Source organism: Rattus norvegicus, chromosome 2 (assembly GCF_021556685.1).
Source record: "Rattus norvegicus strain SHRSP/BbbUtx chromosome 2, alternate assembly SHRSP_T2T, whole genome shotgun sequence".
Taxonomy (NCBI): Eukaryota; Metazoa; Chordata; class Mammalia; order Rodentia; family Muridae; genus Rattus; species Rattus norvegicus.
In genome coordinates, this window is record NC_141535.1 from 169,066,971 (window position 1) to 169,189,720 (window position 122,750).

General features: G+C 39.6%; 3 protein-coding genes, 1 non-coding gene and 1 pseudogene across 6 annotated transcripts in view; 3 read left to right on the forward strand and 2 right to left on the reverse strand.

Moving 5' to 3' along the window:
* The window catches only part of Tdo2 (tryptophan 2,3-dioxygenase), a 17,983-nt gene extending 314 nt beyond the window's left edge, over window positions 1-17,669 (reverse strand). Inside the window, 12 exon segments of the mRNA NM_022403.2 lie at window positions 1-267; window positions 2,741-2,831; window positions 4,261-4,340; window positions 5,573-5,630; window positions 6,738-6,849; window positions 9,517-9,624; window positions 10,615-10,801; window positions 12,000-12,127; window positions 13,803-13,873; window positions 16,281-16,371; window positions 17,265-17,370; window positions 17,596-17,669. The exon segment at window positions 1-267 is cut by the window's left edge and continues 314 nt beyond it. Coding sequence (NP_071798.1) covers window positions 114-267; window positions 2,741-2,831; window positions 4,261-4,340; window positions 5,573-5,630; window positions 6,738-6,849; window positions 9,517-9,624; window positions 10,615-10,801; window positions 12,000-12,127; window positions 13,803-13,873; window positions 16,281-16,371; window positions 17,265-17,370; window positions 17,596-17,630 — 1,221 coding nt within the window. The 5' untranslated portion in view covers window positions 17,631-17,669 and the 3' untranslated portion in view covers window positions 1-113.
* On the forward strand, window positions 3,496-3,602 carry Rnu6-492 (RNA, U6 small nuclear 492). The gene has a single exon (XR_015678485.1). It is a non-coding gene; the product is annotated as a U6 spliceosomal RNA (small nuclear RNA).
* Window positions 3,913-3,993, forward strand: LOC120101232 (small nucleolar RNA SNORD113/SNORD114 family; annotated as a pseudogene).
* A 20,517-nt stretch (window positions 17,670-38,186) lies between the features above and the next one.
* Asic5 (acid sensing ion channel subunit family member 5) lies at window positions 38,187-65,873 on the forward strand. Its single transcript, NM_022227.2, is given in 11 exon segments — window positions 38,187-38,199; window positions 39,475-39,586; window positions 41,967-42,273; window positions 47,957-48,194; window positions 50,005-50,130; window positions 51,982-52,131; window positions 53,018-53,165; window positions 56,423-56,479; window positions 58,745-58,913; window positions 64,243-64,334; window positions 65,401-65,873. Coding segments are annotated over 10 exon segments (1,488 nt in total). The 5' UTR covers window positions 38,187-38,199; window positions 39,475-39,546; the 3' UTR covers window positions 65,562-65,873.
* A 12,065-nt stretch (window positions 65,874-77,938) lies between these two features.
* Gucy1b1 (guanylate cyclase 1 soluble subunit beta 1) lies at window positions 77,939-121,192 on the reverse strand. Of its 3 annotated transcripts, XM_087616309.1 has the most exons (15): window positions 121,098-121,192; window positions 120,543-120,616; window positions 119,196-119,268; window positions 108,046-108,146; window positions 105,187-105,305; window positions 93,290-93,487; window positions 92,123-92,353; window positions 90,969-91,085; window positions 90,061-90,194; window positions 86,001-86,198; window positions 83,480-83,717; window positions 81,267-81,407; window positions 80,705-80,859; window positions 80,232-80,358; window positions 77,939-79,204 (listed from the first exon to the last, which is right to left on the reverse strand). In XM_087616309.1, exons 5-15 carry the CDS (start codon window positions 105,277-105,279, stop codon window positions 79,181-79,183), a joined length of 1,656 nt encoding a protein of 551 aa, XP_087472435.1. In that variant the 5' UTR covers window positions 105,280-105,305; window positions 108,046-108,146; window positions 119,196-119,268; window positions 120,543-120,616; window positions 121,098-121,192; the 3' UTR covers window positions 77,939-79,180.
* Window positions 121,193-122,750: the final 1,558 nt, after the last annotated feature.

Sequence of the window (122,750 nt, forward strand, 5' to 3'; positions counted from 1 at the left end):
TCACGTCTCTGAACTACAAATATAAATATGTTACACCAATCACATATTTGTAAAAATTTATAAAATAAAAGTCGACTGGGAATCCTGTAGCCTGGACTGATGTTCAGAAAAACTCAATCTGATTCATCGCTGCTGAAGTAGGAGCTGTCGCTGTACTCAGCTGTGTAAAGGAACTTGTGAATGATTGGATTCATCTTTGGTATCCAGTGTCGGGGAACCAGGTACGATGAGAGGTTAAATAAATCCACGAACACCTTGTACCTGTCGCTAGAAACATATACACGCAGACATGTTAGATTGTTGATATAAAAAGTGTCTTGCTTCACATTTCTCTTCAAAATTATATCACACAAATAGCTAATATTCAACATTATATCTTATAGTCATATATATTGTATACAGGTTGGTTTCTAGGTAGCATTGGTAAATATTATGCATATTTTAATCACATCCAAGATTAATGTTTATAGATAGTAACGTGCTTGATTCAGACCAGAGTGATATAATTATTGGGCTATTTTATTCGTGTAGATGAGGCTGTGTCCTTATTTCCTATTTGTTCAAAGATTTGTTTTTATTAATTAAAAATATATTTATGTTTATATGTATATGCATGTGCTTGTAGGTACTGGTGAAGTCAGAGGTGTCAGGTATCAAATCGCCCTGGACCTGAAATTACAGGTGGTTGCAAACTGACTTACATGTGTGTTAGGAATCAAACTCTAAAGGAGCAGTAAATATTTCTAATTGTTGAGGCATAACTCTATGCCTCTCACTATTCACTGTAAAAGGGTGGTATATAAAATTATACATTTAAAATAGAGAGTTCTTAGTTACTCATTAAAAAATATTTCCTAACTGTAAAGTAACTATCATATAACTTCTACGAAGGATTGATAAATCTAAAGATCATCTTGGCTTCATTATACATATGTATAGACTGCTTTTCATATGAAAATTGTTTTTCTGTTTGTTAGCCATCTACTTGAATGGATAGTTTTAAAGTAGCAAACCCTGGTAAAGCTTTATAGCAGAAGAGCCCTTGCCTTTGAAGTCAACTAAACCTGGACTGGAATCCTTCTTCGGTCACTTATACACAACATAGGGGACCATTCATATGAAGCTAATGAGGGGAACTCTCTAAAGTAAAGCCTACAATGCTTCCTATGGCCAGGACTTTGTGAAGATTAAATGAGATAAGGCTACACTAGAAACACTGTCCACATTCATTATGTCTGTGACAGTGTTGTACTATGTGCTCCTTTTGTAAAGAAACCATTGACTATTTTTTTTGCATATAGAATTCATTTCCAAGGGAAAATCAACATGTATAACAGTGATGAGAGTTTCAACTTGCATATTGTATTCATTATATATTCTGGTAGCGAAGTATTGTAAATATTAATATTACACAAAAACAGAGCATGAACATGAATTTCCCAGAAACTCTGCTACCATGATTTAAATCCTTATTTACACTGACCTTTTCATTATAGACATTAGACAAAAGTCAATCTGTGGGTAGCTGAAATTACTTTTAATATAAAACAGGTATATGAAGAAACAAATTATTTTACTTGTGTAATTTATCTGGCAAAGACATTAGGTGAATTAATGATGACATTTTTCGTCTAATTGAAATTTGACCTATAATCAAACATAGACACTTATACTTGCCCGCCCCCAAAAATACCCTGAAAAGCTTTAGAGAATATTTCAGATGAAAGGACAGAAAGAAAATAAGAACCAGAAGATAAGTGGGGGAAAGACCATGGAATGGTATTTTCTGGGAATGGTTCAGCCACTCAATTCATGAACCTGATGCAACTATGCTTGCTTGCATCAAAATTGCATGAAAATTGGTCTGTGAGCAGATAACAGATGATGGACAGGGATTCCAGAGGCTTGTCAGCCTCTTCTCCCACTGAACTAATGGTTACTGATACACTAGAGGTATTGGAGAATCACCAACAGCAGCAGAGTAACCACTGTTAAAACCACCAGGCTCCAATGGAGAGTTCCAAACCCAGGGTCAAACAGGTGCCCTTGGGTAAATGGACAGGATCTCAAAACAAATAAAGTCCATAAATAAGAAAATGGTACTTGTAGGGAAGAGAGTAGGTTTATACAATAGAAAGGGAGGGAAAGAAAGGAGGATAAGGCATAAGAATAATCAGAATACATGTATGAAAATGCAAAGAATACATTTGGTTAAGAAACAAAAATTTGAGCTGGAATTAATTGAAGATGTTTCTTCCCGGATATAACAACTACTGATTCCTCCATTCCGGTGGTGTTCAACCTTCCCAATACTGTAATTCTTTAGTATAGTTCCTCATGTTTTGGTGACCTCCAACCATAAAATAATTTTTGTTGTTATTTCATATCTCTAATTTTGCTACTGTTACAAATTGTAAGAAAATAACTTTTCTTGGATGATGACCCCTGAGAAAGAGTCATTGGGTCATGACCCACAGGTTGAGAATCATTGCTCTATACCATTGCTGATTCAGCAGCCACTGATACCAGACCACTTTTCCACACAGGAGGAAAATGGAAAAGTTCTGTGACTGAGGTTTTTATATTATTACCTTTAGTTTCCACAGGAATATTGCCATCTAACTAGAATGTGCTGTTAACAGTTCAGATAGAAGCAAATGTAACTTTTCCAAAATGATATTCATAGACTTGTAGATGCCAAAATTTGCAGATTTCTGCTGTGATGAGAAGTCTGACTTACCTCACAGTTGAGCGCAGATAATAATAGCCTGAGGATCCCCCAGTGCCAGCCTTGCTGCCTAGCATCCTGTGCACCATGCACACATGATTATCTAGGCAAACAGACAAATTACTGCATGAGTATTTTTCTGCCATTAGTTTTACAGTGCTCTAAAACCAAAGGGTTGGTAATGATTATTGCTTCAGCAAAGACTGACACCTTATCACTTAGCCAGATGGAAAGGTCAACTATGAGTGCCAGATGAGACCATCAGGTTACCTAGCACCCCTGTGGCTTAGGCTATGCACATTTTAATTCACTCTTCATTGCTTATGGCCAGTGAGCCCAGTAACTGAGAGGAAGAGACTCAGAGTGGCTTTCATTTTTCCTCTGTGGGATCCTTCTTCCAGGAAAAAAATAAAAATTAAAAAAAAATCAGTAGAAGTTGTACACTAGAAGGTTATCATGTTAACTTATACAAGGCAAGACCCAGGACAGATTGGGAAACTAGGGATAGAGAGCATCCTGAGGCGTGAGATAGAAAATATTGTATGCCTTTTATCATTTGGGCCATGTTTTAGTAACATATGCATGAACATACAAAGGGAGAAGGAAGGGAGAATGTGCAAGGAAGAAGGCACCTGATAGAGAGGGAATGAAAGAGAAGTTGATGGTACAATGACAGCTGAGTATGTAAATGTCCTAATGAAACCCATTATTTTAAGCACCAACCAAGTATTAACTAAAGGCTAAATTTTGTTTTGAAAGGCATTAGAGTGCTCGCTTCGGCAGCACATATACTAAAATTGGAACGATACAGAGAAGATTAGCATGGCCCCTGCGCAAGGATGACATGCAAATTCGTGAAGCGTTCCATATTTTTTACTCCGTTGGGACTGCAGAATTGAGACAATGAAATTTTATCTAATATAGTAAGAAGTTATCTTGATAGAGCAACAGTAGCCAGTGGTTTATTGTGACATGTATTGAAATATAATGTTCACTGAAATTATTCCAAATTAAGAGTGTAAAATGACAGAGATAGTGATCACTACAAAATATTCTGTGAAGTTTAAAGTTCACTCAAGGACCTCAAAGGAAGGTTTTTATGTTTTAAATGAAATCTTCTTAGCAGTACTAGTGATCAGCTGCTCAATAAACGCAGCACAATTTAGAGACTGGGGGGATGATGTTGGATCATTGATGACCATAAAAGATGTAGGAGTTGTCTGAGACATGCATGATGACCACAATATTGCCAGTCTGAGATCCACATCATAAAAAAAAGAAAGGCATTAGAATAGGATTGAGATATTATATATTAAAACTGACAGAACGGGGTTGGGGATTTAGCTCAGTGGTAGAGCGCTTGCCTAGCAAGCGAAAGGCCCTGGGTTCGGTCCCCAGCTCTGAAAAAAAAAATGACAGAACAATAATTTTCTTTTCATTCTAGAATAAATTAAATCATCTTTTCAATCCCTGAAATGTCTTATGGTAAAGGCACAGGGTACATGTGAAGGACTTGACAGACAAGGACTTACATCTCCATTTGGTCATGAGTGTGTCAATGTCCATAAGTGAGGTCAGCAACTGGAAAGGGACCTGGAATCGAGGCTCCTCCCTACAAGAAACAACAGTAGAAAGTCTCTGATTAAGAAAATCCAGTGCATCAAGACAAACCAGAGTGTCTGTATGTTAGTGTCTGTGATACTTAAGAGCTGTACTATCTTAGGATTGCCATTCAGTCACTATTCAATACCCAGTATTTGTGTGAAGTCTAGAAAGTTCCATGTAACTTATACATAATTTATATGAGGTAACCAGCCAAAATTCCTGCCTAATATGGTCTTATTGAAAGAGATATATGTTACAGTAACTTATATAGAATGCTGACAGCTATCAAATGCTTCTTAGCAGATAATAAACTGTGCAAACAAAGATGATTTCTATGTCCCCTAGTGTATTGAAATTTCTTTTTTCATTGAAGCCATAAACATTCTTGATACATATTGTACTTAGGGCAACTATTTATTTTGAGAGGAGGAACAAAAACTAAAAGATTTTGTTTCTGCTGATCCTGAAGAAACAGATCCAAAAGAATTTGCAAAATTAAACTATATATATATATATATATATATATATATATATATATATATATATATATATAAAATCCAGTGCATTAGTCTCCAAGGAGAAGATGAACACTCAGCAGAACCTGAAAACATTTTAGACATTAAAGGTGATTTTATATAAAACCACTGACCAAGCAGACTATTCTTTGTAAGACATTTTCCTTGACATACTTTTTTAATTTTAGTTTTCGTTATATTTTTCTTATGCAGAGCATGTGCATTCTGTGACTGGAGAACCTTTGGATGGGAGACAACTGGAGGGAGTCAGCTCTCTCTTACCTTGTATGTTCTAGGAATTAACTCTGGTTGTCCAGCTAGGTGGCAAGTGCCCTTACCCACCCACTGATCTAACTGGCTTCAAATTTTCATTTTATAATATAGAGAAATCTATGACACTATCTTCTAATAAAATAATAATTTTGCAATTGGGCTTCTAAGAAAAGACTAGCTTTGATCTTTTGGGGCACTTAATAACTGACACACAATGTTTTCTATAAGTAAAATACATTGCATATTTGTCTACTCATGCATAGAAATGGCCTAATGCATGAGTAAAGACAGACTTGTTATTTAAAGTAATGATTTTCAGTGTTTTCCCCAAAAACTAAATGACTAAAAAAACTAAATTAAATTTTGATTGCAACATATAGACTGTATCCTTGACATCTCCATATCCACTCTTCAATTTTACTTCCACTTTTTGTTATAATTTTCTTTTTACCTGTAAAAATATATCATCAGTGCTCCCTGGAGTGCACGGTATGACAGTCGTCGTTCACCTGTAGGAAAAGCAGGAATTTTTCAACATTAACGTTTTTTCTTGGTGCTGGGGATGGAGTCCAAGGCCCTAGCATGCCTAAGCTAAGGACTTTTAGCACTGATCTGGAGTGCAAAGCAAGTTACAACTCAATATGTAGTAAGACAATCATTTTAATTTGAATTATCATATTAGCTAAATCTAATGTGTGTTTTCAGAGAAAGGAGCCAATATTAATTTAAATTTTTATTCAGTAGCTTGTACTTGTACTGTAATCTATAGTTTTGAAAATAAAATTAGTGTATTATCTATATTTTAATACTATACATATATTTTATTTTAGATTCTCAAATATGTTAAGTGCTATCTTAGGAAAACATGATAAAAAGAATATGTAACTCCCATTATACATGTATTTTCCAGTCACTCTTCAAAAAGTAACCAAGATTCACTTCATTCCCTATTTGAAAGTGATTTGTTGTTTGTCTATGTTTGATTCATTTGTTTGTTTTAGATGTGGTGGTAAACATCTGTAATCCCAATACTCAAAAGTTGAGGCAGGAGGATCATGGATTTAAAGCCAAACTGGAGGCACCTAATAAAATCCTATTTGAAAACGAACCAAAAATTGTTGTTTTGGTTTTGCGTTTGTTTGTTCTAATTTATATAAAATTAGTTTTCTAGGCTGCGGCCTGTAAGCTAAAAAAAGTGTTCTGCCCTCCATGGTGAGAATAAAAGGTTAGCCATACTTCACTGAGACTGTAGATAACGGAGGCTAGCGACTGATGCTGACGTCATGCCGCTGCTACACTCCGTGCTGAATGATAAAAATCTGTCTGTTTTGAATAATCCTAAAAGCTTTCTGAAGTGCTTTACAATTGCAGTTTACCGAGGTACTCTGTCTGCATATAGGATGGAAATGTTTGCTAGTGTCCTGTAACTCCACTGAGCAATCAAGATGGTGAATATAGGGCTGTCAGGCACAGTGCTAACCATTTCTCACTTCTCTGAGTAGATAAACAATTTTACCTCCTTTCTCCCAAGTTAGTCATGATAGACAGACTTGTGGCCTATCTTTGTCTGCATGCATATGCCCTTGAGGTCTAAGACCCTCAGTCAGCACATTTACCTTTACTCAGAAGGTAGTCATGACGCTTCTCATCGAACAAGCAGAGCAGCACCTCTTTCTGCTTCCGGAACTCTGCCATCTGTTCCTCTTTTTCTTCAGAGTCCTTTTTCGCCTTATGGGAAAATATTGTTTTAATCTTCCCCACCAGGGCTCAGATCGCTGTTTTAGACTGCTTCTTTCAGAAGAAATAGACTCTCAGCTTATAATAAGTGTGTACCTCAAGTGTTAATCTTAACACGCAATAGTGCAATACCGAAGATGCATCTAACAAGTAGGACCCTTCCACGTACTTACTGATCTCTCATGTTCTTTGTGTTTAAATAATTAATAATGCCAAATACTCTTGAGAAAATCTAAAATGAATAATGAGTGCTATGTACTAATTTTATTTTAAATAATTAATAATGCCAAATACTCTTGAGAAAATCTAAAATGAATAATAAGTGTTATGTACTAATTTTATTTTAAATAATTAATAATGCCAAATACTCTTGAGAAAATCTAAAATGAATAATGAGTGCTATGTACTAATTTTATTTTAAATAATAATAATTTATCATAGAGATAATGCCAGTCTTAGAAAATATTACTTCTTAATCGGAACAAATATTAATGCTATTTAAATTCTTTAAAATGCTTTGATTGGTTGAAGAAATTCTGCTTTATCTGCCCACCCTCCAGTTCCACTTGCAGTTGGTTATCTGGATGGTGGCAGAGCAAACACCCCAATTCTCCTCAGTTCATCAGAGCAAGTGCATCGGGGGTGAGAGCCTGAGTGAGTTACTATTACCAATGATTATTCATTTATTAAGTAAATGCTCACAGAAAAGTAACAGGCATAAAAATTGTGAGCAAAAACTGAGTCGTCTCACCTCAAAAATATTCCCTTATAGGAACAGGATGGAAGGCACTTTGTCACGCAAGCACAGCGTTTAAACTATAAACAACACTACACAAAAATAGAAAAATCATCCCAGGGAGTGAGGGCAGCCAGAAGGCTGGCAGAGATGGAGCACTGTGCCTGCCGAGAAACATTTTGAACTGAGAGGATTCAGAGCACTGAGCTAGCTCAGCTAGTGGGAGCAGCACAGTGAGGTTAGCCCATGTGATAAATGAAAGCTTTAGGTTTGTGCTATGGGGATCTATCCTTGTCTTGAAAAAAAAAGAGCAATGGAACACAAGATGTTTTAGGCAAGAGGGAGAGATCATCAGATTTGCATTTTGGAAAGACAATTATGACTGCAGCAGAGAGAATAAACTGGAAGGCCTACGGTGGGGAAGGGATGGCAGTCAAGGGACTTTCACTTTGGTCTTGGTGATAGGTATTACAAAAAATGAGAGAGCTATTGGAAGATAAAAAGCTGATTCAGCCACTCCTCAGAAACATTTTTGAGGGACTGGAGAGAAGCTAAGGGACATGGTTAAGAATAGTTGTTGTTACCCATGATTCCGTTCCTAACACCCATATACATGTTCACTCACAACTCTCTGAACATTGAGGCCCAGGGATCCAACACTCTCATTTGAACTTTATGGGCACCATGTGGGGCACACGTGTATATGCAGACAAAATACTCATACATATAAAAATGAAGTAAGTAAATCTTTAAAGTTTAAAAAGAAATCATTGTAGAAAAAGAGTTGGAACAAGGACCACACCTAGGTGACTTACTTGACAGTTGAAGGCTCTTGGGAGGAAAACATACTTAACTCAGGGAAGACTGGGTCAAGGTGAGTACTCATAGGAGGGAAATTTTCTACTTGATTTTCTTTTCTTATTTTAAGAGGATCAGGAGAACATACCAAGTAGAACATTAAATGTATGATCTGAAATCTAAGGGGACACTCAAACTTAAGTGTTTGAGAATCACTGGTGAATACCTAGAGTTGAAGGAGAAGGTAAGGTGAGAAGTAAAGAGCTAGGGAGAGAAGACCTAGAGAATTGGTTGTGGGCATGATGCATGTCTCTGGGCAGTTGCTATGGTTGAGAAGACTTCTTGGACATATGTATGTGAACGCCATTTGTGAATGAGAAAGTACCAAACCAGGGCGATGAAAGCTTCATGGGGAACAACGCTGTAATCCAACATTATCAAAATGCTTTAAAACATGAATACATAAACATAATCCTTGGGAAGACATCCTTACTTTACATTTTGCCTGAAGGAAAAATTATGCAAGAAGTATTTTTTTGCCACAGAGGCCTACCGTTTAAATAAAAGTTGAACCTATATCACATGCCTTTGTAGTACAGGGTTTAAGAAGCCATTCTCAAGGTGGCAAAGCTGAGTGGTTACAGAAGTTGCATCACAAAGACAGGGTGCAAGACCTGTATTCTAAAGAAAATTTGGAGACAATCTCATTTAAAAAGTAACTATCAAATTGATATTGTCTGTAGCCAATGGAGAGGACCTAGCAAAAACAATAGCAAAGGAATCCATATGGGGTTAAATATATTTGCCTAGTTGCTCTCTTCTGTGACTCTTGGTCCTTGAATTGATCAAAATATACAATTTTCAATTATGATAAAATATATCAATACCATGTAAACAATGTCCATTTACAACAGGTTAAAAAAAACTCTCTTTGTAAATGAAGGTCTTAGTTTGGCATTATTTTTACACTTGTGGAGAAAGTTAAATCAATCATGTAATACACAGTCCAAGAAGATATATTTATAAAAGGAAAATTATAAAGAAAATTATGAAAATGACAGATAATTTATGGGTTAAATTTCTAATTCTTTCTTAGTAAGTTTATGGCATGAATTCATAGTTACCTGAATCTTTAGGAACTCCTCTTCCAGACCCTTCAAGATATTTTTTTCAAACTTTCCCCAGAAATTGAATCCATGTGGCTCTAAGCCAGGTGTGCGTTCCAGCCATGCCTTAGGTAAATAATTATTTAGGTGAATGCCTAGGAAATTTAAACTTTTAACATCTTCATAATTTTAAGAAACATGTTAGCTTACTTGTAAACCTTTTTCTCCTTCATTGTGTTAATTTAGAAAAACACAAATATACTTTGTCTACTATTTTACTGTTTTACTAAATTATTAACCATGGGAAGATGTAAGTTCTTTTAACCACTTAGCCATCTCTGGACCCCTTCCTACAATCATTCTAACATTGCAAATGACCTTGAAGCATAGAAATCAAACTGACTTTATACACACCTATTGTTTGTTTCTTAACATGCATATAGTTTTGAAATCAGCTTTTTATTCATTTTTTTCTCCATCTTAATAAGTTCTTTTATAGTATGTAGACAATAGTAGCCTAAATTCACACAACACTCAGGAGATTAAAGGAATGCTAATTCACTCGAGAGAAATTTTAATTTCTAAGAGTAAAGTTTAGTGATAAAAATCAAGACAATTCTTGTATTATACGATCATAAAAAATCAAATTAACCATCCATAAACACTTTATAAATTCCCAGAAAATTTGAATAAGAAGGGAATTATCATGACAAGAACATTCCGGTGGTTTAATTAATGAAAATTCTCAGTACAATTTTTCAATTATGTTATATTTCAGAGAACCAAAGTTGATTGAATAATCAAACATAATCAAGGCAAGGAATCAGCTAATTGTATATTTCTCAATAGGAATATTTGATAGAATAATTTAATGAGATGATGTAGTTCTTAGATAATGAAATACAATTATATAAATCTTGCTGAATTTCTCAGTAAGATTCTTAATATTTTAAATGTTTCAGTAAGCTCAATTACAAGTCTAGTAGGTTTTTTATCTGTCTTTGTTTATCATGAAAGCAACACCATTTTGATAAGAGTGTTAGACTTCTAATACAACAAACACTATCCTACAAGTAGGTTGGAGTGCTACTTGAGAGGCTGCTCATGTGCTCTTACCTCCACCAGCTGCAATAGCGTCTGCTCCTGCTCCGATTTCAGCAGCAGCTCATTGTAGTCTCCTTCAAAGTTATCACGATAGTGTTTCCTGTTGTAAGGGACTCTCAAGCTCTGAAGAACACCTATCTTATTTTCTAGCAGCCGGAACTGAAGACTCTGGAAGCCTGATGCTGGAGACAGGTACTCTCTGAGAAGGGAAGAAAAAAGCAAGTTTGAAAAGATGAGATTTTTTTTTTAATCATTGTAATGGTTTCTTCTAAAAAAAATGGTTTGTCAGAATATCTGTCAGGGGCAGACAGGCAACTGGACTCTACATGAGAAACTTCTTATATAAATAAGAAAAATGAATTATTTAAACATCATTGTCACTGTGGACCAATTTGAAGTTGGTTAGAACTTTCAATAGTTATGAAATGTCATATATTTTAATATATAATATATTGTAGAATGTATTGATTTATAGACATAATATATAACTTCCCACTAGAAAACATTGATTAAATATACACATAAATAATAGTATGCATTTATGTATCACTTTTTCTTCCTAAGAAAAAGACTGGTGAATATTAGGAAATTGTGTTTTCCACAGTGTCAAATGATTTTATACAGATATTTTTTAATCCTACCTACCCATTCTAATCATGAATGTCATCATTTAACCTCCTACCTAGATGGGTGTCAGTGAGATAAAACAACTACAAACACTGAAATACTGCCAGACCCAGTCAACATGACCAGAGATGTTACTAAACCATCAAAACTCTTATATCTTCTAAATCCCCTAAGTGATGTTGAGATTTTAATTTCTTAGCCACTACCACAAATAATTCAACTTCATTTTTTTACTATGAATCTTATTTGAAGTTTTGCCTATTATACAGTATGATAGATTCCTTTTAAATTAATTTTAAATTGAGAAATTTTCTTATTTAACTTTAGAAAAAAATTCTTGCATGTGTGCATTTTAAAGATGTAAGACCATATTCAGATGTACATATGAACACACAGACATATACAGGTGGCTTTGTGTGCTTAGGAGGTTAAAGCTAAAATTGACAGCATATAATGAATACTGATATTTTAGTTGTCATTTTTATTTATATATTACTGATATTTCTCATATTTTTATATCATAAGCTTATTTAAGCCATTTCACATCTAATAACCTTTGCTATGAAAAACAGGACACATGATGATAAACTGAAATTAGTTGTTCAACTAGTTTTGAATCTAAAAATAAGTCATGGAATGTTTTTAACCACTTCTGAAGTATTTGTGATCAATGCTCCAAGTTTCCCTCAGATGCTAATAGAAAGGACTTCTTTCATCCCACACATGTTCTTCTTTTACAGAACCAGGATGAGATACTGAGAAGCACACACCTGAAGTCATTGAAGTCCAAGGCAGTCATTGTTTCCAGAACCGAGAACTGCTGTACCAGGAGCTTGAAGATGACCACCACACGGTGCATCCGAGTCATCACCTTGAGCATGTTCCTCTCATCCCTGACCTGATTTTGGGATGGTGGAGGATGAAATACTGAGTAGTCAGTTGGATTTAGAGAAGATATAGATTGGGAGTAACGATGTATTGCTATCAGTCTTGTGTAAACACTAACAAAGACATTTGGAACTGAATTTTGCCATAAATATTTTAAGATAAAAGCAATTTTGAGTTACATGCAAGAGATTACTACAAACTGGATTTTTTAAAAAATGAAAGTAGAAAATTAAACAGACACAGCTAGAAGGTGTACAGGATGTTATGATATTAAGGTCCTGTTCCCCAATTTGTTCTTGATCTGTCTGTAAAGAAGCCATGGACCAATTGCTGGGTGGGACTTCTGGTTCCCTGGAGGCAAGCAGATAGGGAGAGTTTATCATGCTTCTGATAGAGAAAAGGAAACCAGCCATGTGAGACCTTGTGTGGAGTGACCAAAGAGGTTGCTCCTACAAGCAGGCAGTCAGGGGTGTTTAGCAGGGACCAGATATAACTGAACACCTAAAGTTTAGGGCAGGTAGAGTGGTGTGGTAGAGTGTTGTGGAGCTAAAAATATTGATAAGGACACACCTTTCAAGGAGGGAGATAGTAGCACCCAGCAATTGTGTCAAAAGGCAAGTTGAATTTGAATAAATTGAATTCTCTCTCTCTCTCTCTCTCTCTCTCTCTCTCTCTCTGTGGGTGTGTGTGTGTTTGTGTGTGTGTGTGTGTGTGTGTGTGTGTGTGTGTGTGTGTGCCTTTTATCTGTAGATTCGAGGGGTGGGGGCTGGTAGTGAGGTCCATTCTTGGAGCTTTGGCAGGGTAGCAAAAGCTACATGCAACAAGAAGCTATCCAGGAAAACAGCGTTCACTAATTTCAAAGCATGTTTCTGCTAGTTTTGTTTCAGAGAAGAAAGTGAAGGAAACTCTTTCTTTTAGGAGAGGATTAGATACATATATAAATCACTTCATCTATTCTTCAGAAAAGCCTAGGTTGTCACTGACAAGTCAAGGTCTTGTAGTCACATGAGAGGAAAGGAGAAAGTGGAAAAGAGAGATAGAGGGAAAGAAAGAGGGGGAGGCAGGGAGAGAGAGAGAGAGAGAGAGAGAGAGAGAGAGAGAGAGAGAGAGAGAGAGGGAGGGAGGGAGGGAGGAGAGAGAGAGAGAGAGAGAGAGAGAGAGAGAGAGAGAGAGAGAGAGAGAGAGAACCACAGCTCATGGACCAGAAACTCAGATATGGGATGTATGTTTTGAGCTCAGGATAAAAAGGAGATGGGAGTGGGTATCTCAGCTGCACTTCTGACCCCTGGGGGGCTGTTTGGGCTTCTCTCATCTTTTGTCTTCCCACTCTTTCCTCCCTCTTTCAACTCTTTCTCTTCCATGTCCCTCATCCAGCCTATCTTGCCTTCTCTTCACCTATCTTGCCTTAAGTAATACTGACTAGAAATAGAGTTCAGTTACTTGTTATAGGATTATCACTATTTGGGCTTGCAATCTACCCTGTTTATAGTAACTTAAAGAGAAAAGTGAGTCTTTTAAAGGGATTTGAAGATTTGAAATATATTGATACTTCTCAGAAAAAAAAAATCTCCAAAACTCTTGAGTCACTTAATTATTTAAATATATATTAAAATGCTAGCTTCATACCTTGTAAATGCTTTTAGGAGATATACAAAATCAATCAGCTTAATAACATTGGAACTTACATGGCCATTTTGAAAAATCTCACGAACAGAATCAAGTTCCCAGAGAATTTGTTTAAACCAAAGTTCATAAGCTGTAATTTTAAAAAAGTCAGTTAGAAAGTTACAAGTACCCTTTCAATATAATTATAGGGCAGATACATATAACAAATAAAAACAAAACAACTTTAAAACTAATAAATGTGAGCATGAACTCACGTTAGAAATAAACATTTAATTTTTATTATCTCTAATTTTTGAATTTCTAATATACTGGGTGTTTTACTTTAACTGGTACATCCATTATTATGAGTGACCCCTCCTTATAAACAGAGTTCTTTGCGTCTTTTAGAATAACACATACAACCCATTCTCACTTCCTGCCTGGATACCTGCTCCTCAGTGTTACCCCTCCACAGAGTTGAACAATTTTTAACCTCGATGAAAACCGTAAGGTCTTACATTTTAAACGAGTGCTTTGTTGTTGCTGGTTGCTTGCTTGCTTGGGATTTGCTGAATTTGACTGTTCTTTATTTGAACAATTCTAGGGGGCCGTGGGTGGTCTCAAAGCAGAAGAGGAAGCAGACAGTTCCAGGATCAAACAGTAACTGTGAAGCCTCATGCTAATCACATTGTGAGTTCCGGAGGCTCCTGCCTTTAAGTGAGTCAGCAGCTCTGAGAATTCCTGCTTCAGCTCAAAGCCACTTTGAGCCTGAATTCTATCACAGCATTTCTTCTGTGGAACATAAGTGGGACTTGTCCCTGAGAATTGGCTTTTCCATTCTATGGAGTCACCAAGCAATACAACTGATATTGAAAAGTGCTACAACCTAACCAAGAAGAAAATGTATATTAAGGGTCAAAATATCTGGTTACTAAAAATGTCATTTGGGATAAAGAACTGACTGGATCTTCTTTAATACCTGCTATTTAATCCCTGTCTACAGTCACCAAACAGTTATCTTTCTTTAAGTAGGAGCTAGTGTTTCATATTCTTACAATTTATAGGAACAGTTCTATTCACTGTGTTTCCAGACTAGTAATAGCAAGTGAAATGATTCTTTCTTGTTAGATTGTCCTTCATATAAGTATATAAACCCCGTAACATTTTTTTTCATCTTAGTTGTCTATTTTTCTTTCAGTAATCAGCACAACGCTTGGCACTAGCTGTTTACTTAATGAATTAGTGAATAATGTCATCAGTGTAGTAAGTAGATGATCACAAGTGCTAACAATCTGATATCCCTGGTGCACACCATGTGGTACCATTCAATGGATAAAGGCTATATCTGTGATAATTAGGAAAGTAAGCTCAACTATAATTTTCCAGCTATGCTTAAGAATTGGGGAGGTCTAATTTTTATATTTGGGTAATGAGCAAATCAAATGCTTGTTGATCAGTTTGCATATCTCTTTCCAGGTCAAACTTTGTGTGGGTAGCTCTGTGAGCCACTCCCAACATGCTGTAACCAAAGTGCAAAAGACTATAAAACCATGATGGCCATAGTCTGTTATAAGCTTACTGCATGTTAGACTCCAAGTGGTTACTGAGCATTATTTCATCTTGTTGGCATAGAAACAAATAGGAATGCAGAGTAACTCCTCATTTGGTGTAGGAGGTCTTAATCTGACTAAGATTGTGTAATTTGCACCAGTAGAGAGGAGACTCAAATGTATCTTTGCGTTCCATTTATGCTGATCAGCTAGGATTCCTTTCTTGCTGATTTCTGCTTTAGCACAACCCAATGAAAATGCAAGATAAAACAAACAAATGGAAGACAGACATAATGCAATGTGCCAACTCTTTCCAATCATTAATTTCTTCACTAAAAGGGGTTTCTGATGTTAGTAACCAAGGGTAGTAAGAACTCATTTGGACAAAGGACAAGAACTCATCAGAAGAGAAAAGTATCAGAATGTGTAGAATAGATGAGAGTTCCTGAACAGACACACAAAATCACATGGAACTGACAACCATACAGCAAGCATTCTTAACATGCGTGAAACTGTTCATGACATCTTGGAGAACCAGGCCCTTCTGAGAACACAGACGCTTTACCTGAATACCACTACCCAGAAATAAGAAATCTGAAAAATATTACCAAATATAAAACTATATGTTATTGCTTGATATTCAATTTTTATAAAACTACATGAATTTGTAAAAAAAATATTAAAAAATTATGGAAAGCCAGGTTTTCAGTGCTCCATGAAAAAAAAAAAAGACATCTTAGCTTGTAAATCCTTTGTGAAAATTTGAGAGCCAAAAGGTCTCTCTTGAATGAAGGACGAAACGAGGAGATTAGTACAACTACCGGGCAGGGAAAGGAAGAAAGATGAGAACGAAAGCCCAGAGAGACTCCTGGGAGGTATCATAGGACGAAATATCCTCATGCGTATCTAACGGCAACTCCTCAGTCTGTTATGACCCTACAGAGCAGACAACATTTTCACTCTTGGTGACAAGTTATTGCAAAGTTGTTCCTTACCCTTGCGGCTTACCTTGGTGAGTTATAATAAAGAGGTGCTCGTCGTGGATTTTATTCCCTTTGATTTCACTTTGAAGTTCTTGTGCATTCAAAATCTTCTCCAACTTTAAATAAGAAAATAAGGAGATTGATTTTAAGATTTCATCTCTTGGGTTGTGGACACAGACATTAACACGAAGCAGACTGCAGTTCCGGAAAAAGTACCTCAAAGTCCAAAACTCTCAAACTGCAATCTGTTTTGTTTTTCTCTTAAATAGTAAATGAGTTTCATCAAAAAAGAGTAGCCTAAACTTGTGATCTCAAGAATAATCATAGTTACATTCTTCTCCAAAATATCCCATGCGACAGTACTGTCCTCTCAAATGCCCCTGTTCTACAGTGAGTGTGGTGGGAAGCTAACCGTTTGCTTGCCCAGCTTCAAGTCTGCCACACTTTCCTTTCCTTCCCCTAAAAGTCTTCTGGTAGGGTTTACCTTCTTTCTTGATTCATCCTTACAAAACAACCAAAAAAGGATATGAGAACTTTAACCATTTTCTACCTTAAATTTATACTCTGAAGACTGACCATAATCACCTCCAAATTCCTGGTGGAAAACTGTATTTTATTTACTAAGGATTTTGACAAAGTTCTGGGAACCTTTAACATTCCTACTTGGTAATGTGGAATTTGCAGACTTCCTATAGTGATTTGGGCTTCTGACCACATCTTTTTTACATGTGCTGAGCAGAGCCTGTCTGCTATCTACATGGTGTTTTATCTTTCACAATCTTCTATCCAGATACAGAACTTTCTGCTCTGGCCGCACCTCTTCTAGGAAGGTAGATTTCACCCGTTAACTTGCTAAAGCAAGTTTGAAAAGGCACAGATATGAATAGAAGGGTCTTAAGTTTCAGAAAACTATTGATGATTGAAGAAAGATAGGCAAGTGAAAGACCAAGGAGCCAATTTAGTGACTTACAACAGCAGCTTACTCCAGTGAGGTCATGCCACCACCTACCTGCAAGTAGTCCCCATAGATAAGTCCTCCTTTGCTGGCTCTGTTTACACCAGTTTGAGCTCCGTCTTCTTCATTGTCTTCCATAGATAAGTTTTTCAAAGTATATCTGCAGTTTGAGCGAATGACATACAAAACAAAACAAACAAACAAAAACAAAGCACAGTGACCATAAAATAAGAAAGCACAATTCTGTTACTAATTCTGTTTAGTTTATTAATAAGTGAATAGAATAATAAGAGGCAAGGAGTTGACTTTTAAGTCCAGAAACTTAACTGTTTATAGGCTAAGGCTAAAGAAAGTCCCTTCCATTTAAACAGAGATAAACACTCACCCTACACTGTTTCCTGAAAATGGGCACCCACTCATGGTAGTGATGCGTCCCAGGAGCACACAGGTTTGCTAGGACACAAACAGTATCAACCTTCCCAGATATTTTCGTGCTTGCCTTTTATGTATCCTGATTACCAGACACAGCCAATCAGCACCCAGCTTACACTCTTAGCCAGGATCTCATCCGTACTGGTTCAGAACTGAACCTCGGTAACTCAAGGGTGGATCTGTGTTGGGCACAGCTTGTTTGCTGGCAGGGTGAGCCAAATCGAATCCTCTAACTTGCCAAGTTGAGCTTTTATATCTAACATAGAAGACATCAGATAAATCAATAGAGGCCAAGTCCATAGACATTTACATTTAACTACTTAATTCCAACAAAGCTTTTCTATCAGCATAAGAATCCTTAAAGAACATGACATCATAGACAAAAGTTTGATTTCTCCCGGTGCGGTAGTCTTCCAACTTCTGAGAAATAAGAATTGGCATGTCCTTGGCAAATGAAACTCACTAGAACTCGCTGTGCATATGAGAGCCACACCCAGCCTGTATTAGAATTCATCTGGCTTAGCTTTTTCCTCATAACCAACAGCATCACCCTGTACCAATCTTAAGCATTTATGCTCAGCTGAAGCCAACGACAAGGAGTGATCTATCCATGCCGGTGACTGGTGCAAAAAAAAAAAAAAAAAACCAAAAAAAAAAAAAACCAAAAAAACAGCAGTTCCCACTTGCCTACAGTTCTGAAAGATGGCAGCCGTACAATGACCTTTCTAGAAATGTCACGGGTGCTTTGAATTCTGTTGAGCCAAGACAGAAGTTCTTTCACTCTGCCCATAGTCTATTTGCACTGCTATTAAGAACTTGACACAGACAGCGTTGCCCACTTCTCCCACCGCAGAAGAGATACTTCAGCTTTAAGTTTGTCAGAGTAATCAGAAGCCAGAATCTTTCTAGGCTTATCTCTAACTGTAATTGGATAATATGAAAAAAAAACCGATTTAAATTTTATAGTAACTTCCTCAAGAAACAAGGCTTTGAAATTTTGTAATTTGGTAGAATCCAAAGCACATTTAATTCTCTATGACTGTTTAATACATTTAAATATTTAATTGATAAATATTATAAGATAAGGAAATGCTGTGTTACTGAAGAACTTGGAAATCACCAAACTCCCCTGGTCCACCACCAGCCTTGCAAGCTTTGTGTTCTGACCTACTCATTACTTATATATGAGATAGGCCATCACATCGGGAAGGGTATGTTCACTGCTCCCTTTCATGATGTCCTGGCCCAGAGGTCTGAGTCAGAGAATGCTTGACTGATCCAATTCATTGGCGTAGATTTTAACTATGTAGGTACACAGATGAAAGCCAAATGACGTACTTCACTTTCTTTAAGGCTTTTGTGCTGCAAAGCACTTTTACATACAGATCATCATACTAATACAAAGGGAAAGAAAGGTGCTTTTACTCTATAAATTAGAGAAAATAGATATTTTTATTTTGCAATGTTTTTTTTGCTTTTTTATTGGACATTTTATATATTTACATTTCAAATGTTATTCTCCTTCCCCCATCTCCCATCCTACCTCTCCACCTCCATGCCACTATGAAGATGTTCCCACTCCTACCCACTCACTCTTACCTCAACACCCTGGCATTCCCATACACTGGGGAAACAAGCCTTCACAGGACCAAGGGCTTCTCCTCCCATTGATGCCATCCTCTGCTACATATGCTGCTGGACCCATGGCTCTCTCCATGTGTACTCTTTGGTTGATAGTTTAGTCCCTGGAAGCTCTGGGGAGGGGGTTGGGGTAGTTGGTTGGTATTGTTCTTCCAATAGGATTGCAAACCCCTTCAGCTCCTTCAGTCCTTTCTCTAACTCCTCCATTGGGGTTCCTGTGCTCAGTCTGATGGTTAGCTGCAAGCATCCTCATCTGTATCAGTAAGACTTTGTCAGAGCCTCTCAGAAGACAGCTACATCAGGCTCCTATCAGCATGCACTTCTTGGCATCTACAAAACTCTCTGGGTTTGGATGCTGCATATGGGATGGATCCCCAAGTGGGGCAGTCACTGGATGACCTTTCCTTCAGTCCCTTCTCCACCCTTTGTCCCTGCATTTCCTCCTGTGAGTATTTTGTTCCCACTTCTAAGGACTGAAGCATCCACATTTTAATCTTCCTTCCTCTTGAGCTTCAGATGGTCTGTGAATTGTTTCTTGGATATTTTGAGCTTTTGGGCTAATATTTTACTAACAAAATAATTTCCCTTTCTGTAACATTACATTCTTCACGGACCTCCTAAGAAGTGTTGATTTAGTAGTTTATTTTCCCATTTCTAGACAAAGCATCCAAATATTTAAAGCTGGTGTATCACAGAATGGGTAAACTTCTGGAGAGTAATTTGCTACCTCCACTCAGGGTGAGCAACTTTTGTTGCAGGGCCTAAATACATTAATTCTTGATAGTATTTGCTATAACAGCCAAATAAAATTTATAAGTAGTTATAGTCTGGCTAATACTCAATTCTTTTTCTATGTGGAAAAATTTATGATTTGACGTTTGCTTCAGACTGGGAATTTTTTTCTCCTTTGTTTTTATTTTTACTGTTTTTGTTTTCGCTGTTTATTTCAATATGGGGGAAGGAATGCAGTGCCTTGTGCATGTTAAGCAAATCCCTGTTACTGAGGTACACACCTAGCCCTCCTCAATATCTTATTTCAAAATTTTACGATTATTCATATGTCCTACCAATGGATCTTAGAGCTTCCCGGTCTTCCTCTGTGTTTCTCCTTCCCTCCCTTTCTACTCTCTCCTCCATTCAGTTTGAAACCTGAGTTCCCATGGACGGAACCATGGGGCTCATGCATGCTATGAAAGTTCTCTGCCTTAGGCTATACCTCAACTCTTAATATTGGGAAATTTCCACAGCTATTGAGAAAATACACTCTCCAAGAATCAGAACTAATTTAGTTATTATGACAGATCAAAAGAATACATGGGCACAATGCCCTCTGCTAATATTCTGTACTCATATTTCAAATGTATGTAACAATAGAAACATGTATATCTAAGGAACAGTCCCACAGGGAAAACGGGCCAAAGTGCGTACTTGAAAGATTCAAATTATAACTAATAGCCACCCTAAGATGGTTCACAGCTACTGGACATATGGAAGGCAAAACATTTTTCTGTCCTGATTTGGAGCAACAGAATCTCAAGAATGTGAAACAGGGATAACTTAAAAAAAAATGGATCTCTTCCTCCCTTGTCTTCATGGTGGTGTCCCTTCCTCTACCTTCCCTGCTCCCCTCCACCTCCCCACCTATCTGGATCTATTCCCTTCTGCCTCACATTAGAAAAGAAAAGGTTTCTGAGAGATAATGATAAAATTTATAGTAAAAGTCAGTGTAATAAAACAAAAACTAACACTTTGGAATTAGACAAGACAAACAGAAACCAAAGAGCTCAAGAAAAGGCCTGAAAACGGAAGCACACTTGTCCGCACACTCAGGAATCTCGTGAGAGCATCCAACTGGAATCCAAAACACATACTCAGAGGACCTGGCCCAGACCTGTGCAGGCCCTGTACATCTTGCTTCCGTCTCTGTCAGCTCCTAGGAGCTTTGCTATGAAACATGAGGAATCTTTAAGGATAATTGTTTACCTCTAAATTTCCTTTTGACATTTCTAGCAAACAGGCACGATCCTGTGAAAGTAGAGCCCAGAAGAGTAGAACAGGAAATGGTGGTGGGCTATATTAAGACAGCAAATATTACTTTTCCAGACAGGGTGGTATTCCTTTAGCAAACACTCCATCTGCTCTGTCATAGATGGATATATTTCCTTGTCTTCCATTGACTGCTTCCAACTTCCAAGCCATTGCTCACTTTTTAAAATCTAACAATGATGTCCTACAGCAGACAGGAAAGTCCTGAGCTAGTAGGAGTGCTGCCATGAAGCAATGCCCCAGTGTTCTCAACTTTGAGAGCTAATTCTGAAAGAACTTGAAATTTCTATTAAAATATTGCATAGGAATCCTTGGGTGCCCAGATCCTTCTTATGGTCTTATGATTGATTAATTCATTGGTTGGTTGGTTTATTTAATGGACTGATTCACTGACTATCTGAGGAAGGGTCTGATTATGTAATCTAAGATGTCTTAGAATGGAGACTCTAGTGCACCAGCCTGCAGAGCACTGGGATTTCCGAAATGTCTGCCATCCTTATCTAACTGCTTATCCCTTTTGTTATATGTACGTGTTTTGCAGGCATGCGTGTATGTATGTGTATCACACATATTCCCAGAGCCCATTAGGGATAGAAGAATGCTCTGGATTCCATGGAGCAGACTCTCTTGAACAGCCATGTCAGTGCTGGGAACTTAACCCACGTCTTTTTGAAAAACAATAAGTCACCTCTCCACCCCACCCCCCACCCCCACCCCCCACCCACTCCCACCCCCAATACTTATTCTTATTCTGATTTCTCCTGTTTACTTACTGACTGCATCCACACACCATTTCACTATGTTTACCTAAAAACACCAGCCAAATAGATCCCTAGGTCTAGTACAGGAGGCTGTACTTTGGAAGAAGGCAAACTTCTGTATACTTACACCCCAAGGTCTAATACATTTAGGGACTAAATAATTGCTTTCTATTAGGCGTTAATCATTTTCAGGCAAAGAAGTGTCAACCACTTAATGCAGTCGACAGGTTGAATCACTACGTTGAAGTCGATTTCTGTTGGTGGTGTTTGGTTTATGTTCATTGATGGGAGTCTAGAAGGAATAAGAATCCGTTAACTGGATTTCAACTTAAGCAGACAATTCGGAGCTTTCCAAAATCACTTTTGTTAAGCTGAAGAATAGACTTGCTTAGTGGAAATTGTGTCAGACTGAAAAAAGCAGGAAAGAAACTATCAAGGAATAACTATAGGACCTTTTCTTTATTATTTTTCATAGGAGAAAGCAAAGCATGCTGGGAAGGTGAATACAGCTGTATCTTCTCTACCAGTCCTGTAAATAAGGAAGCAATCACTTAGAACAGCATGTCAGCCACCAAGGAACCAGGACACTAGGACTCTTTCTCAGAGAACATGGTGTGTGTGCAGAAACACTTAGAAGTACACTATTACTGTACTTTTCTGTTTATTAAATGTGCATTATCAGCACTGTTACATTGAGATTTGGAATACAAGTACAGTTATTTTGACACAAACTTATTTTGAAACCTACCTTTGTTGTTCTTGATGCATTTTGTGGCAAAATTCTAATTCACATTTTTACAATAAGTTTTCCTAAGATTAGGATGATTCATTGGCCATTAAGATTTTTTTCAACAATGGCCTGAAGATTTTTGCTCATTGGTAGAGTGCTTGCCTAGACTATATCAGATCCTGGCTTTCTCTCCATATTCCATGGATGAAGAAAGGAAGAAAATAATTACTCAAACAATAGAACTCATCAAAATTAATTCTTCAGTATAAAGTTCAATGGAATTTTAAAAGTAATGTATTATCTATAATTGAGAAAATATTAAAATTAACAAATATAAATTGCATAAACCACTTTCCTAAAGATTTTATGTCATTCACAATGTACACATTTTAGAAAACTCTAAGAAGCACCATGATTACTCGCTACATTATAAGTAACAGAACGATGGAAACCTCTGTGGCTGTTACTAAGATACACAGTTTGAATCCTGAGTTTCAAACCCAGTTGTTCACTGGGTCTTACTGACTGAATGCCAATAATATCAAAGTGTTTTGCTTTTGCTATTGAAATATGAAGAAACATTAAACATTAGACATATGATAAGAAGTTTGGAGTCAGGCAAACTTGGGAAGTGCTCCAGTCGGAAAGCACCAACTTCAGAGAGCGGAAGTCCCTCCTCCCGATGCTACCTTATGAACTGTGAGGCACCCCACAGAACGGAAGACTTCACGCTCTTAACACTGGGATTTTCAGGACTCAAGGAGGGTGAGCATAGAGACTGTAGGCTTGCTGTCTCCAACCCGATGGGCCTCCTCCCCTGACGTCTTTCCTCAGGGACTCAGCCTTTAAAACATGGCCCTGACAATTTCCCAGAGGATACCAAGATGTGTCTAAGAAGAAGTGATTTCTTTCTCCTCAGTCATTTCTCCTACTAGTTTACTATTCAAATTCTTAGCCTTTCTCAAATTTGCTTGTTATCCTCTAGTTCTGTGCCGGGCTTGTTCATGAGGCTGTATTTCTAGTAGACAGGCACTGTGTGTCACTTCTTTTTATGTCTTCTGAACTCAGCATAGAACAGGGAATGTAAGGACACAGCTTGCATTTGTCAACCAAACTGAACCGTCCTTTTGCTCTTTGCTCATTGCAATCACAGATGAGTGCGGTGAAGCTCAGGAAAAGCTTACCAATATGTGGGAGCCTGGAAGGAAGAGGCGTGGGGAGCTAAGGAAAGTCAGTGAGCCAACTTAAAGCCTCAAAGCTTTATTTACATCTGATCTTTGTCTACCGGGATGTCACTAAGTCTGAACTTGCTTTTCAGTGAAAGCTATGGCTGTGGCCCAGTTATTCCTGCCTGGCTGGTTGATATTGTTGTTTTCATTATTGTTTCTTTCTTGATTGTCGTGTTGACCAAAATACCCTAGAGAATGAAAGGGGAAGACTTCATTTTAGCACAGTTGTAGTAGTTTGAATCCGTAGTCCGTTGCTGCACTGAATCCGGGCCGAAAGCAGAGCATCATGGTAACAGGAGTGTGCATGCACATGTGTGTGAACACTAGTATGTGTGTGTGTGTATGTGTGTGTGTGTGTGTGATGGAAGATACTGTTCATGTCCTTGGTACACAGAGAGCAAACAAGAACAGAATGAGGAACAAGAAATGGGTAAAACTTCCAAAGTCAAGCATTTTGTGACCTACTTCGCTGGTTTCCGGCCCTTCCTAAAATAGTACTGAGGGACAGGTACTAAAGGTTTAGCATATAAACCTGTGGAAAACATTTCCTATCCAAGCCATAACTTTTATAACCTCATGATTAATTTATCACTCTCTTATGTTTGTAAAGTTGCTTGCATAAATGATTACAAAACACTGAGGTGTAAAAATAAAACCAAAGCAAAACTGTGCGTAAAATGCATTTTTCCTATATCAGACTCTCTAGAGGGTTTAAATTAATTAATTAGCTTATTAATTAACTAGCAGTTATGTTTTGTGTTTGACTTGGAAGTGCGTTGTCTCTCCAGACTATCCTGAAAGACCCGTGAACCTCTCCCTGTCTCAGTCTCCTGAGTTTATCAATAGGGGACCTTATCTCTTCAACCAGTTTGTTCCTGCATTCTGCCCTCTGACAACTGATCTTTCCCAGGCCACACCAGCTGTTTACTGAAAGAGTCTGCGTGCAAGCCAAGCATTTGCTCATGTGATTTTTCTCTTTTGCTGACTGCCACATAATTCTTAATGATTAGACTCTGTTATATCTTTACCAATTCTCTTCTTTTAAAAGGCTGTGAGAAAATAAATCAGGGCTAAGTCAGGGAGATACAGAAAGCGAAGGCAATTGGAGAGACACATGGACAAAGGAGACACCAGCGGAAAGGCAAGGAGTGACAGGGCACAGACATGAGTGAATCTGAGACCAGACTGAGGGGGCTCATCTCCAAAAACAAACTTCATGTGACAAAATTGATTATCCAGGGTATTCAAATTCCCAACTCTTATTAATATTTTATCGGAGCCAGAGGAGCTGTGGACACTGCTAGCACAGGCCTCAGCACCCGTGGTTCTAAGCTTTGCTCGTACAAAGCCACAGGGTCACATGGCAACTCAGTTGGTTGAGTCATTTTGTGTAATCTTTTTTTGTAAGAGTGTTTTTCACAAGGACCTACTGATGACCTCCACTTTCTCCTTGGAACAAGAGGTCAGATGAACGCTTTTTCCTGTGTTTCTGTCTCCTTTATCTCAGTTACAGAAATACTGGATGATGACAGGAGTGTGAACTGAAGTCCATGCCTTACTAATGGGAGAAAGCTGGAGTTCTCCTGCCCAGCATCTCCAGAGATAGAGGTTTACGGGAAGACTCCGAATTAGTTCTGACTCGCTATTACTGACCTATGTTAGCGCTATCAGGTACAAAACAGCTAAAATTCTGATATGAAATGATGTAAATACTTGCTGCTCAGCTGGAATAAATGAACCACCTTTTACATTTTGCTTTTAATCCTTTTACATTGGTTTCAGAAAAATAGAAATTACGGAAGAATAAAGGTGTAATGTGTAGATATTTTCAGCCCTTATTTTACTTCAGGTATTAAAGTGGATTATAGTATGAATCTGTTTTAAAAGTAATTCTGATTACATAAAATTTACTATTCTACTGCCTCTAAAATAAAATAAAGTGCCACAATCTCTGAGATTCTTAACAAGATAAACAATAATTAATGCTGTCAAGTTGGCAGAAGTTAACATCACCTAGGAGACTGGTCTCAGGGTATCTCTATGGGGTATTAACTTGATTGACTTAATTGAGGTGAAAAGACTTGCCCAGTGTGTTTGGCACCTTTTCAGGTGAAAAGACTTGCCCAGTGTGTTTGGCACCTTTTCCCAAGGAAGGAGAGCAGGGACACAATAAAGGTGGAGACCCTGAGCTGAGCTGCACCAGGCTAGTACCCACTGCTCTCCCCTGACAGAAATCACAGTGTGACCTGCCGGTTTGAGCTCCTGCTGGCTTTATTTCCCCTTAAATTGCTCCCTCCACCCCGAGCATTTTAATAACAGCAAGATATTAAAACAAAGAAAAACAATAAGAAAAATGTTTAGCTATCTCTACTTGCAAAATGTCTTAGTTCAACCCTGGCTACGTCCTCACCTGTGAGAGAACCAGTATTAACAACTCTCTCTGTACTTTCTTCTCCAGCTAGCATGTGAAGTGTCCTCTGAGAAACCCTATACATTTAGAGAGGTTTTCTAGACTCAGTGAGCCTGATTAAATCTATTATTATTATTATTATTATTATTATTATTATTATTGTATTTTTGGCTTTCCAAGACAAGAGTTTGTCTATGCATCCCTGGCTGTCTTGGAATTCATTCTGTAGACCAGGCTAGTCTTGAACTCACAGAGATCCACCTGCCTCTGCCTCCCGACTGCTGGGATTAAAGGTGTGCGCTACCACTACCTGGCTGCTTATGACTCTAGGAAGTTCATTTGCAGGGATTGAGCTGCACATAAATTTCCAAGTCAAATGTATACAAAATTTCAATGAAATGTTATCTAAAAATCATTTTAAAAACAATCATTTCATTAAATTTGGAAAGGGTGTTATTTCATTTAATGGCTGTTATTTCTGGGAACCAGTGCTCTGAGATCTAGCATTTCTACAACGGTTTACTGTTTTATAGAGAATTTAATATTTTTTTGTATATTTCTTAGAAAAATTCAAAGACCTGTTTGTTTCCCTAACATCTTTTGACCTGATGTAACTTCTCATCTGAAAGTCCAACCACTGGCTTTTCAGAAGGACATTTCTTTCTAAAAGACACTGTTACGTGCTTGATATTTTTCTCTTCCTCTGCATGTTTTATTTTATTTTATTTTATTTTATTTTTTCGGAGCTAAGGACCGAACCCAGGGCCTTGCGCTTGTTAGGCAAGCGCTCTACCACTGAGCTAAATCCCCAACCCCCGCTCTGCGTGTTTTAAAAATTCTTCACTTACTTATTATTTATTTTTGCATGCATGGGTAGGTCAAAGGACATTTATAGAAGTTAGCTCTCTTCTTCTATCATGTTGGTCCCAGGAATAAAATTTAGATAGTTATCCTCTTTGACTAGTGTATTTACCCACTCATCCATCTCCATGACCGTTTGTGTGCCCTTTTAACAAGTAGTCAATAATTAATACAAAGAACAACCAAACAGGGTAAATAGTAGCAACTCCGAGTGTTCAGTGCAAACAGTGCAAACACAAGATTTCACTCTGAGATAGGAAAAAGGCTGTGGATGCACTAGCAAAGCAAGCATTTCCAGGATGAAATTCAGGAGTAGATACCTGTGAGATGATAGGAGGGCCACTTCACTGTGAACAGATGGCTCTGAAAAAATATAACACGATAGTGGAAGTATTTCAGTCACACCTTCATACTTAAAGAAATGTTTAAGCTGCCCTTGGAATTTTGAACCACACCACAGCATCTTAGGAAATGGAACTTGTTCCTTAGGGCAGTGAAAGAGATAACACCCAAAGAGCTCAAGCTCCTTCTTCTAACACCAGGGACTCCAGTGAATGTCTTTTCTCCTACTTTTCCTCTTGCCTCTTGAGAAAAATTACAACACTAAAGCAATCCAGTAGTTATCACTGTGTAGTTGAATTAGTTATTTTGTCGATGGGCTATAATAGAGTACTGTTACATGTACTTGAAGAGAAAATCTCCCAAGAGACCTGAATAAGTAAAATGGAGTTTTCATTAACTGCTGGTTGGACCAGCCCAAACAGATTAGTGGGAAACAAGCATTCTCCAGTTAGTTTGAGATTTTGAGGGCAAAATATACAATGTGATGTATACAGAAAGGCAGCTCTGGACATTTATCTGCAGAGGGCAAACGTTGTTTACAGAAGTGGAGAGATAACAGTTAAATGGTCAAGCAGTTAACCTTTAGCTCAGGGTCACGATTTATAGGAATTTAGGGCTGGTCCAGAGACCAGTTTTACCCAAGCTAGTTTAGCACTTTTAAACATTTAAGAGTGCATGAGGTGATAAATCTATAGTTCAGTACTCTCTATAGTAGTACCATGACCAAAGGCAACTTAAGGAAGAAAGTTTAATTTGGCTTACAGTTGTAGAGACCTAGGTGCCCATAATGGTGGGGAAGACATGAGGGCAGGAGCAGGAAGCTAAGCAATGACATCTCATACACAGGCAGAAAGAGGGCATAGGGAGGATGGGCATACGCACTGGAGGTGGGAGGAGCTAGTTGTTCAAAGCCTCCAGTGACTTACTTCCTTCATCAAGGTTACATGTCCTAAAAGTTCTATTTATTCTCCAAATGGGCATCAATAACTGGGAACCAGCTGTTCAAACACATAAGCCTGTGAAAGATATTTCTCATTCAAGCCAAGGCACTAGTCACAGTGTTTGTCCTTCCCATTTATTTAACCGTGTCAATTTAGAAAAATGCAAATCAACAAATGTGATGTTTCAATTCTGACTGAGCGATGGGTCGTGCTCAGTCTTTCTGGCTCAGGACTTCCCAAAGTGGGTTCCATGTACTGGTTCCCTAACAGAATTCTTGCATCGTTTCAATGAGAGTCCTTTAAATTGAAGCCTCTCCGTCTGCATAATCATGTAAGATTTGTATGTTCATTTTCCATAGCCGTATGGGCTGCAGAACTTACAGATAGACACTTCCCCTTAGAACAGGAAATGCAGAGACAAAGAAGGAAGAAATGTACCTTTAATGAACTACCTGCATGCATTCATTATCTTTAATGAGCCCACTGCCCTCCTGCACTGTTGTGAAAAACAGTAGAATGGTTATTAGCATGCTTGGAATGATGAAACCTTCAAATATCATATAAACACATTCTTATAGGATAACTAAAATTATGTTGTTTTCATTAAAGATTTCAAACTAAGGAATTCAGACTGGGAGTTACAAGCAGCTGTTGCCTGCTGAAGAAGGGGAAATAATCCTCTCCCTCTCAAGCTGCTTTTGGTCATGGTGTTTTATTATAGCTACCCCAAGATAACTTATATTCCAGCATCCGGCTTTTTATTATACATATATATATATATATATATATATATATATATATAGTCTTCTCAAACCCTCCCCTTCAAATATTGAATGGCTTAGACACCTTAAAAGTTGTCTCCCATCCCAGGGATGGTAGCAAGTACTTAGGATTCCACTGAAGAAGCCAGGTCAGGAGTTCTACAGATCTAGGCAAGACAAGGCTACATCATGATACCCTGTATTCAAAAGCAAAACCAAAAAAGAAACAGATAAACATACTCATCTTCTCTAACACTATCTCCTACTTTCCCCACGTAGCCCCTTGAACATATCATTTCCGTAAACGTAGATAAACATAAATAAGAATGCTATTATTTCTCTAGCTTGTGAAGACATTTACTGATTACATTTTCCATGCCAGGGCCATTCTTTTGCTTCATTTAGCAGTGCTGCTCCAGAGAGCAGTTTTTATGTATTAGGACCACCTTCTTGTAGTAGTTTGAATGAGAATGGCATCTATTCACTCATGTATTTGAATTCTTGGTCACTGGTGGAAGATTTAGGAAGGATAAGGAGGTGTGGCCTTGTTTGGAAGAGGTGTGTGACAGGGATGGGCTTTGAAGACTTTAAAGCCCATGCCATTCCCAGTCAGTGCTCTCTGCCTTTTACCTGTGGATAAGGATGTAAGCTCTCAGCTAGTGCTGCAGTACCATCCCTGGCTGTCTGATGCCATGTGATCCGATGATAGTCCCCGACTGACTCTGGCCTTCCGCAACTGTGAACCCCCATTTATAGATTTATTTTAGATGTTGCCCTGGCTATGTTATTTTGTCACAGCAACTGAGAAGTGATTTAAGAGTTGGTACAAGGGATTGGGCTATTGGCGTCGAAACCTTTACCATGCTGGTTTTTGGAGGAATGTTGAAGATTTGGGACATTGGACTAGGGAAGTGGTTGAATATTCTAAATGGACCTAGTGGGCCATCCTAGTAGGAAGTCGATAAACAGTAATGCTAAGAACCATAGAGGCCCAGATCAAAAGGGTCCAGAGGGGCATAATATTAGTAGCTGAGGTAAAACAAACAAATAAACAAAAAATCAAAAACTACTCTTGAGGTATTTTGGCAAAGAATGTGGCTGCTTTCTGCCCTTTTCCTAAAAATATACCTGAGACCAAACTAAAAAGCTTCTACTAATTTTATTGGCACAGGATATTTTAAGACAGCTTAATATTGACTCCGTCCCACTATTATTAGTGCTCATCTGTTTGCAAATCTACAATAAAAAAGGATCAAGCTGCGTGGAAACTCGGAGTTTGGGAAGAAAAAGACCAAAAGTAAATTTAATGTTGGAGTCAAGGCTTGCTCTGAAAGAGATAAGATGCCTAATACTGGAATAGACTAGAGAGACAGATGGCCTTAGGGCAAGTCTCCACTCTCCTAAAACTCTAAATTGTGAGAAGGAAGTGCCTGAGGGATTTTAAGCTCCCAAAAAGCAATAGCAAAGAAAAGATTGTGCAAATATAATTCAAGAAAGGGGTCAGGCTCCATCCCTAGGGCCCAGTCAAGTCTGGTGTGGCATCAGTCAAGTGGTTCTGACTTTAGAGTCATGAAGAAAGCCTAAGTAAACGAGTTGTGGATTCTCTCTGTGCAGTTTAAGAGAGCCACTAGGGCCAGGCATGTGACAGGGAGGCCCTAAGAAGACGTTTCTTGATGCTCTGAAGTGAAGCCCAGGAATGTTGAAGTCTTAGATCTGTGGAAGTCAGCTTTAGACAAGAAGTGGAAACAGATATAAGCTTATTGTACTCAGCAAAGCAGGAGGAGCAGAGCCATCTAAATCCTTTGACATCAGGCATTACATGGGTGCTGGGAAGCAAACTCTGTAAAAGCAGCAAGTACTCCTTTTTTTAAATCTTTTATTGGATATTTTATTTATTTACATTTTAAATGTTATCCCCTTTTTAGGTTTCCCCCTCCAAAAACCTCCTCTCCCCTGCTTCTGTGAGGGTGTTCCCTCACCTATCCACTCATTCCCTCCTGCCTCCCTGCTCTAGCATTTCCCTATACTAGGGCATCGAGCCTTCACAGAACCAAGGGCCTCGCAGTTGTAAACTTTAATGTGAATGCTGTGTGTTGAACTTGGCTCTCTGAAAGAGCAAAACTGCCTTTAACCACCAAACTATCTCTCAAGTGTCAGAGGTAGAATTTGAGCGTGTTCTGAGGTGGGTCTGCTTGTGTCTGGTTCACATTCACAGTTTGGCCCAAGGTCTTTTCTCAGAAGAGAGAGAGGGGTTCCAGGGAAAACAGTGTTTATAGAAGCTGCACATTGCTGAGGGACAGAGAAAGCTCGGTGGATTTTGTAAACTGGCTGAAGGGGATTTTAGATGAGGTAGCAGGAACCAACTCCTTCAAAATGATCATCGGCCAGTGTTACACAGCTGCAGGGACACAAGTCTACCTAAAGTGATCCCTTTTGGAAAGGACAGGCTGATTTCTCATAGAAATGATGTATTTACAAAGCTTTCTCTTTATGCATTCAGTTCAAAATTGACCCTTTAGAAATGACACAACCCTCTAAGATTTCTACGTCTTTCTTGACAGAACAAATTCAAAGCTCCTTCTTTGAGTACAACTTCCAGGACCTTTAGTTTGGATTCCTCTGAGATGCATTTCAGTATTAGAGTCTTATTCATGTAGTTCCAAATGAAGCTGAATGCGGAGTTCAGCATATAGTAGGGTCCTAATAAATATTTGGTGCATGAAATCACTCATGGTTTCCTTCCAGTTTTCGTAACGGCAGCATCATCTTGTGTTTCTTCATCCACATTGTTTCTGAAGTGTCTTGGAGGCTTTGATGTGGGATATGGTGGGTGTCATGCTCTAAGGTTCTCCTCCATCACAGGGGAATAAAGGCAATACTATTTGATTACTCTCTTTTATTCTCTGTTCTAGATCTTTCTCTTCATGTTAGATTTCTGTTCAGTGCATGGCCTTGCAGCTAAGCATTGGACTGAACAATGGGACGCCAATGGAGGAGTTAGAGAAAAGATTGAAGGAGATGAAGGGGTCTGCAAGCCCATAGGAAGAACAACAATATCAACCAACCATATCCTACCAGAGCTCCCAGGGGCTAAAGCACCAACCAACCAATGAGTACACATGGCAGGAGCCATGGCAGCAGGTACTCCTAACCACCAAGTCATTTTTCTAGTCTCTATTTTCAGGTTTCTTACCTTCAATGAAGTCTCTTACCTAAATAAGATATTTTCTAGCACGCATCTACCAGCTTCAAGCAGATCTTTCACTCTTTAGCCTGACAGCTCTAATCTCTGTGTCTGTTTCTATTGCCTTCCCTTCTCTTTGTCCTGGTGTTCACATTGCTTCCCACTCTATCTCTCACAAGGACACCAGTGTTTAGATTCAGGACTGTCATAGCTCCATTAAGATCTTATTACAACATCCTTGAAGAACTGTCTAGCAAAAACCCTACACAACTGAGGTCATTTTTTGAGATTTTGGAGAACCACAGATATTTTGCAAGTACTACTTGTTCCACTGTGATATGGAAAATTCACATGACGAAACTTCATTTGTAGTATATATCCCTCCCTGGTTTGGTTTTGTGTTTTTCTAACTTGTAGTTTGACATCTTTAAGCTGTCTTTGGGTTTTGCTTTGTCATATTTAGTTTTGTTTTGCTTTGTGTTACAAAAGAAACATTAAGTACATAATTTATAATCCTCATTAGAATAATGTTAAAATGTACTACAATAATAGCAAATATATGTTTTTGTTCTAGGATGTTGGAATACAGGCAACTGTTACTCAGATGTTCTATTTCACAGAACTAAAAGTTCAGAATTGAGAAAGCAGAAAGAAACATAAAATTTCTGGGTGAATATTTGGAGGAACTTTTCTCAGATAACCTTGACCAAAGTGTCGTATGCCTTATGGACACATCATTTTGCAATCTTGTTGCCTGCAAGTTAAGCATTAGTGGAATCCTTCCCCCTCTGTTGACCAATGACAGGAACATTTTTGATAACTGTGCGTGAAATACCTCCTAGTTTTTAAAGGACAAGCTGTGTCCTTCCTGGCCAAGATGTAGCTGTGTGACAAACAGAACCCTCCCACAGGCTGAGCCAATAGCAGGCCACCATAGACTAATGAATGAGAAGACTTAAAAACCCATTAGCATTCTCCCAAGTGCTGTTTGCTTTCAGAAAACTGAGCATAGTTTCTCTGGTGTGCACTTTTCAAACACACAAACAATTAGGGTATACATTTAAGTCATGTTTGTTAAAGATGATGTCACAGATACAGTATTTTTCTGTCTTCTTTGCTCCTGTGTATAAGGCAAAGAAAAGCTGTTTTTCACATTTAAAGATCTAAGTATGGGCATTTTCATCAATCAGTGCATAACAATAGAAATCAGCGATTCTGTTCAGAAAACAAGTTCAGCATCCTGTTGGCTACAATTGTAGAACAGACACATAATAAATAATAGAAATTATGTTATTCACCTTTCTATGACCCAAGAAACATAGAAGTTTTGTTTTAATACATCTGATATGAAAATGCAAAATGTATAAATGATGCATGAATAAAATCATTGAGTTATTTAAAAGGAACATCCTAAAGTTTGTTGTCCATGCATTGTCTCTCCTATCTCTTCATAAACGCTAAAATAATGAGAATTGAAATGGTTATAACTCCTTTTCTACACTTAAGGATCACGGTATCTGAGATGGCTAATCAGTGTCTTTAGCATTACAAACGATCAGAATTTTCCTTCCACAACATGTTTTCTATGAAAAATTTCTATGGAAAACTATATAGCAAACTCATTTTAATTATTTTCCCAGGAAAATTACAAATTAGGAAAGTTTTGCATTTAATAACTATCAAATATGGTATAAGGCATAAACTTATCGAATAGTCTATAAATTTACATACACGATCAATTTTTAATCAGGAAGAACAAAAATCAAATATCTTCAATGACATCATTACAAAAAGATCCCAGCCAACAAATACAGAAAGAGTGATAGAAATTGAGTACTATTATTTCGTGAACACCATAGGAGTAATTCTCACCAAAAAGAATTTTTTTTTTGTATTTCAGGAAAACCTTGGCATAAAATGATTTGGAAGGAGATATTGTTTTTCTTAAATCAGATGCGGCTGCACTTTGCTTACTCTTTTTGGAAGGGAAGAGGTCCTCACAGAACAACAACAACGACGACAACAACAACTAAACTGTGGAATATACCATCCAGTGGAAGAACTGCAGTCATCAAATACAGGAGAAACTGAGACCTTGGGTCTCTCTATATGATGCCTGTGGACCATGAATATTTGACCTGAAGCTACAAAGAAGGAGACAGGAAATCCCGCATGAAGATGTGCTGTGCGAAGCATCCAACAGGAGTTTTTGAAAATAAATACCAATGAAATAAAAAGTAAATGAATGACTTCAGGTCTCTTTGGATTAAATATTACTAAGCACACATGAAAACTGCAATCTATGCTCCTTGATTAGATCCTGGACTAGGGAGAGACTATGGAACATTTGAACATAGCCTCTTAAATAATAGGGCTGCACCGCTGTTGTTGCTGCTGCTGCTGCTGCTGCTGCTGCTGCTGCTGCTGCTGCTGCTGCTGCTGCTGCTGCTATGCATCCTGAATGAGCTTCTTATTTTCTCTTCATTCTGGGAAATTCTGGTTCTTAAGACACAAAATGCTTATACCTTAAGAATGAAGGTAAATCTAGTGGGGTGTGTGTGTGTGTGATACTCTGAGGTAAAACACACATCTGTGTACCCATTGTATACTTTCCCAGGGCCAAAGGTATATACATTTATGAACATGTCAAAGTAAGCACAGGCTGGTAGCGCCATCACCGAACATGGCCAGCGGCCAAATAAAATTAGAAGCATTGCAGCCTCCTTTCTCTACAGACCTGACAGAAAAGTGAGTTTCAGGGGTCTGGTAAATGATATTTTAGAACTCAAAGTATTTAAGGAGCAGACCATGACAATGGTTAAATCCCTTTGAGATACAGAAGAGAGAATGGCTCAGATGCCGAGACGATGTTTTTATATTGCACTATACATACCAAAGTGCAAAGTGAAGTCTTTTCAAGCAGTTTGACGGTCTGCATTTATGAAACTCACAGAAGTGACTGCAAGTGAGTCTGGCTTTCATAGGTCTGAATGCTGACCTGATAAGGGGAATTTGCAGCAGGCTAAGAAAGGGGAGGGGGAGGGTTAGGGGGATGTTGGCCCGGAAACCGGGAAGGGGAATAACAATCGAAATGAAAATAAGAAATACTCAAGTTAATAAAGAAAAAGAGAAAAAAAGAAAGAAAAAGAAAGGGGAGAAGCAACTGTGGGTTAGAAGGATAGAAAATGGGGCAGGCTCTGAGGCTTTTAACTCTTTCCAGAAGAAGTCGCTCAGCATGTCCCACTTCTCTAGCTGTTGTTCTCAGAGGTAGTGTTTCAGGCTTAGTTTCCTTTCGCTTGAATTCTGAAGCTGATGCACATAGTTTTGTCATATGTGCTTATATAAATTTGTTCCTTATTCCTGGAAGACTCTGATACAACATTCATTATAAATCAGCACAGGGTAATTGATCTTTGGTTCTAGTTTCTCCTTCATCTTTATAGATGATGCCTTAAAAGAAAACATGAGAAAGCTGGGGATTCCAAACTATGAAAAACAATATATGGGAGGCTCTTCACAATAGCCAGTGACCTATGGGGACCTTAAACCGGGACATTAGGTGAGACAGAAAGAGGACACCATAATAGGGACCTGGGTCGGGGTGTGTGAACGTTTTTTTTTTTTCTGAGACCGGTCAGCCCTAACGCCACCCTCAGGCAAGTGCTGGCATTGAGCTTCATATTTGCTGACAAGGAGCAGTTTCCTTTCTTGGGTTTTCCTCCATACCTCTTGAATGAAGGCTGCAATCCTGCTGTTATTAATTTTTGAGGTCGTTTCATTCAGAAGGACAGTGAGAGTGCTTATTGAAAGCTTGTTCAAATCTTTCTTCTTTGTCAACTAGCTGCTTTTCCCTGGTAAATGTTCCCTGTCTTGTTCGACAGGAAGAGCCTCAAACCGGATGTGTTCTAACCTGTGTGTTCCTGTATTCCACTCCTGTAAGAAGCCAGTTTACTATAACTTTCATATTTCAAACTAAAATGTTGGAAATATCACAAGAATTTTCTTCTGATATAAAAATGAAAAGAGTCCAAGGAGAACTCTTAGTCATCCATCAAGGGTTTGCAGATTGTTTCCTACTGCTATCTATTTCTCTAATGAGCATAGTAGATAGTAAACTAAACAGGGTAAACGTCCAGCCGATTAGACCTTTCATTGTCGGCCCCTGTTCCTGAGCTGCCTTCTCTGTCAAATAACCGAGGCTCGAGCCAGAACACAAGGGCTGATTTTGAATACTAAGGTCACTCTCTACAATTTCACTTCAGATATGTGAATTTGTTTTAATTAGATATTGGTATGCATATTGACTAATTTCTTATTACTTGTGTCCTATAAAAATAAAACTGAATATATACATGATGTTTCTGGCATCTAATTGTACGTGAACAAGGCCTAAGAAAGATTAAGCCAGGCCCAATCCCAATATAGATGTGGGCGGGGCTTCAGGCAGGTCACATGCTCCCCAGCTAAGAAACGCTTAGCAACCGGTGGCTCCTGGATGAGGGTCAATCAGTTCTCTTTAGGGATGCAGTCTCTGATGGACATCCCTACACCCTTGCATAGACAGACAGAGCTAAGGGGACTTGCTGGGTTTAGAAAAGTATACGTAAGTTGAATGGAAAAAATGGTGAGGGGAAGATAGGGAAATTTGGAACTGAAGAACTGGAGAATAGATCTAACCAAAAATTAGTATATGTATCTATCAAATTCCTAATCAATAAAAGAAAAATAATCAGTCTGACTGACATTTCAAGAATAGCAACTAGCATCCATATACATACACATATATATATATATATATATATATATATATATATATATATATAGAGAGAGAGAGAGAGAGAGAGAGAGAGGTAGCTAGATAGATAGATTGATTGATATATATATATATATATAAAACAAACTACTAAAATAACCTCTGTTAACAACATGAAATTTAGGCTTTTAAAAGAAAATTAATTAGTCATCTTAATTTAAAATTGTCTTTATGTAAAGAATGTTGTAACAAAAACATCACCTCTACTTCCAGTCTATAAGAACTTGCTTCTGGCAGTTTTAATTTTATTGCACTTCAGATCCAAATCGATAAATACACTATTAAATTACTTACTCTCTGAAGCATATGGTAAGCTGATAATTTATTTCCAAAGTTACTAAGAACAAACCAAACATCTATTTTAGGTAAAATAAAAAAAATACATGTTCTGAATATAAAAAGGAAAGAGGAAAGCAGGGAAAGAGTAGGACAAGGAGAGGGAGTGAGGAGAAAAAGGAGGAGGAGGAGAAGGGGAGGAAGGGAAAATAAAACATAAATTTTTACTTCAAATCAAAATTGCAAAGTAGGAGCCAAATGACTGAATGCCTGGCTTGGTAGTGGAACAAGTTTGAGCAGAAGCTTGGATCTCATCACCATGCTGATAACAAGAGAGAGTAACGGCCAAAGATTGTGCTGGCTATGCCAGCTCAACAGCACTAAACTTTTTATGAAAAAGATGTGAACATTTCAAAAGTATAGTTAAAAAATTATCCTTCAATAGCTAAAGAGCTAACGTGAATTGTATCTTTGGAATTGGGACTCAGCCAGAATAAATACAGTCCTCCAGACAGTGTTCATTGATTCCGAGGAGCGCTCCTGCCCCGAATCTAAGTGAAAGGTCAGCTGGGTTTGCTGTCTACTTTTCTGACCAGCATGTTTGATTTAATCTTTTATTGTTTGTCAGGATTAATAAGGCATTGTTTGCTGTTGGCGAAACAAGTGCAGGGAGGGAGATAATGATGGCTCGGAGTTCTCTCAGTGTCCATGGGACTGACTTTGTTGGGTGATTCTGTCGCTTTCTTTATGTTTACTGCGAAGTGGGGTGGGGCAGGTTTACAAGTCTATCTTCTGTCACATACCCTCACTCCAGCAACCATCACCATCAGAGAAGGGAAGTGTGAGCATCTGTCTTTAACTTTAATTGGGTATCTTAGAAAGTGAAAAGGCCAGGTTTACAAAAGAACAAGGCATATCTGTGAGGGGAATCCTTGGTCTTGATTCCAAACAAGAAAGTGAGGGAAAATGGAGAGGGGATCATAACTATACAAACCAATTAAAATTCAGATTTATTTCAGTCATAAGGGGGAGGGTAAGCAAGAGACTTCCTGACAAACCCAAACTATGTAAACCCAGTTTCAACTTACGGTATTGGGGTTTCCCAATAGATGTCCAATGTTGAAGGGAACAAATGCTTGCGAAATATTACCATGACAAAGCTATCAGGCTCTAGCTGAGACACATGTAATTACTGTGCTTGGTCAACAGATGGCAGCATTTATACACGCGGATGCATACCAGTGTTTATTAATAAAATTAATGCTAAGTTCTCAAAGGTGTTACTATGAAAAGGCTGGCCTTCGTGAATTGGCAAATTTATACTATTTTAATTAGCATTTCCTCTTTACTAGGTACCTTTCCTTTTGTAATTTTATTATTTTTCCTATATCCACTGGTCACTCTGTTACAGTTGTATCTCTTTTATGTAAGAAATTTCAAGAAACTTCAAAACGAAGATACTTCACTCCCTCCCCTGTGTGTGTGTGTGTGTGTGTGTGTGTGTGTGTGTCTGTATGTATGTGTGTACATACATACACAATCACAATTTGATTTGTATAAAGCTGGGTCTTAAGTAAAAATGTTAAGAGAGGGCATCCACTGGTATGATCAGAGGTCACTATTAAATAACCTTTTTTGTTCAGAAAATGGGTTTTCAACGATGCTTTCTGGGTTTTAATCTATACTGGCCTCTTGCCAATCTATAAATGCCCATAGCTGATTCTGTCAGTGTTTTTTGATTTACAGATTAAGTGCTTCATGAGGCTTAACATAGCAACACAAATATTTAAATTGCCCCCACATTTTACAACCTTAATTGCTGTATTTTATATAAAAGGCGCAAAATGGATATTGTTATTGAAAAAAAATTGGATGCACCCAGAGGACTTGGCATCACTGAGAGCAAAACATGGAACATACTGAGAAATCAAAAGGGCCCGCCGAGAAAGGTAGGAGATCCCTGAACAGCAACACCCGCCATTCCTAAAGACCAGCCTAAGCAGAGAGCACGGTAGTTTCCATCCATGGGGAGCTGGATTCCCAGTGTTATGGTCACAGTAACAACTGTGAGCTTTAAAAGGAATAATGCAGTTTTAGTAGCAAAAGAGCAACTTAAGAGGACTCAAAATGCTACAAAAATATTACTATATGTTACAATTGACTTTTGCTGTTTCTTTGTTTCCAGACAGCATGCTTGTCTGGTGCTCCTAAAATGTTTCTGTAATGACAGACTTGCATGATAAGACTTTTCTTATATTCACCAGGTGAAATATACTTTTGTGAGGGAAGTTCAAAGCCTCAGCTGTGTGGATTGGTGGGTCTGCACTGCCTGTTCTGAGCTTCCTGACAGGACTATATCACCCTGTAGGTTCTCTATTTATTTGAAATACTCATTAGAAGAAAAATGTTCCTAACAACTAGTAGGAAATGTTTTTGTAAAGTTAACACACCTGTCAATGTTTATATCTTATTAAAAGAGAGGAAATCTGAAGGTAAACCTGAAATGTATTATTTGGGTAGTGTTTGCAGCCAGCTGTATACTGTGTCTGGCCAGGGACTTGTTCCTGGATTACTCTTCTCACTCATAGCCCATGTTCCTTCAGTAGGAAAGGTGAGAGTTTCCGGGGGACTGAGCTGTTTCTTTAATCAGGGTAAAGTCTTCGCAAATGCTTCTAATCAATGATTGAGTCATAAGAATAGATCACAGTTAAGATTATTTTGATGAGTAATATTTTTCTCAGCCTTCTGATTTTATCTGAAACTTTGTCAATTGTTTAAAAAATATGTGCCAATTAACCTGATATTAAAAGAAACATTATGCAATGATGTTATAGATGACAGTACAATTCCAGACCATGAGATTGATACAAACATGACAACATAGTTTGTATTAGCTTGAACAGTGTAACATTATTTGTGAGTGCTCATGCCCATTGCATGAAGTGGGAAACTTTAGAAAATGTTGATAAACGCAATTTATATCATGTTATTCCAAACTGGAAAAAAATTAAAAACAATGTATTGGTGAGAGACTAGCAAGGTATTAAAAAGTAGCTTAATGATAAGAAAAGATTACAGCTTTTTGGAAGGATGTTAATACTACATAGTTGATAAAAATGATATTTATTGAATTGAACAAGGATTTAAAATTTTAAATAACTTTATTGTAAGAATGTATAGGTTTTTACAGTCTCACTTCTTTCTTTTGTTTCTGAGATTTTTGTTGTTTTTTTTATTAGTATTGCGTGTGTGCGTGTGTGTGTATGTGTGTGTGTGTGTGTGTGTGTGTGTGTGTGTGTGTGTGTGTGTGTGTGTGTAAGATATGTGCTGGCTGCCTAGGAGCCACTGCACATGTATGGAGCTCAGAGGACAAATCTACGTAAGTGGTTCTCTCCTTCCTCCTTTACTTTATGTTTCAAAGACATGACTCAGGACATCAAGCTTGCATAGTTATCAGCTTACCCAGTAAGAGACAGCCATCTAGCCATGTTGCTTGTCCAAGAACTCATTTTGGAAGCAGGAGCAGTAAATTATTCCTTAAATCCATGAATGTTTAAAAATTTGCTCTATCACTATAAGAAAAGTAAAAACATTTAATAATGTTCTACTGGTTTATATTACGCACTGAATTCTCTCCAAGCATTATGCTATTTAACATGACAAGCTATAAGGCAGATGCTATTGCTGTCCATTAATACAAGAAGCAGAAGGAGAGTGCAAGCGTGGCTGAAGTTGCCTAGGTTACGGGAAAGGAGACTTAGACTAGAAGTTGAAGCCTCCAATTACAGATGAATCTCATCCTGTTAACTGGACGGGGAGGCTTTGCATTTTCGATTACCGAGTCAAATGAATATTATTTTTCTTTTTTTATTAGATATATTTCTTTACTTACATTTCAAACGTTATTCCCCTTCCTGGTTTCCTGTCCATAAGCCCCCATTCCCTCCCCTCCCCCTTCCCCTCCCCTATACAGGTATTCCCCCTATACATCCCCCTTATTGCCCCCCCCCCCCGCCCATAGTCCCCTATACTGGATTAACCTAAGGGAAATCCTGCATGACTATTTTTTACATTATCAAATATATTTTAGTAAAACTCTCACTGGCCTTTACCAACCAATATCAATAATTAGCTATGGAACTGTGGAACTTGAGATTGCACTTAGGACTCTTGGGGAACAAAGCCTAACCCAATTCAAGGGGCTTTTGTAGTTCCTTGGGGAGAAAGACTTATTAAAAGCTTTTTCTAACTCATGCACTTGGTTTGATGTTGTTGTTGGTTGTTGGTTCTTGTTTTTTGTTTTTGATTTTTCTATTTTGTGGACATTAGGACTCTTAGGAAAGATAAGACGTTACCTCTCAAAGAGACCACTGCCATCTCCAACTGACCGGAAGAAGTTCGATCATGACTTTGCCATCTCCACTTCCTTTCATGGGATACATAATATTGCCCAGAACCAGAACAAGGTTCGAAAGGTGATCTGGCTGTCTGTGGTGCTGGGCTCTGTCTCGCTCTTGGTGTGGCAAATCTACAGTCGCTTGGTCAATTATTTCATGTGGCCAACGACAACATCTATAGAAGTTCAGTATGTGGAGAAAATTGAGTTCCCAGCTGTGACATTCTGTAACTTGAACAGGTATGCTCAATTTATTGCTTAAATCATGATTTTTAAAATTAATTAAAGTATAAATTTACTTGGATGGTTAACGTAAGGTTTTCTGATGAAGTATTTAAAGCGCTGGCATCCTTAATTCGAACTTAAAATGCGAAGATAAGAAAGTAGAGGAGCTTGCTAATTCTTTCATTCATCCATTCAGTTCCCTTTCCCTCCTTCCCTTGTGCAGCAATGTGCTAGGTAAGTACTAAGCTCCAGGGTTAAGTAGATATTCAATAATCTGCCTTCCTGAACTTAAGCCTGCAAATGACAAAGAGTATCCATAAGTAAGTGAATAATTATTAAACCCAGTATAGCTATAAACCCAGGCTTTCTATGTAGAATAGAGCAGATGGGGAAGAACTAAGAAGGGAGCTAATGCACAGCACATGAAGATCCGAGGTTTGGTTGTTTATGTGATGAGATGTCTGCCTAGGTAGAGGCAAACCAGCTATAGACCAAAGGCTGTGTATTATGCCCACGTGCCTTAGGGCCCTGATCTCTGAAGAACATTACACTCAGCGGAGTTCTCTCTGCTACTCTAAAGCTCTGGGCTGCAGTCCACTGTAGAAAGTTTTAGTCACTGTACCAGGCCAGCAGTGAGAAGGACATTTTCCTCCCACAAGGTCTTCACAACAAAGCCTTGATACTCTCCATCGTGAGGCTTGAAAGATCTTATGTAGGGGTTTTGCAGGATGGAGGTGCTCTTTAAGACTCATAGGTTATTATGACAGGCAGGTGGGCAGATCCCTTCATCTTGTGAATAAACACACACACACACACACACACACACACACACACAGAGCATATGTGTGTGGAGAGAAAGGCATAGCTCTATCTATCTACCTATCTATCTATCTATCTATCTATCTATCTATCTATCTATCTATTATCTATCATCTACCTATCTATCTATCCATAATATATTCATCCATTTTTATGTATTTCTTGTGAATCAGTTTAAGTAATGCAGTTTGCTTTGCTTCTAGAACTGGTATTTGACACACGTACATGTTCTAGGAAGTTTGTGTGACTCTGGTCCTTCAAAGCTTTAATTTATGCATTAACATGTCTGAAGATAATGATAAGTCAACCTTCTCACAAGAGAAAAGATCGTCAGTATTCTCTGCCTCACACTAGTCAAATGGCACGCATGCTGACAAAGGCAAGGCTTGCTTGCAGGTACACTTGACTGAAGGAGGCTGATACACGGAAGGACCATGTGAGGGGATCCACAGTCAACTCTTTCCAGGGACTCAACTGTAACTAGTGGGCAAGGATGTTTTCAGAAACTGAACACTTAAACCATTTTTCTGAAGAAAATACAGGAAGAAGATGTGATCCATCAGGAATGTTTTCATTCTGAAATGAATGTCAACAACTGTGAAGCTCCACATAACTTAGACAAGTTTCCCCCATTTTCACCCCCTTTTTTTTCGTCTCGGCATGACAAAGATTGCCCTCCTGGTAGTTTTTTGGCAAGAAAACCAAAGCTTTCTATGCCTCACCTCCAAGCCAGTGCTCCCCATGTGTCCTGGGAAATTTGGGGTGACACGGTGTTATCTACAGCAAAGTCCATGTGACAAAGGTTACGTTTTAAATGCGTGAAACTTCGAAGCTGGGGATTCCTTGAGTATCTTTGATGCCTTTGTGTCAGGTGGAAGAGAGGTGTCAGAGGCTATGCTTCCAATGCTCTTGAGTGTTAACTGCTTATCTGTAGGAGATTGACAGCTGATATGAGAAAATACTTCTCAGAGATTTATGATATCTACAAAATGTTCAAAATTTTTTATTAAGTCCTTGGGGACCAGGTATGTGTCTGTGGAGATTAGAATGCAAAACACAGGCTTTCCCTATTTTGACATAACTGACAGTTCTTTTGACTAATAACCAAGTTATAAAACAGAAAATTATGAGTGTGTAAAAATGCTGAACACAAAAAAGGAAAAAACATAAATTTAAGGAAAAAGCAGTAATACTATTATTATTATATTTTTAGAAAAGGACTACATTCTTATCAATTGCAGTATTTAATAGTAACAGTGTATTTCTATTTAAACAGTGATGCAAAGTTGTCAATGACCTCATCAACATCAGTCTCTTAGTGCATTAGTGTCTGGTATAGTCATTTTCACATTCAATATAGTTTTCATATATTAAACCTAGTAGATGCTTGCTGGAGTTGTAAATCTACTTCACTTATAAATTAGTAAAAATATCCATTAATTTAAAATTGGGAAAAGTTCCTTTACATAAAGCAGTATACGGACAGAAGAGCTAATCTCATAAAGGTATATTTGGCACAAAGTCATAAAAATTAAGTTGTCTAATAGATTCAGGAAAATGAACAATTATTCATGGAATTTTAATTTGGAGCCACATTAATAAATTATTAACAGCTCTATATAATATTAAATTCCTGCCAAATATCATCATTATAGTATTCATCACATGTTTCTATTACATTTTGCCAAAAGCATCTAGTTTTTTCCTTCTACTAATATTAGAGAAAGTGCCTTATGGATAAGAGTTCATGTGGTTAACCATTATTTCAAAACACATGGTTCAAGTTCTTTGTCTTTATAGTCATTGTGCTCATTTATGTTCCCCAAATCTGTGTAAAGGTATGTGCACATGTGTGTATATGTGTGTATGTCTATATGTGTGTGTTCATGTGTGCATGTGCATGTGTGTGTATGTGTATGTGCCTATGAGTGCATGAGTATGTTTATGTGTGCATGTGCATGTGTTTGTGTTTGCATGTATGTTCATGTGTGTATGTATGTGTAGGTTGTATGTGCATATATGACTATGTGTGTGTGCATGTGTGCATGTGTGTGCAGGTGTGTGTGTTTGCATGTGTGTTCATGTCTGCATGTGTGTGCCTGTGTATGTTTATGTGTGCATGTATGTGCATGTGTGTGCATGTGTGTGCATGTGTGTGTGAATGTGCCTATGTGTGTGTTTATAAGTTCATGTGCATGTGTGTGTGCATGTGTGTGTGCAGGTGTGTGTGTGTGTGTGTGTGTGTGTGTGCAGACTTTGGAATTTTTGATGAATTGTGTTAAAAATTTTGTCAGTTAATGAAAGGACCAGTATGATGTTACAACCTGCTCAAAGGGGAATCCAAAACTTATTCTTTTCCAGATCTCTTTTCTTTAAAATTATCTGTAAAGTACCCAATTCTTGTTAATGGTTGCTTAGATACTTTGGCAGGACTCACCTAAGACTAAACCAGGCATCAATTCAGGAATCAATTGAAAATTGTTAATTTTGCTCATATGATTTTAGGAAGTGAGTTTAGAGCCACTAGTGTGTATAAGAATATATTTAGGAATTGCTTTCTGGGTATTAGTTAGTTTATTATTGTATTCTGTTGCATTTTACTATATATAATTCATATACTAGGCTCAATAGATACTATATATGTATGACTTTGCATGGGTATGTTTCATAAAATAATTAATACAAACATTGTGGAAACAAGAAGCAAGTTTTTTGTCCTGAAGTTTAATGTTCTGAGTGTAGTTCTGTGGATGGGAGACAAGAACTCTACCTTTCTCCTATACCCCTAGTCACTAACAACTTCTTTAAAGAATAATATTTTACAGTGTGTATTAAAGTTAAAAATAAACTTGGTTCATGACATTGCATCTTAGATGAACTTTATTTCTCTATTTCTAATACTACTAGGTTTTATTTACATAATTTAATATGGTAAAATACCAGTGTAATCTCAAACTTCATTAGTGTAACAAATATAGTTTAAGAGAATATTTTAAATGGAAGGCTTCCTTAATAATTTTATTCATTGCATTTATGAGACACACAGTAAGGCTAATTTCAAATTTTGGAGGACTAATTCATTTAATTTCAAAATGACTGTAGAAGTGAGTCCTCACAGTCTTTATAGGGCATCAAAGGCTGCACAGTGCCCATTGATTCAGGGTGAAAGTTGTGCTTCTCACAAAAATCACTTACGAACTCCTGAAAAAGAGTTTCAAGAAATTCTTTTGACCAAGATAAGGGAGGCTGTGAGGCATCGTGTGATAATGAATGTCCAGAGTGTCTCAGAGTGAGAAGTCAGATGCTTGCAAAGTCAGGATGGAGCTGGCCACAAGAGGACCAGAGATGCTGGAGTAAGACATACGAGTCTACTAGATGTGGATCATGAAAACCACTGTACTTTTTGGCATGATTGGAATTGTCACATGATATTGGCTTAGGGGTTTCGCTTGTTTGTTTCACATCTGTTCCACACTCACTGGGGGAAAGATTGAATATGGCTTTTACTAGAACAATACATTTAAAACAAAAAAATAATGTATATAAAGAAAGCTGAGTGGATTTAGTAGGTTACACACACAAACACACACACAGCAGTAATAATTAAAGAATCAATTGTAAATTTGGGAGGTAGACACAGGAAGGGGAGAGGATAGAGAGGGAGTGATGCATGGAGATAGCAAATGCATGAACTTCTCAAAAGTTTACATTTAATAAATAAGTACATAAATGCAATGAAAATAGACTAAAACTTAAATGAGAATATAGCATAATTATTACGACCACCAGGATAATATCTATAGATATAAAAACTTGGAAAATATACAAAAAGTTTTAATCATGTTCAGTGGTACTTTGCGATAATCATTTCGTAAGTAACTCAACAGAAGCTACTAAGTAAATAAACAACTTCGCCTTTGAAAAGAAAAAATAAATGAAAATAAAATCTAGGTCAGGACCGCCATGAGCTATCAACTCCCTCCATGCAAAAGCCTATATGTAAAAATACAGCTCCTAACAATTACCTGTGAGACTGTGGGAGAAGGGTGAACTTTATACATTTATACATTGTTGGAAGTTAAATTCTTACAACTACGTGAAAGCAGGACTGCACTTGCTCAATAAACAAAATATAGAACTTCTCATTATCCAGAAAGCCAACTACTGGCTGCTTATTTAAATAACACGAAGTTAATGTTCACATGCAGGTATGTATATGCCAGCAATGACCACAGCACCATTTAGTGATCAACAGACAGGAATGACCCAAAAGGCCATCAGCTGATGAATGGGTGACGAAGCTGTAGTGCATGTGCACAATGTGTGTCCTTGTATATTAAACATTAAAGTTGAAAACCTTCTGTCTATACCAAGGATAGGTTTGGAGAGCATTATGCTAAACCATGCAACCCAGGTATGCTCACCTTGCATGAACACTATACACTACATTCATAACTTATTCTCCTAATGAATATCTAATTTCTGCATTTATAGATCAGTTAAAACAAATTTAATAGATTTATGAATAAATAATTGACAAAGTCTAGAATATTAGAAGATTCGAGAATGACATGCGAACTATGTACTGCATGGCATGGAACCCTACCAAGAATGGACCACTCATTCCACTCTGTGCTGCCAGTCAAAGAGAACAGAGGAAAGCTGCTCACGTTAGGGTTTATAAGATAAAAATATGAAATCATTACCGTCATTTTGAGGAATGCAACGAATAAGGCATGCAAATAAAAATCTAAAAACAATGCACAGTGGAAATTGCTTAACAAATATAACCCTTTATTGATGTAGTTTTGCCTTGTTTCTGTTTTCTAGAAAAATTACGTTTTATCAATGTAACCAATGCCTTCATCCCTACTACTAGATTTCAAACAGAAGCAGTATCCAGATTTGGCATCATTTTCTTCTTATGGGACATAGTCTCCAAAGTCCTCCGCCTTCAGGAAATCAGTGGCAACAACACTGGCTCTCCAGAGGCCTTAGATTTTGTTGCAAGTCACCGAAACTTCAGCATTACAGAGTTTGTTAAGAACAATGGTTTTTATCTCAATCATGACACTTTGGTGCACTGTGAGTTCTTTGGAAAAACATGTGATCCAAAGGTAACGGTTGAACATTTCCCCAAATATAGTCAAAACTGTAGACTATTCCTTTGTTTTGTTTTCTGCTCAAATGAAACTAATCCATTGAGAAATCAACCTAAGTTTATGTAAGTACATTTCATTAGCTCTGCGAACTCCTGCTTTGTAATATCAGAAAATGTGGCACCCATGTGAGATACATTTCTTCTTTCAATAAGTTATATACAAGGGGCTGGGGAGATGTCTGAGGGTTAAGAGCATTACTTTCTGCACAGGCCTGGTGATATGAATTCAGATCAAGCACCCTTACAAAAATATCTGGTGGTCTGTGTGCATGCCTATAACTTCATACTGTGGAGAGCAAAGACTAGAATCTTATCTAGGCTGGATTTTAACCAAGCTCCTGGGCATAAGGTAGAAAGTGACAAATCAGGGCACTAGAGTTCTTTGGCATCACATATATGTGTAAATTATACACAGTCTCACACACACACACACACACACACACACACACACACATACAGGGAGGAGGGGATGGGCAGGTTAGAAAAAAATGATAGATGACAAAGGTTTTGAAGCCTTTATTGAACCATAGTTTTTTCAAAAATAAAACAGCTTAACACTATAGCACAATAGAATACTTTGAATTTTTCCTTATCCTTCAACAGCATAACTGAGGAAAACATTTCTGTCCACCTTAAGCAGCCAGTGCACTGTATCTAAGTTAGTCCTCCTTATGAGAATGCACAGAAAATGAGCCTTCCAGCTTTCAACTAAGAATTACATGTCACATGCATGAGATGTTGAGTGAGCTTCATATGAACATGTAACATCTAAAATTCTGTTTCAATTACTGACACAACAGTCTAGGATAAAGTACAACATGCCTGAATTCTGGTTTCCTATTTCCTATATCTCCATGTCTCTGTGCTCTGAGATAGATTCAAAATTAATATCAACTTTATTCTTTAATGATATAATAACAAATATATAAAGGTAGTTCCCAAGAGAGACTTGGTAGGGATGAAAATAAGCAGCAGAAATGGCCTGGTTCCTTCTCAGTTTCTAGTCATTAATACAGGAACCCAATTCTAGTAATCTGCGAAGTAAAATATAGTAACTGGGTAATCTAAACTGGCTTTAGAAAATGTTCTACCCACGAGCCCACTTTTCATCTCCCAACTTTGCCTGTCTACTTTGGGTATGTTCTCTTCACACAGAAAGCCAAAACTTCAGCCACCAAAACTTTTCTCACAGGAACACATTAGCACTCCAGAATCCAGGTGATAATTCAGGGGAAGTCTCAGCACTGTTCTTAAGCCAGCTGCAGGGGTTGGCGGATGCAAATCATCCAAACTTACATAACAATCATATCTCTAAGAATGGAGCGGATTGTCAAAAGAGGTCAATTGGAAGCAAAATATGACTGCTCCCCAGGGAACATACAGAGGGAGCAGAGACTGCTCAAAAGGAGGGTGCGAAAGCCACTCGCCAAAGGACAACAACATGTTTCTGTGAATCATTCATAAAAATGTGAAACAAGTCATCTTATATTGGAAAAAAAAGCTTATATTGGAAAAAAAAGCTTAATCATATGTAAAAGTGTATCACTTAAAATAACATGTAAGTTGACGTAAATGATCAGTATACAAGTGAAAACTGTTGATCAAATAAATACATGCACAAATTTCCAAACTATCAAATCTTGCTGGTATAGACACCCTCATGCAAATATTTGCAAGCATAAACAAATGATAGAGTAATTAGAATTTGGGGACATTGAAGAAGTCGCTACTGATTGTGCTCTATTTCGTTTGTTTTCATATTGGAGGATTTCAAACACGTCTTTACTGAATATGGGAATTGCTTCACTTTCAACTATGGCGAGAATGTCCAAAGCAAGAACAAAGTGAGTGTGTCTGGAAGAGGCTTGAAGCTGCTGCTTGATGTCCATCAGGTATCCACATTGCTTCGTCTTAGTCTGCGTGTAAAAGCAACAAGGCAGGGCACAGGTTTCCATTTTTAAAAAGAGTATTTTGCTCTGTCAAATAACTTCAACCAGTTAAGTTTATCTTGCCCCTTGACAATTGATTCGAACGCCCCATGGATTGTGAATTACTGTTGTCTTAGATTTTCAGAAAGGAGATCATACAGGCATAAGCTCGACATTTTCAGTCTCGCTTCTATCGTAATTCCACTGTTCATGCACCAGGATAAAGAAATGGCAAGTTCTATCATGCCATGTCCATAGCTAATGACACTTTAAAAACATAATCACAGTAGGATTTTCATCCAGACATTGAAACGTTGAAGTATATTTTGGGAACAACTCTGTGTATAGTTTATTAGTCATAGAATTCTCTTCTGAAAAGAAAAAAACATACCCAGAAAGAATAGTTCATGCGTGTATTTAAGTTAAGCCTCATTGTTCAATGGTTTGCTTTTGCTTGGTGATTGCTCTTTGTAACTGGCCTAGGAAGTTACTTTTGACTTGGAATTCAGGAATCCCCACATCTAAGAATTGTGTTGCATTATTACAAAGGTCCTAGATGACTAGCTCCCACCCCTGTCCTGTGCTACCAAGGCTTTATAGATCATGACTTCTGTTATGCTGATATACTAGGTATTCTAAGACAAACAATGAATGGCAGAGAGCAATGTTCACCTCATTTTGAATCATAGCAAATTACTGTATCCCCATAAACATTAATAAAGGTGTGGCTGCTTTTAAAGAACTTCTGTTAATATATTTACAACTTCCTCCTGTGTCCCACTCAAAATAATTATATTCATGCCCAAATACAACTCTGCACTCAGCAAATATTTGACCAATATTTAAAGTATTTAGATAATGGTCCTAGTGGTAGTTTATACATTAATGATAAAATTTTATTAGGAGATAATCCAAAATAATTGTATGATACAACTGAGACCTACAGATGTAATATAATGTTCCGTAAGCAAATGGCATCTAGCTGTATCTCTAAACCAACCTTGTCAATGCCTCTTAGAGGGTTTTAAAATGTCCAGTAGAAATGGGCCTCTGAATTACAGGAATCTAACGCATACTCCTCAGGGGCGATTGCACAACTGTGGACTGATTCACTGCAGATCCTTGTGTGTTCACACCACCTTCTCCTTATAGCCTGAAACTGCTGCATCACTAGCAATTTATCTTTACTTGATATAGATTTATACACTTAAAAACAAAAGGTGTTGTTGGGATGGAGAGATGGCTCAGTGGTTAAGAGCACCAACTGCTCTCTTCCAGAGGTCCTGAGTCAATTCCCAGCAACTACGTGGTGGCTCACAGTCATCTGAAATGGGATTTGATGCCCTCTTCTGGTGTGTCTGAAGAGAGCAATAGTGTACTCAATACATAAATAATTTTTTAGATATGTTGTTAAAAAATAGTGTTGATTTTAACAATCGTTGAAGAACACATTTGAATTTTAAATAAGGTCTGGACTTTAATCAGACAGAGTCCAGTGGTTCCCTAATACACTCATAGCAAAACAGAAAACAGGCAAGTAGGAATTTCTGAAAGGCATATGGGAGATGAGAAGGACAGAGGAAGGGAGGTCATCAGAGGAAAACAATGTGTATTCAGTCAGAAACAACTGACACAAGTCGTTTGTACGCTCAGTCAGAAACAGAAATCTGTGTGATCCAACCTGAAAGGGGGCCTTTTAGAAACCGAATTTCCACATCTTCCACACATAGTAGATTTGAAGCCTAATATGAAGGGACTAACTTTAGAAATCGGGTACAGTATGGATTGGTAAAACTAAATCTCTGTTCACTTCAGGAGGAATTCACGGACAACCCAGTCCCTGGTTTTGCTGATGCCGGGGTCATCTTTGTCATTCACTCACCGAAGAAGGAGCCCCAGTTCGATGGCTTGGGTTTGTCTTCTCCTGTGGGGATGCATGCACGGGTGACCATCCGCCAACTGAAGGTAAGAACTTGGGAGATGTAGAGGCAGAGGGAATTAGCTGATGAGGAAGTGCATTAAACACACAAATAACCTTTCTTAGGAGAGACACTTATCTCCTGTGCTTTTAACCGTGGCTGGACAGGCCAACATTCCATTTCAAATCCCTTTCCTATATTTGTAGGCTCCCAGGTAGTATAAGGCAGTATATTTCTATGTGCAACCTAAGTTAGCCTATTTAAAAAAAAAACCACAGAAGCCTATTAAATCCAAGGTGACTTCAGATTTTATTAAAGACAGAATGAAAAGTAAGCTTTAGAATTGAATGCTTCCTCTGGGAAGTCAGCTAAAGAACTAAATTGGAAGAGAAGCAGCCGTGGAGACTAGCCAACCCTTGTGGCAGGCGTCCACATGACAGCCTTTTACTCAGGAAATTCACTAATTACCTTTCTGAATTTGTGTCCACTCCATATTCTCTTGGCATGCGGACTGCCTTTCTTTTCCAGAGTTAGAAAGTTTAAGTGAAGTAATGGAGAGAAGGACCTGGCTGGCTGCACGTTAAATAGGAGTTACGCAGTGAAGAACCAACTTCTGTCATATTGGTGGATGATTCATGAGTAACCTGAGTACTACATGGCATGATATTTGCATAAATGGTTGTTGTTCTTAAGTGAATTAAGTTTTCGAATGGTTGGCCTATCTGATGTTTTCATTAACATTTAACTTAAATGTTTAAAAGCTGCTGTCGATAGTGGCCTTTGGGGACTTTCAAGATAGAAAGGTGGACAAATGGGTAAATTTAGTGTATTAGAACACTAAAGGAAGAACTCTGAAGTAAGTAAAGGTGTACAGTGTATGTGGATGAACAGAGGTCAGACCCCTAACCAGAGAGCACCTGCTCTGCCTTCAGACCATCCACCAGGAGTACCCATGGGGAGAATGCAATCCTGACATCAAGTTGAGGAACTTTACCACCTACAGCACGTATGGTTGTCTGAAGGAGTGCAAAGCCAAGCACATCCAAAGGCTGTGTGGATGTTTGCCCTTTCTGCTTCCAGGTAGGCAGACACTGACATGTTCTCTCCATGCTGCTTAATTTGAAGACTGGGAAGTTAGTGTGCCCTTGTATTGTTTTCCATTCCCATATTACCTCAGTTGGCACATTTGAACAGAGCTATCCTTTTTCTTTTTTTGTAAGTTTTAGATCTATCATTGCCAAGTCTTTATTTTTTTTCCATCTTTATTAACTTAAGTATTTCTTATTTACATTTCTACTGTTATTCCCCTTCCCGGTTTCCGAGCCAACATCCCCCTAACCCCTACCCCTCCCCTTCTGTATGGGTGTTCCCCTACCCATCCTCCCCCCATTACCACCCTCCCCCCAACAATCACGTCCACTGGGGATTCAGTCTTGGCAAGGGCTTCCCCTTCCACTGGTGCTCTTACTAGGCTATTCATTGCTACCTATGAGGTCAGAGTCCAGGGTCAGTCCATGTATAGTCTTTAGGTAGTGGCTTAGTCCCTGGAAGCTCTGGTTGCTTGGCATTGTTGTTCATATGGGGTCTCAAGCCCCTTCAAGCTCTTCCAGTCCTTTCTAAGATTCCTTCAACGGGGGTCCCGTTCTCAGTTCAGTGGTTTGCTGCTGGCATTCGCCTCTGTATTTGCTGTATTCTGGCTGTGTCTCTCAGGAGAGATCTACATCCAGTTCCTGTCAGCCTGCACTTCTTTGCTTCATCCATCTTGTCTAATTGGGTGGCTGTATATGTATGGGCCACATGTGGGGCAAGCTCTGAATGGGTGTTCCTTCTGACTCTGTTCTAAACTTTGCTTCCCTATTCCCTCCCAAGGGTATTCTTGTTCCCCTTTTAAAGAAGAAGTGAAGCATTTGCATTTTGGTCATCCTTCTTGAGTTTCATGTGTTCTGTGCATTTAGGTAATTCAAGCATTTGGGATAATAGCCACTTATCAATGAATGCATACCATGTGTGTTTTTCTGTGATTGGGTTACCTCACTCAAGATGATATTTTCCAGTTCCATCCATTTGCCTATGAATTTCATAAAGTCATTGTTTTTGATAGCTGAGTAATATTCCATTGTGTAGATGTACTACATTTTCTGTATCCATTCCTCTGTTGAAGGGCATCAGGGTTCTTTCCAGCTTCTGGCTATTATAAATAAGGCTGCTATGAACATAGCGGAACATGTGTCTTTGTTATATGTTGGAGCATCTTTTGGGTATATGCTCAAGAGAGGTATAGCTGGGTCCTCAGGTAGTTCAATGTCCAATTTTCTGAGGAAGCTCCAGACTGATTTCCAGAATGGTTGTACCAGTCTGCAATCCCACCAACAATGGAGGAATGTTCCTCTTTCTCCACATCCTCACCAGCATTTGCTATCACCTGAGTTTTTGATCTTAGCCATTCTCACTAGTGTGAGGTGAAATCCCGGGGTTGTTTTGATTTGCATTTCTCTTATGACTAAAGATGTTCAACATTTCTTTAAGTGTTTCTCAGCTATTCGGCATTCCTCAGCTGTGAATTCTTTGTTTAGCTGTGAACCCCATCTTTTAATAGGGTTATTTGTCTCCCTGTGGCCTAACTTCTTGAGTTCTTTATATATTTTAGATATAAGTCCTCTGTCAGTTATAGGATTGGTAAAGATCTTTTCCCAATCTGTTGGTCGTTGTTTTGTCCTAACAACAGTGTCCTTTGCCTTGCTTTGCAGTTTTATGAGATCCCATTTGTCAATTCTTGATGTTAGAGCATAAGCCATTGGTGTTTTGTTCAGGAAATTTTTTCCAGTGTCCATGTGTTCGAGATGCTTCCCCACATTTTCTTCCTTTAGTTTGAGTGTGTCTGGTTTGATGTGGAGGTCCTTGATCCCCTTGGACTTAAGCTTTGTACAGGGTGATAAGAATGGATCGATCTGCATTCTTCTACATGCTGACCTCCAGTTGAACCAGCACCATTTGCTGAAAATGCTATCTTTTTTCCATTGGATGGTTTTGGCTCCTTTGTCAAAAATCAAGTAACCATAGGTGTGGGTTCATTTCTGGGTCTTCAATTCTATTCCACTGGTCTATCTGTCTGTCTCTGTAACAATACCATGCAGTTTTTATCACTATTGCTCTGTAATACTGCTTGAGTTCAGGGATAATGATTCCCCCTGAAGTCCTTTTAGTGTTGAGGATAGTTTTAGCTATCCTGGGCTTTTGTTATTCCAGATGAATTTGCAAATTGTTTTTTTTTTTATTAAAAAATAAATGTTAATATAGGGACAGCAGGATACAAGATAGAATACTTCAAGGCCTCTCGAACTATGTAGTCTAGGAGAAGCCACTTTGAGATTTAGTTCTTCATCTGGAAAATGATAATTCCTAAATCATAAAATTATGGACAGGATAAAATAAGACAAAAATAAGTGGTTGTAAATTTGAAATCTAGAAGCATTTAAAAACACAAAGACTTCATTTGAGGACAGAAGCAAAAAGAGTCAAAACATTGATCAAAATTTTCTCAACAAACCATTTCCTTGGATTCTGATATGTGTGTGTGTTTATATTCCAAGGAATAAATAAACATCCATATGAATGATAAATAGGAAGATATAGAAAAGAAATGTTCTTTTGATTTAGGTTGCTAATTTAATCTGAAGTCTTGGGCCCATATGTATGTCAATGGTGGGGGTGATAGTGTCAGTGCGTGTGGGGGGGGGGGGAAATGACAGTGTTATTGGTGGGGTAACTGTGCCAGTGCTGGGGGTGACTGTGTCAGTGGTGGGGGTGACTGTGTCAGTGGTGGGGTGACTATGTCAGTGCTAGGAGTGACTGTGTCAGTGGTGGGGTGACTGTGTCAGTGGTGGGGGTGACTGTGTCAGTGGTGGGGTGACTGTGTCACTGGTCGGGTGACTGTGTCAGTGGTGGGTGACTATGTCAGTGCTAGGAGTGACTGTGTCAGTGGTGGGGTGACTGTGTCAGTGGTGGGGGTGACTGTGTCACTGGTCGGGTGACTGTGTCAGTGGTGGGGTGACTGTGTCAGTGGTGGGGTGACTATGTCAGTGCTAGGAGTGACTGTGTCAGTGGTGGGGTGACTGTGTCAGTGGTGGGGTGACTGTGTCATGGTGGGGTTCTCAGTGTTGGAGATGTGCTTAGCATACCCTCAAAAATAAAAACTCCAATGAAATCAAGTAACCATGTCCAGAATCAATCCCCAAATTACCTCTCCAGATAGGTGCACATTCCAAAGCTTCATTGTCTTTAGTGGGAGAAAATTCCTCCAAGAAAATTCTTTACATGTTACACTTGCTGTTTTTAAGGAAATGGTGTAGAGTGTGACCTACTAAAATACTACAACTGTGTGTCTCCCATCCTTGGTAAGTGGCTTGAATCTTTTACTTTGAAAGCTTATTTTAAAACTATTTAGTTATAAGGCATGAAATAACATTGTACATATACAAGAATTGAAAAATAAAGCTACATAAAGAACTTGTAGAAGTCCCTTAACATTTGCTTCATAAGCATAAATAGTAAAAGAAAATCCCCTCTGACTACTGGTCCTCTCTAGGTTAGAGGCCATGATAACAGAGGACCAGCCAGAGCTCACAGGTTCATTTCCAGATCTTTACGGTGCTTTTAAACTCCGCTCTCTATACTATCAAACTGCATCACTAAAATGTTTTCACCATTAGATCAAATATTCCAAATTAGAAAAAGAATTACATAATATTCAGTAAAAGCATGTTTGAAAATCATTTATATTTTCTAAGAACCCTTCTTTTATTTAATTAAACACGCATGTCACATATACCATTTTTGAGTAAATGAACTCATAAGCACACGTGTCTTCATCATTGACAACAACTTAAGTGGATTTATTTTGCCTACATACTTTCATAGACCCCAATATTATATTCTATGCTCGACTAATTGGATCCATACACATAACTTTATATTTATGTTTTGAAGTCACTGGTTGCCCTCTTAAAATGTAATATAATACATTTTATAATATATTGTATATCTTTGTCTTACATTTGTATCTGTTGTTGGGACATAAGAACTTACCAAAACAACTCAGGGAAGAAAGGATTCACTTTAATTCCCAATCGCAGTCTACATACAGTTGATCACTGTAGGAGATCAAGATGGGGAAAGCCGATCAAGACCGCTCATCACATCGCATGTTACAGCCACAGTAGAGCAGGGAGGAGTGACCTGAAGAACACACACGTGTTCTCACTTCCTCCACTCGTGCCTTTCAAGATCTTTTAAATCAGTGGCTGTCTACCTTTCTAATGCCATGACCATTAATACAGCTCTTTCTTCATGTTCTGGTGGCCCCAAAAGTATTTATGTTGCTACTTCATAACCGTAATTTTTCTCCTGCTATGAAATGTAATGTAAGTATCTATGTTTTCTGATGGTCTTAGGTGACCCCTGTGAAAGACTCATTTAACTTTCAGAGTGGGTCGTGACTCACAGGGGATGAGAAACTATGTCTTAGATGTTTCCACCCACAGTTAGGAGCTGTTCCCACTTCAGTTAATATGAAAATAAATAATGTGCCACAGACATGGCCTCAGCTGACCTGATCTAGATAATCTCTAATTGAAACTCCCTTCCCAGATGTTTCTAGATTTTTGTTGACAAAAGTAACCCTTACACTCTTCTATGAAAGCCTTCTTTTCCAACCCATTCTAGAAGTATCTTTAAGATAGCAGCAATAGAATTAACATTTTCTTTTAAATTGCTATAAACTATTCCAAGGTCTAGCAATAAAACAGAATTTATAATGTCTTCAGTTTCCAAACCAAATGTGCAAATGTAACATTGAAAAACCAAAAGAGTCAGATTTACATCGACAAACCGATGATTTCCTACTGCTGGTGAAAGTTGCAGGGGGACAAGCCAGGAAAAAATAAGTCACAGATGACGCAATTTTAGAAACTGCTGTGGGAAAAAAGGATCACAAAGCTGTGTGTGAGTGTTGTGAGCCTATGAGTCTGTCTCACTGTGTGGATGTAAGTGTAGGGATGAGTGCATTTGTAGGGGATTAGTGGATCTGAGTGTGGGAGTGTGTCGGAGTGCATGCATTCAAGTGTCGTATGAAAATAGCGCCTGAGGTTAACACGAGTGTATCGGATCATGTGTATGTAGGTAGAGGAATGTATAGTATGAAGGTTGAAAAGTAACAGCCTGGCAGACAGAGAATTTTGGGGCCACCTGGAAAGCTAAGAGACCATAGAAACAGGGAGCCTTAAGCCAACAGAGTACATCACACCAATTCAAGATAAGTCTAAAGATAAGTATAGTTTAGAATTATATCTGTGAGGTCCTCTCAAAATGGACACTCTACTCTCCATTCTGTTCTGTCTAAATGGTTGATCTGATATGGAAATAGTTCAGGAGCTTCCTAGACCTTTTCATTCCTAATGAAGATGTGGCCCCAGTGACTCGGGGATCAAGGTTATAACTTTGATATTCTGTCTTGTTGGTTTTATCAACAGTAAAATATAACCATAGTTTGCTAAGATATTAAGCATATGTAACTACATTTTAAATACAGAGGGAGAGATCATGAATTTTATCCTCCCATTGTGGAGTCTTCTATGAGTCCACTGTTCTGGCTTCCATTTCAGACCACATCGAGCGTAAAGGGCTGTGCACAATGGGAACACACAACTCCAGCTGCCCCGTGCCATGCGAAGAAACAGAATACCCTGCTACAATTGCTTATTCGACTTTCCCAAGTCAAAGAGCAACAAAATTTCTTGCCAAGAAATTGAATCAAAGCCAAGAATATATCCGGTAATCAAGTTAGTCTTACAAATTATTCATGGTTAACATGAAGTTTTCTTTCCTGAACACTTGAGGTCTCAGGAAATGATGTGGTGGTCAATTGCAGAAGACAGTGCGGATGTCACTGAGCTAACAAATAGGAATTTAAAACCAGGTAGGATCACATCTTTCCGCCCCTTATTCTCACTTTTAAATGGAATCATATGATGCTGACTGAAGACATTTATTCTTGGTTTTTCCTTCTCCGACCTGACTGGAGAAAATATGAATGCTAGCTAATATTAGCTAATGCTTAAAGTACAACAAGCCTTTACCTGTATGCTCTATTCTTTGAGTCTCCTAATAATTATATAATATAGGTGTAGAAGAAATTATTTTTATTTTAGCACAGTGAGTTGAAGTTCACTGAGTTTTAAATAACTGCCTACCAAGGCAGTCAGTGATGTGGAAGGAACTTGGCCTCTGAGCGCCAAGTCTCAATGACGTGGGATTGTAACTCCAAAACTAAGTGCAAAGTTTTCTCTTTTCCACACCATGTTGCTCCTGGCAAATTATAAAGGCAAAATTGTAATGAAATTTAAGTGTCTTTTAGAGGAAGGAAGCCAAACATATCTCCTTTTAAAAGTCTATTTTGCCATATTTTATTAGCAAACTTATAAGATTGGCACAGACAGAGACCATGAAAAGCCCGAAATACTACTCAACTAGAAATGAATAGTGAAAAGAAGGGACCTGGAACAAAGAAGTCAAATGGTGTGTTCTCCAAAAGAATCTGTGGTAGTTTCACTTCTCATTGTTATAAAGAGAAACTGCTGAGACTTGTCCAACCCACAAATGCTGACTGGCTTTCTTCCCATGCCTTCTTCAGTTTATATTAATAACACACACACAAAGCAAAACAGACAAGTGCCAGTATCTAATTCTTGCCCAATTTTTCTTTTTGGAATAGTATACTTTGGAGTCCATGGGGTGATATCAAGCCTTCAGGATTATTGATAACAAGAAAAGAAGCCCTTTGTTTGGTTGACCATTTCCCAGCATAGTGTATTGTTAAGCAAGCTCTTTTCCCATGCATGCAGGAAGCTCAAGGGTATCTTTGAATATAACTGTTAAATTGTAGTACACAGGTTGCTATCCTTAGAAAGCCCAAGCAGGTAGGATTTTTGTCCCTCCAGGAAACAGCAGAAAAAAAAACCCAAAAAAACAAGGACAGTGCTCCACAGGTGCTGGGCTGTTCTGAGGTACTGAGCAGTATTTTAAAGAGTTTGGAAAGAGAGTTTGCAAACCATAGGTGTGATATATCTATTTTACAAATGGTCAGGCTACGAAGCCTGTAATAAGCTTTGGTCTCCATCCCAGGGAACTCCCATGACAGACTTTAGAGACAGTTATCCTGGTGTTTTACCAACAGGCACTTTGGAACCATAGCTCAGAGAGCTAAAGTGTGTGTGTGTGTGTGTGTGTGTGTGTGTGTGTGTGTGTGTGTGTGTATGTTTCAATTATGTTTATAGACTTAGGGCCTGAACCAGCAGTTCTAGTATGTTGGTATGTGTTCTTACAACTATTAAGATAAAAATACATTAACTGATTTAAAGTTCAGTGATACTTGCATGGCCACATACCTAACTGAAAGCATGTTTTGATTCACTTTACCTTAAGGTTTGTTTTAATAAAGTTTATAAATCGTTACGTAAAATCATAGACAACATCTCTACTAATCAGAAATTTTAATGAAGCACTTCAAAATGACAGGCCTTTTGAGTTATAAATCACAACACATACTAGATTAAAAATAACAGACAAAAAAATCACAGTTATATATTTTTTAAATACAGACATCTGTGTTCGTTTTAAATATGGAAAACTGTTCTGAGTGTAGACCATTTTGAAATGCCTCCTGAGTTCAGAATTATTTTATTTGTAAGATATATAGGTATGGTGCAGGAGATACACTGGTGAATTAGAATACAATCTACATAAATACACACCATTGTCTATTTCCTTTCCTAGTCCATTATTATTACTAATAATGTTCTCTTAATTAACATGGTAATGACCTTGTGTGGTTGGGATGAGTGGAAGCTATGACCAGGATGGAAAAGCAAGTAGCAGAGCAAATGTGTCTAGACACAGGGCTTGCCAGACACAGCCAGCTAGGTGTTAGAAGGATTCTACCATAGTGTCAGGAAACACATGCCAGATAGCGTCTGTGGAATTAGAATAAGATTTAAATAGAAGCAACCTCTCAACTAATCATGAATCACACTATACATCTTTCTTCCTGGAGCAGAAATGAACTGTAGGCCATGGCTATCCCAGAGCTTCGTGCAGCTATTGCTCAGCAAGGTTGTGTAGATGAAGGCAAATTTAACTGAAGAAGGCCACAGTGTAGCAGGGAGTCCATGTTCATTTGTGACAGAGTCCCATCAAATCACATTGGTTGTGAAAGCTACTGTTTTCAATTGTCCTATTAGAGAATTTTTGAAATAAAAGTTATGCAAAATGGTTTGTTTTGTGCACACCTAGGCTATTCCCTCTAATGCTGTGCTTAATGTTCAAGCCCCTAGAGGTTAGCAATATCGACAGATAATCAGCTTTCTTTCATCTCCTTGCTGTTATTAAAACTGATTTTATTTTATAGCAATGTTATTTCCCAAGAGAAGCAAGTATTCTTATACTTGATAAAATGATTTATTACTACCCTCGGTCTCGGTTGCAGAAGCCCACAAAGGTGGATGAGTCAACTAACAGCGAAAAGCTGTATAAATATCACAATATTTGTGTAGAAGTGGGATTTATTGTCTCCAGAAAACACAGACGGATAGTCTCTGTAAATAATCATTAGCATTTAGCTTGGAAAGTCAAATAATATTATCAGCCTGCATGCAAATTAAGAACCCAGTAGAGAACACACAGATGAGAATGTTACTGCAGTCTCTGAATCCCCATGACAACATTGTTACTTCTCTCCCTGTGGTAACTATTTCATCACTTGTAACTATTACAACCTCCGATGAGGATCTGTATAACTATTGTACATTTTTCTGTTACTGAGCATTAGGATTAATGGAAATTAGGTACACATATTAATGGAGCATTTTTGATTAAGTACATTAGAGTATCGATTCCCCCAGACTGCAAACAATAAGAAAAGTGGTTTATATCCATGTTTCTTAGCTATGTTAGAGAATGCTATGCTGTTTCAGGAAACATTGTTAATAGGGTTCATTCTCCATTAAAATTCTTGTTGCCATCTGAAGATCATGTAGTAATTGGTTTCAACTTCAGTTTATAGCATGGACAGGATAATATTTAGCCACAAGTTTGTTGGTTTCATCTTTAAGTTGTTGCAATTTTAACAAATATGCAATGAGCATGTTTTGTATGTTCATAATCAATGGCTCTGATAGGCGTGGGAATGCCTTGATAGATAAACAGAAAAACCATGCTTTTTGCACATATTTCTACTCTGGAGGACATGGATGACAAGTACTCGTATTAAATGGTGTCATATGCTGTAACAGAAAAGATAGATAAAAAATCATCTACAGAAGCCAGAGTGAAAAAGACTTGCCTTCAGCTGTGTAGACTGTGAGTGGAAATGACCTTGAGCAGAAGTGAGCAGAGCTCTACAAAAGAACATACAGATATTTCACTAACAGTGCCAAGGGTGTGTCATGGGAATAAGCCAGATTGTCCTGATTTAGCAGGTTGAAGAATTATTGGGGTTTTTTGGGGGCGGGGGGAGAACAGAAGGTTTTTTGCTGAGGTGAAGCATCTCAAATTGAAGCATGATCTCCAGTCAGACAACTACTACATAACTCCTAGTGGGATTATAATGTGTTAGGTAACAGTAAGAAAAGTAGGGTATAAAAGCAGTGGGTATGTGTGAGTTGGTGGTGTGAGGCCTTGGGTGTGAGGCAATGAGTGTGATGTAATGAGTGTAAGGCAAGGTGTGAGGCAATGAGTGTGAGGTAATGAGTGTAAGGCAAGGTGTGAGGCAATGAGTGTGAGGTAATGAGTGTGAGGTAATGAGTGTAAGGCAAGGTGTGAGGTAATGAGTGTGAGGTAATGAGTGTGAGGCAATGAGTGTGAGGTAATGAGTGTGAGGTAATGAGTGTGAAGTAATGAGTGTGAGGCAATGAGTGTGAGGTAATGAGTGTGAAGTAATGAGTGTGAGGCAATGGGTGTGAGGCAATGAGTGTGAAGTAATGAGCGTGAGGTAATGAGTGTGAGGTAATGAGTGTGAGGTAATGAGTGTGAAGTAATGAGTGTGAGGCAATGAGTGTGAGGTAATGAGTGTGAAGTAATGAGTGTGAGGCAATGAGTGTGGGGTAATGAGTGTGAGACAATGAGTGTGGGGTAATGAGTGTGAAGTAATGAGTGTGAGGCAATGGGTGTGAGGCAATGGGTGTGAAGTAATGAGTGTGAGGCAATGGGTGTGAGGCAATGTCATGAGGCAATTAGTGTGAGGTAATGAGTGTGAAGCAATGGGTGGGAAACAATGGGACTCTATGTAGATGTTGATGGGTCCACAAATAGCATTACCTGTTAGACTGGTTAGCAGTGACAAATAGAAATAGCAACAGTCTGACTTGGGATGTGTTGGGATGTATTAAGTTATTAGCAAGTGGAATCATCAAAAATCAATCAAATACATGATTGGAATTCAAGGTAGAAGTCTAGATAGAGAGAAGAGAGAGTTGTGGCCTCCTACTATACAAAGAGCCATGGTTTTAAGATGGTATTGAGCCACTCTGAACACATGTGAAGATCTATAGAGGACATTAAGAAGATAAAGTCTTTGCTCAAGCGTATCAGCAATAAACAAGAAATAGAGTTTATCAGTAGGACAGCTGGTTCAGATTTAATTTCTCACTAAAACCTACAAGCTCAGCTCTATTATACTAACCGTGGACAAGGAAACAACAGTACTTCCTCAGGATCATCTACGTAACTTGGAAAAGCCAAGGCTAGAATTAAAATTATAATCCAAAAGTTTGTAAACGTATTGGGCCACAGTTAGATAAGCACATTTTCTGTCTTTCTCCAGTTCTCAAAAAAGAGACATAGACACCTTATAAGGTGTAGTTTTGTTTTTGTTTTTTGCTTTGTTTTTGTTGTTGTTGTGTTGATGTGTGTGTGTGTGTGTGTGTGTGTATGTGTGTGTGTGTGTGTGTTTTCCAAGTATCACCATGACAAGATAATGCTAATGGAATTAATACTGAACTAGAAGAGGCTGGATTTAACGTAACGTTAAATGGTTCCTGAATCTAAAACGGGGATGAGAAGCAGTAGTGACACTTGTAGGCCTTGTTCATTCTGTTTTTATCCCCAGGGAGAATCTTGTGAACATTGAAATAAACTATAGCGACTTAAACTATAAGATAACACAGCAACAAAAGGCAGTGAGTGTGCCCGAGTTACTTGGTAAGTGTGTTAACTCCTTCCTCAACTCTCACTGTCTGTCAGACTACTTTTCTGTATAAGTGACAGGTTGTCAGTGGAGGAAGAAGAGTAAATTGTCCCTGTCTCCTACCAGTGTTTATCCTTCCTAGGAAACACAGGTCACTGTGACTTAGCTTTTGTTATTGCAACATGGAGTCTTTACCAAGCAATGGATTTCCTAGATGCTGTTATATGCTTGAGGAAGGCACACAGGAATCGGAGAACATTAGATCCAGTCATAAGCCTGGTCAGATCAAGCTTCTGAGAGTGGGGTAGCAAGGCAGTACCCAAATTCTTCAATGCTCCCACAGAAAACACACGTCCACAGGACATTTAACAAGCACCAGTTTCCTGAAGATGAGTCCAGGCAGACTACTAATAAAGTAATCTTTAGCAGACAGTACTTAGAACAGGGGCAGCAAAAGGGAGATGAAGGATGGAGGGGATTGGGAGGTGATTTTTTTCAATGTAGTTTTTTGGGAGAACATGGAAAGGTTTTGACGGAAAGGTCATGATGAAGACAAAAAACTGTGAGTGCCCTTAGTGCCTTCGAAGCACATACAAATGGTTCAGATGTAGATGTTGTGAGTATGGATGTAGGTTAAAAACGTGTTTTAAAATGCAGTTTTTTAAGTAGATATCAGTTTAATGAAACATTAAAATGCCTAATATAAAATACAGTGAGGAGACTAGCAGGGCCATACAGATGACGGTTCTCTTCTTGAAAAACAGCAACTTCCAGCTCTGCTCACTTCGTGAGTACAAACTACACCATAGCAAAAGTGGCCACCTAGAATTCTACTCTCCAAAGGTTACATCACTCATTGGAAACAGTTTTATACTATCTCCTTCTGGGGATGATTTTTGTGAATATTATTGGCAGGTATTACTAGTACATATTATTTTATTTATACTAAATTTTAAAATAATATAATTTATGTATCTTCACATATCAGTTGTAATCAAATTATTGCATTCAAATATTATATGTGATAATATTTACTTTTTCTTGTATAGAACGTAATTTCCTCATGAATTTTTATTACAGCAGATGTTGGAGGTCAGCTGGGACTATTTTGCGGAGCTAGTTTGATTACAATTATAGAGATTATTGAATATCTATTCACCAGTTTCTACTGGGTATTCATTTTCTTTTTGCTGAAAATACTTGAAATGATCCAGCGGACTTCTCCACCTCAGACAGTTTAGAAGAATGTGAATATTCTATTAGAATAAAAGTGTTGGTTTTCTTTTCATACTACATATAATTATAATGGCTTATTCATTGTTATGAGACTTTATGTCCTAGTTTGGAAAGTCTAATAAAAACCATTGAAGATTCCCATTTCTGTACACACACTTCTCTCTGTATTGTTTCATATATTCTGTATTGTCTTTTTTCTATTGTAGCCTCAGCACTTAAAGTAGTACCAATTGCATGGTATGCATATTTTAATCTTCTTATAATAAGTAATGGAAAATCTTTGTGTCTAAGTATGTTAATTACACTTAATGAGCTGTATATGAGTGTGATTTTTTTTTAATGTCTACACAATACAACCTAGGATCACCTGAAAATAGGAGCAGCCATTCTTTTTTTTTTTGATGTTTTTTCCCTTTATTAGATATTTTTTATTTATATTTCAAATGTCATTCTCTTTTCCAGCTTCCTGGATATAAGCCCCCATCCCATCCCCCCCTTCTTCTATAAGGGTGTTCCCCTACCCATTCACCCCCACTTCCTATCCCCCAAGATTCCCCAACACTGGGAGTTCCAGTCTTGGCAGGACCAAGGTCTTTTCCTTCCATTGGTGCCCAACAAGACCATCCTCTGCTACATATGCTCCTGGAGCCAGAGGTCAGTCCATGTACAGCCTTTGGTAGTGGTTTGGCTCCTGGAAGCTCTGGTTGGTTGGCATTGTTGTTCTTTTTCTTTTTTTTTCTTCATCTTTATTAAATTGGGTATTTTATATTTACATTTCAATTATTATTACCTTTCCTGGTTTCCAGGCCAACATCCCCCTAACCCTTTCCTCTCCCCTTCTATATGGGTGTTCCCCTCTCCATCCTCCCCCCATTACCGTCCTCCCCCCAACAATCATGATCACTGGGTGTCCAGTCTTGGCAGGACCAAGGGCTTCCCCTTCCACTGGTGCTCTTACTAGGCTATTCATTGCTCCCCATGAGGTTGGAGCCCAGCGTCAGTCCATGTGTAGTCTTTGGGTAGTGGCTTAGTCCCTGGAAGCTCTGGTTGGTTGGCATTGTTGTTCATATGGGGTCTCAAGCCCCTTGAGTAGAACAGCCATTCTTAACCTGTGGGTCACAGGCCCTTTCGTTGGGTCAAATGAGCTTTTCACAGGTGTCACCTAAGATCACTGGACAGCACAAATATTTACATTATGATCATAACAGAAGCAAAACTACAGTTATGAAGTAGCAGTGTGAATAATTTTATGGTTAGGGGTCACCACAACATGAAGAAGTGTATTAAAGAGCTATAGCATTAGAAAGGTTGAGAACCACTGGAATAGAGCCTCAGCTGAGAGTTATATCGTTAAGGTTGCCTCGTGGGTATATCTGGGTGCATTGTCTTGTTTTTCCACTGAGGTAACTCAGTGTAGACAGCACCATTTCATAGGGAGAACCCTGGACTGCATAGCAGTGAAGAAAGCTGCCTAAGTCAGCAAGTAAGCAAGCCGGGACCCAGATGCCTGCCCATCCTCTGACTGTTCCTAACTATGCAGGCAATTCCTCAAGTTCCTGCCTTGACTTCCACTTAGATGGACTGTGATCTGGAATTTTAAGTCAAACAAGCCTTTCTTCAGTTGCTTTTCATGGCGGCATTTTTACCATAGCAACAAAACCGAGCTAGCACAACAGATAATCAAGACAACATAATGCATGATTTTATGAACTTTCTCAGAATCTTTATTTTCATTAAGCTATAGTATTTTTCCTCTTTCCTCTGGATGGTTTCATTGTAACTGACTTGAGAGGGCATGAGTCAGGTAGGTTCATAAAATCACTGTAATTGAAAAATGGACTGGACCTGTGGTATAGAGCACAGCACCTCGCCATTCCCCTCCAACTACTTCTACGCACTTATTAAATCTAGACATAAATTCAACCATTCCACTGATTATGCTTTAGCCAATCAACTACCTTCAACCTCTCACATTCTTCACTTGATGCTGAGTTGCTACAAAGCCTTCTTTAATACACTGAACAATACTCAAGACAAAGAACTGGAACCCCAGTGTTGTTGGTACAGTTAGTCTGTGCTTACAGTGTCTCAGGAACTGAGTCCAGTCTCCAGCAGTCATGAAATGCATCTAACTCCCAGTTCTTTCTGTATTTTTTTTTTTGGTTACATTTCCTTCCTGACCACATGGCGCCTTCACCGTTTCTCGCTAAGGTAATGAGACATGGTCTGATAATTAACACATCTTGACATGCAAAACATTGCTTGGAATAAACACTCATTACCTACTGTTTACACTGGCGCCCTACATCCCAACAGTTCCATTGCATTTCAATGGAGGAGTGATACCTATTTGGAATTGGTGGTCAAAGAATAAAATATTTGCCCTTGAAATGAAAGTTCTAAATGTTACCTAGAGAAAAGTTGAATAACCTCCTAGAGCATTGTGAAATCTGTGGTGTGAGCAACCCTAGTGAATGATTACTGTGATGTACCACCCCCAAATGGTGTTGTTGTGACCCAGACAGAAGTGGATGTAATAACAAAATCAAGCACCAAGAACCTTACGGAATCTCTTAAGAAGGAATAGACCACGTAGTATCCTCAATCTGTAGGTTTCCTTTTTAGCAGAAGTCATGTGTGCATATAGGAAATGGGCAAAATATCTTAGTTAACCCAAGGAAGGACTTGCGTAACAGGAAAACAAGGTGAATAATAAGGACCACTGGAGGAAAAAATACTAAAACTGATGAAACTTATGAGACGGTTGGAAAAGCCTGGGAGAGTAAAAGCTGAGGAGATCACTGTGACAGATACAGTGACTTTGCAAAGGGACTCCCTTTTTAGATCCTGAGTAATCACAGCTAGAGTCCAGAACATTCCCTACCTCTCCACCCCCTGATGAGTTTTGCAACAGTGACACAAAGCAAAGTTGGGGAGGAAGGAATTAGATACAAATGCTGACTATTCTCTGCTCAGAAGTTGGTAAGGGTAAAAAAAGAAAAAAAAAAGATTGGTTTGCTGATGAAAATCTCCATAGGAAAACCTGCCATGGCTATTGCTCAAGTTCAATGGGCTAGTATATAAATAAACCAGTGAGCTCATCCCTACGGGAGCAAAGGCTACTTCCGAAAATCCAAACAGAAGGTGCAAGGTTCAGAGCTGGTATGGTTGGTTATCAGAGCTAATAACTAAGGGAACTAAGAAGCCTGAGGACAAGGATGGCAGTTATAACCAAGCCTTGTGGGACACACTAGCTGGGACACAGGACTTTACTGTCGCTGTCAAAGAAGCGCCATCATTTCTCTTTCTTCTCTTCCACCATCTTCCCAACCCATGACTTCATCCCTGGAATGATAACAATTTCTAAGGACTCTGCCCTGCTCCTTACCCAATTATATCGTGGGGAACAGTGCTGAAAAGCAATTTTAAAATTAACTCTACTTTTGTGTTATTTTTCTACTTTTAATTCAATACACTTCAGTCTTTTGATCTCTTATAAGCTAACCACATCATATCTTAAGCACTATTTTTAGCTATTTCTTAGACATAATTAAGCAGACTAGTTTGTCAGGGCAGAATACACTTCAGTGTTTCATTCATTTCTCCTATTTTTAGAGTAATTTCCTTCTTATGCTTCAATTTCCCTGACTTTTGAAGGTGTACATTCTCTGATAAATGTCCCCCATTTTATTCAGCCACAATGTAAATAGTTTGTATCTAAGTGTAAAACAGTTGAGCAATAGGAAACATTTACTCACACAAAACAATGGATCTGCAAATGCAGCTAGACACTTGGATATATTTTATGTAAGTATGAACATAGAAAACTATATGCATGTAATCTCTGCTTTCTCTTTTGAATATTAAATGTTTCTTAAAAACAGCATCTTCAAATTAAGAATGAAATGAAATGGGGTGAGAAAATGGCTCAGAGTTTAAGAACACCAGCTGCTCTTTTCAGAAGTCCTGAGTTCAATTCCCAGCAATCACGTGATAGCCCACAAGCCTCGCTAAGGAGATCTGATGCCCTCTTCTGGCTTGCAGGCATGCCTGCAGGCAGAACACTTTATACACAACAAATAAATAAATAACTTAAAAACAGGAATGAAATCAAGTGAACAGCCAAATATTCACTATTCAGTTTCAATTTAACTAGCATCATTTGGAGTATTTCCTTTATATCTGCATTCACTGAATCGTGCATTCTTATTGTTTTTAATTCAGTGTTTATACCCAGAGATTAGCGGTACTTCCAGTCTTGACCAGATGAGTCTCTTTTGCTATGGGGAACAGCTCAGAGACGCAGAGCTCTTATCAAAGTGCTATGATAACTGACAGCACAGCACTAAATGTGACATCCTTTTCAACTCCATCACTCTCTAAGGCTTAGAGGAGGTTGTAAGAAAGGACGAGACGGTGGGAGCTGGGGGATAGGAAGGAATTGAGGGAGATGCTGGTTTTAGCACATGACACGGTCATTGCTCTCATGAGCTCATCATCACTATGATGACTTGCACAACACCTACACAAGGCCAAGTCAATAAGATCAGTCAACATCGCAGCAGGCCGCACTCACCAGACTCAGTGGGTGGCTTACAACAAAATAGATTTAAAAGAGAACATGAAAGTTGGAGGGGACATGTTTGAGGGATATGGGAAGGGAGGGTGAAATAGAGGCAGATATGATTAAGAAACACTGCACGCATGTATGAGAGTGTGGATGGATAAATGAAAGATACTTAAAAGAATAAAAGCAGAAAGCTGAACAGCAACATGCTCATCTTTCTGCTTCCTGACTGTCGGTGCAAGTAAAGCCAGGGTTTTAAATTCCTGCTGCCATGATTTCATCACCATGGTGGACTATATCTCAATATGTGAGCTAAAATAAAAACCTTAACCAAAATGGAAGGAAGCAAAAGAAAGGAGGAGAAGAGGAGGAGAGGGGGTGAAGGAGGAGAGGAAGAGGTGCTAAAGAGGAGGAGAGGAAGAGGTGCTAAAGAGGAGGAGAGGAAGAGGTGCTAAAGAGGAGGAGAGAAAGAGGTGCTAAAGAGGAGAGGAAGAGGTGCTAAAGAGGAGGAGAGGAAGAGGTGCTAAAGAGGAGGAGAGGAAGAGGTGCTAAAGAGGAGGAGAGGAAGAGGTGCTAAAGAGGAGGAGAGGAAGAGGTGCTAAAGAGGAGGAGAGGAAGAGGTGCTAAAGAGGAGGAGAGGAAGAGGTGCTAAAGAGGAGGAGAAGGTAGCAGAAGAGAAAGGAATAGAAGGAAGGAAGGAAGGTATAAAGGGAAAGAGGGAAAGAGGGAGGGAAAAGGAAGGGAGGGAGGAATAGAAGGAAGGGATGGAGGGAAGGAGGGAGGAAGAAGTTGGTAAAGGCAGGGGGAGCAGCAATGGCAACTTAGTGAAAACCCACCTGCCACATTTGTTAGTAAACCTCCACTTGCCAGAGTAGAGATGCACAACCTTTATAATCATCTGATGTGGCCACATCTAGAAGGTAACTGTTGACTTCTATTCTGCTTAGTGGGGTTTTAGCACAGCAAATGGGAGCCTGAATGGGAGCCTGGGTTCCAGGTACAGACACTGGTCTTACCACTCACTTTTGTTTAGAACTTAAGTACTAACGTTCATGCACTCCAGTTCCCTCATGAATAAAATAAGGAGGTGTATAAGTGAACAGTTAAACAGACTATTACTCTGAAGTGTAAAATAACTCAAAGTCTGATGATCTGAGATTCACGCATGATCTTCATGGCTCTTCCAAAGAGTTTGGATCACTTCCCCAGCTCTGTCCTCTGTCACACACACACACACACACACACACACACACACACACACACACACACACACACACACAGCTACTCTTCTAAGCTCAGGTATGTTCCACTTTAAGGCACTGCTGTCCTTAGTGGTTATCCCATGGGATTCGCATCTCTAAAATGCTGAGGTCTTCTGCTGCAACTGGGTTGCACTGTCACCAATATTCTTCATTATGCCAAGCCTCAACTTCTCTGTATGACTCTTTCAATAATAGACCTTCAACTGCTATGAAGCTGTACACCATAGCCAATGGCCTTTCCTGGCCTCTCAGTGACAAGCTTCTGCTGCTCTCCATGACCACTTCATTCCTTCAAAACCAGAACCACTTGGTGATTCTTACATTACCAGGTTTGACTGCCAACACGAGGTGTGACCATGGCTGCCTCTAGAACACAGCTTCTGAAGCTAATAATTTGAATGTTGGAATGACAATTATGCTGGGTTTAATAAAAATTCATTATTAAATTACTTATCCTATTTTCTTTTTTCTTTTTTTGAATGATGACTAGGGATGTTTGAAATTTGAAATCCACATGCTCCAGCTACTGGTATTTGTTCCACACATTCTATTTTTCAGTAGACTTTATTTGTAGGGAATACACTTTCAGTTTTCTAATGAAGCCAATACTGTTATGTGGAGAGGAAATTATTATAGACTATATAAAGGCATGAAGTTTACTTACTTAAATCTTATCTATTCTTAAAAATGTAACAAAACCAATGAGTGCATGTTTCTTAAAATATCATTGCAAGTCAAACTCTGAAAACCTTTTTGTAACGCTCAAAAATCCTAGCTCCTCAGTAGATTGTAAAACTGATAATAATGGTGATGATTATGAGGATGAGGATGATGAACTGAAGAAACAGCCAAGTAGTTATAAGCAAATATTTGTCTTGAAACAGAGATATGTTTGCTTCGTAGCACATGCACAGGTTCACAGATATCTCTGTCTGTCTGTCTGTCTGTCTGTCTGTCTGTCTGTCTGTCTGTAACTCTAGGGGATCAGAAACCTTTTTCTGACCTCCATGGGCTCCTGACAAGAAAGGAAGTCATGCAAGTGAACATAACACACTTAGAAAGGAGTAAACTAATACCAGAAGTTTGGAGAAAGAAGGGAGCTATGTTAAGGAAGCTAGAGGGAGGGAAAGGGGGTATGTGATCAAGATACATTGTATACATATTTGAAATTTTTAAATAATAGGAAAATAAAAAGGGGACCAGTCAGGTCTCTTGTTATTTGCGGAACTCAAATTGTATTCACTCACTCAGATTTGATGTTTCTTCTGACTTTGTCCTAGAATCTAGGACACAGTCTCATTATGGACACTGGTGTATGCCCTGCCACTGCCACACTGCCAAGGGAGGAGAGGACTCAGTAGCAGGCTTGGCACACACTGAGGTGAAAATGAAAGAACTCTCAGTTCTGTGATTTGTACCCACACCCTGCACAGTGCGTCATCACAATGCCAGCTCAGGCCCTGCGGTCTTACAGAGTCTTAGGGCTGTGCTATCTTTAAGGGGATGGGCGATTCCACTAAAGTTTGTCCATGTGAGAAAAGTCACAGAGGGAAATTATTAATGAGTTTTGAGGGATAAGTTTTAAAAATTAAAATTTTCCTTTCCTATCTCTTCCCTTCAGTGACCCCAAAGTACCTGATGAGCACTTGTGATTCTTACATACCAATGGGCAAAGGTGGGTCAGTGGGTAACTGCTGCCTTTACAAGAGAGCCAACAGAAGTCTGGATTCCCAGAACCCACGTAAAAGCCAGATGTGGTAATGCACATCTGTCATCTCGGTGCTTCTTTTTTTTTCTTTTTAAAATTTTTTATTAGATATATTTCTTTACTTACATTTCAAATGTTATTCCCCTTCCCTCTTTCCTGTCCATAAGTCCCCATTCCCTCCCCTCCCCCTCCCCCATATGGGTATTCCCCTTATACATCTCCCTTATTGCCCCCCATATTCCCCTGCTCTGGGGGGTCCAACCTTGGCAGGACCAAGGGCTTCCCCTTCCACTGGTGCCCCAACAAGGCTATTCTCTGCTACATATGCAGTTGGAGCCCTGGGTCAGTCCGTGTATAGTCTTTCAGTAGTGGTTTAGTCCCTGGAAGCTCCTTCCCCGTCTCTTTCAATCCTTCCTCTAATTCCCCCCCAAGGGGGTCCTATTCTCAGTTTGGTAGTTTGATGCTAGCATTGACCTCTGGATTGGACATGCTCTGGATGTATCTCTCAGGAGAGATCTATATCCAGTCCCTTTCAGCATGCATTTTTAGCTTCATCAATCTTATCTCATTTTGGTGGCTGTATATATATGGGCTACATGTGGGGCAGGCTCTGAATGGCCTTTCCTTGAGTCACTGCTCTAAACTTTGCTTCCATATCCCCTCCTATGGATATTGTTTTTCCCCTTTTAAGAAGGAGTGGGAGCATCCGCATTTGGGCATCCTGTGGTCTGTGGATTGCATCTTGGGTAATTCAGGCTTTTTGGCTAATATCCACTTATCAATGCATCTCAGTGCTTCTCTAGAGAAATGGAACACAGAGGAAGAAGAGTCCCAGGACTTGCAGGAAAGGAGACACTAAGTTTGCCCTTAGGTTTCTTTCTTATGAGCTATTTTTCAGATCTCTCCATCTGGACTATTAAAGTTATTACAATCAAATTTTTAGATATTTTTCCTACAAGGTCCAGACCAACTTTATGCCCTGGGTACACAGGCCTTTTATCGATGCACTATTGTTGCTGTAAAGCATGGTTTAACCGTTGGTAGTATCTCAATCAGCTCCCTGATTACTGAGTAGAAACCTGGGTCCAAACAACTGAGTTGTAAAGACGGTGGAGAGAGGACCTCAGTGTAACTGGGCTCAGAATCTTTTTTCTCTATCAATGTTTTGTCCTAATTTGATCCCTCTCATGGTATTACTTCTGTTTAATATGAGAGAAATTCAAATGTAATGTAAATGAAGACTTTAAGATTACTCTTTTACATCCTCAATTTCTTTCTTCGGAGACTTGAAATTCTTTCACTTGCTTGTTTAGAGTTACATCAAGATATTTTATATTAAAAAAGATATTTTATATTATTTATGGCTATTATGTAAAGTGTTCTTTCTCTGATTTTTTCTCAGTCTTTTTATTGTTTGTATAAAGAATAGCTACTGATTTTATTTTTAGATAATTTTGCATCCAGACACTTTGCTGAAGGTGTTTATCAGCTGTAGGAGTTTTGGGTAGAGTCTTTAGGGTCACTTCTGTATCTGGAAGGGATAGGAACTCCACAGGAGTGATTGATAGAGTCAACGAAGCTGGACTGTTGGGGTCTCTCAGAGACTGAATCATTGCCCATGTCAGGGGGACTAAGCTCTCCATACATATGTAGCAGAGGCACAGTTCAGCCTTTATGTTGGTCTCCCAACAACTGGAGGGGGATGTCCCTAAATCTGTTGCCTGCCTGTGGATCCTGTTCCCCCGTCCGGGCTGCCTTGTCTGGCTTCAGTGGGAGAGGATGTGCCTAGTCCTGTAGTAACTTGATGTTCCAGGGTAGGGAGATACACAGGGACCTCCACCCTCTCAGAGGAAAAAGGTAGGGGGATGGAGGGAGGCGCTGTGTGAGAGCCGACAGCAATTGGGGTGTAAAGTGAATAAATAAATAAATTAATGGAAAAATAACTCTTTAAGCAGTATTTTCTACCTTTTCCTTGACAACTTTCAGGTAAATGAACTTTGTTTACAAGTGTACTGTGTTATAGCTTCCTTCACAGATTGCTTATTCTACTAACGTTCAACTCCCTACAAATAAACAGGAAATGCTTGGTCAGAATTTATAAACAAGGTGTCTAAGACTTGATTTACTATCTCATAATGAGTAAATGTTTTGTAGCATTCGTTTGAATCTGTGGGAGAGTAAGGAAGAATTCCAGGCTGCACAGAGCAAGTGACTGCTAGTTCTTAGCCAGGAGGGTGCAGTATCCTCCAAGAACAACTGTTTCAGTCCCTGACTGTCCACCGCCTTGATGACGGTGTTCTCTGCTGCCCTCTAGTGGTTCACAAGCCATTCATACAGAGAATACAAAGAAACCCACTTAGGTAAAGCCTGCAAAACACTATTCTCCTCTTTCAAAGACAAAACAAACAAACAAACAAAAAACAAAATAGCACATCACCTAACAAGCCAATCACAGATTTAAACAAAATGAAATCATTAGCTAGGAAATATAATACACATGTTTATTTACATGTATTCATGAAAACATTTTTATTAATCCAAACTGATAAACTGCTATCTTTTACACTTGAATTTAACTTGGGGGAGTTTTTCTTTTTCATTGCGTTTGTTTGAATATTTCAACCTTTTCTCTGTTTTGCTTGTTGACCTTACTGTTTCCTGAAGCCATGTCTTGTCCGTGGATTAGCATTCCCAATGCATTCCCAATGATTGTAAATGTGCATGCCTTTGGTTATGGTTCTATCCTCAAAATGTTGAAGCCAAGTTCTAATTCTATGATGTCCTGATTTAAAATATCAACCAACAATTTCAGCCACAGTTATGTTCTCACTTTTAACAATGGCAGAAGGAGGTCATAGCAAGATTTGGTGAATGTATCATGGTCGTGAACTTCTTATAGACGATGTGGAAACTGAAGCTATATGCACCCAACAATATTTTTACACTCACCATGTTCCATTGAGAGAATAGCCATTACTCTTGCTAACACAGCCATAGACACTCTACAACCCATATCTAATATTCTCATGACCTTTCCCCAAATTCACTCTTCCTTCTGCACCCTCTATCCTATTTAGTGCTTGTGTCATCTATCAACTAACTGGACGGGTAGCCTTCTGTTCACCTTTCTCCTCATACCCCTTGACCCATATCTTACTATACTCTTTGAGTGATGAACCTGGATGTGATGGCCTTCTGTCCTTCTATCATTTGAGTGCAGGCCCATGGAGAAGTACATCCACTCCCTTAGTCTGCCCATTGCAGCTCTCTGTTGTTACCTCAGCCAACACCAATGGCAGCAGGACTTCCCTCAAGAACCAGTTTAATGATACCTTAATAACAGTGTTTCTGTTGCCTATTCTTTTCCCCAACCTCACACATTTGCCATGCTTCCTGAAAATGTAGTCTCTACTCACTCCACAGACTGCTCCCTCTGTTCCTACAGTCAACATGGTTTATCAACTGCTTATTTTGTGGTGAGCAGGTGACAGGTTGGAAAAGAGGAAGTTTAGTAGCTATAAGAGATTTTCAGTGAACCAAAGAGATATACAAACAAACAACAAAAAAAGTGCTTCCAGACAGAGGAGGTACAGTCTTATACAGATAACAGCTAGCAGATGACATTGGCCAAGGGGACACTGTTCTCTAAGGGGTATAGACAAGGACTAGAAACAAAGTAAGTTTATATAGGAAAGAAATTTGAGTGTGGAGTGGAGAGGGAAAATGTGAGAAATGGGTCATTAAAGCAAGATTTGGCAATATTTCAGATTGGGTGGTTTATAGCTTTTTGACATATCAGAACAATCAAATTGTGAAATTCTGCAAGTAAATGCTTTACATGCAAAGAAGTTTTGCTTAGTAGCACGGTTCTTGTTAGAGCTCTCTTAATGTAACAAAGTGTGGAAGAAGACGAGGGGAAAGTTTTGACTTCAGATTGTGGTTATAGGAGTTTGGGTCCATGGTCTTTACTGCTTTTGCACCTGTGATGAGGCCACATCACAGAAGGAATGATGTTACTCACCTTCTGGCAGTGCAGAAGTCAGTGGGATAGGGGACACTGGAACTCTCAATCTGTCAAGGGTGCTACTTCCGTGACCTAACTTCCTTCCACTGGAGCCTTTTATCTGAAACTGCACCAAGATGACGAGCATGACACTTATCTACAAGTGTCTACAAGACAGGCATCTGAGGGAGACAGTCAGGTCTAAAAGATAGCATGCCCCGAACTCCTGACACATTGTAAGCCAGAAGGATCCTCAATAAATATATACTGTGCATAGGAAGATGTCAATGTAGTTGGAATTTTCTTTAACCAATTTTGACCCTTTTATTGTTATTTCTTTATATTAAACATCATTCATAGTTTTGAATATTAAACATGTTAATTATCTATGTGCAGTGACTATCTAATTAGTATATAGTATATCGCATATCACATATCGTGTATCATATATAGACAGTGAGTGAATTCTTTCCGCTGAGGTCATTTCATGGATCTCTTCTCTTTCATCTGTTAGTTTCTGTTCTGTTTCTTTGTTAGTATTAAAGTGCCACATGCATGTCATCCCAGTAGTAGCTCAGGAAGAGTGCTACCTAGGACTGGGGACAGGCTGGCTAAGAGTGAGACCAATCAAACAAAAACAAAACCAGAACTTAAGTAAGAGGAACTTTCAAAAATGCAGAGTGCAGTTGGAGAATGGGTACAGCTCACTGCTGCAGCATTTGCCCTGGTTTCTGCTCCCGGTTCTGAAAACAAATTATAGAAGTCGAAACATCAGAATTAATGGATAGCTTGCAAACAAAGTTATAAAATGCCATTAAATATAAGTTAAGAAAAATCACAAGTGGTGTCAATTTCACTTTATTAAATTAAAGTGCACTGTAGACAAGTGGTAAAAATAATTTATTGTAGATTCTTTTCCACAATTAACATGTAACATTTATACATACAATGATGTGCTGATATGAAATACTAAATGAAAGACAAACATTTTTACAGAAAAGCAGTTTCATTCTATTTTATAAAGATAGATATCAATAAATTATCGGAGACATTTAAAGAATGATAGGCCAAATATTCCAGCAGGAAGGCAGTCCATTCAGAATTAAAATGGCTTTATGAATATTCTGAATATGATATCTTGGGTAAGTTGACATTCTTCTGAGCTAATAAAGAAACTCAAGCCTGGAGTTAGGCCAAGCGGGCTCTAATAGCAATGTCCTAGCTATGTATTCCTGGCCTTGCTCTTGGACATATTTTAACCACTAACACTTGCGTAAGCAAACGTAAACATTCAGTGTGAAGCAATTCAGTCCCCATCACAACCACAATGGTCAAGAACACTCAATATCAAGGGCTTCAGTACAAATTAGGGCAACATGGATGTTAGAGAAGCTGTAATAGGGCATGAAATTTGAATGAGCAACCAATGTAATAACAGAAATATGTATCCTAGAGTTCCAGAAGGGAACTGACGTACTTCAAAATAGTCACTCTTTTTTCCTAATACAGCATATTAGTTCTTACTTCAGAAGTCTAGAAATAAATTGCCTTTTTTTCTAAAACTTAGATTCACTTGTTTATAAAATGGTTTCTAGCAGGACATGCACCAACATGATATAAACTTTGTTTTATGTTATAGTCATTTAAATATACACATACATACATACACATATACACAGAGCATAAAACAAATCTACCAAGCCATGGCATATATACGCATGGCCAGACACTATTAAGTCTCATTTCATCAGATTTAACAAACTTAAACTAGAGGGTGCCTACCGCTTTTAGATTGTCAGTCTCGGTAACGCTTGTAGCAGAATTTAAGAAACATGAAGCTCAAATCATTCACCTCAAAAACCAAACCTTAGAAGATATACTGAGACTTTAAAAGTAATCAAAAGGCAGGGCTAACACCAAATAAACCGTACTGTGAGATCTGTGTATCTAGGAGAAAGACTTGGGTCACTAAAACAGGAAGTAGAAATTGTTATCCACAGGGAAGGCGTGCTCCTGGCTTGACGCACATTAGGCTGTCACCAGAGCCCAGCTGACAGTTCTTTTTGCCCCACAAAGGCTGCCATTCAGTTTTCATCCTGGTTTGTTTCCTTAAACGGATAGAAAACATATTATTAATATTAACCATCAGTCTTAGTGAAACCTACAATGTGCCCCAAACAATTTCCCTGTCTCTGACAATAGAATTTGCATTTATATATAGCATTCCTATAAACCATCTTCACCCCATGTTGAAAAGAAATTATTCTTAGGGTCTTCTGACTAAGAAAACTGACACCAGACAATTTGGTCCTTCTGAAGGGCACCCATGAACACGCAAATCACAAGCAAATTATTTAGCAGAGTAAAGACAACTAAAAAAGTTTACTTATTTTAAAGTGGCCATTTTGTTCCCTCTAACATTCTTACAGTCTAGGAGAACAGTTTTAGGGAATGTATAAACACAGGGAAAGATATGTGTTCAAGCTATCTCACACCCTCTGAGGAGTACATGCATCACAGAGGGAACAAACAGAACTTGGGCGTTTAATTTGACCTCTGATGAAGAGGCCAGGCATGGCTTGCATAGTGCAGTCCTCATGTGGGTTGTGGCTGGAGTGGAATCTCAGCGCTCAGGAGCCTACATCTTCCCTAAGGAATTGTTTGGATTCTGAAAAATGAAAATCAGGCATCTCTTCAGGAGAAACTCAGAAGAGACCAGGTCATCGAGAGTCCCTCAAACATTCCACAGGAGTTTCTGCAGTCCTTAGGAGAATAATCAGCTTCCTGACTGATAAAACTGCCAGGCAACATGGCCGTCATGTAGACTTACTGAGATCTCAGAGGGAGCAGCAGGAGAATGCAGCACTTGAACTGCGTTTGCGCTGAACTGTGAGGAAGGAGAGCTCATCTGTCCTCTACCCAAGCCTTCCTATTCCATCACAAAACTCAAGCTGGGACCTTACAGCATCTTCTAAAGCAGAGCTCATTCTAACTCTTTCATCAATGCTACAGTGCTATACCATTTTACTAAGAGTTCCTTTCTGCAAGCAAGAACTCTTTGCATTTCTGGTGCTCATGCTTGAACTCCCCACTAGCATTCTTCTCAGGAAAAAGCAATGCTCTGATGGGCCATACCTCTGTGCCTGTGTTTTTCCTGGATAGAAACCAGACTTGCATTGGCTCCTTCTTGCCCTTCATGGACACAGGACCTCTGTGCTCCAAGTGGAACTGTGGATCCGAGTTTTCTGGGGACATGAGACACCTAAAAGTCATGAGATGGAATAGAGAGGGAACCAGATGAAGGTTGTGTAGAGAATAAAGACAGCCCAGTCCCAACACTGCAGTTTGCATAGAGAATTAAGACAGCCCGGTTCCAACACTGCAGCTGTAGTTTGAGGCAGTTAGGACTTTTAGTAATGGTGCTTTATCAGAAGCCTTCAGGGAGAGACGGAACGGTTTAGGGTGGAAAGAGCAGCACACTCTTCTCCAATGAAAAATAATTTCAATAGCAGAGGGGAGACTTGGAGGTAGCAGTAGTTTAAAGACAGCAAAAGCACACACTTCACCCACATGGCACCCTGCAAACTGCATGCCTTTCCCCTCCGCACCTGTATGTATATTCGGAAACGTTTATCTTCCCCTTTTCTCCTGTGGTTTCTGTCCTGCTTGTGAGGTTGACAGTATTTCCGAAGAGACAATACCGTGGCATCCGCTGTCCAATCACACCTGTCACCACCTCCCCAGTGTGGATCCCGATGGTTATCTGTGGAAAGCAAAGTTTTGCTTCAATAGCCTTGATGGCTAACAAACGTGTTTCACAGACTCTCTCAAACACCGTCACACAATATCTCTCTGTGAAGAGAAATAATCCTGAAGGTGAAAATGACATTGATAAGGAGTGGGCAACTTCCAGGACGAAATAACAAAACAGAAACAGTGGGAGATCTCCTCATCCCCAGCATGCTCGGTCCACAGAACCAATGGACCAGTTCATTTCCCATGTCTATGGAAGAGTAAAACGCAATCAGCTCTTTGCATTCAAAATGCCCCTCTTTGTACATGTTAACCCTTGCCTCAGAGGGAATATGAAGCAGTTATCAGCCAAGCTCTACTATTAGTGCCATTTATTTATTTATTTATTTATTTATTTATTTCCATTTATTTCCTCACCTGAACAGATTCGCCATCTACTTGAACTTGACCAGCAATTTCCATCATGTCTAAAGCCAGGTGGCAAATGGACCGTGCATGGTGGATACAAGGTTCTGGCAAACCACTCACTGTCATATACTTGTCACCAACTGTTTCCACCTAAGGTGATACAAACATTCACACATTCGATGGTTGACATAAAGCAAGGGTTTATCACGACCACCACCACCACCACAACCACCACCACCACCACCACCACCATCATCATCAAACCCCTAACAGCGTGAGCTCTAGCAGGTTGCAACCTTCTAATTATTTGGAATAATTTTGCAGGCAGCTTGGGTCTTGATCATTTCATCTGAGATCGCCTTATAACTCAGTAGAATATTTATGTGTACATGCAGATATATGTAAAAAAGTGCTCTTACATAGGCATGTCCAAGTGTGTGCATGTGTGTGGGTACTGCGCTTTCCTAAACAATATAGAGGCTACAGGTTGACAGAAGAGTGCTCGCTCGCTCTCTCTCTCTCTCCCTCTTATTTGTACTTTTCTTTTTGCATGCGTGCGTGCGTGCGTGCGTGCATGCGTGCGTGTGTGTGTGATCTTATTTTTGAGGCAGGGTCTCTTACAGAACCTAGAGCTTACTGTACTGGCTGGCCCCAAGCCCTCAGCATCCATCTGTCTCCATCTCCCCCAGCACCAAGGTTGCAGAAGTGCATGGCCACCCTGGCTTTTCCAGACTAGAGTCCTCCTGCTTGCAAGGGCCTCAGTAAAATATTCCATTATTTCTTTTCCTCCTGAAGCAGCAGTTCAATAACACAGGAGCTGTTGACTGGAGTTCATCGACTTACTCCTGGCTTCCATCCTTTTTGTAACTGTTCACTAAATTATATTTTTAACTTTTAAATGCAATGGCTTATTTTTGTGTATGTTGTCCAGGTACATGTCTCCGTGAGCAAGAAAATGAAGACTAGAGAATGACCTTGGGTATCATTCCTCAGATGCCACCCACCTTCTATTTCAAAATAAGCAAAGTAGGTTAAGACCATATTCTGTTATGATGTGCTCACCAAGTGTAGCGCTGTGCCTCGGAAAAGAACCACAAAATAAATAGTTCTTATGAAGTTATATTACCCCAGGAGCCTAGAGACAGTCAGTAACATTCTTGCCTTTATAAAGCAATATTCCACTGACTTCATTCTTCCAATATTATATTTGTTTCTACTTAAAACAAAGGGCAGAGATGTCTTGTAAATGTTTATCTTCAAGTCGATGGTATCTAAAGTAAACCTGAGGCCCAAGACCCTTCTCAAGGTCCACAGCTTCTTCACAGTGCAAAGCATTTATGTATTTTAGGAAAAAAAATCTCTTTGCCTGAGTACAAAAATGAATGCTGTGTTTATATGAAATATAATAAACCATCTGCACAGACTCGTTAACCTAAGTGCAAAGAAACTGCCGGATGCTTCGTGTCAGCCAGAGCTTGCTCCATGAAACGTCATCGCGGTCGCAGCGAAGAGTTTCCTAAGTGGTAACTACTTCATATTGAAGTTTATACCATGGACTAGTTCTGCCCTCAGGCTTGCTCAGGACAGCTTCCTTTTGCAGTGAGCAACGTACAGACTCATGGTTAGTCAGGGAGCTGGGAAAGACTATGGCTTGCCCAGCACAAAGTGAAACATCTGTGTCATCTCCAAATCCCAGTGCACATCTGTAAAGAGGGCACAGAAACAATGGAAAAGCTGGTGATGTGGAGGAAGGCCCTCAAGGTTTGCCTTCTAGGAATGACATGTCTGTTGTATTCGGGATCATAGAGCAGCTTCAGGTGCCTTCCCAGGGCGTACACAAGGCTTGAGCAAGTTGTCTGTACTTCAGGGGTTAGCCCCTACCCATGCTTGTGCAGCAGCCCTGGCTCAAACCAATGAATCATAAAACAAAAACCAGGAACTAGGACATGAAAGTGAGAGGGGCACTTGTCAGGAAGAGTGAGGTGGGAGGGAGGTAAGAGAAGACTCCTGTGAATAAGATCAAATGCATTAACCACGTGTATAAGTTATCAAGCCATACATTTCTTTACAATGAGGAAGTTACTTAAGCCAGTGGCCTGCAGTGAGTCTTAACACACTAGCGAAACAGCTATAATCTAAGTGCAGTGGCCAGGGGCTTCTGCAGAGGAGTCTTGGAAGCCCAGACCTGTACTGCACTACAGCAGGCTCCCATGATGACTTGCCTTGTAAACAAATGGGTTTTTCCGTGAATCAGTCAGTGTGTCGAATCTGGTGTAGAGGTCGTTGAGTAGATTGACAATCTTCATGGCCCCTTCTCCAGATGCATGCTTGCTACAGAAAGCGTTGAAGCCCACAATGCCACTGAAGAGGATGGTCACATTGTCGTATCTTTTGGCCGGCACTGGACGCTTGTGTCTCAGCTCATTGGCAACAGATGGAGGGAGAACAGAATATAGCAATCTATGGGGATTAGGAGAAATCTCTGTAAGATGCTGGTGAACCTTTACCCTTCCAGCTGGGCCTCTTTACTGCAGCAATGCCATTGTGGTAGTTTTTAATGAGGCATCCTTTAAAACCAGTATCAATTATTAGCTACATACAAAACAGGGAAACATACTAATCATTTGCCTGTTGTATTCATAGATATTCCCCATTCATGAATCTTTTCAAACCAACTCAAAATAAGCCAAACAAATTAATAGGTGGGAAAAATGCAGGGCCATCAATAAGACCTCACAGTTTTCACTTGTAGCACTGGCTTCTTACCCTGTTCTTATGACAGCGACAGGCTTGACATTGTTGGTGTGAGCATCTAAAATGTTGCACCACTAGTGTAATAAGAGAAATGTGTTTATGTTACAGGGATAAGATTTATCTCAAATATTGCAAAGCCACAGCAGACAAAGTAGATTTGCTTCCTGGTCTTATTTATCCTTCTATCCTTCCTGGAAGAAACTGATAAAAGCGATGAAAGCGGTCCAGATGACCAGACATTTTATTTCTCTAGGCAATGCCACTACCACGGCTTTGGGAATTGAGCTGGAGAGACTGTGGCCAACACACAGTAGGAGAGGAGCTGGTAGATTTAGAAGGAAAGCAAAAACCTCTGGGCTCAGAGCCTGGAGAAACAAGAGGAATGGAGGTCTTCTTATCTCTTCATCCTTTTAGCCAAAGGGCAAAGTTCAAATATGAAAAACAGGCCTGAGCTGTCTATTTCCTCTTTAGAGTAGTAGAATTTTGTCAGTGATTAATTTTCTACTTTATTTTTATTGTATATTTTATGTATTTACATTGCAAATGTTATCCCCTTTCCCTGTTCTCCCCTCCCATGTCCCCTCCCCCTGCTTCTATGAAGGCGCTCGTACTCCCCCCTACCCACTCCCACCTCAACACCCTGGCATCCCCTACACTGGGGAAAGGAGCCTTCACAGGACCAAGGTTTTCTCCTCCTATTGATGCCAGATAATTCCGTCTTCTGCTACATATGTGGCTAGAGCCATGGGTCCCTCCGTGTGTACTCTTCCGTTGGTGGTTTAGTCCCTGAGAGCTCTAAGGGGGTTGGTTGGTTGATATTGTTGTTCTTCCTAAGGAATTGCAAACCCCTTCAGCTCCTTCAGTCCTTTCTCTAACTCCTCCATTGGGGACCCCTGCTCAGTCTGATGGTTAGCTGTGAGCATCCACATCTGTATCAGTAGGGCTCTGGCAGAGCCTCTCAGGAGACATCCAGGCACTTCTTGGCATCCACAATAGTGACTGGGTTTGGTGGCTACATATGAAATGGATCCCCAGGTGGAGCAGTCTCAGAAGATGAAAAAAATCTCCCATGCTCATGGATTGGCAGGATTAATATAGTCAGTGATTAATTTTAGCTTGTAAAGAGGAATCATTTCACGTAACATTGAAGTTGGATCTTAATATTGAATATGAGCAGTACAACAGCTTAGTTTGAAATACAACTAGATGGTTGATAATGAAATTGTCCTAAAATGAAGTCTTTACTATAAGATTAAACCCTGATCCATAAATCTAAACATCAGTTGTGAAAGTTAAAGAAGCAGAACATCCATAAATAATGCAAATCGTTTTTGAAAATCCTTTCTATCTTGGGCAAACCAAAAACAAAGGGGCCTGTGATGGATCCTGATTTTCTAGTGCAGAAGTCAAGCTCTAGTGACAGTCATATCAACTCTGAAGGCTGGACAGCAGACTGGTGAGAGAAGTGGGCACCAAGCTAACAGCTCAGTAGTACCATGAATCAACAGCATGTTTACTACGGAATGCAGAAGATATGGATACTTTCATAATTTAAAGTCTACATCTTTGTAGTACTTGATATATGTTTACTCTTGGTATATCCTGAGACATCCCCCAAAGGCCGATGCGTTTAAAGCCTTAGTCCCCAGGCTGCGGTTCCATTGCAGATTGGTGGAAACTTTAAGAGGTAAGACCAGTGGGAGCAAATTAGCTCAGCTGGGAACACCCTTGACTGACACACAGATCACGCCTTTACCTTTAGCATCCCAGCCAGCATGACATGAGCAGACTACTTTGGCCTGCATCCCTCCTGTGATGTCTGAGCTCATCACAGCCTAAGGCAGTAACTACTATGAGAAGACTGAACCAAATAGTGTCCAGGGACCTGAGAAGTCCCAGACTCTTCCCGTGAGAGATTGAACTGTAGCATTATACAAGTGGTAAAAAATTGTGAATAAAAGCCAGCCTCTTTGGTCATCCCAGTCTTACGTGTCTGTCTTTTTCTTCTCATCCTCCAAAGCCCTCAGTGTGAGCTGCAGCCTGTCTGTGAGGATTTCCAGCTCTTGTGTCAGTTTGTACTCCTCCCGGAACTGTTCTCCCAAAAGGACCAGGTCTCGTGTAGCATCATGGAGAGGGATGTCACTCAGGTACAGGCCTCTTCTTGTTAGGTCATCCAAGTTCATCACACTGTCACAAAGAGCTTGAGTTAACATTACCATTTCTGTCTACATGGTAGGGTCAGCTCTAGACACAGTAAGAGGCCTGAGGTAGCTTTCTCTTTCTCCACCTTCACTGTTCAGATCAGGTTGAGGAAACAAGAAAAAGCCAACCTAACTTGGCTTTGCTTTTAGTGTATCTAAAACCCTACTGGCAAGCAGCAAGCTTGAAATATATTTGTTAAGTTGTACTTTCGAAGGCATCTACCTTCAATGAAAGATAATTCAGAAAGCTGCCCCACAAAAATTGCCTTAGACATTAATGCAAGACTAGTGTATTTTGAAAACTTACCTTGTTCTTCCTTCTCATAAAAACCAGTAGAAAAAGTTATCTCCATGCATGTGTCAGGAGTAATGATGTTTCTGTTGAGAAACCACTTTGATTTGCCTTATGGCTTTAAGAACCTTATCATTGCAACACCACTGTATGCAATGATTGGTTTCCTGAGGTTTAGTGAACCTCGTCAGCATGTATTTTAAAGACTCCTTGTTTAGAGACTTTACGTTGTTCTTTCTTTGGGCTTTCATTTCTCCCTCCAGTCTTTCTTCCTTTGGTTGACTTTTCTCCTTTTTAAAATGTGCTATCTTACCAGAGCTTCCAGGGACTAAGCCACTACCTAAAGACTATACATGGACTGACCCTGGACTCTGACCTCATAGGTAGCAATGAATATCCTAGTAAGATCACCAGTGGAAGGGGAAGCCCTGGGTCCTGCTAAGACTGAACCCCCAGTGAACTAGACTATGGGGGGAGGGCAGCAATGGGGGGAGGATGGGGAGGGGAACACCCATAAAGAACGGGAGGGGGAGGGATTAGGGGGATGTTTGCCCCGAAACCAGGAAAGGGAATAACACTCGAAATGTAAATAAGAAATACTCAAGTTAATAAAAAAATAAAATAAAATGTGTTATCTTACCTCGCTGAATTCTATGAATCTCTGTAACCTAAACCTTATCCTTTCTATACATTTATTATAATAATCTTGATCGATTCACTAAAATTCTGGTAAGGAAACAGTTCAGTTAAAATTTACTAATTAAACATTTAAAAATATTGGCTTGAATCAATACTTAAAGTGTCAAATTATTTCTAGTTATTCAAGATAGCATTTTTAAAATGACAAATATGGACTATAACTTTACTATGGAATTTTGGATTAAGAAAAGGTCTCAATGAACCTGTTCTCAATAGAAATTTTGATGTCAAAACAAAGAGTCCCATGTGCAAGTACAGAATACCCAAGGGTGCTGTTGACAAAAATAGCTAACCATTTTATTAAAGTGAGTATATATAGTTTAAAGACCTCTTGCAAAAACAAACCCATCTGAGAAGGTGATAGATCACTTGCCAAATGACACAAATGGAGCCAAACAAGATCTACTCATGAGCAAAGACAAAGATGAAATAACCTCAAAATTGAAATGAATATTTTAGTGCTGGGTGTAATATACCCTTTTGATCAGGGAGACCGGAGTGCCCCTTAAGACAACACAGACTCTTGTTTCTCTTCTTAGCTGTATGCTACACCTAGTTGCTAAAACCCTGCTGCTGAAGATACCATGCATCTCGGCTCTCGGGTGCAGAGAAATCAAGCTGGACTGAGCTAACAGCTTTCTTCTTGCTGGGTAGCTTTCCTAGTTCTAGAAGGTATTGTAAGGGCAGCCAGCGGAGAAAAGGCATCGATAGTCAGATCTGGCTGTGAACTCTAGATCTACAGTATTAATCTGCAATGCAAGACGTGCCCACTTATGAAGCAGTTACACAAATGTAAAGGGAATAACCAACTGCTCTCTGGATTCGCAGCCCACTCTACAAGAGGAACACATAAAGTATTTATAAATGTCACTCACAGCTTTAACCAAAGACCTCCTCAGAAAAGGTGGTGACTTCAGAGGCTCATAGCTCCTCTGAAGATGGTGAGGAGTGACAGTTGATGTTCAGGCCTACAGAGAATATCTATCCCATCCCTGAGAAGGCTCAGAAACATCCTGAAAGGTGGCAGAAAGAATGTAAGAACTGGAAAAATGTAGTACCTGAAGAAAGGCTGTGAAATACTGTGTTCTTGGCATGCCACGGCTCAGGTAGCCATGGCCTCACAGCAGCTGTGGCTGCCTGCAGTGGGACTGACTGTACAAGACAGAGCCTCACTAGTCAATCATGGACTGGGGAGTTTCAGATCCTTACCTCTCCCTGATGAACCACCCCTGCTACTGATAGCTTCTGTGGGAGAGGCAGCCACTGTCTTTGTTTGGGTACCCACTGAGGAGCCCCCCCGGGCCCTAGTGAATAGCTCCATGGATGAATAGACAACAAAGATGATCTTCATTAAACTCAGTGAGTCTCAAAAGAACCCAAGTTAAAAAAAATAACAACACTGTGAATGTAGAAAGAAACTTGTAAGGAAAAGGGGGAGGAAATAGAGGTGGGAGGGAGATTAAAGGGGCGATTACAGTAATCAGAGGAAATGAATACTAGGAAAAGATCATTTGTACTGAGATAGAAAACTGAATGAAATGATAAGGAGATTCTTCTTCTCGACGTTCTTTTTGGGGCCCCTCATGTGTCTGTTGTTAGAATGTTTGCCCCGCATGTAAGAAAGCCCCGTATTCACCCTCAAAATTATAACTGGCTGTGGTGGCTCACACTGGTTATAGAAGCCAGGAGACCCAACTTCAACTACTATGCAACTCTATATATTTAGTTTGAGGCCGGCCTGGGCTACATGACTTTCTGTCTCTTATTAATTTTGCTAAGTTTAAAATATTCACCTTTGAGTTATTCTGTAAGCAAAACCTCTTCCATCCAAATAGATTTCATGGTGATTGGTAAATATATCACTTATAAGACCTTGAATATAAACACTCCCTAAAAGAATGCCGTCATTGCAGAGAGGGAGCGCTGATGACAGGTGACATGTCCCTGGGTCCCTGGATTGCACCAGCTTTAACGATGCTTTACATATCACAGCTTCATTTCTGTTGCCAGATGTTAAATGATTCTCAGAAAATAAATCATAATTACTGTTAGCCCATCCTTCCTTCTCGTACAGTGACAGGCTTCGTTTTATCTTGTACCTGCCTTCAGCTGTATGACATCATCCTACAGTTACATAATATCATATACAAAGTATCATCTAATAATAAGCAGCTCAATTATTTTTCCTATTGCTCTATAGATGCATATTCTATACCTCCTGTACCTTTTAGTAACATGCCATCAACCCATGCTTTGCCTCTTCCGATGTTTATTACTAATAACATTTAACATAGATTTCAACCGAGCAATCCATTTTGAATAGTGCAACCCAATTAAAGTAGTTAAATATTTTTAACTCAAAGTGACTTGGATCCAAAATATATGTTAGTCTCTTTATAATTGTCACTAACTACAGAAAAGCTCTTTATTCACGTCCACATATGATTTCCAGAATTTCTCTCTTACAAGATGCTTCTTTTGAAAGTACAAAATATGGAACTGGTATATTACGTATCCCATGTCATAAGAACTCCAGAGACAGATTATGAGATCACATGAAGAAGGCAGGATTATTTTTAGAACTGTCCAATACAATCACCCCTGTTATAAAGAATTACATAATGAGGTTTTGAAAATAGAGCTTATGATTCAGCAAAGATAAGCACCATGGACCAAAATCCTGCCAGAGCAAGAGAGGGTGTATTTGGCCCACTCACTCTACATACATGAACTGAAATATCATGCTAACCCCAGTGTACACGGACAACCAGCACATATTGATCAGAGATGTTTATTGACATTTCATTGAATTTGTTTTTAACTTTATATCAATTACAGTTAAGTTAAAAGTTGTTACCTTGGTGAACAGAGGAAGAGGATGCTATCTGCTTCCGGTAAATAGATCATTTGGCCTTTGAGACGGAGGCAGCTAATCTCTGCCCCAGTCAGTTCATCCTCACATTCAAGTTTCTCAACATCCAGCAACCCTTCCTTAAACAGGAAAGACAAAACATTAGCTTCTCCCTGACAAAGCTTCAGGAAGGAGCAAACAACTGAATGTCTCCCCAGCCCTGCAGTAGGGGGTGTTGCTCCAGGATAGAAGCACAGCGGCCTGATAGCCGTCTGTGCACTCAGGATGCCATTGTAGAGCTTCCATGTTTTTCCCCTCTGGTCACAACATGCATTACTGGATGGTACCGAGCTAACCCTATATTCACAGAACAACTGAAAGCAGCAGGCAGTCTCAAGCATATAAAACATGTAGATGAGTCTTTGGAAAGTCATTGGGGAATACAAAATGTGTGGGTGCTAGGGAAATTGTGTTTGCTTACAATTACCCCAGGAGTGCAATCGAGGGGGTACGGAAACCATCTAAACTACTAACTATGCGAGGTTATGAGTTTTCAATCCTTTTTATTTCCCTAGAGAAAATATGTTATCCTGCACTATAAACAACTTACAGAAAAGTAAATCACTGGTGACATTATCAAAGACTTCTTGTTAGAGGAAAGAAGCATTGGGAACTCCAAGGGTACTGGAAGTTACAATGTTGGTTTTATTAAGTGAGACTGAGATGTTCCCAGCAGGATACTTCCTCAAACTTTCTTTCACTCATTCTCATCAGCTGACAGAAGTCCATGTCCCCAGTCAAACATTGCTCTCTTGTAAGCTGTAGTTTACTTTCTAATATTTCCATCTCATAGATTATGCTCACAGACGATGCCCCCTCTCTGTTGTTGCTGATGTGTGACATCCCTTGCTTACCTTGCTTCTCAGTACAAAGACGGTATTGATGTGTGAAAGAATCCCGTGGAAACTGATGTCAATATGAGGGCGGACCAGAGAGAAGACAGACAGAAGGCTGCACTTCCCAGGCTGGAGCTAAGATACGAAAAAAGAGCAAAGAACATGCACCCATGTGAGGTTGATTTTAGGATTAGCCATAGATCTTGAAATTAAGCCAGATGGGTTATACTTATAAATGAAAAAAAAAAGTATTGTATGGGAAATTTTCCCTGACTGAAATTTTGCTCAAATGTTGCTATATGCAACAGGGTGTTTAAGAAAATACCAAATACTTGCAGGAACAAGAAAGGATTTAGGTAATTAATGTGCAAATGTAAATACAAAGCTGATGAAAATAAAATAATCAAGAAAAAGAGGAATTTTATCTGTGGTATCTAATGCAAGGAAATCGAAAAGCCAGTAAACACTTTCCTACAATGCATACAAAGAGAGATAATACGAGCAGAAGCAATAAGACAAAGTGTCTACTTATGGGGAAGCAAGTAACTGACTAAAGAGACCTCACGTCATGTCAGGACAGAGGGACACAGACAAGGTCACACACCAAGAGGGAGAGCCCCCACAAAACACAAAAGCACTCTTCGGTTTCCAGATCTACAGTTTTACACAAAACCCGTGTATCCTAGTCCTGCATTAAGCAAAAGGTACCTTCCAGAGTGAGTACACGGAAGTTTTCAAATAATTCCTGGGAATGCGAGCTAACTGGCTACTGAATCTGAGGTCCTTCTTAGCTCTGCCACTCTTCCAATGGTCATGTCTGTTTTTCATCTTTAGTGTTTGTAAATTTCCTTCTTCCCCTTGTCAACAGCTGGTTTTGAAAACTATTTTTGGAAGGCAGCTAGGCAGTGAATATTTATTTAATAAACAAAAACCTGAGTGAAAGTTGACTGCTCTTAGCAAGTTCCCGATTTTCTCACAAAGCAAGCCTACAGTTCTCATACAACTTCCCCCTCTCCCTGTAAGTGAGGAAAGTAGAAACAAAATATGTCCTAAAGAAGATTTTCAGTCTTTTCAAATGCATTTAGGTTATGAGTGCTTGGGATAGGTCCTGCTAACAAATGGAACCTGCAACAGGAGGGTCAGACCCCAAGGGGTAGACCTGTACATTTTACCTGGGGGAGCACTCTGTAGATAGCATTTCCACACTGCGTGACTACTAGGTCCCGGTCAAATATGATGTGAAAAGGAAACGCTTTGCAGAAGGTGTACGGGCTGATACGGGAGTCCTGGGTACCGTTCTCTTCAAACCTGTCCAGATCTTCATAAAAATCCTCTTCTTTTGATTCTTTTTCTTCAATTAAAAATTGGGTATGATCACATTCTTCACTTCTTTGCTGAATAACCTAGACGTTAATGGGAGAAAGTGTGGTTAATTGCTGATGTTTTAGCTTAGTTACAATATCTGAATGTAAGGAACTGTTTATGAACATTTCCCATAATTATGAATACTTAATTACTGATTATAATTTGGTATGAATTTTCCAGAGCACATGTGACATTTTGAGTGAACTGGGAATACCCTCTTGTCCTTCTGGGGTAGGCCTCTTGAACAGGCACGTTTGTACAAGGAATCGATGGTTGAGGCTGAACGTGACAAGTAAAAAACTAGTACCTGGCAAGGAGACCTGGCAAGGAGGAGGTCAGAGAAAGAAAAATGGCAGTTTTCTTCATGCCACGGTCTCCATATTCATACCTTAAAACTGCCACTCAAAAATAACAGTGGATGTTATCAATAGCATCAGGAAAAAAATCGAAACTGGCTTGGCTAAGTTTACCAGCACAACTTCATTAAAAAGCCCCCCCCCAAAAAAAAGAAAAAAGAAAAAGAAAAAGAAAAGAAAAGAAAAAAAAAACACAATCAAAAGCTTTTGGTTGACAAAATAAAATGTTCTAGGTACATTCCAGGAAAGAGAAAAGAATTCACATCAAATAAGGGATCTGGAAAACTGGCTAATTTAATGTGCTTTACAATTCACTATCTGATAATGTGAGTGCTGAAACCTACATCTCAGTCACGTGGGCCACCTTATTTCCAGCTCACATGTATTCACTGACAGTAATTGAATTTCTTCTTGCCATAAGCAACATATAAATAGAAAGAGAATCTGTTGCTAGGGGGAACTTTGCCCCGTATAATACATTCCCAGGCCAAATAGAGAAGACTCCTGGGGTTCATACCGTTTTGGTTCACAAGTACGACCAACGTAGCTCACGAGCAGCAATGCGGTATCTTTTCAAATGTTCCAATATTCAGGAACGTCTTTGCGGGTGGACATTACCTTCATGTCTATCTCAGTGCCATGGATCTGTTGAGCTACAGTCTTGATAATCCCGATCACAATGTCCTGAAGCCCCTCTCTTTCCGAGTAGTAGTGCAGAATGAGCCCTTTGCCTTTTTCTGCATCGGTGCACCGGAAGGAAGGTGCGCGCATCCCTGGGTAGATGGTGGCGAGGTGGTCGTGCAGGGCGTCGAGGTTCTGTAGTGAAAACGGAAGCATACTGACTAGGAACGTTTATGAGATCTTAGCCACGCAAGCAGCAGAAAGAAGGTTCAAATCTGGGTTTGCTTGGCAAATCACTAAAGTAAACGTCTACAGAGGGGATCCTTCATGGCGTCCCTCAGATAGCTGCGAGGTAAGTACCACAGAGAGAATGAAAAGAGAACAGAAGAGTAGAGGCGAATATATGTGATTGTTAACGGTACGTCTCAAAAGCACACTTAAGGTGGAAAGCAGGCATCTGAGATTGGTGTTCCCGCACATTGCAGTAAACAGAAGAGAACAGTGTGTAAATCACACACATTCCTTTCTGCTTGCACTGTAATCCCCATCTGAAGTTAATAAAAGAAAATATCAAAATGTCAAGGATGGTAAAATATAATCATTTTACTTTGATAAGTTATTAAAGTAAAGGTGAATAATTCCTTGTTCATCAGTAGTTCCCAGTCCATAGCACAGCCCATCCATGCAAAGCAGCAAAATTCCCACCTCAGTCTTAGAAAATTAACCTTTCTAACTCTTGGAACCTTGTCACTTAGAACATGCTAAATGTCTCAGCATCTATTAGTTCCTAAAGTTCAAAAGTGATTTATATGCAGATTGACGTAAGAAATAAGAAAGCTGCACTTTTAAGGCGGCTTAACAGTCGGCATTCGGTTGGTAACATGTCTCATGCGGGAATGAGGGGATTCAGAAGATACACCCAGGCCCAGGGAGTCGTGAAGGCTAACACTGTTTCAGTGAGTTGGGTAAATCCCAACCCAGAGTGACATTCATTCTGGGTGCTTCAGTCTATAATGAATTCTGTTTTCTTTCCTCTAATATTCCCTGTTTAAAAAAAAAAAAAAAAAAAAATCAAGTCAAGCAAGCTTAAAAAAAAAAAAAGTTTCTTTCTGACTGCCTCTAGGGGTCGCTGTTGTAGTGTAAACCTTACCAGGCAGTCTCTTAGCCTGCTCCTAGTCATTCTGGGAACCTACCTGTCCCAGAACTTATTTCTTTCTATTGAATTGAACCTTACAACGGATTCGTTCTGTAACAAATTGTGTTTTGGAAATCCTTCCCCACGAAGAGAAGACCTGAAAGTTCCTCTGCCGGACCCTTAAGACCCCTGCAAATCTTTTGATGTAACAATCTTGAAAGAGGAAAATCTAAGATTGCTAAGAGTATTACTTTTATCTCCATTTTCCACAAAGTCACAGCTAAGCTTGTGGCTGCATGAATAGCACAATTCTCCCATAGTACAGCCCAAGTACTGGGCTGTGCTCCTTATTTGAAAGAAAGTCATCTTAAATAGGTGGATTAATACTTTTAGTACTTCATTTTTCTAAACGAAGTATTCACATATCCCCTGGTTGTTATAAGCATGTCGCTTGCTTACGATCAATTACCATTTTGGATCGTCGTGTATCATTTATACATTCATTCCCACAAGCAATCAGCATAATCACTTGGCAGTGACAAAGGTGCTACCAGTGGCCACCTTCGATGTTAAGGCACTTCTGACACTGGATGACCCAGGATGGATGAATGAGGCATCCAAGGCAGCACTCTTCCTGGAGGGGTGTCCGTTTGAAGTGGTGTGCAGGTGTGGGCACTGTCAAGCTGCGAATGTTGGAAGTACGGCCTTGCTGAGGTCACTCAAGTGCCGAGCTACAGTGCTCACGGTTCAAGCCTCTTTGTGGTAACGGACTCTCCAGAGATTTGCTTTTGTATTCAATTTGCTACTAATTAAATGGACAAGTTGAGTGCTTTGTGGGAGCATGAAAGATTTACCACTTAATGTAATATTGATTTTCTTTAGATAGTATCCCACATGAAACAGACTCTGGGGATTTCTTCCGTTACAGCTTTCCTGAAGAGGTTTTACTCTCTCAAGTTTCAGGCGATTACCACGATCTGTCTCTTCTAAGAAATGGGATTGTGATTAAATTCAAATTATTTTCACTGCACTCTATGTCGCTAATAAATGTGCCGCCTTCACATTTGAACTACCATTGTTACAATATCCTCTGGAACTGGCAAACAAGGACCCTTAGCATGGCCAAGAAAAAAGTTATTCACACGTGAGAGCCCTAACTAAACACACTTGACAATTCACTAACAGAGCAATATTGATACATTACGGGCAATAAAACTTTCATCACAAAACTAGAATTGTTTTGTTTCTAAATATACCCATATACAGGAAGAGAGAAGCTGCGGGGCCAGTTACGGGGAGTACGCACATGCGTAGAAAAGCCAAAAAGGTCACGGGAAAATGTAAACCCCAATGCCTCAGCATGAACAACCTCCAGGAAGCCATGAAGCAACCTCAAGTATGCTCGGGCGTCTCGATCTCCTTAGCATCATTTAAAGGGTGGTGTTGTTGTTCCCATAACTAAAGTTTAGTCTGAGGTTTTAGTTCCATTTCTAGCTGGGCCGATACCACTTTGCGCTCCCTCTCTCACCAAGAGAATAAAGGCATGTTTTCTATGCGGGGTTCTGCAGCTGCCAGACCACTTTACCAGTCTCCTGGTGTTTGTGCTTTGTAGAAAAAGGAAAAAGATACCTATTACACTTGGGACGTGGGATACGCAGCAGCTCAAGATGGAGTGTACTCTGTAGATGTAGGAAACCATTGTTCTTTGGGGAAATATACTTAAGGTACATTTTTTTTAAAGACTTTTGGACTATCTCAAAGGGATGCACGTTTTTTTAAAAAATATACCAGGCACCCCAAACATAAGTTCATACATAGTAACAGAAACAAAATATGCAGAAATCCAAGACCTCCTTTCTTTGCTCCTAGTTCAGCTAATCAAAAACTTGCAAATGGGCCACAGAAATGTAGAGATAAAGACTTTGCCTGGAAGGCAGACTGGTCCTTTGTTTTTTCAGTTCCCATAATCCTTAGTCCTGATCCTTGTGGTTGAGAGAAAAGGAAGTTTCTGTGAATAATCCACTAAGATTCAGCCCTGAAAATGAAAGATGTTCTTGCAAAGCCTTCTCCCTCCTTCCTTTTGCTCCCCCAGCACTTTCTCCCCTCACATCTCTGAAAGGCTGGGCTAGCATCAACCACATATAATGTGAATTGCAGACTCTGACACACCCCTTGCTGAGATTAATGACAGACAGGTCATTGGAATTTGGAGAGAACAGATGCTGAGACAAATGGTGAATCTACCCCAAAGCTGATGGGAAACATAAAGATCTCCGCACCGACCCATATCATGATGGCCAAAATTCATTGAAGCAAGCAGTTAATTAAAACACTTTTATTTGCATTCATGGGATCCCTCCCCTAAGGTGGGTTCCGAGAGGTCAGCACTGAGTAGGTGGTTTCCAAATTGGGAGGGGGAGGCCGGATAGAACAAAATAGCTGGGGTTATAAGAAGAGGAAAAACAAGTCAATCCTATCCACCTCTTGGAACAAAGTCATGGTTGAGAGGTAGGCACAGCAAGGTAGTCATGGGTGGTCATATAACCTTTTGAAACAAAGAGGGTTGCAAGATGGTTATAAACAACTTTTTGAAACAGAGACGGGATTGCCATTCCTGGAACAGGCAGTACAGGACCCTTTGTAGTTAAGGGTACAGGTGGGACATAGTCCAATCCTTAAAAAACAGGTTTAACCATAGGAATGAGCCTAGCTTGTCTCTAATCTAAGATGGCTTTTAAGCTGCAGGTGGAAGCAGGCAGGTTCTTTGCCCCCCCCCCCCAAGAAGCTGCTTCTTCAAAACAATGAAAAGATTGTGTTTGTAAAAGAATAGCATGAGATCTGCTTACAGAGGTAACTTGGCACCAGTTAAGAGCACTGGCTTGTCTTGCACAAGAACCAGGTTCAGTTCCCAGCACCACACCGCCGCTCACAACTGCCTCTAACCCCCCTTAAATAGGAGCCTGGCCTTCCTGGACACTAGATATCAGCATGGTCCACAGACATGTAGGGACTCACATGCATAAAGATTTTAAAAGTAGGGCTGGAAACATGGCTCAGTGGTTAAGAGCACTGACTGCTCTTCCAGAGGTCCTGAGTTCAAATCCCAGCAACCACATGGTGGCTCACAACCATCTGTAATGGGATCTGATGCCCTCTTCTGGTGTGTCTGAAGATAGCTACAGTGTACTTATATATGATAAATAAATAAATCTTTAAAAAAGAGAAAAAAAGATTTTAAAAATAAATAAATGAATAAATTGTAAAAAAAAAGTAAAAAGAAAAATGGAATGTTATATTTGCAAAGCAAGTTATTTAAACAGAAATCATTTTTAAAATTGTATTATTAGCCCCGCAGTAGTGGTGCACACATTTAATCCCAGCACGTGGAAGACAGAGGCAAGTTCAAAGCCTGCTTGGTCTACAGAACTAGTTCCAGAACAGCCTAAAAACTCTTTCCCCAAAACCCAAAAAGTATGTAATTACTCATCTTCTCAAAAGCAATATCTTCAATAAAGATACAAACAAATAAAATGCACTTACACAGATTTTCGCATATTTGTGTCCTTTAAAACTCATGTTAAAAACAGAATCCTTCCAGATAATAGCAAATTTAACAACGGATCTATATTTAGTGCTATTCAAAGAAGAAGAATCTTTTGCTTTTAATCTATTTCTCTCCCTTCTGAAGTTCTGTTCTGTTTTTCTGTTTAAAATAAAAGTTAAGTCATATTTTAATTGCAGGTTGTAGAAATTGAGTTTAGATGTTTCTTTTGAGATTCAAAAGTTGAAATAAATTGTCTAGTGCATTTTTCTACAAAATATAAATAATTTAGGGAAGTATTAGGGCTTTACAGCTGTTCAGGAAAATCCTAGAATTTCCCAAAATAGCCCCTTGTACAAACATTTGAGAATTTGAAATTGGATCTGTTGTGAATGCCAGGCTGCTGCTGGTGGGCTGGGTTTTATAAGCCCAAATCAGATCTAAGAAGAGCTGGGGACATCCCCCTGCTGCAGTCTGCATGCTGTGTTGGAGGAGGATTAAGAGTATGTATGTATGTATGTATGTATGTATGTATGTATGTATATGTATTACGTATATGTATTATGTATGTATGTATATGAGGGAGTGGGTGACTGAAGTACCACAGACCTAGCTGAGACAGCCAGCTTTCCAGCCAAGAATGAAAGCATATTTAAATTTTTATATGCCATCCTTATGCATATTGAAATAAGCTCATGAATACAAATCTTAACTAGTCTCTAAAATAGCATTCTTCCCCCTCTGTGTTTTTCAAGTGAATCTGGCAGCCTTGGGCCATAAAGTACAGACAAGGTAGCAACATAACATCATAGAGAATGAATGAAGCGATAGTCCTGTTTTGGCCTGGTTTGGGTTCCACTGCCAAAGTTGTCCATCATTTCACCAAGGATTTACTCAAAGTTCTTGACTCATCACACGAGTGCACATATGCACACATACTAACAGAAAGAAAATCTACCAGGAAAAATGAACAGAGCCTGTTGCTACTGCCTTTGTGGTATAGCACATTGTACCTACACTTACTGATTAAAATGCTAATTAATGATAATATATTGTTATCCTTGATGGTTCTCCATGCTGTCTAAGTGTGGAAACTCCTGTACTGGAGTCACCAGCACACCAACAGGATGAATTTTTTTTTTATGATGAACCCTTAAAATGGCCAGCAATGGGGCCAGGTCTTTGCAAGGGAATCCCCAGCAAGGAAATCAGGCAGGATTTTGTTCTGACCTTTTTACACAGTCTGTGTGGCTTGAACATCTCACATAAGGTGTCTGGATCCATAGAGGTAACAATTTATGGTGATTTTTCCCACACTATGCTACCCAAGAAAACAAAATGAAAATTTCTGATTCTATGACTTAGGATGTTTCACAATGTCACCTTTGCCATAATCTGTTGGTCAAATGATTGCCAAAGCCAACCCCTATTCAAAGGAAGGAGGATTGCATCTCTGAATAGAGGCCAGGCACAGGAGTGACAGAAGATACTGTTTCTGTGACGTCTGGAAAATGAATTCATAATGCAGAATGGATTGCAGTGGAAACACCATGGCTTGGCAATCCTCACCAGTGGTGTTCTCAGGGAGCTGGCAAGCCATGTATCCACAGGACTGCTTCACTCTGTGCATGAAACTTCAGAGAAAAGTTTATGTATGCCTGATTTAAGAACATAAAAGTAAAAACTAGTGAAAAGAACGTGCTAAAAATACAGATTTATCTTGCCAACCACAGTCTCAGTTAAATGCATATAAAATCTAGCAATCACAGTAAAATTCTTTTAAATCCTTTATCTTATTGTTTATGTTTTCAATTACTAATCCACTTAAGAATAAGCTCAAAAGATGACTTTTATTAACAGCCCCCAAACTGATAGCGTCACAGACTTAAGAAAAATCACTTGCGAACTATTCAATCCCTAAAGACAAATGCAAAAATCTTTCTCTAGAAGTGTTCTTATATTTTATCACTGTGTTCATTGGGAAACCTCATTTTCAAAGTCAGTGTAATGCAAAATTTTAAGCATTGAATATAGAAACACAAGAGAAGTTGTATAAGGTCAAGCATCTGGTGATGGAAACAAAGGCTCTCACTTGAGAAGGCAAGTGCAGTTAACTGTTAACAAGATAGTCACCAGAAATGTCAAAATGTCATAGAACTAAACTACAGACACTGCCTTTACCATGTGGCCTGGAATACACTATTTCTATAAAAGGGCAGAGGTATTATCTCACTGAAAGCATAGACTTGTAGAATCTTACTAATGCTCCAAGAATTGTGCTGATGGGACAGCTCAGTGAGTGAAAGCATTTGTCACCACACCTGATGATCTGAGTTTGGTTTCCCAGAACCCATAAAGGTGAAAGGAGAAAGCTACCTCCTTTAAAACTGACCCACGACACCCATAAACATGCTCTTGCATGTACGTACATGTGGGTGTATACTCACACACTAAATAAATACGTGTGAAAATCGTTAAAACGGTCACTCTAGAATTAACTGATTCCTACAGAATTGATGACTGCCAGTCACACATACATACAGTTTTTGAAATTCAGAAACATTTAAAATACATTTCATGTCATATATGTGTGAGCATACATGTATGTGTATGCATATGTGTGTGCATATATGGTGTGTGAGTGGTGTGTTTGTATGTATGTTGGAAAATCATTCTTGCTCATATATTCAAAGAGAGACAGGAAGAGAAGATCCATCCCTAAGTCTTCTTTGCTATGATGAAAGAGATGAACGGGCTTGGTCAGTAAAACAGTCTGCTGAGCTCTAACTTTAGTAGCAACATTATTGTCCTCTCACATGTGAAGTGCCAGTATCAAGGTTGACATTTAAAAACGCAAAAGTATATACAATGTAAAGATAGAGCAATATATTTTACAGTAGCCTGAAAATTGACTAATAAACATAAATTTGCCTTGACTACCCCGCCCCAAAATGCCCACTATGTCTTCTTTAATGGGCCAATTTCAGCCTCTTTCTATCAACTGAAATTCTCAGAAAAAGAAAACCATAAATATATTGAAAACTCTATAAAGCTGACTGACCAATTAGAGCTTTGAGATTATAGAATTGGAATGTTGCATTTCTGGAGCCAAATTACCTAGAATTATGTTTAGTCTTTTAATAGCCTTTTTTTCCATCCTGATTTAACATCTCTTCGACTGTCAAGTAAAACCTCTAAATGCATTATTAGCTGAGTACTAATGCTCACCAAGGTAAGAGTTAAGCATGATATCAGATAACATCTAAAGCCTATCGTATGATTTCCCTCAGTGCACTCTAACCCATGCCTGGACTGTAATGTATGTATGGCCTCAGCCGTGATATAATGTGTGATCAAGTCTGGCAACCTAAGTCTGTGTTTCCAGGTCATAGTCACTCATTTTCAGCTCAAAATAAACTCTCTTAATTCTTTTAAGATGGGAGCTATATTTTTCTTGAAAACCTCTACAGCCCTACTTCAAACTGATGGTCCTTGACAGAATCATTACTACTGGATCTGCTTATTGGATGTTTCTTTCCTTTCTTTCTTCTTTTGTTTTTAAGCTGTGGATTCATACCCCTCCTGCAGTAGCATCCACTGAGTTACCCTGCAGGGTCTCTGGCCTCCTGTGGTTTACATTCCAGTGAAAGAAACAGGAAATGATGGTTCAGTGCCAGGACTGAGGCTAAGGACAGCCTACTTTAAAAGCCAGAGAAAAGCCAGGGATTTCCTCTGAAGAAGGGCAGAGTTTAGACAGAAGAGTGGAGTCTTCCTGGAAGAAGCAATGGGACCTAGAAGACCGACTGATCGGAGTAAGAGTGTGCACAAAACTGCAGAGAAGAGGGAGCTTGGTAAATAGGAGTCCAGAGATCAAGTTTAACTGTGTGTTCTAAGAGGGACTAGAGATGGGGGGGTGGGAGAAGTCATCTGCGCTGTCTTAACCTGATATGCTTCAGACTTATAGCAAGCAATGGAGAATCACTCAAGGGTTCAAAGCAGAAAAAATATGATGAGTTTATTTGCATTTAGACTACTCACCAGTGTAAAGAGAAGAGATTGGAGACATCAGGAAGACTGTCTAGTCTCTAAATACAAGAAGACCCTTCCTGGAAAGTTTCAGAGGAACGTCAAAAAGGCTGAGTTCTCCAAATTTAGCACTCATGATACGTTCAAATATTTGGTTATTAATTAAAATTAGGGAGTGAAAAAAGAAAGAAAAACTTTTGAACATTCTTTATGGTGAAGCCCAGTTCATCTCACTCTTTGATTGTAAAGTACATCATGAAGAGTATTTTATTAATATATGCTGGAAGAAAAATGTTATATGTAAGCTAGGATCTTAAAACAATCTGTGAAAACCAGGTGCTTCACTTTACAACAACAGACACAGAAAAAGGTGCACTGAATTCCTATTTGTTTGAGTAACCATAACAAAACCACCTACTCCTAAGTAAAGTATGATCTTACTGTAGTAAATTAGTCATGATAACAGACAGTTGGAAGACAAAAACCTACTGTCCAAAAGTAGGAAATAATGAAAAATTTATCGTTTCCAAAATTTGTAGTTTTCATAGTCTTACTCAAGGGGACACAAAATAAAAATCATACTTAATTCAAATGTGTTAATAAAGTTTTAATGTTAAATTATAAAACGATCCAGTTTTGAATCTTTTGCATCATCTTTGAAACTGAATGAGTTACGTCTTGGATCATTCCCAGTGTGAAAGGCCATACCTGATGCTGTGGTCAAGTGGAAGGCCATGGCTGGGAGGCCACAGGTGAACCTACCTCTTCTGTTTTGCTAAATGGGCATTTTGACCACTGAAATGGGTAACTTCCTACCAATAGACTCACTCTGTCTTCAGCCTTGTTCAGGGAATCTGGCTTTAGTAGCCAACAGTAGTTAATGTGGAGACCCGTGGCTGTACAAGGTCCTAAGAATACTTGCCTCTTGAGTCACTTTGCTCAGCCCTCTCGGTGACGACCATATCACTGCTCCCCAGCTCAAGGAGCATCACAAAGGAGGTGGCAAAATGAAGGTAACAGAGGGCACACAATGGAGAGGATAACCATGAAAGCTGTTTTCTGAGCATGCCAGGCACACTGTACTCAGCATCTCACAAAAGCTGAACCCGTGCGCAACCAGTCAGGAATGCTGAAGGGCCCTAGCTTTGCCAGGAGGGCTATGACCTGTTGGTAGTTGAGGTTGCTAAGGGAAAGGCCTTCAGTGTCTTCATTGATTCAGCCACTAGACATGGCCGTGGTGGGCAATCTTAGATAAATCAGTGGGTCAAAACCAAAGCAACAGAAAGATACAAAGAAGATGAAGACTTGTTAGGAGGAGTGGGGTATTGGTGGAGATGGTGGGGACCTGAAAGGTATTGGTGATGTAATTGGAGTGAGTGCATTATATAATGCACAGAATTGTCAAGTAATAATTAAGCTTTTACAAAGTGTTGAGGAGTCTCCCTAGCTAGTGTCTCTTCAGCTTGAGAGCATATAAAAACACCTCCACAGTGAGGTGGGAGATGGTAAAAGCGAGTGTAGGCGGGATAAAGAAATGAACAAATCTACTGAAATCTGTGATCTGTTGTGTGAATCTAATGGTTGAGAATGTCGTTAAAATGGAGCGCTATTGGAAATCGAAGCTTCATTGGTGGAGCTAAAGAGCTGGCCCATCAGTTGTGGGTGTTCATTCCTCTACCTGAAGACCAGAGTTCAGATCCCAGTACCCACATGGGTGGTTCACACATTCCTTTAACTCTAGCTCCAAGGGATCAAATGAGCCCTTCTGGCCTCTGTGGGTACCTGCATGTGTGTACATGCACACACACACACACACACACTCACACTCACACACACACGTGTGCACACACACGCACACACAGGCACGCACACACAGGCACACACACACAGGCACACACACATGCACATACACACACACATACACACACACATGCACACACACGCACATGCACACACACACACGCGCGCACACACACACATGCCATAATTTTTTTTAAAGTCTCTGTTAAGGTGACAGTCAACAAACATACTTTAAAAATGGACTTTATATTCAAAGACTCTAAAATCCCTCCAACACTTTGAAGTCTCCAGATTCAATCCATTTGAAATAATCAATTTTAAACACCATCAGACTGCAGTCTTAGTAGCCATTTCACTTGGAAGGGGCAGCTTTCTTTGGACAGCAGGACTTTAGTAAGTCCACAGCTGGAGTCTATAAACCAGTGTTCATCTTGATTTAATGCGGCTTTAAGTTTATAAGAGAAATGTCCCTGTGTAAACAACAGACATTTTGATTAAACACCAGCGTTCTTATTTTGGCTGTTAAATCAATAATGCAGCTGGCCCTGGAGTGGTTTACATTCTCTCAGGACTGGGCTTCAGTTCAGCTGGGAACTGCGCTGACATCACTTTCCAGCAGGTCTAGCCACTCTCAGCAGTCAGGTTGGAAACACTCTGCAACCCAGCTCCATGGTGCTGAGCGTTCACACATTTATCCGAGGGTCTCACCAACGCCAGAGCTCAAAATAGCACAGGCAGTCCAGAAATAGTGTCTCAGCAAATGGGGAATTTACTAGTACAGACTTCTATGGTAATTGTTCAGTGCTGTAAGATAAAGGCCTTGGGTGGGGGTGTCTGTTTTCTGGTTTTTGCTTTTACCTGAAACCAACTTTGAATTTCCTCTTTCATTCTGTGTTTGATCAGCTGATTTGTAACTCAAAGACAAAGAATTAGTTCTCCTAAATGGGATACCTGAAGCTCTTTCCTAATAAGGAGCCCAGGCAGTTCTTACTGAATACTGATAACACTGTCCAATGAGAGTTTATAGTTAAGAGTATGTTAGAAAAACAACGAACCACCCTATATTGAAAACAGAAGACCACATCATTCGCATCTGTAATCCTTTCTTAAAGGCAATTGAACAGGTCCAATAGACCCTGTGGACTTTAAGAGAATACTAATGGAAGGCTTGCATATTCAAAGTCAACAACAGGAGACTGAAAATATATGATTGAAAATTCTGAAATACATGTAGGATCATCTAATAATTAGATTTTGTGTGAGAAGGGCTCACTAGGGTTCCTTACCAGCAGCAAGACAACCTTGTCCAGCTGGCTAAGTAAAAGTATTTGAGAGCCCAAATTTAACAACAGGCACCAAGAACTTTCACTGTTAGAACCTCGAACTTCTCACCTGCAAAAACTCCCTGACATTAGATCCCAGGACACGCAAGATGGTATCATAGCCAGACTCTTGACAGAAGACGAAAAACATCTTCCCAAACATCTGCAGGATTTCACCAGCATTGAGGTCTGTTTTGTAGATGAAAAGGAAAAAAACAGGCAGAAGACTGTCAATGAGAAGAATAAACACAAGAGTATATGAAAATGATTTAAAATATTCACAATTATTTTATAGTGTGAACGTAGACTAAGAATCTTTGTCCGATGTATTAGAATGAAATATGAGAAGACTATAAGCTAGCATGTTAATGGTGTAAATCACATTATTATCGATGTAACCATTTTTTCAACTTATATACTAACACACTTAACTTTAACACTTTATGATTATATATTTTGTGTATTGTTTCTTTAAAAAAACATTTATTCAAGTCAAGGGCACAGTGTTGTAAAATGGCTCTATGAAGCTTAGTAACCTGACTTTGATGCCCAGGTCCCACACGGTGAAAGAAAAGAACTGATTCCCTTAAGTTCTCCTCTGACCTCCACACATGTGATGTGGCACATAAACATCTGTATGGCGCGCGCGCGCACACACACACACACACACACACACACAATAAAGGCAATAAGATACTCTGTTGCAAAATGACTTTTCTTTATATAATATGAATATTTAACTACATACACATAGAATAAATCCTGATGTCTTGCTTGTTTCTCAGTAAGTAATCAATATTTTATGAAATTTATCTGCGCACTTTTCTGTATGAATTTTGACTGACATTCAACATACGGACAATAATTTATTCGATGAATCTTTTATTGAGAAGACAGACCTTTTATTTTTGTTAATATAAACAATTCTAGGGAAATTGCTTACACATAAATCTTAATAGGGAGCAGATCTCATATATCTTCAGTGAAAATTCCTTAAAAGTGTGAGGAGGCTAGACAAAGGGAGTCTTTGGCAAAGTGCCTGTCTCACACGTGTGATAATCTGCACTTGGACAACCCCCAGTTCCCATATAATAGCCAGCTGCAGTGGCTCCAGCACTGGTGGGTTGTAGACGAGTGGATCACTGGAGCTTGGTTGCCAACCAGTTATCCAGCCTAACTGTGAATTCCAGGTTCAGCAGGAGATCCTACTCAGAAAGTAAGGCGAAGCGACTGCCCGAAGTGCGAAGCGTGAAGTCTATTCCGTATAGATCATCTACAATGCTACTACCTGAGGCTCAGGGAGCATTTCCAAGAGGGACCAGAAAGACTGTCAGATCCAGAGGAATAGGGAGTTTGCTGTGAGATTGTGTCTCCTCAATATGTCAGAAACTACATGGACAAAGCCTCAACACCATGCCTGCCCAAGCAGAGCAGGAGTAGAGCAGGAATGACACCATTGGACATATTAATGTGGATGGGTGGGGGAAGCGCCTGAGGGTTCAGCCCTGAACAAAGAACTACAGGCAAGGAAGAATGCTGAGGTCAGAAGAAACAGTCAGTCCCACAGAAGAGCACACCAATTTTGGTTATCAACCTTGAAAACATGGACATGCAAATAACATTATGTGGGCTGAGAAGGTTGTGCTCATGTATTTAACAATAAAGATATATATATATATTCTTAAATACATACATAAATGATAAACAAAATTGAGGCCATGGATTAGAAGAAGAGAGGATAGGGTATGTGTGGGAAGGCTTAGAGAAAGGAAACGCAATAGAGAAATGATAAAATTATAATCTCAAAAACTTCTTAAAATACATTTTTAAAAAGACAAAAACACCAGGAACTGTCTTCTGTCCTGTCATGTGCACATGCACCCAAATACACACATGGCTCTGTATATGTACACACATACAATCACATGTATCCTAACATAAAAATAAATTCAAAAATATATTAATGGTATGAACATCTTTTAATTGGCTTTGATAATAAAAAAATACCATCCCTCAAACTTATCTTAATTTGTTATTAAGTTGAAAATGTGTGTTATTTTTCTTTAGCTCTCCTCTTGACCCAAACAGATATTTCAGTTTTATACATTTGAAAATCACTATTTTAAAAGTTTATATTTTCTCTTATAACTGCTGTGTGTTTTTTGTTTTCAATGACCATGTAGTACTTTCCTATCTAATTCCTTTTTTTTTTTTTTTTTGGTTCTTTTTTTCGGAGCTGGGGACCGAACCCAGGGCCTTGCGCTTCCTAGGCAAGCGGTCTACCACTGAGCTAAATCCCCAACCCCTCCTATCTAATTCCTGAATCCTGGCAAGTAGTGCTAAGATTCCATCCTCTTTTGTACAGACAACAGGTGAGGTGTATTATAGCCCCCTAGAACATTAGTATTCAGAACCACCGTTTACTCCATGAAAACCGTTGGAATTATATATATATATTTTTAGCCATGGGTCTTATCTGTGAATTTAATTTGTCAGTGGATCTCCTCTCTCTTTTTGCTAGCACTTCACACAGCTTATGACTATATCACACATCTGAAGTATAGTGTTCCTTGCACACACATTACATTTGAATGCTCACTCTATGATTGGTGCTGTAACTGAAGTTTTTGGAGTGAAGTATTGATAGTTGTTCGGTTTTTTTGTTTGTTTGTTTTGTTTTGTTTTGTTTTCTCCATACAAGACCACGTACAAGATAGGGGGCAGGAGATTTCCACTTTTGATTTTCTGTTTACGAAAACAGAAAAGGTAGAACTCAGCATAGCCCCAGCCTGGCATCATACAAGTATATCAACCCATCAGGCTCTACGATGGAAACCTTGTAAAATGCTACACTGCGGTCTTGGAGCACACATTCCTTTATGGACCGATGTGTGGCTAACACAGAGAAGGAAGGCTGTTTTCAACCTACTGAGGACTTTGCTCGCAGCAGCCACCAAGTCATAGGTTTTGGAATCATCGTAGATTATTCTCACAAGAAACTGGCCTTCTTCATCCAGCTGCGCCTCTTTTCTGAAAGAAAACAGAAGAGCGACAGAAAGCAAAGTTAAAATAAGAGTATCTGTCAAAATCGCAACTGTGCAAATAGTAGATCTATTTCTGAAACAGGACTTGTGGAGGCAAAATTGCTTAAGCTGACACTGTGTACCTAACAGCCCAGTGATTTTGGAGGAATTGCCGCTTGCTTCTCTTCAAATTAAAATGATACATGCAACTATATTTTAGTACTCCCGTGACTAACACACAGCAATGCAGTTATGTTTAAGTTGGGAAATAATAAATACTTATGGATTCCCTACAGGTGTGGGACACTGTACTAGGAACTGGAGATGCGGACTTTAGCCAAAGAGACGGGAATCCCCTTGGAACGAATACACTCTAGGAGCAGAAGTGTGTTTGGTGAAAAGCTAGTGAGTGGATCAAGAGAGCCAGCAGGGTGTGTGAGCAAGGACTTCCTTCTAGGTGACTGTTTAGGTAGATAATGCAGCCTGCTGAAGCTGGGCTGAGGGACGGCAAAGTCTCTAGATGACAAGGGCCTTTCTGGCCTGAATAAGAGTCATCAGTAGCTGACTGGAAAAGGCTGAGATGGTCTGGGGTGAGAGCAAGAGTTATGTTGTAAACACATTAGGTTTGAGACGCTGAGTGGATTGGTCAAATCTTCTCATTTATCTTTTGCATATTAAACACAGTAGCTCAAACCACGCAGTCAGTGAAGGAGATGTTGGTTATCATTTCTGCACAGCCATCAGGAGGCTATAAATACACTTATTTTGATAGGATTTGGATTGCTTTTCTCAAGTAAGTGTCCAAGCAGTGGAAAAAGCCATCCTTCAAACACTGCTGGGTGGAGAAAGCGCTGATTAGTTCCCAGACGGGGTTGCCACGTGAGACTCACACACAGTGTGCTGAGCCATCTCTGCCCCAACCCACCTCACTTGAACCCCTGTACCCAGACACTGCCGCAGTGGCAGTGACATTTTCAAGGTGTGCCCCAGGCACTCTTCCCTAGGGAGCAGCTCACAGCTGCTGCTCTCTCTGTTTACTCAAGGGAAGTCTCTCCAGTTGTGTCATGTCCTATGCCTGACTTAGCATAGAGAAATATTTGCAAAGACTTTCTATGTTCTTCAGAGCATATAATTTATAATTTTGCTGTAATTATGCATAGCTGGGAAGTTTTCCTCCTAATAGACACAAGGCCCTGAATCCTATTCCCGGCATCAAGAAAGCATGATTTCAGAGCTCAGAATTTATTAGTTGGGTGAAGTTAAATAGACCACATATATAAAATGAGTATGAAAACCTAACCTTTTTTCTTCATTCTAAAATGAAAAGCAGAATATAAATGACGATATGACACAAAGTCATGTGGCTTTATGTTCAAAGCCATTAAGACAGTACATATTTATTAAGATAGAGCTTCACATATTTGCATTCTCAGTTACTGAGCTGTGTGTCAAGTGTGACCTTAGCCTATGTTGCAAGCGTTCATAACTATCCAGTGACAGGAACATAGTTCTCCAAAGAGCTTACTTCTTCATAACATTGTACATTGGCACACTATGGAAACATGCTAAACATAGGACATACAGACATGTACTCTTTGATAATGCAGAGATTCAAGTTAGGTGCTCTTATTGCTCATTAAAGAATTCATAAGGCACAGGGAAGAAAAGACTAAACCTGAAAGCTGCCCTTAGCCTGAAATAACTACTCTCAGTATTATACCAAGCTCTTTACACTTGAACATACAATGCCGTTTAATGCAGCTAATTTCAGTGTCATCCTTGATGGCTATCTTTTCAGATTGACCAGTTCCTCTTGGATACCATGACTGCACACATCTGCACTGTTCAAATACACCGAGGTCTTGGCAGTAAGTTAGAGTGCTTTTGTTTTCTTCAACAAGTATAAATAATAACATTATGATGAATATATTCATTTGTAGTTAATTGTATTTTTATATAGAAACAGAATAAATTCCTAGGAATGGAATTGGCTGGCTTGAAGACCATGACTATGTCAACTGTGTTTTTTCGCAATTTTCTTTTTATTGTGACTCAACTCTAATGTCCATATGAGAATTTAGAGACGCCTGACCTAAACTATACTAATAAAATATGTATAGATGGTAAACAAGTCTACAATAAAATGTATGCTAATTTACTAGTCATGTTCTGTTCTTTCAAATGAATTAAATCAAATTGTAATAAGCTTAGTCTCTATTAAACACCCACCAAATCCATAGCAAGCCTTAAATGAGTAAGAAGTATCTATCCTCCCCATGCAGAAAGCAGAGAAGAGGCTTTTTTCAGAGGAATCAGCTAGCCAGGGCCAGTCATCAACCAGACCCACATCCTCTCTGTTTATTGAAACAAGCTCCTTTATCTCCTAAGCATTCCTTCCTAAACTGATCTTGGGTCAGGCTCCCTGGAAGGGGCTAAAAACAAAGTCAGCAGAGTGCAGACCAGGAAGTGTCTTCTTGTGGAAATGCCACGCCGAATTCCATTGAATTATTCAGACCCTTAGAACTCCTTATTTGCATTTATCTCCGAAGCCTTAGGGACTATTCAGTTGCTTGTTTTCTTTCTTCTTCCCTGTCCCAGACGTCCCCCCCCCCCCCCCGCACAGACTCCATGCCTTTTATGCTCGAGGCTCGTTTTCAAAGCATCTTGGTACATCAATAAGGAACACTATGAAAGTTAGCAGTCCTCACTGACTGGTATTGTAACCGTAAAAAGAAACAATATATAAAAAGTGCTAAATTCCGTACTATGTTATAGCATGGCATATGCTCCAAGACAAGAAGACAAGGCAGGCAGAATAAAAACCGGGGAGAAAGAGATGGCAGTGAGATTACACATTCTATTCAGGGGCATTGGGGGCTTCAGGGATGATGTGCCGCATCGCAGTTGCTGTCTGCCGTCATCCACGAAGCCTGCACTCTTCTACACAGCTCATCCATCATTTCCTTCTGGGTTCAAGGGAAACAACTAGAGAATTGCAGGCCTCCAAATGTGATTGGATAACAGATTAACCTGAGCAGGATCAGGCATGCGCAATGACGAAGGGGAGGCAGACGGCACATCCTGCAGCCGCTGCTGGAAATGTCCTGTCAGTGTTCAGCATTACTCCGACATTCCTCACATGTTCTTATTGAATCAGCCTTCATGCTGCCTAATGCCCTAGTCTTCATGTGCTACGCAGAGGTGATTAACACCTCCGCTCCCACGCTCTTCATGGTAGATCCCCCAAAACCCTCAGTCAGTGCTCCTCATGACAGACCTACCATATTACTAGGTAGAAACTTTAATGGCTCTCCTGTCACCATTTCTGCTAAAGATTCTCTCTCTGTCGCTTAGTAGACTTTTCCCCCTTCAGTTGCTTTGGACTGAAATCAAAGAAGGTGACCACCAAATATAAAAAATGTTAGGAAGCAAAGTTAGTAGAGAGATTACATAAGCAACATACATAATTCAAGTTAGGCCAAGTTTGTGGATAGATTACATAAGTAACATACATAATTCAAGTTATGGAGATTCAAGGTTCCTCATCTCTTACTTTCTTGTCTCATAACATTTACACTTCTAAAAGCCAATACTGAATACACATATCTCTATCTACTATATATACCACTTCTAATAATTTGACATTTGTTTTCTATATGTAGCATTTCCTTGGAGCTTGAATTACCCACATCCAGGTTCTCTCACCAACTTTCTAGACTCGTTGTTTCAAAATCATCTCAGCATCCACTTCTCTCAGTTTCTGCATCACACGAAGCAGCCACAGGCTTCTCTGGGATTCATAATTCGAAATTTTCTCTAACATTAAATATTTTGGACGTACTTTTATTTGTTTTGCTTATCTCTCTTGAGTTTGTTCGTTTGTTTATGTTTCATGTTTTCAAAATAAGGAGTCTGAAGTCTTCCTGTAAAACCTGTGCAAAATAAAGAACTACAGCTCTCCTGTATGTAGCTGTGGGAGTCTTAGGGGGCCCACTCCTGGGGTTTCATCCCATGCCTTTTGCAGAGCATAGCATAAGGGTCACCAGGACTGTTAGCACAATCAGCCTCTGTCTCACAGGTCACACGCAGTGCATCTGACTGGTAAGATACAGCTGAGCTGTTGAAGCAGCAAAATGAGAAGGTCGCAGGGGAGGGAGAGCAAATGTCCAGGATGAGAGATGAGAGGAGGAGCAAGGCAAAGAAGAGAAAGAGGAAATGGGCAAGGGAGGGGGAAGAGGTGCAATGACCAACTCAGAAGTCTCCATTCTTCATAAAAGGAAGCAACTGTGCACTTTGCTGATTTGCCAGTAAAATTTATGAATTGTAATTGGTAAAAGCAAGGTCTCTTCCCTTATGTGACTTCGAATAGTGATTAAATTCTTAGATGGGGATAAAATGATAATAGAATCATATGTTCACTTCCACAGTAATGTGTTATAAATAGGTGACGTGTTTGCCCTATAACAATTAATTTTTCTGCTCACTCTCAGTGATTGATAGATGTTAGAATGTAAGACCATTTTTTATATCTACTAGTTACTCCAAGTATGGTTAGTGGGTAGTTTTCTTAGAATGGTCTTTGATGGGTTGGCTGAAATGCTTGCCTGTTAATATATATGCACCAAGAGCTTTCTCTTGATGTCAGGTGTGAACAGCAAAAGGATCGACTTCACCTCCTACCCTGAGGTGCTTCTACTTGCAAAGCTAGTGTGCTCAGGAGACAGTCTGTGCCTTTAGATAAAGAGGCTTCCCACAGAGGTCTCAAAACAAAGGTGAACTCCCAACCAATTCCACCCTTGTCAGACCATCCAACATCCCCAAGAGCTACCAATCCTGCAGCCTTACTGGTGTGCACAAATTTAGTCTGTATAATGAATTCTAGAAATGCCCAGGAGAGAAGGGGGAGTATATTAATCACTGAGCTGTGTCTAGTCATTATGAATATTGAAACATTCCATTACAAGCTACAGACAATAATCGTAGGCCACATTGAAACAGCAGGTGGAATTTTTTTGCGTCAGGGAAAATAGTTGCTATATTTTCATTATCTAGTTACAATGACTTTAATAAGCCTCTGAACCCCAAGGTAAGATCCCAATGTGAAGAAATTGGCCAAAAGAGAGACAGGCCCTTTAAAGAGGTACCTTAAATGAAGATTAATTTTGGACCTTAATTGAAGGTTGGTTCCTGTAAGTTAACCTGTCATTCATCCATGCTCCAATGAATGACAAATGGGTCTCAATTTTAAGCAAAATAATGTCATCGTTCTTGGCATAGCGAGGGCGGGACTGTAGTGGTTGTTCTCACTGTGACTACTGTGGGAGATGCATCACAGGAATGGCTGCCACTCTGAGAGCCACACACAAATATCTTAAATAAGGGCTTTCGACAGTCTTATTAATCAGATGAATCCACTCTCCGTCAACCCTGCCTGGGGAGCACCTGACGCCACAGCTCCTCTCAAAGCAAGCAGTCTGTTCAAAATTTAGGAGAGTTTGATTTTCTTCAACACACGTGATGGTTGGTAAATAAAAACACCTTCCAAACATTGGAATCAAAGTCACTGTCCATATGCCAGAACATTCCAGGAAAACAAGTAGATATGCAGAAGATACAAACCCACACATGGATGGTTAGAGTCCTTGCTAAATCAGACCATGCTGGAAAGGAGAGTGCAGGTTCTTATTGGGAGAAAACCCTGTCCCAATCCTTTTCCTGGGAATAGCTGCGTGTTTAAGGAAGTTGCTTAATGTCCCCTGTTCTCTCATTTGTAACGTGACAATAAGGAAAGAATATGACAATTTCGTGATGCTACAAGTGGGAAGCACTGAGGCACGGCAGAAATATAGCCAATTGTCCAATATAAATGAGATAGTGCATTCAAAATGAATGGCATCATCTCAAACCTAACCGCTGCCTGGCATGTATTTCTCTACAGTCTGTGACAGTGGATTTGGTCAGCATCCCACAAATTAAGGACCTACACACACACACACACACACACACACACACACACACACACACACACACTAAATGTGTTATTCACACGCTTTCTATTTTCTGCAATTAATAACAATTCACATACATATGTATTATCATTTTCATGGAGAAAGAGGGGGAAAGAGACAGGTGTGGGAAAGGGAGGAAGGGAGGGAGGGAGGGAGAGAGAGACAGAGAGAGAGAGAGACAGAGACACAGAGAGACAGTCAGAGACAGAGACAGAGAGAACATCCAGGGGTTTTTCTCTAAGAATAGTAAGAAGGCCAGACTTTACTGAGGTGGGTCAGACACTAGTTGAATAATTAATTCAAAGCTTCAACTCACTCATGTACTAGGAAGGGAAGGTACAATGCTGGACACATAAGATGGTTTCCTCCATAGCATTCACTGTGGTACACCAAAGCTGAGAGGTAGACATTTACAGAATAAGGAGGGGTAAGGTAAGGAAAGATAGAAGTTCTGTCTGGGAGCATGCGTTCTAAACTCTAAATCTCAGCCTGATTGAATAGCTGAAGTCAGTCTGCAAGGTTAGCAGCTCCGGGTAAATGGGATAACGCACACTGATCCTAGCCGCAGTTAGAATGTCGGCTTCAAAGCTTACCATCTTTGACATAGTTTATGAAGGAAAATCTCTTATATTTTCCTAGATACAAATAACAACATTTCTTTCCTACTGTTTCTGCTTTAAAGCATAAGGAAGCAAAACAGCGAATACAAAAGCTGCGAGACTTCAAATCTGCACTGTCGCCAGGGAACTGGACTGGAGAGCTTCTCCGTTATAGTACTCATTTCCTTAAGTGTGCTTTCCTGTAGGCATCTGCTTAGCATCAACCCCTAACTATCACCTTCCAACATGTTAGACAGCAACATTCGCCAGGTCCCTGATTCTAGAGGAAAAAAGGAGAATGCAAAGGACCTCGCTCTTGCAAAAAGCAGCCATGTTGAGGTAATGTTTGTCGTCACCCAATCTTGACTCAGTAAGAATGAAAGCAGGAGCTTTCTGGTTTCCCTTACCGTCCTCACTGCAATGAATGAAGACACACACCAAGCTAATAGGATTCTAGTATACATTTGATACACAAAAAAGAATGCAAGGCAATGAAGACTCCCCAAGGCCAGCCAGAAGGTTGCTGCAGATCATAAAAATCCCATCAAAATGCTATGACACAAGGCCATGTTGTTTCCAAAGTGGTCTGGGTTCTAGGACACCCAGCTCAGACAGCTTACCAGCAGCTGCGTGAGGTGGTTCACACTTAAGCATCTACTTCCCTAGCAGCAAGAAAACATACATATTGTGTCTTCCTCTGCCTTTCAGGCTAACTGGAAGAATGTTCTACAGGAAAATGTCTCGTTCCTAACCCAGAACTAATTTATTTATTTACTTATTAAATTTTTTAGTCTTTATAGAAATTTGTTTATTTTCCAGAGGTTGTTTTGAGTAAGAAAATCAATGTGTTGTATTTATGCTAGGTAACTTCTCTATGGAAAATGCTCCTAGGAGTATGAAGCCTGGTATCACAGGAATGGTCCCTCAAGGAAGTAGTGAGTTTTCAGCTTCCTATGCATAATCCTCTTGACAGACAGTCGTTTAATTTCTTCAAAATGCAACTCCGTAGTGAAAAAACCCACAACAATGACAAACTCACTGAGTTGGAAAGTCATTTCCTGTTTCAAATAGATGTTACAGGGCTCAGCTGAAAATACACACAGAGGAAACAACCCTCGAAGGTTTAAATAGTTTTATAATATGAAGTGCCATTCTTATTTAAAACCACATAGGCTTTTTCCTGCTTGAACTATGGTTTAGAGAGATGTAGCAATTTAAATTAGTCCATAATGAATGTGAGAAGGCAGAAGGGATTAGGGGCAGGGGAGTGGCTTGAAGAATCTGCCTTGTAGATGGTAGGGTGAAATAATCATTTTCTAACAGTCTGCAGAATGTGGAGGATGAGCCCAAGGCAGACAGGGAAAACAGAACAAGAGGGTTGTTTTAGAGCAGGGCAAGGGAAGATGATAAGGACCAAGGGGAAAGAAGAAAGGCCAGGAGATAAAATAAAACAAATTAGAGCAGCCATTGCATGAGTAGGATAAAGGAAATGAGGAATGACCTGAGGCCTTACACCAGAGGGGAGGGAAGACTTAAGTGGAAATAGCACACAGACACAAGGGGCTTTTGTTCTTGGTGTTTTGTTTGGGTGTGTAGTGCTAGGCAAGCTCTCTAGCATCCAGTCACACCCTAACACCCAATTCCCTAAGCCTGGTGGCTAGACTTGGGTACAGACACGAAACCGTTTCTGTCTGTCTCTTTAGGAGAAGGTTCCCAGGTTGCCATTACTCAAAAGGGATCTTCACATTTTACAGGTATACTTTAGAAGAAAGATCTTGAAAAGAGCAGGTCCGTGAGAGAATTGGAAAACAAAACAATAGATACATTTTCAGACAATATTGTATGCATGGCAACAAGCCAACACACTAAATTTTCCACATATAACTGAGATTTGGAAAGTTTAGGCAGGTTGGAGAGTCATGTAATTCTTTTTTTTTTGTTTGTTTGTTTGTTTTTGCTTTTGTTTTGTTTTTTAAAGCTTGTTTGGGTCCTGATGTTCATTCCTGGTTAGCAAACTACACTCCATTTATGAGGTGCAAAATGGAATATCAGTACATGCTATCCAAGGCATTTCCTTATTTGAGTGACAGGGAATTTTTATAAAAAAATGAATAAGACTAAAAATATCCTATATCACTAGACTTTTCAAGACAATAATGACATCATTTGCTTTTCTATCCTGAGTGCCTGAAGTGCTAAACTGTGTTCACTAAAGATAAGCTTGACAATAATCGAAAGAGAAGGAGTAATGAATTAAGTAGATAGCGAATTGATGAAATCCCTACGAAACACACGGAAAGTTTCTGACAGCGAATTAACAACAGCATCTATTAATTAACAAAGCTATTACATTGTTATAAAACTTATAGCTTTCACGCCAACATTTAGATCTAATTGCTTATCTCTAATTTCTCAGAAAAATCAGAGGCAAAGTAATCAATACTTTGGCCTGCTCACCTGTAGACAAATGAGTATAGTTTTCTGAAAGAGGTGTGTGTGTGTGTGTGTGTGTGTGTGTGTATGGTGTTTTTTAGTATTGATCCTACCACTGAGTTACATCTTTAGCTGTCCCTTGTTTTCAATAGACTTTTAATCTTCTTAGAATTTCCAGCCTCTTGAATCCAGCTTTAGAATCCATAGAAGTTCAAGGGTAGGCAGAGAATCTCAGAGCTCACTGACACAATACAATTATTACATCAACCAGGGCTGACACCAGAATAATAGAGGGGGGCCTAGCAAGCATTTAGATTGTATTTTAATATGCATCAAATCTGATTTCATTTTCTAAATGAATGATAGATATTTTTCTCATCACTTAGGAATCATGGCTTAGGAGAATCATCTGAAGATTCAAAATTTGCAAAGCAAGAGCTGAAGAAAATTCTTGGGGATGCTGGATCCAGTTGTTGCCTGGCACAGAGCTAAGGAGGAAGTGTACATGCTTACACTGTTGCATTTTGGTAGTTACACATATACATTCCCAATGCCTGGTGGCTAGACTTGGGCACAGACACTAAACCCTTTCTGTCTGTCTCTTTAAGAGAAGGTTCCTGAGCAATTTTTCTTTTCTCTGAGAAGAGGAGACAACATGTTTATGAAATGGTGATGCCGTGGGTCATAGTCTGTGAGGACCCTGAGTTTACAAGGAAACGTTTCCTGCTCTTAACCATCTAGAATTTTCTGTCTGGAACCTGTTACTTAGAGTTTTATTTGTCATTTGGTGTTTGGCTTCCTTTCTCATAAATGGCCTACTTCTTACTAAACTTCAAAAATATTACAAAACATTTTATAACTATTCACAGTTCTTCACAGATCATAAAGGATGACAAAAATGTTTGGTTCTTATTGGGGGGAAGGATAAAAAGATCTCTCACATATTCTGTTTTCCATAAGAAGTTAAAACTGAAAGCCCCTTGGACCAATAGCTGCAGAGAATGCTCTGGAATGGGCTTGGAGGGGAGGAGGCACCTTTATGACAGTAGTCTTAGCAGTTACACTCCCCTCATCCTCAGTGAACATCTGCTGATTAGGCAAATGCTCTCCTAGGAGGCATTCAGCAGCCTCTTGGGAAACTAGGCAGGGTAGCAAGGAACAGTTTTAGACCTCTAGATTCAGAGAGCCAAGCCAGACTCCCCAGCACATAAACAAAACTGAACCCACGCGGACGATAAAAGATGCCTTCCTGAAAAGAGAAAATAAGCAACCAGGTGGCCAGCACTGGTTCTATTCCTCTATTACAAGGGCACTGTCCTTACAGTAATTTCAGAGAGAACCACCCATCTGACCTTGTTCATAATTATTATCACTTGATTAAACTATGAATTGTGTTCAGTGGTCCTTCATGATGAGCACACATGCGTGTAGTCCAGACACATAAGAGCAGACAGGAAAACTATTGTAAGAACAAGACTAGCCTCATCTACATGGTAATTTTCACTCATCCAAAGATCCATAGCAAGAACTTCTCTCTCTTTTTCTCTCTCTCTCTCTCTCTCTCCCTCCCTCCCTCCCTCTCCCTCTCCCTCTCCTTCTCTCTCCCCTTCTTCCCCCACCCTCTCTGTGCAAGTTACTTGAAGTAACTTGTATTATTTTCAGCCACCACTTGGAAGATAATTCTCATCAATAGAATGTATGTATTTTTAGATTATAATCACCATAAACAAATATCTTGACACTTTAATTTTAAAAATTAACATGTTGGTACTCTTCAAATCCTAAACATATCTGTTGTCATAGTTCATCCATCATGAACTTTGGGGATTTGATTTCTAGAGATGAGAGAATGTTGCTTTCATACATTCACAAAGTGGCTTATAGACACTCGGGCTTGATGGCACTGGAAGGGCTTGTTCTTGGTGTCTGCCTTTTTAAAAGTGTATCCACAGAAAATGAAAATTACGAAGGAAAGAATCAAGTCAAAAGAAAATTGCAACCTCAAAGCAGCCTTACTTCTTAGAGTTTAGTTTGATAGAATCATAACTGCCACGTCTTGACCTCTTTTTTATCGGATGCAGCAGCGCCCCTGTGGATAATGCAAATGTGGACAACATGAACGGCTTATGGAACAGGAATTAAAGCTCAAACACAAGAGAGTTGGAGGGAGATGTTAGGTTTTAGCGCTTAAGTTATAGACCTGGTCATTTCTATGGAAACAGATAAATACAGAAACTCACCTTCCTCTTGCTACATAATAAGGCCTGTTGAAATTGATTGCTAATAAAAATGTGCTAAGAAAAATAGCAAGGGCACATGCGCATTGGTGGGTCGAGGAACTCCACAAATAATAGAAACGTCTTCCTCTTCTGTAATTCCCACCACTAGCCCTACGCAGATAGAAGGTGGTAATTCCTGCGTGTGACTTTACTTTAGTTGGTAGTAACACTCAGATATACAGGAGTTAAATCCAAGATTCAACAAGAGAGGGAGGGAAAGATAATTCTGTTAGATTGTAATGTTCTGCTAGGCTTGGTGACGCATTCCTCTAAAGCCAGCACTAGGAGAGGGCAGGAAGATTGGCAGTTTCAGGACAGCCTACGCTGTATGTAGGGAGATCCCGTCTCAAGAACTTAAAGGCCAGACATGCAGCTCAGTGGCACCGCGTTTGCCCGTCAAGGACAAGGTTCTGGCTTCAATCCCCAGTAAACTGCCTCCTTAGACCCACAAAAAGCTCAAGAGATGACCTGGGTCTTAAAATCTCAGATAAGTGTATTTTCTGGTCGCATCTGAGTACCAGACTCAAAGCTCTACAGAAACTAGGATGCCCTGCTAGGGTTGCCAGAAGAAAACACAGCAAAGCAAGGGTGATTTGAGCAAGTTAAAGGAGAAATGTCCATTTATTAAATATGGGTTTCTCGTGACTTATTGGAGAAATAATCTTTGAGTGTACTATAGCATACCCAAACGATTTAATCATATTATGTGTACCAGGTGTATAAATCGCAAAGGAAAGCAAATCTGTTCATTTCCTGCCTCTGGTCCCAAGACATTGCAAGAGGCCTGGGAAGCCCCCAGGTCCTTTGCATGGGAGCTAACCAACCCTAGGAACCTGGCCTGGGAGCCACAGGGTTCTGTCAGTCTGGGTGTTCCCACGCTCAGTCCTGGTGAGGAGGCCTCAGCGACCCCAAGAGGCTTGATCGCGCGGCCACGCCCCGGCCTACCCTCCTCTCCTGGTCCGGGCTCCGGAGCGTGGGAGCGGAGACCGGAGGATGCGCACCACGACCCTGCTGGGAGCAGCCAGGGAAGCGGGCGCGGGCGCGGTGCCAACGCGCGGCCCTGGGAGCGAAGCTGTTCACTTACTTGATGTCTTCCCACACCTCGGGACCGTAATTGCGGATCACCAGCAGCTCCAGGGCATGGTTCACAAAACCGTACTGCAGGGCAGAGAGAGACCGCGGTCAGGGACCGGCGCCTTGCGACCCGGTCTTCCACCCCATTCCTCTGACCTGTCATTTGCCTCCCGGCTAAGCTTTCGGGGTATCCTATCCTAAAAAGGGGGATCTGCGGGATCTTTTAATTCCCATCGCCACCCCTCCCCCATCTTCTTACCCCTGCTCACCTGTCACCGTGGTGCAACAGGGACAGCACAAGAACCTGAGCCCTGAGCCACCCACACCACCCTGCCCGTGGAGCCCAGAATCGCCTGAAGTCGGAGACTGGGGTTGAGCGGGCGCCCAGAGACTCGGAGCACTCTAGCAGATCGTATGTCCCCACCTCCCACCAAAGGCTCTGTTCCTCGCGGCCCTGGGCTCTGTGTCCCCTAGGTTTGTTTCTGCAGCGCAGCCACAAACAGCAGTCTGTCAAGGTCTACCAGCCTAGGTGTGAGGTTCCACTATCCATCCTGATGGCACTCACCATGGTGTCCGCTCCCGGAGCCTGGGAGGCAGCCTCCAGGCAAGAGTACCGCGGAAGGGACCCAGACAGCGACTACAGCGGCGACAGCGCACCAGACCAGCACAGAGCTGGAGCTGGGGCATCAGTCTCGGCCAACCCTGATTGCCACCTCTTCTCAACCAATGGCAAGTGGAGCCGCAGGAGGCTGGGCGCTGTTTCTTCCCTTACCTTAACCAATCAGAGACAGAGGAGGGAATTCAGATGGGCTCAGAGCTACTGTGCTCAAACATTTTTCCCGCCTCAGTCTGGTGACAAGTCATCCTATTGAGGCCTTAAGGCAGATAGAGCAGAGTCAGCTGTGGTCCTTCCAACATGGACGGGGTTATTGTCATTCTGCCTGCGAGCGTGTGTGTGTGTGTGTGTGTGTGTGTGTGTGTGTGTGTGTGTGTGTGTGTCCAGTGTTGATCAGCATCCTCACGGTTACTGTAGTTGTTCACATGAACATTTCCTCTGTCGCTTTACCTAGCAACAGCTGGCAAACATAGTTAATGTTACAAAGCTAACATTTTACTTTCAGTCAATGAAGTTAATAATCAAATGTGCAAACTAAGATGTTCTGTAATATATAAGAGGTTTAGCAACTGTGTCATCACAGTTTAGCAACTTTTTGTCATCAAGACAAAATACCTGGTATTAACCAGTGGAATTCATTTTCACGTGTGGTTTCAGAGGTACTTTGTTTTTGTCTCCAGTGCTTTCGGACTTCTGGGGAGGCACAGCCCCATGGTGGCTGTTCAGTTCCTTACAGTGACACAAGGATGGGTCTAATAGACGCTACAGTTCCCAAGGACATCCTCAGTGGTCTACTTTCAAACTCATGAAAAACCTCCAGAAGTTGCCTAAATGGTATCTTCAGCTGGGGATTATGCTCTGAAGTTCCTGAGCTTCTCGAAGAACACCTCATGTGCAGACATGCTAGTGACAAAATGTAAGCCATCTCTGTCTGTCTGTCTGTGAACTTCACAGGACATGCTCTATTTCAACCCAGGAGTTAGAATTCCAGAAGTTTTAGATTTGTCTTGTATTTCTGTTCTGCCTGTCAGTCCATCTGCCTACCTGTCTGTCTGCCTGCCTGCCTGCCTGCCTATCTATCTATCTATCTATCTATCTATCTATCTATCTATCTATCTATCTATCTATCTATCTATCTATCTATCTATCTGTCTATCTACCTAATAGTTCAGTACAAAATGTGTGACCATTTAATATCCCTCCAGTCTTTCTTCCTTCCTTTCTTCCTTCCTTTCTTCCTTTCTTCCTTCCTTCCTTTCTTTCTTCCTTCCTTCCTTTCTTTCTTTCTTTCTTTCTTTCTCTCTCTCTCTTTCTTTCTTTCTAGTCATCCCTGCTCCTGTAAGTACTCATCCATATTCTCAATGAAAACTCATTTGTTCTCTAATGGGGACAGTGATATAATCACTACTCATCTGTCCAGACAGTAGACACGTACATTGTGTCTCCTTAGAAAAGGTTTTCTACACAGTACCTCCCGAACCTTTAGATTGCACAATTTTTAGACGGCATATAGTATGTATTAGTTGTCTTTTTCTGTTCCCCTATGACTAGCAGAGCAGGGTACCTACACTGTCTCAATGTGCATTTCGCAGTGGTGCATGC

Bases quoted from the DNA above. Each gene is read 5' to 3' on its own strand.
- Gucy1b1 (XM_087616309.1), bottom strand. From the start codon at position 105,279: ATGTTTGGGAAGATGTTTTTCGTCTTCTGTCAAGAGTCTGGCTATGAT. The intron at 86,199-90,060 runs GTAACAACTTTT...TCTTTGTGACAG, and splicing joins CTCTTCCTCTGTTCACCAAG to TGTGATGAACTTGGATGACC. The intron at 83,718-86,000 runs GTAAGACTGGGA...TAATCCCCATAG, and splicing joins GAGAAGAAAAAGACAGACAC to ATTGCTATATTCTGTTCTCC.